The following is a 138,969-nucleotide window of genomic DNA, read 5'->3' as shown; positions in this document are numbered from 1 at the left end:
TTCCCTGCAGGATTAGGACTTGGGGAAGAATTGCCTGCATTGCACCTGGTAAAGCACCTGGAGTTTCGGGGTCTCATTAACCAAGACAGACACATACCTGCTGTGAGGCATCTGCTCCTGTTTTGACCTATGCCATCCTAGACATAGCAATGTTGATGCTGTAATTGCTAAATGTCAGCCCATCCCAATGCCGTTATTCAGAAGTGACATGCTGCAGAGACACAGTCCTTTCTCATTCCCGGAGATCAGAAGCCTGGGACGTGCCATAGGCTACCTCACGGCGCTGGACACAGGCCCACCCAGCTTTACATGGTCACAGGCACTTGCAAAGCATATTAAGTAGAGGAAACGCAGACTGCCTGCCTCAGAGGCTGCGTTCGGTACTGGGGAAATTATAGATGCAGGTCGCTGATAAAAGTCACTATTGATTGCTAAATGAGGGAGTCAGCAAACTCAGTGCTTTGTTACTTTCTCTCACCCTGGCTTTGACTGGCCTTTCGGTCAGGCTGTGTCCCGGGCAGCAGCAAATCCCATCTCAGAGTGACATTAAGGGAGAGGGCGGGGAACAGGAGAGAGCAGCAGAGATGCCTCCATCTCACCTGAGCCCCCACTCTTGAATACAACCCCGCATTCAGAAGTGAAGTATTAATGCTACAGTAACCATTCCATACACTGCACTGAAAAGAAAATACTACTAATAACCAGGGTTTCATAAGAGGGAAAAGTCTCCCTGGAATTGTGTTGCACAAAGGGTAAAAACAATTCTGGGCCCAACAGCATCACCCTAATTTATAAATGCACAGTGAAAGGCTACAGAGTTCCTGAGTAAGGTTGATCCAGTGCCCCTGCCATTGTCCTGCACCAGCGATGCAAAGATCTGACAGCAGTGACCTGCAGTGAGGAAAAGCAGGTTTTCATCCTTTGCTTCTTTACTTAACTTTGTCTCACAGGGACCAAGAAAGAAAAGAGGTCTCCAGCCTCAAACACCAAAGATGCAGATATTGTCTCCTCTGGAAACTTCTAGGACAAGCAAGGGACAGAGCAGTCACAGCAAATTATTTAAAGCCGGCAGCTCCAGAGGAGTGAAAAAGCAAAAAGTTTAAAAAAAAAAGGCAAAAGCTTTTGTAGTCACCGAGAGTTAAACATGGGCAGGAGCCAGCAATACTGGAGCAGGAAAGAGCAACGGGGTGAGTTCCGTAACTGCCGGTGTCTGGACAAAGTAATTTATAATAGCTGTGGTTATGTTAACATTGCCTTTATGTGTGTACTCATCTAAATAAATCAGGGGCCTGTCTGTGGGAAAGAGCAGGAGAGCGACACAGCAGGTCTAAGCAGCTTGCCATTCACAAACAGAAGGTCACGGCATAAGGGCCAGCTTGCAGGTTTGTCAATGTTACTTCTTCTGTCAGACACAAAACTTACTTCAACTGCCCAGGAACTTCGAGATCAGAAGAACAGTGTCACAAAACCCAGGCAAGAGAAAAGGGTCAACCCCAGGGTGAGTAGGGAGAGTCGGGTCCTGCAGAAGGGCCTTCTCCAAATCCCAGGGGACAGAAATCCTTAGGGAAGCACTAACAGGCTGGGGTTTGCTGTAAGATCTTGGTGAAACTTAACAGCCCAAAAGCATGCAGACATTTATACGGAGATAATCGGTTTGTATTTAATCTGGGAGCTCATCATTTAATAAGAGCAGAGGAAGGAAACCCAAACATACGAGCCCTTTATAGGACAATCGTGTGACACAAGCGCAAGAAGAAAAACGCAGTGGCGGTCTGCATTACAAGTGAAGGCAGACATAAACCCTCGTACCAGACCCACACGAGATCCCATCTGTACCGTTCTGGCCAAAGAGATTCCTCAGCCCTGAAGAGACGCAGAAAAGGACTTGAGGGATGATCACAGGTATAGTTAACCCATAGCATGACAGGAAACATAAAGGACTTCACTTTTTTAAATGAGACAAAGGTGAAAATTTGACTGCTGTCTGGCTTCAAGCATTCTTTCCCCTCTTAATGTATTAGTCGATGCTTGCAATAAAACAAATGGGCCTAAATTGGCCATGAATAAATGAGAAGGTATGTAATGCCACAGCAAGGGAATTGTGGAATTGCCTCGCAACAAGAGCGGCAGAGGCAAAAAGCCATTACTTGGCCAGCTCTATTACATGCGCAGCGACCTGAGGTGCCCATACCTTCCAGGGGTACAGATTAGGCTCATCCTCTTTTCCTGAAATATTTTTGTTCCAGAATAATAATTAAAACATTTTAGAGGGATGTTTCATTCTTGATGGCTCGTAGGGGAAATGCAGCTTATACATCCTGGAGAGAAAGCACCGGAGCTTTACTCAGGAAACCTTCCTGCAGAGAAACAGGTGGTACTGCTACGGGAATTTCTTTTCTAATATGTTGTCCCTATTTTTCCTACACATGAAGCCAATACAAAATTTGCTCATCAATTTCAAAAAACCTTTGAAGAATGGAAGTAACACTCCATCATCACAGGCCACCCTCCAGCTAGAAGATACTCCCTTTCAGTTTAAGGATGCACACAGTGGCTAACTGCAGCCAATGAGGAGGCTTCCATTTATTTTTTTTAATTTTTTTTTAAGGGAAAGATTATGCCTTTATATTCTGGGCAGCCTTACAATAGTACTTCATGCAGAAAAGAGCAAACTAATGCTTGGGCTGGGGCCAGGAAATCAAGATTTGGATCAGAGCTGCTGCAAAGTTGGAAAGACTCAGATTTTGCCTTCCAGTATGGATTCCTTTCCTCTTACAGCTTCTGATAGGCTCAGTAGCCATTTCCAACCCTGAGAACCGTCAGCAACTATAGGAGGTATTAGCAGGTACCTGGAACAATGTGGAGAAATAAAAAGAAAGTCTAGCTCAAGCTTAGTTTATGATATATCACTCTTGCAAAGATAAAGTGTCATATGTACCTATCAAAATGATGCTCCAGCTTCCCAGACGTACAGTTGTGCACAGAGGCTATTTTAAGTAGAACAAAAGCAAACACCACCAATCCGTCTCTTCAGAGTGAAACATTAACAGATTATGTTTCTTTTGCACGTGATTAAATTTTTAGTGTCTCGTGGGAAGTCAGAGCTGTCCTGCAGAGCTCAAAGAAAAGAGTTATTCAGCACATGGGCATTAAAGTGAAGGGCCTTTGTAGATCTTGTACCATCTGTGTAGATATATAATCCCATCAAACATCACCCCTTGGTGAGAATCACGTGGTCCCAGTGCCCTGTTCCAGACAAAGCCCCCCATCAGTCCCAGCCCTTCAAACCCACCCAGATCCCCACTGGATGGCCCATGAATCATATTAATCACACTATTAGCTGTGGATACAGCACCACTTCAGGAGACTGACAGGAAGACAGAAAATAACATGCCGGTTTCCTGAAGCAAAGGGATTTGATAGCAAGCAGCCAGCCCAACAGCTTTGTGGACAGCAAGCACTCACAGCCTGGCTTTTGGGGGGTGGCTTGCTCAGGGACTGACACCACGGTCAATGACCATTTCTCTCAGCATCTAAAGGAGATAATTTTTTTTTTTTTTTAAAATCCTACCAGATCTCCTCTGGAAGACAACTCATGCACCCTGGTGCTTAAAAAAAAAAAGTTTTCTGCTAAACAGGCATTTTTAGGGACTTTAGAATACATCAACATGGTCAGCTACATTTGAAAAAAAGCTTCCTCCAGATTATAGCCTGTAGGCTTCCTGCAATACACCAATTTTTTCCCCCATCAAGCCTAAATACCACAAAGTGACCACATGGCTTACATAAGCAGTAAATGCTGAGTACTGGAATAGTTAAATAGTCTGCTTCCAACCAGCATCTTTTTCAAGAGCCATAAATAAACGTAGCTTTGCTTGCTTTCTTTCCCTAGATGATGAACCCATGGGACACGCTCCCTTCCCTTCCTCCCTGGGGAAAGGCCATGCTGCATGCCCAGCGTGACTGCCGCCCTACCAGCCACACGGCTCGGGCAGCCCCAGCCGGCCGAATCCCTGCCCCATTCCCAAGGCTGCAGGAGGGCATAGCGACTGTGGGAGCACTCCTCCTCACAGAGGGTGGCTGAACCTCAACGCACAGTGACAGACAAGAACAAACCCTTCCCCAATGAAGGTTTTTCAACAGCGTCCAGAGCTGGTAAGCTTGCAGCTTGGCATGCACGCCACCTGCACATCTACTTACCCCTCTCCTAGAGCATTTTGCTTTATCCACGTCTTACCTGCTTGTGATCAACATTATTCTACCCAATCCCAAACATGACAGTAGCAACAGTAGAGAGTTACCTAGGACGTGGTCTGACCAGCTTTCACCCAGCTTAGTGAGCTCTGCAAGGACGCTTTCTGCACAGAAGACATCCAAGTCAAATCAAGGACTACCTGTGACACACATATACGTGCCATGTGAGTAGCACAGGCTACCTAAAGGTCAGCTTAGCAATTATAAAAGACTTTCTTGCCCCTTTGCACCCTGTGGTGCCAGGACACTCAGAGATCTGGCAAATAGATCAGAGGCCAGTTTTAGAGCAGTTATTCTGGGGGCCAGCACAGAGTTTCAAGCCGTGCAATTGCTTACTCAGTCCTGCTTTTGAGCACAGAAAAAGCGTTGCCTTTGTAATGAGGGCACCAAAGCAGGGTTCAGTACACCAGGGCTCAGTTTCCAGCCCTGGCAATGTCCCTACCTGACCTGAGCATGTAACTTGATTTCTCTCAGCCACAGTTCCTCACCTATGACACTGGTGCTGGCATCCAGAACACCACAAGAATACAGACACTCATGCAGTAGCTTAGACACAATGGCCAGACGAAAAAATCCTGCAAAAGAGAAGGATTTGTTGGAGTTTCCTTGGCAGAATAACCGGGGGGGGGCGGGCAGGAATGTAAGACCTCTATGTATTAACACAGGCAAACAACTGGAGCACCATCAACACTTCTGAGATCTGGCAAAACATCCCAGCAAGAAGTAGGACACTAAATGAGATCCAGGGCTGATGGTTGCCCACTCCAGAGCACACTCGTCAGCTGTTTCAACACCAGTCAGTACATATGAACTCTCCCTCCAAGTTTCTAAAACAGGGTTGGGGCAGGACTACTTTCTACAAGGTGTTTCTCAACTGCAAAAGTTTGGATATTGATTGCATTCCACTAATTTCTACCCACTTTGCTCCCTCTGGTCACAAAAGGGAAAGAACTCACAAGGTTAGCTTTTAAACAATAAATACGTATCCAGAAAACAGGATTGGCTAAACCATGTTTTATTTAATGTGAAGTCCGTGCACATGTACACAGAGACCATAATTGCTCTTGTGTACACAATCAATGTTACCTTTACCCCTACCATTATTATGACCATTGAATGCAATGCCTTAAAAAGCTAAGGACAATTAGGGCTTCACTGAGGAATGGAAACTGGAGGGGCCACAACACTGATGTTCTTCGTGCCCTTCACCTAGACTTTCTGCCATACCCATCAACTCTAATCTGCAGCAGCCTCCACTCCAGGTTTCTCTCCCTTTCCTGGTCCTGCTCACAGCCAGTCACTGCAACGTCAGGGCTCATGCCGTGCACATACACAGCTCAGGAACAAGACATACTTCTTGCCTCCTTCCTATCCCTATTCTCAAGTAGTTATTATTTAAATACAGAGGCACAAAGATCTACTGCTACCATCTACCACATCAGAAGACCATGACAGCTCTACTGCAACCCCGCAATATTGAGGAGAGCCATCAGCCAGATGAACACCAAAAATATTGCTCTCCACAAAATACAGCAGGCTAAGAGGGTCATCTCCTCCCTCACCCATCTCCATCTACCCTCCCATGAGCCATGCTGCCACACAGCTTTTGTAGATGAGGCCTCTTTCATGCTGCTGAAGTCCAGGCTGCAGGAATAAGCATGGGGAAAAAAAAGCTCCCAGACGGACCCATGGCTTAGCCCTCCACATGCTCCAAAGCGTGTTCACATGAAGCACCGGCACAGAGCAGATACCGGGAGTACAAAGTTTTGTTCAAGATCAGCCATCCCCTCAGCTTCTCTGTCAAAAAGAGAAAACAGAATACAGGAAATCCGTTGCAGTCCTAAAAGGCAACTCTGCTTACAGCTTCGCCCTCGGGAGGCAAGCAAGGAAAGCTTGCCTAGGAGGTGTTACAGCAAGGGTCATTCAGATTAGTAGTAAAGCTTGTAAGGAGGGTTCTTCTCAGCCCTCTTCAGCCCACTCCAACGAGTACCCCATTTAAAGTATTTCTTCAGATAGCAGAAGCCCATTAACTTCCACAGACTCCAACACAAACTATGATCATATATCACAAAGTAATTACCACTTCAGACACTGGATGGGCATACAGATACAGAACAAGCATTTTTACCCTAATAATTTCACCTCACCTTTTAGATTTTCTAAATACTATGTAGGTCTGGTGTCTGATACAGCGTACTTTTAATTAGCTCTACAAGTTTTCTGAATGAGGCATTCTTCTTAACCTCCCATCCACCGTAAAGGCTTGTTAATCTCTGGACACCTCAGACAAGAGGGGAAAGTGCTGTGATAAGGAGGGTGGAACGTTGCGCAGTTCTGCTCGCAGGGATATTTGGATAAGGCTTGCACATATCAGTAGAAGAATGACTTAATTTGTAAGCTGGAACAATAGATGACAGCTCATCTTCTTGCTCCTGTGCTCATCCCTAATGAGTCTCTGATTAAAATGCTGATGAATTTTTTTTTTTCCTTAACAAATGAAGGAACACTCTACACCCACTATCAGGAAGCCTGCAACACCATAGTTCCTCAATACTGAAGTTTTTAGTGGTAAATCTTGTAACATAAATGCATCCAAAGCACCTCCTCACATCTCCAAAAGGATTTACGACAGACTGCAGTGGTTAAGTCTCCAGTTACTAAGATGGCATTTTTATTAAACACACTAAAAGGTGGCTAATATACTGCATTATGTTTCATCATTAAAACTAAATTTTACTTGCTGAAAAAACAAGAGCTTATCCGGCAAAGTACTGGCTTCCCATCCTTACTGCCTTGCCTCTGCCTGTACTAGCTACAATAGCAACACAGTCATTTCTTTCAGTTCTTCTACTGACTTTACATTAATCATATTCTCTTGTGATTAAGCCAGTATAAAGAGATTACACTTTTTCCTAACCCCACAAGTCCTATGAGCCACCAGAAAAATCAAAAGTAAGCAACTGGCTGAGAAGATTGCTTATTGCTTGAGTGAAATAGCCAAAACACTTAACTGTTAACATGACAGCATCTTAGATAAGTCTGGAGATAGCAAGTGCAGGAGAAGAAAACAATCCTTTTTAAAATGAGTTGCTTATAAATCATTTCCATCAAGGGTAAATGGATGCATGAAGATTTTGGGAATGTGTACATCACCCATCCTATCACAGCATCATTCCCCTGTCTATTTTCTGAAAATGTAGGTCTAAACCGCAATCCTGCTTACAGGGCAGCTGGAGAGCATGGAGAGCAAGAATATCTATAAACTCTGTCAATTCAGCGTATACACATACCTGAAGGGAGGGTGCAAGGAGGATGGAGCCAGCCTCTTCCAATCAGTGCCCAGTGACAGGACCAGAGGCAATGAGCACAGACTGAAAACACAGGAGGTTCCCTCTGAACATAAGAAAAAAAAGCTTTTTCACTCTGAGGGTTACCGAGCACTGGCACAGTTTGCCAGAGAGGTTGTGGAATCTCTCACCTTGGAGATACTCAAAAGTCATCTGGGGTTGCTGTCAGAGGGGTTGTTGAACCAGACAACCCCCAGAGGTCCCCTCCAGCTGCAACCACTCTGCAATCAGTGGTCTAGGCTGCATTCAGTTAGCACCTTCCCACCATGTGCTAAAGAATTGGGCACACTGCAAGGTACCATCCCCGTATCAGGGAGGTGACAAGTCCTTAATTACCTATCTGCAAGCTGCTTAAGGGTTGCCTTACTCTCCAAGACCATTTTAAATCTCTAAGATTTCCTGAATTGCTAGAGCTGACAGTTTTATCACCTGGGGTCAAGTGACAGAGTTTGAGACCATTTACTTGCAAAACCCACAGATCTACATACAGATCTGAAAAGCCTACCTAGGTGTTTCCTCAGGGACTGCCTTGTGACAGGCAGTCAGCTTCCTACTTATTCCAAGGATCCCAGCTCCAATTCTCGTCCTTGCCCTGAATCCTGGCAGTAGCCATAGGATGCTACAGTGCTAACAGCAACTTTCTTCTACAAGCCCCTAAAAGCACACACACTTCAGGAGAGAAACCACGACTTACATATGATTTGACAAGAGGCAAGCACCCTCCTGGTTTTTACATAGCATTTACTCTCCTTCAATTTATTAATTTATTTATGCTCTACAGGTATTTTAAAACATTAAATCTAGTCCCAACAAAATTTGGTAACGTAACATTTTTAGTCAGAGGTGTCTCACTGCGGCCATTCTTTTTAAAGTTGCATCTTTTTTTTAAAAAAAAAAAAAAAAAAGAAGAAATTCAGTGTTTTATATGAAAAATTTGTCCCTTCCACAATCACAGCACACAATGTGCAAGTCACTGGATTTTTGAGAAGCTTTTGATAAAACCTGCAAAGCATAAAAATATGGCCTGTAGAGAGAGAAAAAAGAAATATGGCCTGTAGAAAAAAGAAAATATGAAAAGAAAAAAGAAAATATAGCCTGTAGAGAGACTGGCCTGCAAGTTTTTGCTCAGATAACAAAACAAAATTGATTTTCAAAGGTCTCCTCATATCCCCTGCCTGAGCACTTTGTAAAGATCACTTCTAAAATGTCATTTCCATCTACTCTTTGCAACTCAAAATTATGTCAGAGGCAAATAAAACCCTTCCAGACAAATTAAGATGACAATATCTCTTCGCAGCAAGAACTCAATCTGCTCTCCGTTACAATGACCACCACTACTGGCGTTTGAGAGAAAACTTAGGTAGCTATGGCTTAACACAGGCTTTCATTTCATGGCACGCTGCAGGAAAAAGGTAAGCTGCCTTCATGAAAAGCTGTGTCAGGAGCGAAGTCTGAGAGCAATACTGAAGGGCTGAGCACAGGTAAGCAGCAGGATCACAGGTCAGTCACAAGGAAAGCTGAGCAGTGACATGGTGCCTGAGAACAGCAAGAAGACAGAAAAAAATAACCCAAACCAAAACAACACAGAGTGAGGATTTCACCGGCAGTTTTCCCCCATAACACAAGAACAAAAAGCAGGCTAGGGTTTTCTCCAAAGCAGAGACACTCACATCTTTGCCTGCCTATTTAATGTTGACTTTTAATCCAAATGGCACGCAAGCACGTATATATGGCAAAGGCTGCTTTATCACAGTCTCCAAAAAGAACAGAGGGACTTAAGTGTTTACATTTTGGGTTGGGGCTGACAAGATTATTTTCACTCCATCCTCTCAATTTTCTTTAATCCAAACATGTCCTCCAGCCTTTTAACAGTGCCCTGGAGCAATCTTGAGTCAATCACCTCCTTACTGCCCTCTCTGCCTTGTAAGCATCAGAGATTTCCCTGATGGGGTGGAGGAAGAGAGCTTCAGGGCAATGCCAACTCCTAACCACGCTGTGGGAGACAGAAGTTGTCAAATGCCCCTCTCAAGCAGAGCTGTCAAATCCTTTCTGTATTTCTGCCTCTAAGCCCATTCGTACCCATGTCCAAACCAACCTGCTAGACTGCCTCCCAACATGCAGTTTCACACTTCAGGTTTCCAGGAAGAGCTCAGACATGAAGAAAAGCAGCAAACGCACTTAAACAAAAATAAAATGTACTGTCTGCGCTGCTTGCATCCCATTTAAGACTGTCATTTTTCCTCGTCGGAGCCGTCACAAAACCCCATGCAGTAAATGACAAGCCAACTCCAAAGCACTGCACCTAGTAAAAATTTAATATAATAAAACAAATCGAAAACGGCAACATTATTTTAACCATTCACAATTAAAGTGGAAAAATCATAAGGCAGCCATTCATGGAATGATTTTGTGTACAAATGGTTTGGAAAAAGAGACATTAAAATTACAGTTCCATACATGGAGTCAGGTAAACAGCAATGACCACGCAGTGTTTTTCCCTGGAAAGCCAAGGCTGCTAAGAGATGTAATAAAAGGACAGTAAGAAAACAAAAAATAAATTTATTTTTAAAAGAAGTTTGAGGTGAGCAGGAATCTGAAATTCATCATGAAGAATCTGAAATTCATCATAAGCTTTCCCACCATACTGCAACCACTCCTCCTCCTTCCACCCCCAAAAGAATAAAAATACACTTCCCTCCTCTTCTTTGCAAGTCCCAGCACAGAACAGGAAGGCAGCAGCAGCAACATTTACTCCACAGCATCTCTCCCTTATTCCACACAGACCTGATACCACGCGGACACATCTGCTACTGTCAAAAGCTCCTTGAGGGCTCTGAACTAGTTCCTGAATAGAGAGAGTAGTTTTCCTAGGCCTTTTACAGAATCCGCCTGGAAATGGTTCTTTAAAGGCAACAGTGGGTTTCTGTGTTTAACACCCAGCCACCTGACATCCCACAACTATCAAAAATTTCTATCCTGGTGTGACAGCTCTGCCATCCTCACTTAAGTTAGTGTCGGTACAGCTTCTGCATCTGTCACCAGGAGCTGAAAAAGTATTTCCCTTCTTTATATAAGGAACAATAAAAGAATCAGAACAGCAGGGAAAGTACCTGAACACACCCGGGTCAACAGAAATAGCTTTAGTCCAATTTCCTATTTCCAATTAAGAAATCATTAACCAAAAAAACAGCTGACGAGAAGATTATACAATTCCTAGAGGGATTTACAGAAGGAAAGGGGGACGTGCCTGGCACTTGGTTAAAGCGTTACCTGCTAGACCTGCTGCCACCTCCCTCACAGTAGAAACCACAGGCAGAGATGGCTATTACAGAGAGAGTAAGAGGAATTTGTTTGCACCAAGGTCCCCTGAGGAGTAGAAAATGATACCAGATGGCCCTGACTACATACAGTGCTTGGATTTACTGTGACAGATGGGGAGATAGGTTAAAAAAGGGGATATGATAAAACGGACCATTTTATTTAACTCATTAAAATACTCTGCCTCAGGAAAATAATTCTCCATGTGGAACTAACAATTTGGAAGTGTTTGATCATTTAAAATTTTATATTCTCCTTATCACATAACCAAAAGCTTCCTTGGTCACTGCAGTTTCAGCTACAGAATTGAAAATAATAGCTCAAAACAGAGATAACAGAGGCAGCCAAAAGAAAATGCTGTTGCTACTTCTAAATGGGTGTGGGGGGAAATAATTAAAAAAAAAAATCACAAGTCTTCTATCACTTAACTGAGTGCCAAAATGAAAAGTACATGTTATCAGAATTTTTGTGCCAATTTTAAGTTCCAATGTTTTCACTCAAAATCCCTCACCTGCTGCTATAAGTTGGCCTCTGTAGTTCACGAATCATTAAACTGGTGGCTGCCCCAGAAATTGGAAACACGATGCGAGGGACAGGAGAAAAGACACACGACAAGTCCTCTCGGCAGTGGCACCTCTAATGATGAATACGCCAGAGGTTATGCCAGCGGTGAAAAGGCTGGTTGCCACATCCTCCTCAATACACACTCACCCATATCAGGTACTAGCCACATGCTCCAACACAGCAACAAAATGCATGAAATGGGACCTTACTTACAAACCTCCCCAGAACATTGCTATCATTATACACAAAATGAGGCCGAAGTGGGAACAGTGAGGATGCCAGCCTAACCAGTGGGGTGGGGTGCAAGTGACAGGTGATAGTTTAAAGAAAAAAAACCACACAGCTACCGTTTTGTAAAACATAAGCATCTGATGCTGCACTAAGCTATCTCCTGCTTCTGCTGCAGATCTTCCAAACTCTCCAGCTTTTGGAAAGTTAATTGTAAAGATTAAGCAAAGTAAACCAGTGAGATTATCAAGGAAGAAGGTAATTAGGGGGCAATCAGGAAGAACACTGAGAGCTCTGGTGTAAACATGCCTATGTATCATTCACATGTGTCAGTAACCTGTATCACTGAACTTTTTAAACAGGCAACTTAACTAGTTGCATATGTATGTTGTAAAAAAAAAAAAAGTTTAAGAATGTGCAGGAAAGGACCTCATCCATGTCACTAACTTTGAAGTGGCTTTTCAGAACAGAATGAAGTTTTGGAGGTCTGATGTCAAAAATGCTTGTTTAGGCCTAATACACTAATTCTACCTGAAAATACTGTCTTGTGGGAAAAAACAACTTCTAATGATTTTGCATTGATTTTACACAGTAAAACGCACAAATTAACAAGCATTCCTGGGGACCAATACCAGGTTCAATCCTGGGATACACCTGTATTGTTACAAAACCAACAGACAAAGCAATGACTAGTCCAAGAGCCAGGCCATACCTGCTATTGGACTAGTAGACAAACAGGACAATGACAAAAATGTAAAGACATTAAGAGGCACAACGGCCTGTGTAGCATCAGTAATAAATGTTATGAAAAACAGACACACTCATTCAAATGAAAACAAGAAGCACTTCAGTTAAGAAGACATTTCAAGCCTTGAAAATACATTTAAAGAAAGTCAAAAGAAAAACCTATTTGGCAATGTTATCTTTAAAAAGTGCAGACAGAGTATAGTTTAAAAAGGGTAGACCATTGAAAAGTTTTCCTCTAAAGAAAGAATTTTATGTTGAATCTGTGCACGTCAAGCATTCCTGACTTTCCAATGCACTACAGTTATTAAGAGTATAAATATATTTTGCATAAGAGAAATGGTGCCTGGCAAGAGAAGGCTGTGCCTTCAAAAGGGAGGGATCTTTTGTTACTCCTCTGCCACCTCGTTCTTCTCACAGTCACCTCTCAGGTATCAGCAGCTGGCAACAAGTCCTCCAGTAGATTCACCAAAACTAATGCTTATCAGTAAGAGGCAAACATGCAATTCCTAAAGGAAAAGTAAAATGCCTAACAGGTCTGCTGGGAACCCACCAGTTTGGTTTTTTGTTTGTTGGGGATTTTTTCTTTAGAGTACAAAGTCTTTCTAAAGCAGTTCTATCTGCAACATAAATATTTAACTAAACATCTTGCTTTGCTAGCCTTAATACCTTTTATTTAATGAATCCCCTCCCCACCGATTTCAGCAGTTCAGACTTTTGAAGATGAGCTAGTAAAGTTCTCTGGTCCCTCAACAGCTGTCTCCACCGGATTTCTACTCCTCAGAGCCCAGAACAGCTCGATTTCAAAGGACGCTATGGATATCTCTCTCAACAGTAGCAGTAATGTAATCACAGTATCCAATACCAAATTCCTCCTAACATTTCTGGTGCCTATGCTTTACTGACTTGGCAGAAGACCATCTCCCAAGAAATACTGCCTTTTAAAATTTATTAACAATTGCACAAACAATCAATATTCTCCTTGCTTCTGTTTTGTCTTAAATAACGGAATACACTGCAAAATTCTTTTGCACTTTCTCAACCAGCTGATTTCCTATTCTAATCCTACATTTTGCCTACGTCATTTCCTTCTTATAGTGACAATTCTGTGACAACAGCAGTGCTGTCCAGAATTCCAAGTGTAGCCCATTTTCGCAATATAATTAGTGACAAACATTACAAGACCATTCGCACTATCAGGACGACACAGAACCGATGGGGGAGAGCCTCTCACAAGGCAGCCATCCTTTGTCTTTGCTCTCAGCTGTGAAAGCTGAATTGCAGGATACTTTGGTGATTGCAATTTCGTGATGAGTCGCTATTATGTTCTTCCCCACTCACCTTTCTTAAACTCCAAATTCCATCTTCCCTGAGAATAGGGCCAGAAGTAACAATTAAAATAGCAAATGTCTTCAGAAAAGAAAGTTACAGAGAATTTAAGTCCGGCTGCCAAAGTACATTTTGCTACGCTAAAACCTTTCCCAGTATTCCTCATTTTGCAATCAAGGTTCCCTCTGAACTCCATAAAGTGGATGGGATGGATGATGGGTAAGAGACAATGATAAAGGGAGCAGCCAACATTTACTGCTCATGTCAGATCAAGAAGAACGGTGAAATCTGAACGTTTAGTGATGGTGTCCAATGGACAAAACTAGAGGAATAAGGCATCCTAATACTAGGGCTGCCACCTCCAGACGACTGAGTCCTTTTCCTCCGGCTGATTCAGGTTTGTGGCTATGAGCAATTCCTCCTACTTCTGGGAGGACATGAACTGTGGCAACGTAAAGAAAAGTCCCAGCAGAAAACAACATAGCAACTCCGGTGGCATTGACTTCTGAAAGGGCTTCTTTGCTGCTCTGAAATGGAAAAAAAAAATGGAAAGAGAAAAAAAAAATGAGGATAAGCAGAAGCTCTTCAACCAATAATAAAACAATTCTATAAACGTCCAGACACAGTAGGATTTCTGTCAACCCTCATTCTCTCACAATGACAACGGTTTAATGTGTTGTTTAATGTCTTGCACATTACACGTAGCAACTGACATTCTAAAGTTGATGTGGGGGGCAAAAAGACACCTCTCATCCTAGTTAGGTCACTTCAGACTCCTAGAAACCCTTACAGAAGAAAAAAAGCCACAATCAATGCTGAAGCATCTCATTTGACCATCTCACAGCAACACAAAAAATGTTAAAATGTGCTTTGAAAAATATAAAATTCAGATTGCAAGCCCACAAAATTCAGGAAGGACACTCAGGACTGACTTTTTTTTCTTCTTTTTTTCCTTCTTCTAAACAGTTCAAATAAGAAGCTAGCCTTTACATATCTGGTCCTCTGCTGGTCAGAGCAAGATTTGCTAGATTTAAGTCCCAAACCATCACTCTTTCAATATTTCATTTGGATGTACGAGTAAACATCCCAAACTCTTCCAGAATTTCCATGCAAATTTCATAAATAAATGCATCTTCTGGATCAAAAAACTGAGCACCTCCTCACATTCATGCTAGGATTAAGATCATGCTATACATAATTAAATGTGATGAAATGCAAACCTGCTCATATCAGTTTCAAAATGCTTCTTGACCAATTTCTAACTCATGTGTGATGTTAGTTCTCTGGTATAGACTCAGTTTACTTTTACAAAGAGCAGAAATACATCATCTGCTCTGGAACTATATAACCACTTTGACAGCCTTTGCACCTTATCAATTCTCTGTTCTTTCTGAAGTGCAAAATGCAAACACAACTCTTAGTGAGCCTACATCAAAAGAATGCTCAAACACCATTCTCATTTCTGTTTACAAACAACCCCAGCCCTTTCTGCTGTCTCCTGTGCTACAGTTATCAACTCCAACTTCTTTCCAGCAAGTAAAGGGATTAGTCTAGAAGATTTACTTAATCTTTCCTCTCATGCCTTGAGTTTCATGAGGTCACATGTTATATGCTTTATGGTAACATCATAGTGTCACCAGCACAGCCCACAACAGTTAGAAATACAGGAATGTCATAATATGATAAACTCATGTGCAGTGCCCCATTTCACAGATTTCTATTGTTACACAGAGCTGAGACAAGACTCTGTTTTTAGGAGGGTGAGACACAACCAGTTCTGGGATGGCGGGGAAAACTAGCAAAGATGATTATCTACCTGCATATTAAAATGAGAATGCATGCAGAAACACCAAAAATAACTCAACTATGTAGCCATCTCATAAAATGTGGTATGCGAGTAAATACGTTAAATTCTGATAGGGAAGAGGTAGGAAAAAAAAGACAAATCAACCTTCTAAAAATAATCCAAACCTATACATAACTACAGAGGAGCTACATCGCTGGTTCTGATAGAAAGAAAGGGTTATTGTTTCACATATTCATATTACTACCTTTTTATCTACTTTTTTTTTTAAACATCTCCTTTCTGCTATATTTTTCAGTTTGGATATTTTTTATTTTTTTATTTTTAAATTAACCCCATATGGTGTGCCCCCCCATCCTCTCCCCAAATTCCATCACTAAGTTACATTTTGGGCAGAACAAAAATCACAGACTTACCTTGCTTAGCCCTAAATATGTCACCATGGACATAACAGGTGCTGCCAACGCAAAGACCAGCAAGTGTTTTCTAATTCGATTCCGTTCCAGCCCAGCATGCATCAGGAAGGAAACCAGGCCAAAAGCAGCTGGTGCCTGCAAAAAACAATATTCATTGGTAATACAATTGCTTCTGAAATCCCCTGAAATCTGAGTTAAAGCTGAAACACAACTTACCACTATGAAATGCACTGAACTGGAAGAAATTCAGGGAAAGGACTAGCATGTTGCAGTTAACCCAAATCAACAGAATTCTGCAGAATGCCCTCCATTAAGAACAGTACCTAATGGAAACCTGTGCTCTATCTATCAGAGTATACATAATTGTAGTAATCAAATATTCAAATGTTCATTCTGACATGAATGGTTGCTATAATCCCTACATTGCCATTAACTTCTGTAATTTCTTTTTTTTGTCTGGACACTATGCATCCCTAGATGGACAGTTTCTATAGCTACGGCAGAAAAATTCTACAATTAATATGGAGAGGAAAAAATTCCCAAAGAAATACAGCTGTCAGTCTCTACGTAAATAAAGACTTAAGAGCTCTTTGATTAGTTCAAGATTCAGTTCCCTTTCTGTTCCCACTGGGAGGCAAACAAATACTTCCTTCCTCTCCCTCTGCTAGCATCCATTTTCCCATCCACAAGGCATAGCTGTCCATCTACTCACAGAATTGACTACATTTTTGCTTGCACAAAGGCAATAGCAGTCCACTCTGACAATTTTATGTGAGATAAGACATAAACTAAAATATATTGAGCAGTTTTCAGTTTTTATACACAGAATCTTTTTTGTTTTAAACCTAGAACGAGGAAACCGTGATTGGTGTGGGGGGGAAAGATGAAAAAGGCAAAAGCATCAAACAGGATCAGAAGATAAGAATTAAAAAAAAAGACACCAGAGAAGAAATACATTTCCCTTTCAATACCAAATATTTATTGACAATCTTTCATAGGAGATCTGATATTGTACAATTTCAGAAGACAGTTAATTGGAACATTAAGAATAATAAAAACAAGTTTCACTTGGCAATAGCCATAAACTAAGATTCACAGCAAGACGTGACATTGACTTTGCCACCTGTGAAGAAGGTTATGTAAAGCACAGTTTATTGTACAAACAGCGAAGAAGAGACATAGTAGATCTGTATTTCCTAACATTTTGGACATGGAATTATGTACTGAATATGTATTGTAAATATTGTATTATGTATTGCTTCCATGCAATTACAGAAGCGAGATTTTGGATGAACACATGACTAACTATTGTAATATATACAAGTGCTGCCATAAGTCAAATATGCATCTGCACATATACGCTTAGAACCAATATAGCTAATATATACCTTGATACAAACACTAATGAAAAAAGATCTTCCCATTTCAAGAGTCATTGTTTGCTTGTTATCATCAGAACAACGTTTAAAAGTTTTTCCTGCAGAAACGGCATATAACTGATGTTGAAGCTACTACAGTAACAGAGGTAACCAGAAGTTATACTGTTGGCTTGGGTTTAAAAAACAAAACCACAAAACAAATAAAAAACACCCACAACACAAAACACACCACCTTGCTATCTTCAGAAAACAAACAAACAAAATCATTGTGAAACTGCCGCATCTCTTAATGAGCTATTATTCTCTCCCTACTTTTGGGAGACTCTTCCCAACCACTGCAACCAAGGCAGGCAGTAGGCATCCAGAATTCTCTCTCATTTGTACCTCATTCAGACTTAGCACCCATCATTTGTTATCCTGTCATACATCATACCAGCGCTTTTTGGTCCTGGAAGCTGTACTACTCGCCTGTTCATTTCAGTGGTGTTACACATTTCCAGATTATATTACTAAGGAAACTTAAGATCTTTAGTAATTCTATATGCTTTAACAGTCTTTTAAAGAACAAATAAAATTTTTTGGATGACGACTTACCTTGTGCAACATAATCGCAACAAATACTATCAACTGGACACTAGTCTGAGAAGTGGAAGCTGCTGCACCCAATGCAACACCATCAGCTGAAAGAGGAGTGCAAATTCAGGGATTATTCCTCCATCCGGATCAGTTTCGCTTTCCCACACCCTCAATGGCTGACAGTACAAAACATGTTGATTTCAGAAGTCCTCTTACTCAAAATGCCATTAACTACATCAACCCAACCCATGACTGACTTCCCTTTGTTAAGCCACAATTTCAGGATTTCAGACAACCCTCAGCAGGAGCCGTCTCTTTTTTCACCAAGACCATAAAAACCATACTGAGAATCAATTCAGCATTGACACATTCTGACATGTTAGAACCAGCTAACAAGTTATTTTAGTCTTCTATAGTATAAGTGGGTTCCTGTCTAAAATAAAAAAATCAGCTTTAGATTCTAAGCATTAAAAGAATTTTAATTATTACTCTTGAAATGATTTTTAAAACTATAGATACTATTGTAAATACTATTTTCTTACCATTTAAAATATTGTCTAAATAAAGTAGGAAATGGACACTATCTTAAATCCTTAATATACAGATACTTCATTTAATGAAAAAAATATATTTTTAATCAAAATCTTATGACTTAGCTAGAAAATAACTTTCAGCAGGAAAAGAAAAAGCATCATATTTGTACTGCATATATATAGTGAAGAATTGCAATATGAACATAGGTTGGCTGCCATATATGTAACTTTTTCAGTCCTCAAAAGTCACCCCAAATCTGTTTCAAATCTTTGCACTCTGCCCTATAATCTCCTTTTTCCACAAGATATTATTTTTTTAAACTTAATTTTATTATTTTTTTAAAAACACAGGTCAACTGACAAGCAAACCTGAAGGTGTTTCATACTACTTATCACATGTGTTAGCACGTATTGAAATTTAGCAGTTAAAGCAACCAGCGAAGTAACTGGAGAGGCAGAGTGAGCATCACACAACTTTTCACATGGGAAAAAAAAAAGAATTGAAAACACTGTACCCAAATAAAACTCCATGGAACATTCTGAGCACTGGAGTATGTTTTCCCAGTAAGTTTTGAGGAAGATCCTTAGTTCTTTCTTCCTCCTCCCCACTTTTTTTTTTTATCAAAAAAAGCCACCCTCAAAACCAAAACGCAACTGTTTCCATCACATCTAAAGATGAGCCACACAGCAATGGAAGTCCTTGTCAACTGATAACAATAGGTGCCACATTACCTGCAGCATGGACTACTAGTCCAAGCGTCGTGGTGATTTTGGAGTTGCCTGATCTTGCAGCTTCTGGATCTGAAACGGTTATGAGAAAAAAAGTTAGGATAAAGAGAACAAACAAATTGTGCTGGAAGAAAAATTGTAAGTATCATCACACGTCTCTACCAGCAGCTTAGGCAGTTATACGCAAAACTATCAGCTTTTGTATTTCTGCATTAGATTTACTATAAAATAGTTTGATACTTAACACCTTCAAATCACCTGAAGTTCTGCCAACAAACAAGTGACAGAATCATAGACAGTTTTTTGCAATTTACAGGATTACTGTTGTAAGCAGAAGCAGTTGTTTTTCTTAACCTCCTGAAAACAAATATTAAACTTCTGTGCTACCAAAGGGAATTCAAGCTAGTTTTGCACCCCGTGAATCCAGAGCTGCTCCAAGAGTCAGGATGATTTTTTCCCCACATACCCCAGTGTTGGCATTTTCCATCAGGTGACAGTCCGGTGCAGTCTCTGTTGCACTGATTCTCTGGCAATTCCCAGTAAGACAAAAATTCTACTTGTCATGGCAGCAGTGGCAAAGATTTCCCTCCAACATTATATACCACACAGAAGAAGTGCAGCCAGTCCTGCTTGAGATCCAGTGTTTTGACTGCAATTGTTTGACAACTACTCTGAGGACATTGGCAGGTTAGCTCACACAGCACAACAGGGCAATATCCACCACTACACAACAGGCATTGAAAATGTTATGAAGAATCACTGCAGCGAACAGGGCAGATAAATCCTACACAGGTATAGAAAACTTATTATTCGACTGTTTAACTACAAACAGCTGAACAGCCGTTATTTAATTATACTAGAGGCCAGTAAGCTGACTACAAGCACATTTACACAGCTACTTTAATAAGTTTGCACTGCTGCCAAAAGGGAAAGTCCTGCTCCTTTCCTCCTGCCTGTCTCCCTGCCCTCCAGTCTCTCTCTCCTGGTGCCCAGGCACCCATGTAGTTCCGCAGTGAGTCAGAGCAGGGAAGTGAGTGGGCTGAAAATTGATGTACTCTCTTTGGTCAGATTGATCTATTGAATCAAGGAGAGCCTATTTGAGCAATTAATTGCATAAGATCCTGCTGGATGACTGTGATAGTCTATTCATGACAAACAGGAGGAGATCATTCACAAAGAACATTTTCTTTAAATTTGTCTTGGATTGACCAGAACTAAACACGCTCAAAGACAATGTCACATTTAATTTCATACCTCCATTCTAACCTACAGAATTTTTCTAGTTTGGAGAAAGTAAAATCTAGCCACTTGGAGATAAAACTAGCAGACATTGGTTCAAATGAGAAAAATATTTTTCTCTTGTAGCTTTAAAAAAACATTACAAAAGCACTACTACATTTCCTGTGACAGGCATACAGACTAGAGAAAATTTTACTTGATATCCTAATTTATAGTGTTTAACACAGATCACACTCAATCTTCTCCTTATATGTGCTCTGATCAGAGACACAGGAAAGGTTCATAATCTATACAAGCCAAGGATAATCCTGTCAGTTGCTTACCTACATACCCTTGTCATCCTCACTGCCACTGTTTCCTTTGAAAAGCTCTGAAAATCAGCTAGCCACGGCTGTGGCTCCATTTACGCTTCTCCCGGAGCACAAGTGCAACACGGCTCCTGCACTGGCTTCCCATCCATCCCACCACACTAACCCTATATAAGCATTTACGCAGCTGCACTATGAACTGCCAAGGATCCAACCAAAACACAACCCACCTCCCTTGTGTGTGCGTTTTACCTCTTGAAAATCAATTCCTTAATTTTTGAAGGCCAAATTCCACCACCAGAGGAAATTATTTGTGAGAAAATGAGCAGCAAAAGGCAATAAAATACCTTTTCAGATGACAACAACACACCTTTGGTGCATTTCAAACAACAGTCTGAGCATGAAGCCACAGGCAGCAAAAAGAGGCAACTGCAGGCATTTTGAGGGTCTTGCAATGAAGTTGAGAAATCTTTGGACTAAGCAGGAAATATTTTGAAGTTAGCAAGGCTCTAGATTGGTGTGTAAGTCCAGCTGTGCAGTTACAGTTAGGGACCAGAGCTTACATCTAGTCATTTCTGCAGTCTTATGTAAGATAACTTTTTGTTCTTTGCAAATTTTACCTACATGTATGACAATTAAGTAGAAAAAAACAAGTGAAGATAAGACTAACCTGAAGTTTCTCGGAAAACCAAACAAATACCCTATGGGTGATACTGTAAACCAGTCAATAACTCCCACACCATATGTGCTCATACAGTTCCTTCATGTTAGCAAAGCAAGATCTCAAATTATGCTGAATTCCAGGATAGATTTCCAGCAAAAACATTTCACAAAGACCTTGCTTTATGTCTGTAAAGCACCTACTGAAACTCTGGACATGACTGGTCAAATTAAATCCCATTAGCAGTGAAGAAATTTGCCATTTGCTAATTAAGACTAATTGGCGAGTCTAATTGAAGTCAATCTTTACTTACCATCTGTAGAGTGCACGTGAGAGCTGCCTATCTGGTCCACCAGCAGCATGAAGACAAAGCCGAGGACAAGGGATACACCAATGTAGGCATGCAACCTGGAATGGTCATGGCCATACTCATGTACAACCGGGATTTCCGCAACCTTCTCAGACTCCATCACATGCTGTATCTCGCTCGCTGGGTGATGTTTGCCTGTGGCAGGCAAGCAAACAGATTAGGAGACAGGGGACTAAACATGGCATGGTCACTTTTCTCCTCTTTTGCTGAAAGCTTTGCTCACGCTTTTTTGGACAATACACAAAAGTCCTCATTTAAGGTCAGTCTTAGACCCTTTACTTAGGGAAGCACACCTTTATCTAGTTGGCCTCTTCCCCATGGAAAGGGGGGAAGCAAAGCATGGAAGCAAAGCTTTTCAGCATGGAAAAGCAAAGAAGGCATTAATACCTGATAAGCCAAGGCTACTTTGTTTAAAGCTGCATTTGAAACACAAATTGATTAACAAAAATTGCTAAATAATTCCTTTTTTAATTGAATTTGCCCGTTTTGACAGTATTCAGAGATACTGTCAAGCAGTAAAGTCACAACCTTCATTTAAGTGAGAAAATACAGTATGAGGAGATAAAATAGGTTCCATCCACTAAGAAATCCAATGCAGTCTTTAAGAAGATGAACTTTATATCTCAAAGAATCAGTCTCCAGTTAAACAAGTTAGCACTGATACACTCTACTGATACGGACTAAAACAACAGGTAAGTCAGCACAGCGTCCTACAAATGTCAGTAGAAACTAAAAAACCCCAAAGCCCTGGAGTTGAATGTTGTGTGGTTGTTCCCTTTCCCTACTCACGCTTTAATTCCACGCCCACTCCAAGACATTTACTTTGCCTCACTGAGCTACCCTGAAATTAGGTGAGCTTGGAACGACTCTAAAAATCTAACAAGGGGAAAGGAAGATGGCTGGACAGGTTTTTAGTTAAGTTTCCATGGTATAAAATGCTTTATTTGGCGCACAGTTCATAATTTGAAATATTTTCAAATATTTCATAGGTTCGTAAGTGACAAACGTCTTTACCTACAGTGACTTTTAGAAAACAGAGACATAATAGAACTTTACCAACTTTTACAGGTTGCCTTTAGCCCAGCACGTGTAATCTTTACCACAACCAAATACTCACCACGCACATAATTCAACAGAATTTTCAACAGAAATTACATCAGTCTCACTCTGAACTTACACAGACCTAAAGAGAAAGGAGAAGGTTCTTCTGGCACATGCATTTAATATTTCCAGTAGTCTTTGGCATAGGGGCTTCCAAGAGAGGTCCATGAGATCCTCCAACCTCGCTCGAGACCACAGGAGACTACTGCTTCTGCAATCCCATCTGACACAGAGGGCAAACAATGTCCAGAAGTACACAGCTTCTTCAGTACTGGCCACCAAAGATTGGCAAGAGTTACCTTAGTACGTTTATGTGAAAGATTTAATAAAGCTATTTTTTAGCAAAATTCTAGGTATTGCTTCCAGCTGACATAAGCAAAGAATCATGTCTAAACCTTCTTCTGCCAACAGCGTACAGAAATACACTGTTGGAAAGGTACATGCAAAGATCAGGAATAGGGAATTTTGAATTAATTTCCCCACTACCATATAATGCACAATAAACATCTGACCTCTTGGTTTCAGACTCTGTGCTCCCCTGAATCATATGTTTTGGGTTTTTTTTAATATTTCTCCTCATGGTCCCAGGCTAGAAAGCCCTTTGGGTGATGCAGGAGACGCATTTAACACTCCTTGGTATACTTGTTATTATAAATAGTTGTACTTCCACAGCAGGTAAGGTGCTTCACACCCAGTAACTAGTATGCAAATGTTCCCAATGGGAGAACAGACACAGTAAATCTACTTCCACATCTGATACCTCAAGGTAAGTCACATGTTTGAGTTGCACGCCCTGAACTACCAATGATTCAGTACAAGTTGCCTCCGTTCCAGAACAGGGCCAATGCTTACAATCACATTTGGCAGGTTCAATTAATATTTGTAGATTTCTTTAATGTTCTACTGAGAAAACGTTTCTTCTTCTACGTTTCTCCCCTAGACCCAGTGATAGTATCACAATCTCTAATTGTAATTATTTTTGTAAAGTCTCCTGTCCTTCCCTTACATTAGAGAACACAGTTACTGACACAAGCAACCTTCCTGCATTTACATGGGAACTCAAGAGAAATTTTTTTTTTTTTTAAATAAGAAATAGAAAACAGAGAACCCATTTGCAAAGCTCCAGTGCCCTAAGAAACATATGCATCGGAGTCCAATATAAGGAAGCAGGTGACACATTAATTTCTACTCCCCCTCAAAGCAACAGTTAACACTATAATATAAACCCAGAACATGAAGAAGACTCTGTCACATTCAAATGCTTGATCAGGAGCTATATTTTACTCTTAAGATCTGACTTGATCTTAAGAAGGGAATAACCCCAGGTATCAGTACATGCTGGGGGCCAACAATCAGAAAAGCAGGCTTGCAGAAAAGGACCTCGGGGTCCTCGTGGACACAAAGTCTGCCATGAGCCAGCAGTGTGCTCTGTGGCAAAAAAAAAAAAAAGGCTAATCAAGTCCTGGGCTGCACTAGGGAGAGCATTGCCCACAGGTCGAGGCATATGTGCTCTACTCAGCACTGGCGAGGCCACACCTGGAGTGCTGGGTCCAGTTCTGCACTCCCCAGTACAAGAGACACATGGACACACTGGAGCATCTTCCTATAAGAAAAGGCTGAGAGCTGGGACCATTCAGCCTGGACAAGAGAAGGCTCAGAGGGATCTTATCAATGTATATAAATACCTGATGCGAGGGTGTAAAGACGACAGAGTCTTATGTATTAATCACTTGTTCCTATCTATCCCTTTTAATTCTTCCTGAAGTTTGGAATGACCTACTTGACCTTGTCCATCAGCTGAACTCTCTTTTTTCTGAAAAATACTTCTTCCAAAGTGACTTGAAACAATGACACGCAAAAACCCTTCATTGGTTTCACTTTGTATTTCGTGCTATTTCACAGGACAGAACTGCTTTGATGACAATACTATACAGAACAACATTGATTAAGAGCAAGAAGTTTCTACCAGAAATTCTAAAAAAAATCTTTATTGGAAACAATGTTACTGATTTTAGGGTCAGTTGTTGGGGTTTGGTTTTTTTTATCACATTTAATGGTAACAGGTCTAACAGGACTAACCTACACCACTTACAAGAAACTAGGATATTAACTAGATTGTTTCATTGGTCTAACGGCATGCAATGTTTTCTCAGCATGAGAATAGACAAGCCTTTTGGAGGAGTCATCATTCAGCGTTAGAAAGCTTTTTGACTTCAGAAAAGATGATTTGTTCTGCTTGAATCAAGGTAAGGATATTCACGTCTGAATTGATTATAATAGTTAAATTCCACACAGACTCTCTCTGCTGTTTCAACCTTGCATTTTCACAGTTCACACTAGATAATTTTTTTTATTTTTTAAGTGAGTGACAGTGCAACTTTCATGCACCTAACTATGAAAAAGAAAAAGAATGGCAACAAACAAAATGGAGCACAGCATACATTAGGGCTTTCACAACTGTGGCTTATGTGACAAAAGTAAAACTTTGGTCATTTTGGGGAGGTCTTTTGGTTGGCAACTACTCTTCAGAAGTTTTAGATATTGACAGCAAAAACTTGACTTACTCTAGCAAGTCATCTTCTTGATGGAGCATTCATACATCTTCTTGGATGAGACACAATTGTACATCCATCCCACTGTACAAAAAGTTGGCACAATGCCATAACTACAGACAAAGCACATCAGAATAGGTCTGGTAGCCCTCGAAAGATTTCACAAATATATCTTTGCTGAACAAGATTGATCAATAAAATCATTTTAAACCACACAATATGGTCACCATCTATATTAAAAAGTTAACTTTGCTTCAGACTATTTCAAGCCCTAGAATAAAGCGGGTAACTCAGGGGATCTTTCTGACAGCGGTTACGCAGTTTCATATGTTAAAAGAAAAGGATTGAAGTTGCCAAAGGAATTTTACTTGCTTGTAAATACTCAAATGAAGCTTCACTACACACATATATAGGTTTATGATCAAATAATAATCTGAATCATGATACGCTATTTGGTCTCAGCCTACAAGGTCAAAAATTAGAAGTTATTCTCAGACCTGTGGGAAAATGCAGAAGTAATAGTAAATGACTTTTGTATCAATGACAAGCACCGGTTTTGACAACAAGCAACTAGTCTGAGTTAAATTACACTTGGAACTGGACAAACACAAATACCTCTCTCCCCCTCTCTTTTTTCCCTTCCTATTATACGAATACACCTCAATGTTCCCTTAGGCACCTTTCCAGGGTGCCATTTAATTACACAAAGTTGCAAGAAAAATGTACCGAAAGCTGTTAAGTTCTCAGAATCTTAAGCTTAACTTTGAATATCCTAAATATTAGAAATATTTTTTGTAGTTAAATCTTAACACCCATGAATTTTGCCTCTCTGCAATGCAAAAAAAATGTTCTTACAGACAGACTGGCTTTAGACATGATACTGTGTGCCAAGAGTTTAGTCCGAATTTATTCATAGAACAAATTCTTTTTACCTAGGTAAATACTTCTGATATTACTACTGCAGTAATGGGAAGTGCCTCTTTTCTCCACATACTAAACTATAAGTTATATAGCATATAGCTCTAAACAGCAGACTGCAGTTTTCATACATGAACAGTATGCCCCATTTAGTGGAAAAAAAAAGCAAACATTCTCAGCAATTGTATTTACTGCTAGCCATATCATTACAAGAAAAATTTAGTCTACTTAGAATTGAAATTGAATGGAGAGCAAACCCACAACTACAGATCATTAGAGACATCTGACATCAGACTGCATAAATTACAGTACAGCGTAAAAGCATAATCAGAGGTTCTTTCACTTCTCAATAAAGGATGATTTTATATATTATCTTCTGTTTACTTAAAATTTAAGCAGAATAACTTAAATTTAGTGGAAACTAAAAAAAGATAAATTAAAGCATATTGCTAAAAAGACATCTCAGATCAGCAACAACATTATATCAGACACTTGCAAAGTTCTCTACAGCCTCAACTTCATAGTCCTTTCTCCTGTGACCATTAAGTTGCTGCTGTTTACCTTCAGACAAATTTCTGATTCTGAGCATGCTGTAAAAATCTCATACATGCAATGGTAATGTAATAGCACAAGACTCCAAGCTAAAGCAAGATTTAGAGTGCACTCCAAACAGAGGTAATGAGCTCTGACTATTTAAATTAATGTCATAACCTCAAATCAAGGTTTACTTAGACTTCTGGGTATAACATGTGCTCCACACTCATGTCTCTACACGACACATTATTGCTGTTAGCTTTGAGCTATTCATCAGAGCCTGTGAGGTTTTGAAGACCAGCAACAGCAAACTAGAACTGGATGCTTGAACTTAGAACCACGTGCAGATTCTATGTGTAATACCACCCAAGAAAGAAATGCCTCCTACTCTGTGAATTAGTCCTATATAACCATAATTTTCAGACAAGTATATTAAGGCAACTTAATTCCAAGATGCTCTTCAGCTTCAAAGGAGGACATTCATACAAGGGCAAGTACATATAGATCTATAAAACACATCCTGTGATTGCTTTAATGAGAAGCAATCTAAACTAAAAAAAGCAACAGCAAATAGTCGACAATTTCATTCTCTGCCAAAGGCATCCTTATACCTCCTTTGAAGCCCCAGTGAAAGTTAAACTTGAACTCCCCCCAGCATAAGGAACACTACACATGGCCTGGCATAAAAGGCTTTGGTTCCACGAACAGTACAGTACCTGGAGCTGCCAATGACTGAATCACTCAGCAAGAGTTATCCAGTCTACAGCCTGATGACTTCCCTCTGTCAGATCACCATTAATATGCAGTATCATGCCTATGGCAGTTTTATGATTCCATGCCAGATCTGCCATGCTGCTCTGAAACCCTCCCACCAATCTCATGTTAAAAGCCCTAGAAACAAGCCCCAGTATATCATAACACCATGACCTAAGTTATCTTGAACAAAGCCATCTGTGTTCTTACCCTCCAAAATGTCTTCATAAAGTGCATGTACTCCTTCTGGCACAATGACTGCCAAGGCAGTTCCACACAGCAGCCCAGCACCCAGAACAGTCACCAACTTTAATCTCTCCTGCAAGCAAGTACAAAACAAGTATCATCTTTAGGAACGAAAATGTTTTCTTTACTCACCCTCTTTAACAAAGGTTGGGGCAGGGGAAAAGGGGCAGGAGGGGAGAGAATGATCCACAAAACCTCTTGTTGGTTTTTATTCCAGAGCCCCAGTTGCATAGTCCTACATTTCTAACGATTAACTTTTCAGAAAGTTAGCATATCCAGTGCCTGATGTAATCAACTGAAGTAGGAAATGAAAGTTAAAGGTGTTAACATCAGACAATAAATGAAACGGCACATACTTCAAAATAACATGAACTGCTATATTTGGCACTAATGACTATTGGGGTCTAGTTCAACCTCTAGGGACTCAAACTGTAGGGCCTGCATAGACAAAGCAAGATTGAAAGTGTTTGAATTTTGAAGTGCATTTGCAACTCTACATTTTGTCTCCATTCTAGGTTTCTTTTCAAGTATATCCTTCCTACTACAAATCATACTTAAACATGAAGTTTCCTAAAATCTCTGCTAGGTATGGCACACAGCAAGATAAATTGCCTATTTGCCAAAAAGGCCAACCTAAATAATAAAACAAAATACAAGAAAGAAAATGAAATTACCAAAGCAAAACCAGAAAGAGAACCACTAACATGAAAGCAACTACAGATACAAATACATTGGTCAAGCACGAAAACTGCTAAGTCAGCTATATTTATATAACACAGAAAAGGGCTAACAAAAGTTTTAGGACTACAGAAAAAGAAAAGGAAGACTTTAGAGGAAAAAAAGCATCAGGAGCTCTACTTTCACCATTAGGTTTAGAGAGACAGAAGAAATGACCTTAAGCTGTTGTAAGGCTGTTACACAATAAACAGACTATATTTGAGTCTCTAAACCAAACAGCTGCCCTTGTGCAGAAGCTTGTCCTTAAAACTGCCATACTTTAATGTCCTTCTATTTAATAGGGTATCGCTGAAGAACCGATTCTCTCTAAAAACAAAAATTACTTTTTTATCCACAGTTTTAAGAGCAAGACACTTTTTTTTCTACTTGAAACATCTGATGATGTGTTCCATGTATTTTTAAAAAAATAAATAAGGTGCCAGGTGAAGTTTTAGAACTCCAGTATCACAGCACCTGCAGAATATCAGGTAGCTAAAACTATGGCAGAAAGGCCTGAATCCCCAAAACAGGTCCAAAACCAGAATTATAAAAAAATAATTTTAAAAGGTTTACTCAAATGAGAGTTTAAATGAGGGAACTGCATCAGTCAGCCCAATAATGATGCTAATATACATTTCATCTCAGTCTTTTTTTCCTTTTTAATCTGTTTAGGAGATGCATAAATGCAGAACAGTGCATATTGTTTTTACAACCATTTCTAAGCCTTCCAGTAGCATTTTAAAAGGAGTTAAAGACTGTGAAGGCATTTAGGGCAATAGAAATTATATTCCACTCTCCAGGTAATTACACACAATAGCAATTCCCTCCCCCCTCTGCAAAGATAGGTTTTAAAATAGATTTGTTACATAAGTATTGCAAATTTGCAATTAAACTTCAACAAAAAATACACAAACAATGTTTTTATAGAAAGAAAAATAATTTAGTTCATATTCCAGGAAGAATTTCTACAAAGAGATTAAAAAACACACCCTTAGCTTAGAGAGATGTCACCCCTCCCAAACTGACTAAATTCTGTTTTACCAATATAAGAGTACTTTACTATTACTTTTCGCTTCACTAACAAAATACTAACATTAGCTACTGAGGACCTGGAGACAGAGGTCAGTGTTTAACTAATGGGAAACCACTTGTTGTTCATCTTTATTATGCCATCCGTTCTCCTTCATGCACTATAGTGACACACGATGTCTAGACTCACCGAAATAGGCAACACTTGTATAGAAGAAATAGGAAGCTCTAGAGGAATGCACGATTAGCTTTCTTGAAAGCAAGCCAAATGTGACCATATGGAAACAATTAGAGCATTGCTGGGGAAATTTCAAGTAGCAGTATGCAAGAGATGAAAACACCTGTAAAGTTTCCACAAACATGCACTGTACACTGGCACATGTAACTATTACACTTGGTAAATTGTTATACAGTGGCAATCTACATGAAAAGATAATCTTCAACACGCACTGTTCATAAAGTCATTTTGAAAAAATTAAGTATCTTACAAAGAAAAACAAGATTATTTTTATAGTGCAGCACTATAATCTCTTTTACATAAACACAGGAAAAAAGTGTCAGAAGTAATAAAACAGTTTTATTACAACTGCAAATACAGAGTACTACCTGATTTCATTTGGGCATCTGTGGATTTTAAAGATCCGTGGAAATAATACACACTAGCAAGTTACTGTTTCAAGAGAAGTCCTCATCTCCTTTTCAGTACAAAATACTTAGTGAATGCAGCAATCTAATAGTTGCAGCCTACCCAGACAGGCACAAGTCATCTAGCTTCATCCAAGAAATCAAACCATTTCAGTTACAAAACACTTGTGTGTCTCTTGTTAAAAACAGGAGCAACACAGTAAACAGTGTTAAAAAAAATGCATGGGAAAAGTCTTAAATCCTCAAATTAGGAAGCTGTTCCCCAGCTCAGTATTTGTTTTAAATCTACATGGTACTGAAACTCTTACTTGAACCTAGCAATAACACCTACTTTAAAGAGCAAGCAGACCTACTCCATCCAACACTGCCTGCCTGTGTTAGGCCAGCAGAAGATTCAAAGTGCTAGAACTCAATTTTTTTTATTATTGTTATTTTTTTTTGGGTGCAGTTAGGCTACAACATAGGAAATAGCCTCAAGAACTGGTATAGTGTTGTTTCCAGACCAATGTTAGCCTAACAGTACTGTAAATCAGGATTAAGCTGAAAGGGTACATCCGCATACAGAAATAAAGTGAAGTTCTGTGCAGTCTCTACCTTTTTACCACTAATGTTTAGTCATACCTGGCTTTGCTGGAGTTTTATACTTTCAAGAATATCCAAATATAATTAAAAGACTAGAAGTCATTATGAAATCGGAACACAACCAACAGATTCCACAGCAAAAAAACTCATCTGAAGAAATGTATTATTAACAGTAATGAATGATTTCATTGTTCTCCAGCATCTGGGGTATATTATGCAAAGCATTCATTTTTGTTTTCTAACCATTATAAATGGCCAGAGGGAGGAGGCATTTTTTTCTCACCAAGGCCATCTACAAAACTTTTTGCAAACGATAGAATGCACAGTCCAGTCATTTCAGTTTGAAATCATCCATGTTGCACAGGCCTAAGCAACCATTTTTAAACAAAACAATTCTATCATCTAATTACATACTTCCAGGATTAGCTAGTATTTGCACATAATTTGCAGAGACATTCAGCTCCTCTTTTAAACCAGCATAGCATGTGGATCCTTAAAATACCTAACTTAGTGTAAAACTGAATAGAGAATTTCTGAGAGTTTGAGACATCACAATAAACTTGATTACATGTGTGTGTGTACTGCACACACAAAAGGCTAATAAATGTGTGATTACTGCTTACGCAGAGTGCTATGTTTTTGGATCCACAACAGATCTGTATTTCTGCACCTGCTAGGAGCCCCAAAAGGTTTAGGTGCCTCCTGATTCATCTATATAAACATAAAAAAGCCACAGAAACACAGATCAGAACTCCACCTTCAAACAACACCAAATACAAAGTCAGAGACAAACAGTGACTACCACGCACATACACGAGGAAATGCAAAATTAAATAAAAAAAAAGAGACAACGCTAGCATGCTTGGCAGTGCTCTCAGCAGATTTGCAGAAAATTCCTTTGTAGGCTTCAGGGCAAAAGTGAGTTTTGAAGAGCTGGACAGTGGAAGCAACAGCACTGAAGACATATAAGGGAAGGTCCACCAAAGCATCAGATGAAGCACTGGCAAAACAGAACTATGCTAATGTTTATGTAAAGCCTTCAGAATATATAGTCATATTTTAAACCATTTAGCTGAATGGTACTGTTACCAAAACAAACAGCCTTTCCTTCCATGCTGTTCAGTTTACTGCTCCCAAAGCCTCCTAGCAATAATGGGACCAAAGGACAGGTGCAATCAGCTCTGCGACTTGATGGAAGAACAAGTCAGATCTCTCTTCCAGCACTTTGCTTTCCAAAAGTGGCACTGCTCCCAGTAGAAACAGTAAACCTCTCATAATAGAGCTCTTACTACCTCTGAACAACTAACCTCTCACTACACCACACCTGTATACAACAATCATCACTTAGATAAAAACCCCTGGGGCATGAGAGGATATTAGGAGACTGCCAGAGACTGTAACAATCATCATCACCTCAGCAATCACCTCTTAGAAGCACACGAATACATTCACTTCTGAACTCCTGTTCGTGCTTGAAAGCTCATTCAATCCATGAAAGTCTCCCTCTCCTTTAACAACACCGTCAGCATCCAAGATACTTTTACAGAAGAATGCCTTGAGTTACACAGGATAGAAGCACAACTTGAAGTTGTGTCGTAATCAAAGCGCTAACTTTTAACTTTCCAGTAGCACAAATTGCAAACCAAACCAAAGTTTTCTGAAAACATTCTCTGAATTGCTTTTAAAAGCCCTAATTTGAGTAGCCCATAGACACAAAATAAAACTTAACCTGACTTCAGAAGTTTCTAACACAAGCTTCTAAGAATAACGGTGTCCAGCTCCTATCATGCCCTTCCATTACATGCTCAGACTTTGCTTCATCTGTAGCCAAGATGTTTGGATCACATCTTGTATGCTTAAATGGCTTTTATGTGCATTGTAGAATAAGCATAATTTTAGACCGCAATTTTGAATAAAAATATCACGTTCACAACTTCCTTAAAAGTTGTTTAAAGTTACAATGTCACACCTAACAGCACTACCATACTTGAAAGGGGACAGCACTAACTCCTGATAGATCTCTCCATCTAATTTCTGCTATTCTTCCTTAGCACCCATCGAGCATTTTCGTGAAGCTGTCTTACCTCTGAAAAATTAACTGCCAAGGGGATAATTCCTGCCACATAGCAGGCGACCAGCATGGCCAGAGACAGCAGGCAGATGGAGCTGAAGTCATCCATTTCGCCGCTTTCCCTCCAGTCCCTTTAAGTGAAATTCAACAGCAACTTTTCCACCTCGCCCGGCACGCCTTAACCCGTACAGACACCGAGCTCCCAGGAGAGGCTTTCAGCCATGTCTCTCTTGCCCAGTGGCTCCGGCCGGCTCGGCCCCCAGCTGCGGCCCCTCCAGGCCCGGCATGCGGTAGCCGCTATCCCCCTGAGGCCACCCAGGGGTGGAACGGGTAGTGCTGGAAGGAGGGAGCGGCCCTGGGCCGTGGCAGGCCCGGCCCTCACCTGAGGCAGCGGGGCCTTGCCCAGCACCCCACTACTCCCAGGGGGAAGGAACGCAGCGGGTGCCGAGGCGGCTCCTCACAGAGTAGCGGCCTGAGACGGGCCGCGTCCGCTGGGCGCGGGGAACCTGCGAGATCAGTGGGCGCCTCCACCCACCCCCACTGCCGCCACCGCCTCGGAGGCCAAAGTGGCACCTCCGCGACCCAGCGCTTCCCCTTCCGGGGCTCACGTTGACCCCACACGCTACCCGACTTCAAAATGGCAGGACGAGACCGCGGCGGGAAGGAGCGGCTCCCTCATCAAAGATGGCCGCCGCCCCGCCCACCATCAGCTCTGGCGCGGCCGGCCGCTCCCGGCATCCTCAGCGCCCCAGCCGTGTGGCCGGCCGTTAGCGCGGCGCTTCCGGTCGGGCGCGGGGGGTTGTGGGGGGAATCGTCGCGCGCCTCTTCTCCGCGGCGGTGCTGAGGGAGCGGGAGCCGTGATGGTGAGCGGGGCGGGTGGGCCAGGCCCGGCGGCTCCTGCTCGCCCCTCCGTGCCTGCTTAGGGGGGAGTCGGCGCGGCTAAGGGGAGTGGGGCGGGCTGCTTTCCCTTGCCACTGGGGTAGGCCGGCAGTGCGGGCGGGAAGGCGCGGCGGGTGGTGAGGAAGGCCGCGATCGTCGCTCCGGGCCCGGGCGGGCGGCTGCCGCCCGCCCGGGCCCGGAGCGATGGTCGCGGCCTCATGAAGTGCCCCCAGACCGGCTGCTATCTGGGAGGGGAAGTTTAACCTTTTGAATGGCACGCTAAAGCACAAAGGCCTACCGGTCACATTAGTTTGTGTTATTCATCTAATACATTTGAATATACCGAAGCGAGTTGTCGCCCTGCGGTGGGAGAACAGCTTCTGGGTTTGCAGCAAAGTTCTGCGTCTGTCTGGCGCTTGCTCGAAAGCAGTTGGCTTTTGCTGGGATGAGCAGCCGCAAGCCCTGTCCCTCTTGTCTGAAGTGAAAGACGACACTTAAACCACTTTTTCTGCCTAGCAGGAGTAACTGAAACACGCGTAGGTGTGTGCGGTATACTACTTGTATTTGCATCACCGCACATCTTATTCTTACAAGACTTGCTTATCTTCCTTTTTTATTTTTTTACTTTATTGTTGAATAGACTCTACAGTTGGTTGAAGCCTCTTCAGGCAGATGCTGCTGAGCTCCTGAGTTCTGCTGGTTTGGCTGTCAGTGCTGCCTTAACCATTTTTACAGGGCTGTGTTTTCAGTAATTGAAGGGCTTTCTAAAATGCTGTCTAGAAGTGCAAAATTGGTGTAATATAAACCACGTGGTGTCTCATTTAGTGTCCTGCTTAACAGCAGCCAGTACAACTGGGCTTTTAAAGAAAGTGCAAGAAAACCCTACGTATGCATCAGAATAATAAGAAACCATATTACGCTCTTCCAGATAACCTGGTTCTAATGCATGAAGGTTTATGGATTTTTCCCTTGTTTTGGTTTTCTTTTTCCTAATAATAAGATTTATACCTGTAGGAAAACAGAATAGTTCTTAGACTGATTTTTGTCCGGCCACCTATAGCGCATACTCAGTAGGGCAGGTAATAGTTGGAGAAAACTTTTCTCAGGCTTCTGAGCTTGTCACTTTTTTGCACCTCTGTGGTAGGAGAGGAGGAGCAATTTTATCAAATTATGCAATTTATTCTTTTTCCCTTAAGGTAAAATAATAGGAAGTTCCCAAGGAAACATTTGTGATGTAATACATTAATCCTACAATACAGATAGTCCTAATAGCATTAATTTTAATAAATTCCAGGCCAGTATCTGATACGGTATTTTAGAGTGTTTAAGGTGATAAGTGGTTCTAAAAGAACTGGTTTACGTATCTGGCTCACTGATATTTTTTTCTGTAATCTGATTATTGTGATAATTTCAGAATATATACACATTCATTTAATACTCGAAGAATGGGAGGGATAGCCTGGGTATTTACAGGCCAGAAAGCCTAAAATGATTCCCCAGCAATATTCTGGGAGACTGAATACAGATTCACTCAATTGTGATACAGTTTTGTAACTCCTGGTCAGTACAGTTTTACCTATGTTCTCTTAGGCCAAATAGACCCAACTTTTTTAATACTGAGTTTAGTTGAAAGAGGCAAATATGTGTATGTAACCAGACACCACAGATGTAGTTTGCAAGACATTCTGATACTAAAGTAACACAGCTTTTCACTGTTCACTGACTGAACTGTCTGATGCACCTCATTCATTGTTGTTAATAAGGGATCCTTAGTCAAATCCTCCCAAAAAATCAGAGTTGCAAGTCCTGGAACCAAGCCTTGTCATCAGTGAGCAGCAAATAAAAATCATACTGCTGGAAAAGTACTTTATAATAAAGTTTGGCAGAGACATTTGGACTGCCTGGTAAGACGTGCCTGTTCAAGCACAATGTGCTTAGGAACAGCCAGATACCAGCCCTCCCTTGGGGAATTTCTTTCAAATCTAGGGTCCTCTGGATACGTGGAAGTGGACCTAAATGGTCTAGTCTCCTTTGTATGATTTTTGTTACAGTGTGTAGCTCTGAATTCCCCTCTCTTTCCACTTCTGATTTTGAAAAGTCTTGCTGCTGCTGTTTCTCTGTGCAAGTTTTTTCTGGGATTCTCTGAATCTCCTTCTACCATGTTATTTGAGACAGAATTTAAAGAACTGAAAAATACATTCCAGGCATGGGAATGCTATCAGTCATGGTGTAAAAATTTGTACTGTTTTGTTTGTAAATCTTGATATTTGCCATTTTTCTTTTCTGTTCCTGCATTCAAATACTGAACTCGTATCTTCACTGATATGTCCAAAATGTGGGTCAGGATTTTTCTACCACCAGCTGATCAATTTAAGCCCAATAATACACTTTGGTATTAGTTTCCAGTCTCTCTTACTCTGCAGTTGCCGCCATGAATATTACCTATTTGTGCTCACCTCATATATTAGCATTGAAAATATTGGATCCAATTAGCAGCACTGGAAACGGTGTTTGGTAGCTTGCTTGCAAACTTTCTGTGCTGTGTAACCTGTTAATTAGATCACAGATTGTTTACACTTCAAAAATCTTGCCTGTTGTTTGCTCAAATTACTTGCTGTAGCCAAGTGAAAAATATTATAGGAAATAATGCAAGCCACCAACTGTACAATCATCTAAGTCTTTCCTGCAGAAGAACAAGCTTACAGGCTCTGACATTTGGAACAGTTATCTGTGCCATAATTACTGTTGCAGTAGACTCACTGAAGTATGAAAAATCAGTGCATCTGTTTTGCAGGAAATAATCTTGAATATTAAGTGTGGATTTGTTGTATAATTTGTGTTCCCTTGAAGCTGAATGAATAACACAAAAGTAGCTATTTGTGTTAAAATCTTTAAGGTGATACTGACAGTGAATTAAGTTGGACTCCCCCCTTGCTCTTTAATTGGGGTATTTGAAATCATACTAACAGCTTGCATTTGGAATAAAATAAGTAAATGCACTAATGGCATAGCTTTTATACATTGACTCTTTATCGCTTTGCTTTTCTGTTTATATAGAAACTATTATTTCTGGTATTTTTTTTTCAGCACAATAGCTTCTTTACTGGTGATTTTACACATTTAAACTTATATAAGGATTGATAGGACTGATTGGAAACAAAAATTAATAACACAGCTTATATGAACAGTAAGTACTATTTGGAAAATGTCTGTGTGTCCTTGAGTGCTGGGTCAGTATTTTAATATTACACTTCTTTTTAGTGCTTCATTCAGATAAATAACTTAATTCAAACAAAAAACCCATGCAAATTTTGCAAATAACCTGTTTTCTTGGTGTTTGTTTTGTGCTGTTTTTCAGTCTCACACAATTCTACTTGTCCAGCCTACCAAGAGGCCAGAAGGCAGAACATATGCTGATTATGAATCGGTGAATGAGTGCATGGAAGGTGGGTGCAGAAATGGTAGACAAAAAATGTTGTTAAACCCCCTTTTTTGACATATTCCCAAACTTACTCTGTAAGAAAATAAGTTGCTGTTCATGTTTTTCAAGGTAATTCACAAAAGAATGCAAAAATGTCTCTTGCTTTTAGTTTACTAATGTTTTAGCAAACTAAAAATAGCTATTTTTTGTTTCCAAAACTTCCTTTTTATATTAGATGTCTCGTTTTGATTTAACTAGATTGAACCACATTCAACTCAAAAGAGCAGACAATATTCTTGGTGGGGCTGTGCAGTAGACTTGCTGATCAGAGCCTAGCTCTCTCTCTAATTTCTGTGCTAGCCACGTAGAGGAAATATTGCTACTGGAATTAATATGTAAAATAAAAGTACGTGTGCAGTTGAGACATAATTTGCAGCCTCATGGCATGTCTGACAGAGAAGAAAATCCTGTATGACTTTAAGAGACATATAGTGAGCTTGGAAAGATTGAAATACTACAGCTGTATGATTTAAATGTGGAAGTTCACTTAACATTAATAATTCTAATTCCAGGAAGTTTTGTGAGGCAAACAAAAGCATAATAAAGACCATGTAAAGCCTCTGTGTTCACTTTAATATTATATTCTTCTCAAGTGTATCTGAATTATTTATGGACTAGCTTAAATAAAACTGATTTAAATTCACGTAGAGGCTTGTGCTGTCACTTCTACCTCAGTAGCCCTGATTGACTCTTCTCATCAAGAATGATCTCTCTTCTGGGATTTGAGTAGCTTTATTTGACATTAGTTCTTCTCTTTCTCAGGTGCTCATACAGTACGAATTATGTTGCAATTGCTGTCTTAAAATTATTAGGAGGAATTTCACGTTTCCATTAGAGCTTACTGCATGGAAAGTTACATCTTTGACCAAACGACATTTTTTTACTCTAGATGCTTCTGTCCATGCATCTTACCTGATTTTATAGTATTAGTATTATGTTTCAATGCAAATAGCTAGAACAAAAGCACTGCAAAATCTGAGTAAGAAGTTTATGTCTCTGTTTTCATGGTAGTCATCTCTAAACTTTCCTGATAGTCATGGTTCAAAAGCTGAAGAAGTGTCAGCAAATACAGTTGTTGGGTTTTTAATATTGCACTGTTAATCTTTTGTTCTCTGTAGGAGTCTGTAAAATGTATGAAGAGCATCTGAAAAGAATGAATCCAAACAGTCCATCCATTACGTATGATATCAGCCAGTTGTTTGACTTCATCGATGACTTGGCAGACCTCAGCTGTCTTGTGTAAGTTCAGTTCTACAAGTCCATTTCAGTGACTTCGAGAAGTCAGAAGTCTTCCATGTTAACTTTTGCATGTTTTATGTGAAACCTGGTGAGATTCTGGAGGTTTTTGCAATAACCGTTAGTAAGGCAGCAGTATTGCAGCTGGCATGTCATGTTGCCCACTCCACTTAACTGTATTGGAATAAAGTATTTTGAAAGTTTAGAAACTGACAGTTCCACTTGGAGTTTAGTCACGTTGAAGCTCCCAGCATTTCAGATACTGAAGTCCTACAGTTCAATACAGCTATGTATTTTATTAATGTCAGAATCTGTTTAAATTGGGGCTGTATCTACCTTTGTGCAGTTGGTTCAATTCTTAAGGAGGCAGAACGATTACGGAATTTTATTCAGCTGAGGGCTTTACTAGTGGTGCAGTAGAAGTCCATAGAAGTGCATTGCAGCCAATTGTTTACTTTCATCGAGATACAGCAAGGTGGAAGTTTCTGTAAATCCTAATGAAGTGATTGAGGAACAGATCAATCCTCCAGAGAGCCCTAGCTAATTATTTCAGCGTTCCTGTGAATACATTATGTCCAGTTCTCATCTCTGTATTGTAGTTGTGGGCGAGCAAAGGTGGTTTTATGTACTTCCCATTCTGACGCACTGTGAAATCAAATACTGAATTTCACTACGCAGAATATAACTTAGCATTGTAATGAAATCACTTAGCCCAGATCATGAGTACTTCCCATACCATAAATTTCAAGGTAATGGTTTGATATGACAGTGGTATCAACCTTGCAGAAATTCTGTTGAAATAAGGATACAAATCTTATATTCAAATTACAAGAGACATAGTATTTGTCTCTCCAAGCTCAAAATTCGAGAGAAACTCTTATTTAAGGCAGTAGGTATCGGGTGCAGACATTCCTGCAGCTGTACTGCTCTGTCTCAAATCCCAGTGCAAGTACTTGTGCAGCTGCACAGTGAACAGCCTTTGCCAGTTAATTCCAGTTTAAAACAAAAACTATTTTTAAACAACGGAGCATCAGATTGCTTTTCTTTGCATACTGATGTACACACAGAATCTATGTTACTGATAGTGACTTATTACAAATGCCATTTAACAAAGTTTTCAGCAGAATAAGTAAACCAGGATTACAGTTTCTGCAGTTACCTTGTTCCTAGACATTCTGCCTCGTTTGATCTTCACGTGTCATAGTGCTGGCCTGATGCAGTTTGAAAGACACACTTTGTTTTAATTTATCTAACAGACTGAAGCTAGTACTTGCTTTAGGAAGTAGCAACTGTTTTCCATTACAGTCTTGTGCCTTTCATCATTAGGCTTGTAAACTCAGAGTTGTGCCATATTCTACTTCAGTTTATAGTTTTCCACCAGATGGCACACGTAGCACGTAGTGTACCAGACGTGTGTTCAAGGAGATTCCTATAGTACTTGCTATCTGGTCTCACAGTATAACATTATGAATGGATTGGGACGGCGGTGGAGATCAGTAACTTTTCCTGAAACTAACGTTTCTTACACTGCACTGGAATACTACTAACTGCTACTATATGTATACACGCGCGCGCACACACACGGAGAAACACTTTCTGTGGCCATGAACCAGTCACACTGGGGTTTAAACAAGTTTTTGTTAGAAACTCTATGCTTAGGGTTTTTCTTCCTTAGGTAAGAACTGTAAATTACTCTGGATGGAGTTAACTCTGGATTTTTACTTAGCTTTTTGCCAATGACCATCTCATCCTTCTTACCCAATTAGAAATACACATACCGAGATTTAAAGAATGACCAGGACTTCAGTAGTTCTTGAAGCATTCACTGAAATTCATCATTCATCTTCACAAAAAAATGTTCAAATTTAATGACTAAGGGGGAAAGGAGGGCGTGAATCTGCACAGATAACTTCACACAATTTACTTTCATTTTTTGGTCTAATTCTGCTTCAATTCAACACTGTCTTGAGTAACTGAGTTCTCTGGCCCTGGCAAGAAATCTTGCTAGTGGACTACTATTACCAACTATCCCTGAGTAGCAAAGAAAATGCATCTGTGGGTTCTTGTTTTCAGTTTGCATTTTATGAAGCGTCCTTGTTTGTTAGAGGTAGGCTTGCCATCACTGCCAACTGGCAAGAATTCTTTGTCATCCATCTGTGAGTCTACCTTTGCTCCTAGAAGCGGTGCTTTTATTCATTTTCTAAAAGTTCCAAACAGAAGTGGAATACTTAAACTCACATGAACACTTGCTTGAAGTACTGTTGAAGAAGTGTTTGGCTCATTAAGATAAATTAAATTGTTTCCTGGTGGAACTATTCTTCTTCATTCTGAGCTCCAGGATATTAAGGTGCTCCATTTGCTGTCTCCCATAAGTAATTATATTCACGAATTAAAATGTGAACGCTGTGATCCAGTCACGCAGTAGTCCTTGGAGGATTTTGTTTTATTTCAGGTTCTTACTGATTTGCTGGGTGACTGTTTTTTAGGGAACAGGATAAATCTCTTTGATGAGTGGCAATTCCCATCTACTTCTGATATTACTTGTGTTCTGTACACAACTTCCTGCCTCAAACACCTGAGGACGCTTAATTGTTTGCCAAGTTCTTCTGGTAGATGTACTACAGGACAGACTGATATTACATTAGTTCTTTTTTTCTCTCTAGTTACCGTGCTGATACTCAGACGTACCAACCGTACAATAAAGACTGGATAAAGGAGAAGATCTACGTCCTCCTCCGCAGGCAGGCCCAGCAAGCAAGCAAATAATGTGGGCACCATCATTACATGGGTTTGGGGGAGGGCTCAGACAACAGGTGTGTACAGAGTGTAGTAGTGAACGTTTTGTATTATAGTCATCCTGTTGCCATCTTTGTAACTCTTTAGCCAGGACTGAATGTATTGTTAGAGATGCAAGGATTTTGTTGAATTTGACTTTTTTTTCAGTGTAAATGGAGAAGAAAGTGCAACATCTTCAGCAGAGTTTTAATTTGTTTTTTCCTCTGGTTAACTAATGGTCCTACCTTGTTTGAACCCCTGGGGCTGTTCACATTGTACTTCGCCACATTCACTGTATGTGCCCTTCTGTGGGGTTTCCAACATTTAGTTATGTCCTTGAGACAGTCTTAATGGGGAATAAAAAATTACCCTTTAGTTAAACTTGAGTGCTGAATTTTGTGGGTTTTGCCAAACAACAAGTTAAATCTTTCTTGCCTGTTTACCAAAGAACAGGGCTTGAAAGGTTACGTGGACTGAACCAACAGTTGTTTGCTGTATTACAGAATGGCTCAAATTCTGGCCTGCCAAGTTAACGCTCTGTCCTAGTCTTGGTTACTGTCTTTCCTGGGGATCTTTAGGAAACACAGCAACCTTCTTGCACTCTAAACTTGATCTTTCTACCAGGCATTTATTCAGGTAAGTGTGTCTTCTCTGGGGTAGGTGATGGGTAAGAGCAGACTGAACATACCACGTCACAGACCCCACAAATTAGTCTACTTCCACCTTTCCCCTGATAAGTGAATAGGCAAAGCAAATTGTTTTGATGAGAATTTGCCCCAAACTGCATTTTCTCTTTACAAATGTTAAAGACTTAACTGCTTGCACACACTGTAAAATATTACCTGCCCCTGGACATGCTGAATGCTGATGTCTTTGTAATTTTGCTGTGCTAAAAAAGTTTGGATTGGAGGGCACATTAGACCAAAAAATACAGCAGGTAGAAAAGCAAAGCTGGCTTGGTGCTTTATACCTTTGCATTAATCTAGATTTTTTTCTACTGTAGGTACAGATTTGAGTCTTAGACCGTACAGGTATGCTTAACCAAGAGCAGTTCCAGCATTAACAGGGGAATGTAATTCTCTCCAGTGCACTTAACTTCCTAATACACATCAATAGTTTCTGATGGACCTCACGGCAAATGGATTGGCTTAAAAGAATCTGAGGTCAAATTGACTGTCTAGAGTAAAGCTTTCATGAAATACCTTCACTTAAGTGATAAGTAATAGCTGCTGAAGACTTGGAATCAAATTACTGGAGAGATAGAAATTCTTAGAAAGATACTGGGAGCAGGTGTTAAACTTTTTTCCCCAACATGAATACAAATTACAGATTAGACCTACTAGCTCTAGTGCCCAGCAATTGATTCCATCTGTTAATGGCAAAATATGCTTCCTATATAAGAAATAGTGATTTTCGAAACATAGTAGGTCAGAACTATATTAGTCCACTTAAGGTTACTTAAGTCTGCAAATACTTCTGTATGCAAGTTTTATCTTCAAATGCAGCTTGACACAGTAACTAAAACTTACAAAATTCACTATTGCCCGATATAATAACATTCAAATTTAATATAAGCAATATTATTTAAACAGCTTGTATAGCTTCTCCTCCTGTATAGCAAGTAGTAAAATAACATGTTCTTTTCTAACATGTTTGAGGTTTACTTCTGGTAAATGTTTACAATTTTTTTGGTAAAAATCCCAATATTCTCATGGTGGATCATTCAAGGTGCTAAGTAGAATGCAATTTTGCAGTCTTTAAATAAAGGCAAATAAACATTCCCTCTCACGATAAAAATACTGATTTAATATTTTCCTCATTCTATGAGCTTGTTTGCAATTTAAGGAAAACCAGTCGTGGGGGCTCTTCCCTTATTGTGAAAAGTGCAACGAGCATGCTGAATCTGTCCTAATCAGGAACTTGGAACATAACGCAGCTCTTTCTTTAACCCAACATTTGGTCTAATAAAATTCTTCATCTTTTGTGGTTTTCATTCTAGTATAATAATTGCAAACTAAGACCAGTAAACAAGTACAAAACGTGAATTTCTCATGTTAGAAGAAAATGCTTTAAAGTAGGCAGTAATAAATGTTCCTCCTTTATGAAAGGGATTTTGTGAAGGTATGGTTTTTTGGAAAGTAGAAGGTAAATAAGCTTTAAGTTCAAGGTTAATTCATGTGAATTATTATTTTTAATTTTTTTTTGTCATTGTTACACACTGACACTTCTGTGGTCATCTCAGTAATGAAGTTTTCATAGAATTGAAATATGCAAGTAAATATTCCTTTTATACCTCTAGAGCCAGACTCAAACTTCTGCTGATATAAACATATTGTCTGTAGACCATTTTAAGATAAGGGACCTGGGCATCATTTCTCATTTCCCCTTTGTCACCCAGCTATAAGCTTGCCCCCCCTCCTAAAATAAGCTACTAGTCAAAACGCTTTAGTGCGTAGTTCTTGAACTGCTATTCTCCATATTCCTTTAGAGTTGCCTTTCACTTTATTAACTACTCATGAAGCAACAGTTTTGTTGCTTAACAGAGCAGCTGACTGAACACAATGGAAGGAAAAAAAACGCTGCAGAATCTACCAGGTGTGCAGCTGGTCGGCAAGAGGAATCTGGAAAGCTGTCTCCAGCTAATCACTGCCTTCAGGAATACGGTAAAGAGGGTTATGAGCATTTGGAAACATGTAACGTGCTAGTAGACATTCTACTGGCACTCCAGTCTGCTCTAGCAGGCCAGGTGAAAAATTACTTCCCAGTTTGCTTTTTGGCATCTTTTCCAGTAAAGGATGACGGTGGTGTGTTTAGGACTTTCTGTGGGTGCACCTGTCCTTAGAGGCACAAGACAGCACTTCTACTGAGAGTGAGCAAACATTTGCCTGAGTTCAGCTACTTTAAAAGTGGGGTTTGTCAGCAGCGTTTTGCAAGTAAAGACATAAGCAAACTGCATGATTTACCAGAAGTATGTCAGAAAAGAACCTGTCATCCCATGCTGGCTTTGCCTGTGGCAGGTTGGTGCTTCCTGCATGAAGGGTAGGTACAAGTAACAGTCTTGGTCGTACCTGCTACCGTGTGGGAGTAAATGATAAAATAAGTTATATTGATTTATTTTCTGCTGCAGAAGGCAGCTCTTTTTTTTTTTTTAAAGCAAGCGCATTGAGCGATTCTAGCCTGAGTTCAATGAGATGTATGAGCCCTCATCCATCGCCAGGAGTACAGAGGAGCTGAGGGCTTGCCTGACTTCAAGCTTGTCTCGGGGAGCCGGGAAACACACTGCATCTTTTCTCATCATGGAATTGACAAGTCCTCACGGTGGGCTCTGGCCTGCCTGCTCACGATTTCGGGTTGAGGCATGACCAGAATGATACAACTCATTTCTCGGCGTGGCTATTAGCTAAGGAAATAGTAAGGTGATGTCTGGTGAGGTGGCCGAGCCGATCTAACAGTTCCCTGCTGTTGGAAGGCACAATGTGTCCCACGCTGCGTACAAGAGAGACCGTGGGTGTTGTGGGGGAGAGCAGGGCTGCTGGTCACTTAAAAAAACCAACCAAACAAACCTCACCCGAGGCTTTCAGAACAAGGTCGAGTATGATAGATGCTGTTGCAGAAAACAGTAGATAAATTGTCATATATCTGTATGTGTAAAGGACCAGTTTATCTACAATTGCATGCTCCTGACAGTCAGTAATGTACTGGGCCAGGGGGAAAGTGCCTGACACTATTCTATCACTTACTTTAATTAACAATTAATTTACAAGCCAAAAATCTTGCAGCCAGTTCAAGGACCTAGGTCTGATGTAACCCCCCACTAGGATTAGAATTTGAGTTGTGACTCCACAATACCAACAGGAACACTCTCTTACAGAAACGTCACTCTGCAGCCTCTGTCAGCGTGCTGAAGGGGATTGAGAAAAGGAAAATTGAGTTTGTATCCCTGCTTTGAGGGTGAAATAAGCCAGGCGGTTAAAATGCTTGTCTACAGTTCCTTCCAGCTTCACAATCTTTTAAAATAGACTGAAATCATGACATCCATCACAGTACATCATAAGCACAGCAGGAAAGGAGCATCCCCATCGTTTCATCAGTCTGCGCTTGTGTTTAACACCTTCACATACAGCCGGTAAAAAGAGTAAGTAGGTAGCCAAGACCACCTTGTTATCTTTGTTAGCACCTAATGCGTGTGCTTCGGAAGAAACACCGTTTACAGCAAGAGAAAGACTTCACCATTCGCAGGATTTTTTAGGTTGGAAGAACCATCAGATTTTTGAGCCGCATTAGAAAGAGGTAAGAAAGTTGCTGGTTGTGATCTCGTTACCACGTGCCAAGCAACGAGCTAGTTCATGAAAGCAAGGACGCTCCTTAAGATGACTTGCCCTCCAAGGGAGGAGGGGAACACCCCAGGTACTTTGCTTTAGAGTACATAAACAGTTACGTACATTTGCAATTCCCACCGAGTAACAGCCTGATTGTGCTGGAACTCAGCTGCGTTGGAAACTCAAACAATCCGTCAAGAAAACTAATAAACAGTGGAAAAATCAAGGGTAGCTGGATTACGAGTACAAAGTCATTTCAAGCTCCTGTTTTTCAGCTGCTAGGAAACTGTTAAGTGTCAGCTAGACCCTGGAGTGCATTAAAACAAATACATTATAAATTTTCTGGTTTACCATTATCATAGATTTGCTGGGCTGGGAGTATTTTGGGGGAGCATAATTCAGCAGTTCTCCAGCAGGAGACAGGTTGTGGCCAAGGCCAGCAACCGAGTCGGAGATTCTCAGCTATACATAAACTGCAAGAGTAAATCTGTTGAAATAGAATATTACTTTAAAGCTCTGCCATATTAGTCAATTCTCTCAGGTTTTCTACACCGAGTGCCTTGTCTGCTATAATATTACTTAGTGTTGGCTGAATATAATGTTCCATCCACCGAAATAGCAGGGGAAGGAATTTGCCACTGAAATAGACCGAACGGAGATGTTTGGTTTTGCGCGGTACAAGGCAGCTCTCTATCCTGACCCATTAATAAATGCTTCGTCCTCACTCTGCCTGAAAAGGATTCAAGTTAAAGTAACACCCATCGGTTACAGGGAACCATCATATTCTAGCAATTAGTAATCTGAACGGTGCCTGTACCAAGAGTTTATCTGGATGAGGTTTGGGCACAGCTCCAATTTGTAAGGTTTTATTCGTGCTGAGTTCGCACATGACACATGAGTAAAACTTGAGTGCTGCGTACCCCGGCTCAGTGCCCTCCCTGGTGGAATGTTAGCAAGGGCTTTGTTATTAATTTTTTTTTTTTTTTTTTTTTTTAAAAACCCTTGTGGATGTGCTGCTGCAGAGTCTCCATAGTCCCTCCAAATAAAAGCGTTAGCATGCACTGTCGTCTTGGCGTCAGCCATCAGTGACACGCACACAGCTTCTGGAGCTCTGGGTAGCTGCTGCGGGCCTTGCATTTGTAGCACGTAAGTCAACAAGGCCTGGAGAAGAGAAAAATTGGGCTGTGTACTTAGGGGCTGTGTTTCTGGACTCTACCACTTGTGTGGCACAGAATCGCTAATGCACCGGTGCTTCCGTCTAGCGTATCTAATTGCCTGTTCAAGACAGCTTCTGCATCGCTCCACTGACTGTGCAGGAAACGGGCTCCTAAGTTTAAACCTCTCAGCTATCCAGGGGATGGGCTTTCACACACCCCCAACACAAACCTGTTGCCCTGAGAGGTTGGGGAGTATCCATCCTTGGAGTTGTTCAAGACCTGACTGGACACAGCACCGAACAGACAGCTCTGCTCTGAGCAGGATTTGACTAGGTGACTTCTGGAGCTTTCTTCCAAGCTAAATTATCCATCGTTCTATTGGATTCACTACTGGAACATCCTATATAATGAGAAACGGGAAACCTAATCTTTGAATCCCTACTCCGACCAATTTCATGCGGACATTTGAACCCCGCGTTCTCCAGGCCACCTAGGACGGTGCTGCAAACGGCAGGCTAGTGAGCAGTCCTGAGTGGGTTTGCGTGACACAACAGGAGCGTTCACTGGGCTACAGAAAGGGCAACTAATCCCTGGTGACAAAGAGAGGGCGCAGAACAGTCGGATTTCATCTTGTTGTGATGTTTTCTTTGAATGAAAGAAGGCTCACATGGGACACTGAGAATAATGCCTTCTTGTAGGGGTTTAGTCCTGCAAGGTCATCAGACCTGCCACCCAGATGCCCCGCCTTCCTCTCCATACACTCGCACACCCTGCAAGCCTTTCACAAATTTAAAAAAAAATAAAAATCTGTATAAGAGATTAAAGGCCTCAGAAATCTGTGATGTACTGATAGGGAAAGCTCAAGGACATTGCAAAATGCCAGGGGAAGGTAAGAAACAGGCCATGCGTGACAACAGAGAGAAAAACAATCACACCTGTGTCCCTGCCCCCACCCCAACAGCCCCCGCTAGTCTCATTGGGAGGCAAAGGCATCCCGGTGCAGCAGCCAGTAATGCACTTGCAGGGGAAAGAGGAAAGTCAATGCTACTAGGATGAGAAATAAACCTTGCTCCACAGTTCATTTTTAGCTGTGCCTACTCTCAGGTTCTGAGCAGGAAAGAAATCCGGGGCGGGGGGAGAAATCTCTCTCTCTCAATACATTGACTTGATCTCTGAGGGAATTCTTAGCTTGTACATCTATTCCACTGCAACACGGGAATGTGGCAGAAGCACCGAGGCATTACCGGAGTGCAGCAAGCAGAGTCAGCGTTCCAGTCTTCTCTTTGAAGAAGTGCATTTATCAAATCCAGAATTGTTTCTTCTCCATCCCCGTCACCTCCAGAAGTTTAGCCAGTGCCAAACCAATGCAGGTCTCCTTGCCTGGCTTGTAACGCTGTTCCTGAACACACTTCCCTGCTCGTGAATATCTTTCTAGATTCTGGGCCAAGTGAGTTCGACTTCTATCCACTTAATGCTACTAACATCTTTTTGTCTTCTTTAAGTACTTCACCCCTCATGTCCCAGGAAGAGCAATCATTCCTCATCTCAGTTTTGATAAATTAGTAACTTGTGATTTGTAGTTTCTTCTCGTACAAAAAAAGGTTGCTTTTGTCTCCTGCTCATCCTAGCAGTTTTCTGCATCTTTTCCTGTTTAAGTCTGTCTCCAATTGAAGATAATGATAATTCCAGGTACCTGCAGCTCTGAATGAAGTTTACCAATCTTTCATACTCTGGTGACGATATCTCCTTAGTCTTAACCAAGAATGAAACATTTAATGCCTCCTAAAATTACATGTGTTGGTTTTGTGTTTACAACACACTAAATTGTTCAGTGATCACTCAGTGCACCCTGTATCCCTTTCCTCTACCATCTCCAAGTAAAAGCACTCATTATTCATACAAAAGTGAAACACCTTCAGCTAGAAAGCTTGAGACAGAGACACATGAGAATAACCAAGCAGTGGATCTTAATGAGGATGCTCACCTGGGATATTCCGGAGGACTCAAAGCCTGTCTGAAATGAGCAGAGCAGGAGCTACATTAACCACAAAACTGCGTTGCTCTATTTCTTAGTAGAAAGGCACCCAAATCAGGTCAGCCATAGCCCCAGGAAGCATCTCCCTTCTGAAAATCCTAAGGAAAAATAGGTACCTCCCTCCTTCTTGTAATTAATGGACTAATCATCTTGTTAGTATATTGCATAACCCAGCCAGCTCTCTGCTCAGCACGCTGGCTTCTGTCTACCTTACCCCTCAGCCCCAATCTTGCCTAACTATGGGAAGCCTCGGCATCTCATTTGGAGCCCCAGGTTCCTCCCGGGGGAGAACAGCAGCCAGTAGAATTTTTATCAACCTCTTCCTGCCCCCCAAGACACCTCAAATACCACGGTGTAGCTCCATAAACCCGAGTTCTCCATTTAAACTGTTTCTGTAGAAAATTCATGACTACCTCCAGGCATGCTGTCATTAGAAGTTAGACATTACTAAAAGCTAGTTGCGGGGAGAACGGAGGTCCAGCCTCAAAGGTGTTTAACACATAATTCAGATTGAAAAAACTACCTGTGTGACTTGCCCAGGCTCCCTTCTAGCTCGTGGCGTAATCTGACAGTGAAACCCAGATCCCAGCCCAATGCCAGCTGAGCCAGCTTCACGCTGAGCACCTTGCTCCAATCCCCCCTTCCCCTCCCTCACACATGCATTGACCCAACTGGTATCTCTTGCCTTACTTCCCATCAAATGCTGCCACTCACCCTAACTAGCAATTAGTAGAGCTAATTAGTTAATGCAGAAGATCCTCTAAGAATTGTAACACACACCTCTTCCTAATTACTTAGACAAGCCCCATAAAGAGAAATCTATCCATGGCTGCTAAACGCAAGGATGCCGTCCCTGGCTTGGGATGTCAATACATCAGAAGTTACTGAGAACCCTGAGAGTGTTTTGGGAGAGCAGCACCATGCAATCGCCCTGTTCTTACTTTTTTTTCCCCAGACGCTTGGTTTGGGTCACTGACAGAAAGAGGCTAATGGACTCGGTGGCACTTTTATCTGGTCAGATGCACAGAAGCTCTCTATGTTGAGGGCTTACTTGTATTTGTTTGGGTTTTTTCCTACTTGACTGATGTTTTCCATAGATGTTTTGCAGGGAAAGTTCAAAGTGTCTTTGCAGACCTAAGGTAGATAAGGAGGTGCAATAACAGCAGCATCTTTCTCCATTGTGTACTTTCCTCATTGTTTCCACTAGTTTGGTGTTTTGGGCATGGTGTCATCAGAATGAGAGAGCTGGAGATGATGTAACACTAGCTGATGTAGTTACTGTTTAGGAGCTTGGGCTCATGGGCTTCATGAGGACCCAGAAAATACTTGCCCCAGAACGCAAGTGGTACTACAAATCAGTTGAAATATCTGCTTCATGGCACTGAGTGGTTTTTAAAGTGACTCTTAACATGGTAGATGATAACTTTTTTTGTAAACTTAAATGCAATGAATAATACTGATTTAGCCACATCCATGTTTCTTTGAAGTCTAATGCTTCAGCACTCTTGCAATTACTTCTCCAGATGAGTTCTGAGGGCCTTAGCAATTGCTTGCTGCTGCTATTTTGATCCTGTGCCCTAGGAGTATAAACTCAGTTATAGAAACTCCATCTGAGTCCATTTAATGAACTAGATGAATCAGAGCCCTGCAATAAAGCCCAATTAGAAATGAGAGCACAGAGGATATTGATCCCCTTAAAACCTTTTACAGCTTTCGGGATCTGCTTGGTCACTCGTTGCTACAGCAGGTACCAAGCCTTTCCTGCCAGTTCATTTTCATCAGCTTGCTGGGACTGTGGTCTGAGTAAGACGTGATTGATCAGATCAGCTGGTGGGGGCCGTGGGGTATGACGAGGAGCCCCCAAATAGCCCTTCTTGCACATGCCCACAGTCCTCTGGGTCAGGTTTTACTACTCTCTAATTCAGAGGAAATTTCTACAGCAGCACTTGCTGCTTCTCTGAGCAACATCAAAAAAACCCTTTGAGATTTTGTAAGATGTTTTACTAATGGACATGGTGCCTGGAGGCTCTGAGTTCACAGAGGTCATAGGTGGTAGCATTATCATGCACAGCACACCCATGAAAGGGTCCCGTGAACTCCACTAACTCCAGACCTTCAACCTTCTTTGCAGTATATTACAGGATAAAGAACCTCTGTGCTAATGAAGCACACGTTATTCAAATGAGACATTTGAATAAGAACTTTGAGAAGCGTGCGTTAAGATGGATGTATGGCATCCTAGCCAAAATATAGGGCTCAAATTCAGATGATTCTAGACGCTTTTCCAGGCTGTACCCCAGATGATGTACAGTGTCCAGAAGCCAAGATGCAAAGGGTGTAGTTGGGATTTGAGTTGTTAGATCTCACACCGGAATCCAAAAAGCCTCTATGCAGCTGTTAGCCAAAGCTGGACTCACCTCAAACATGTACGTCTGGGTCTTCACAATTCAGGATCTGCTCCAACACCTGCCCAGAAGTGCTTTAGTCTCAGCTGCGTTCAGACTGTCTCCGTCAGCAAGTGCTAAGGGAACTCATAAACAAGGTGTTCCTCCATTTCCCTTGATTTGGTAAGCCTTCCCAGGGCACAGCCATTGTGAATAAACACAAAAATAAAAGAACAGTCACCGCTTTCTCTGTTTCACCAAGCTGTATAGGTTTGTCTGGGGCTGGGAGGAGGGATTAGAGGGCAAAACACTGAACATCTTCTGGTGAGGCTCTTTTGAAATCCTTGGTATGGAATATCTGAGGATGACCTGCACCAGAGGGAAAGTAATTACAGTTTTCTAGCAGCAGCTGGGGCATTAGCGTGGCAGAAAGGTCCTGCATTCCAGGCACTGCTCCAAAGGCTCCAAACCATTGAAATTCAATGGTTAAAGGATCAAAATGCAAAGTAATTCCTGAAGCGATCTCAGGCTCCAGGCCTTGCACCAGAGATGGAAAGCTCTTGAACCACTAGGCTAGAATCATACATCCTTTGTCCAAAGTAAGCTTCATTATCATGCGAGGCGTAAAGTAGAGCAGCTTCAGCAGGCAGAGCTAAGAGAGCCTCCACCTTGAGCAACCCCAGTTTCCCAGAGGGTCTGTTCCTTCATTAATATATTGCATTGGTACAAGCGTAGGAGTGATTCCTGACAGCAAGCAGACCCCTCCCATGGATTTCCCCTCACAGGAGAGTCTGCTTGCTGCGGGGAAGCTGCTATAGCAGCCCTGTGGGGTTCATAGCTCAGCCTGTGCTAAAGACGCTCCTGGGCAAAGGGGCTACGTCCACGCTGGCAGCTGCTGGTCCTGCCAAGGGCTCTTGGATGCTGCAAGCAGCCACCAGTGACCCAGATGCGTCCTCTTCTGACCTGGGAAAGAGGAGCTGCAAAGACAGGTTAAATCCAGCTTTCCTACCACCCTGCCCCTCACAAACTCAGCACTAAGCTCACCTCCGATTTGGGGACCCGGCTTAGGCTGACGCCAGGTTGGCATCGTGCACTCACACTATTTATTTTTAATAAGATCAAAATGAAGCTGGGAGCTGGGGGGGAAAGGGAAGAGTTTTGCAAAAATCCAGATGCCTTCTCTCTCAGGACAAAGGATTTGTGCTCAAGAGGCTTCCCCAGCTCTTCAGCAGAGCTCAGCACTTGCAGACACCTGACAAACTCCTGCCAAAAAAGTTTACACAGAGGTGATATGTGACACGTTAAATATTGCTAATGAGCATCAGGTGTTTGCAGGGGAAAATGGCTCCTCGTCTTAGATATGGTAATTCTTTTAAAGATCTATTTAGCATTTAGATTGCTTAGGGGGGGGAAGAGCTTGGAGCAGCTGATTGCCTTGAAAAATGCTCCAGTAGTAAGTGGATCTCTTTGAACGTTGCTTTCATCTACTCAGACAGAAAGCAGAGGTGACACTTCAGCTTGGGATAATTAGGACTTTGACATCATTTCGTTGTCCTTGTCAACAGCATTACAACGCCCCCGTAGCCTCTAGTTACAAAAACCACACACAACAATTCTCACACAATAGAGTTTAAGAGAATTAAAATACAAAAGATTAAATGCGCTGCACTGAAACCTTGAGAGGAGCCGAGAACCAGCCTGAGCATCCGCACTCTGTAACTTAACCCCAAGCATAAGACCCTTTGGTATGCTTTTAAACTCAGCTGCATCTGTCGCCTTTATAATGCCCGTTTTCATCAGCAGATAGTTACGGCTGCAGCATCATCAGCTTTCAGAGGCCGAGCGATTTAGGCCGAACAAAACTCTTGGAGGCGAAGGCTCCCATGAAAATCCCAGCTATGGCAGGAGGTAGGAGCAATTGCTGAGCCAGGGACCGAACTCTCCCGTGGCAGCGGAGTGTCTCAGCCCACGGCCAGGCTGCACCGTGCCGGCAAGCCCGGCCTAGGGGACAGTTTAAAACTATCCAGGGCTGGCCAAAAGGACAAAGCAGCCCGCAAGCCTCATTCATACACCAGGCTGAGCAAATCCAGCAATTTGCAATCGAGCCCCTGCTACAATTCACTACTTCTCCTCAAAAAGCTGAGAAATGACCTAGAAAAACAGCTTGTGCCTCAAAGAGGTCCCTCTGTGCCCGAGTTGCTGAAACACCATTTACGTCCTTCCTGCCCTGCAGCGTGTTCAGCAGCAGAAGCAGGGCAGGTGATATTGTAAAGCCCACATAGTCAAGCCTTCATCTAAGCAGCAGCTGTCATTAAGCTGATTTTAATGTGGGTAAGTGCCAGCATTGCAGATGAACAGCCTGAGATAGGTAGGGTGTTTCAAAGGGGAAGAGAGGTGATGCTGGACGCTGAGGGAGGATCCGTGCAGAGCATCCCCCGAGCAGTGCCAGTACAGAAGGCAGACCCACTGCAAGCATTACCTGTATTTCTCTCCTTCCTTGTAGTCTTTTCAAGATTTAAATGTCATATTACTGGTTTGCTTTGCTGAAGAAAGAACAAGCAGGATAACCACCGAGCTTCCCCTTGGCCCTCAGCTTTTCTACCACCCTGCCCCTCACAAACTCAGTGCTAAGCTCATCTCTGATTTGGGGAGCCACCTCAGGCTGATGCCAGGTTGGTGTGACACTGACGCTATCTATTTTTCAATAAGATCTAAATGAAGCTGGGAGTGAGGGAAAAAAGGGAAGAGCTGCCTTGGTCCAGCTCTCTACTGCTGCTTCTGCCACAAAGCCAGCGACTGCTGACCGGCAGCGTTCTCCCAGCCACTCACATGTCTTAAGCCAACAGTACTAAAACGCACAATCAGAAAAGTAACCCAAGCAGGAACAGTGATTTAGACCGAGTCTGTTTCCCAAATCTGACAAGTGTACGCACTAATGAATAACACCCCCCACAACCCTGCAAAAAGAGAAGGAAAAATGCAGCAGTGAGGAGAATGCCCACCATCAATTTCTGCTAAGAAAAATGTTTCTCTGTTCCATCTCGTCACCCATACAGAATCACAGAATGGTTCGGGTTGGAAGGGACCTTAAAGATCATCTAGTTCCAACCCCCCTGCCCTGGGCAGAGACACCTCCCACTAGACCAGGCTGCTCAAAGCCCCATCCAGCCTGGCCTTGAACACCTCCAGGGATGGAAGTCTGTTTTAAGACCAGAAAGGAGAAAAGCAGATGTAAGTGAAGACAGTGGCAAAACACACAGAGCCTAAATAGAGCAAGATTTTCACCTTTGTCTTCCTGCCTGGAAGGACGTGTAGGTGCCCACACCAGCTGCCAGGCAGTCACGGCTGTAGCCACGGCACAGCGAGGGGTAGCCGGCCCCAGCGCCAGGGCGGTGGCAGCCCACCCTGCCCTCCAGGCAGCACCAGCAGCGCTGGGAGCACTCACTGAGCCCGGTGCCCGGGGCAGGGATCACTCTTCTCACCCTGCGATGCCAGCTCTGCAAACTTGGCGATTGACCACGCAAAGGAAAAACTCAACAAAGGAGAAGACTGATTAGGGAATGCCAGTAACAAAAAATGGTTCCTCTTTGCCATGGAGAAAGTGCTTTTCTAAGGTGGCTGAATCAAAGCTCACTTCTTGTGGCAGCCAGATGGAACCAGTCCCCTGTTTGGAGAAGGGAAAGGAGTACTGGGGACTGATATGACTGGTCTGCAGTCACCGACGATCATAGCTGACAGCAGAACACATCCTTTTTGCTCTGTCCCTTGGGAAGACGAGGCAAAACTCAGAATTAACCGTCCTCATTTTGTGTTCTCCACTGAATTTCCAGCTGTAGCACTGGTAGCTCCTGTGTTTATTTTAAAAGGGAAGGAATCACTGGGATGAAGGGTGGAAAAGATCTTCTAGTTGAGGCCTGGCCAACCTTGGGCTGTCTGATCCTGAAACGAGACTCAGGAGACGTGTTTCAGAGAGAGCCAAGGAGAGAAGCAGATGAGGATACAACTGGATCCAACATCTGGTCTGGGACATCAGCCTCAGCTCATGGCGGTGCCCCACTTTCTGCTGCAGACTGAGATACCGACACCCTCACACCAGCACAGCCCCACGGCTGGCTGCGTAACGTCCTGCCGGTGGGAGCCAGGCTTGAAAGTCACAGCCTGAGCACCACTTCCAAGCCCCGCCTGAAACAGAAGGGCTTGGGGCAGCAGGGATTAGAAACAAGAGACCTCAGAGCCCAGGCCACAGTCATCTTGTCCTAGAAAGACCCCCAACCATCACAGGAAGACTCCTGCTCCTTTCACGCCCTTTTCTTCTTTACCCTGTTGCTCTACTGCTGATAGGGCTCAAAGGCACTCATCAGTCATCTTCCCATTTTTTCTGCTCTGGAAACCATGGCCACACTGGAGTGCCCTCATACCTATTTCAGCACTTCCCCTTCTCCACCCTTTCTGTTTGCCAGAGCACTGGGAACACCACCACTTCTTTTTAGCAAGGGGAAAATTCAAGCCGTTGCCTTCAAAATACACCAGCATTGACATGATTTCTGGTTTGCCCTCATTATATATTGGGAGGACTAGAGAACAAGGTGTTTTGGTGGGTAAAGAAATTCACACAAACTCTGGTCAAACACAAAAAGGTGTCACCTCTTCAAATAAACTGTTTTCTCTACTTTGTACGCAGCTGCCCCACTTCTTTGGAACCTTTGTGGTCACTTCCAAAATACAGCTATTCTGCAGGGCCTGTTCTGGTCACCCAGCTGCTGAAGGGAAGCCAATAGCAGACAGCATCGTGTCTACAGGTTGAAACCAAATAACCATCAGGATACCTCACGGCAGCCCCACAGGGATGTGACATGACGTGCCAGGGCCCAGGGTGAAGAGGGACTCCAGAGCTGGGGTGAAACCTGTGAGAGCTCATGACCCCCCCAGGAGCCAGCAGTCACCAGACTTACAGGGAGCTCAGGAAGCTACAGAGAAGGCCACACTGAGATCCACACATCAGTTGAGACCCAGATGGGGAGGAGGCAAAGCAGGTCTTGGCTTTGACCACAAAATTCAGGGAGAAGAGCCCTTGGGAAAAGAAAGCTGAGACATACGAGGAGGTGCGGAGGGACCCATGGGTGGTCTTTTGGGTCAGTGATCCCATTTTGATGAAGCCATCACTCAGCACACCACACCGGTACTGTTGTTACCTCCAAGCTCAGCTCCGCTGCAGGCAGTGGTAAGCAGCGTTGCTGTACTAGTTTCCATGGAAATCAACACCACAGAAGCTGGTTTCCACCAAAATCACATTAAAACACAATTTTGTCCCAAGTGGATTATTTTGTTATCTTTTCTCTCATTCTTCTTTTTGCACCGTGCAGTACAGATGAAGCAGGATTTATTTTAATGAGTCAGATTTGTAAAGCACAAGTTTCATCGATATGTCAAGCAGACGCCGCTATTTCCATTTGGACAGGATGTCCCCGACTCAAAGACAGACAGGTCTGAACACTTACCCAGTGTCATTTTCGGCACAGAAATACTACCTTGTTCTGGCCTGTTTTTAATCACCAGTCAGTCACAGGTGAGATTTAAGCAGCGTTTCTCAAACAGATGCAGATCAGTTAAAAAAGCAGAAGGTTGTTCAGCTCCCTCAGTTCCCTCCCGTACCCAGCCTCCCATTGCCCAGCGACACCTTTGCAACACGCTGAGGCACAGAAACACTTCTGCAAACCACCTTACAGAAACGAAGCCCTAGAAACGTGGATGACAGCCCCGCTACCTTGCACCCAAGCTGGGAGAGTGGCGGAGCGGCAATGCCTCCTGTCGGCACAGAGTTCTCCGCTGGAGAAGCAGGGCCAGAAGCCCAGCATGCTGCAAACACCCCATTTATTTTCACAGGGCAGTGCAGTGCAGTGCAGTGCTGATTTTTTCGCTACCATAGCAGCAGAACAAACACACTGAAAACAAGCTTTTGTTTCAGGTAGATCTAAACATCTACTTTCAACATTTGCAGTTCTCTGGGGCTTCTTTGCTTCTGTTTACAACGCTCACAAGTTGCCAGGAAGGTATGAATCTCAGGTGCCCTAAGAGGGAAGGATACAGGAGCTCTTCAGCTGCTTTGCCCAAGCAGTACAAGATGAAAGAGAAAGGATGCAAGAAGTGTATTAGGATGGTTTTCTGAAGGAAGAGCAGCCGTCAGGTTTCCAGGTGCTCCTGCAATTAGTATTTACTTGTAAAGTGCTGAATAGGTCCGATTAGAGGGACAGAGATATCCACCTCAGCACCTCCTGCAGCCCAACAGCAGAGGGTTTTAAGAACGAAGAGACACTCACGTAACGCCGTTGTATCAAGCACGTCCCTTTAAACAGGCTGCAGAAAACAGAGATCTCCTAGCATCTAACTTTCTTACTGAAAGTAGTCTGGAGAACATCTCTGTTTCTAAGAAAATAACCTGCTTTGTGAGTGTTAAAATGAACTATTTGAGCATTAAAAAAAAAAACCAAAATCACAACACATCCAAACAACACTTGATTTGCCTCTTGAGACAAAGCATTGACCAAATTTGACCGAACTGTGTCACCGCTGTGGATGTGGTGCTGCTATGTTTTTAACCTCCTGCAAAGAAATTGCTCCCCTATAATTTTCCCCACGCTTGGTTCTAGTCCCCTTTGACGCAACTGTTTCTACTCCAAACTCATCTCTACCTCATTTATGCGCCAAATCTCTGCATGTCCAACCCTACCCTCCTCAGAGAGGAACCCATCCCTTACTCATTTCTCCTCCCCCCTCCCATTTGGCTCTGCAAGAGATCAATATTTCATTTTCCTCGACAGGACTAATTAAAGTCTTCCCAGCCATCATTACAGCTTGAGAATCTCCTGGTTTCTAGGGCACTATGGCAGTCATCATTCAGAGCATGCACGGCAGGACCCCATGGACACAGCCCAACTGATGTCCTGCTACAGAAGCAGCACCAGGAGAGAAAGCCCCAACTCTTGTCCTTTTTATCGAGTTCCCACAGTACTCAAACACCAAATATGTTACCAGGCAGTACAGGGAAGAGCTGGTCCCCCCCCCACAAGCTAATTTCCAGCACACCTTCACCCCCCTTCCCTAGAGGGAGGCTCCGGCACAGCTGCTTTCTGTAGAGGCAGGCCCAGCTGATCCCAGTTTGAAAAAGCCTCTGTGGGTGAAGTAGCAGGCACTTAAGCCCCGATTTTAAACTCAAAGCCTCCAAATTGACATTGCTGGCTGGGCTTTTTTTTTTTTTTTATAAAGTGAGATTAGGAAGGCTTACCAGCTTCCTTAGAGAGTCACAGTACTTGAGGCTCAGCAATACACGTGCTAGGAGGCATCTGTGGGTGGCGATGCTTCCCTGCCCTCAAGCCAGAGGCAGAAGAAAGACCTTTGGGAGGCTCAGCAAGGAACAGGCAGGCTGATAGCCTGAGGAAAAGATCAAGGAGGGAGTTACAGGAAGAATTAACTCCCCCCACACCCAGCTATTTCTTTCAGCATGTAAAAGCCAGTCCATTATCTGCTTTTAACTTTCTCCAGAAAGCATACTTTGCTGCCTAGCCAGCTGAGGAGGGCTGCTTCAGTCGTGTTCAACTGACATGCCATTGTGTCCTAGAAATGTCTCTGCCAGCTCCTGCAGCGTCCCTCTAGAAGAAACCCAGGAACCCATGCGCAGAACTGGGGTATGTACATCTGGGGAGACAAACCCAGTTAGAGACAGAGGCAGGGACCAGGCACGAAAGGATGGAGGCTCTTTTCCGATGGGAAGTGAGGGGGAATAAGAACAGGCTGAAACACTTGTTTCAAAGTGGATTTTATTCCAGGCATTAAACAGATTCTGGCACATGCTTTCTTCAAGAAAAGGGAAAACAAATCTGGGCTCCACATAAATTACATCTGGCAAAGTGCAACTTAGAAGTGAGTGGGGAAAATAAACGTTTTGAAATTGATTTCTGTACAACAGTAGTTTCAGCTCCTCTTAAATAAACCCCCATTGGTTCATGGCACACGAAATTACACTGGATGATCTGATACAATAACAGCTTTCCTAAAAGGTATTACCAATGCAAATGCTCTGTATTGACAGTCTAGGGGGCTCTTTAAAGTAAGCAGGAAAACAAGGGCGAGCAGCTGCTTGTTCTGACTGTTAAAGAAACAAATCACCGGGCCAAATTTGAGGGCTCAGTCAGTTTGCTTTCAAAAACCCCACTGGAGTCCTGTTCCAAAACATGGCACTGTGTGGACCTTCTGGGGAAAAAGCACAGATAACATAATTCCTCCTTCCTTTCAGTGCAAGGGAAATGGAAAGTATACTAATGAGTTTGGACAAGAGTTTGTTTATTCCGAGGGGAAGTCTAGTTTGCCCACACTTGAAAGCAGCCTTTTGTAATGCACCTCCTTTTCAGCAACTGCTAAAATCCATTGGAAACCAATGGCTTCCAGAAGATGATGTGAGGGGAGGTCTGCATTGGTCCCACAGGAAGGTGCTTTAGCTGACAGTCGAGTGTGACAGTGGGGAGGTGACTTCAGGAGAACATATCCCAGATCAGGTAGAGTTAGATCTCTGGTAGCCCCTAACTCCATTTAAGTTATTGACATCTAGCATATGCCCATCTTTTCCCTTTTCTCCCCCAGGCTGGGGCACCTGGAGAAGAAGAGTGTCCAATCTTCAGCTGCCCCAGCTCACAGCCCCAAATGGATACCAGTTCATACTCTGCCAGGTGGTGAGCCGTAGGAGAGGCACAAATCAACACAGCTAGTCCAGGTACCGCTGCTCTGGGAGTGGTCAGTAACCTCCAACATTGGAGCCAAGCACAAAGTCAAGGGCAGTAGCCAGCGAGCTGACAAGAGCCCTTCGAACCAGGGCTGGCCCGAAGCTTGGAGACTGTATACAAGCAGGGCTCCTGTGGTCTGCAGCAGTCAGGAGAATTGTTTGTAGAGGAGCTGGGTCCTAGTCCCAGTACGGTTATGAAGAAGGAACTGCAAGAAAGCTGCACACACACAGTGGGAGCAAGAAGGAAGGAAGCAGTACCTGGTGGAGGAGTGAACATGCTGTTAGCTGTGAGCCTTAAGCTGCTGGAGAGTGAAATGGGGGAAGCTCAGATGGTCCCCTTAGGATGCATTTTGATGAAAATACATCATCCTTTAGCATTTCATTGTATACAGGGCTTACGCACAGTACCTGCTCAATGGCCTTTCGTCTGTCTTTGCATCAACTTTTTTCAAGCCAGGTGTGTGAGAACTTGACTGCTCCTGTCTCCTACTGCCTAAAGATGATGTTCTAGAAGTAGCATCTCCTGCATATTCTTGTTTAAAAAAGCAATTGCTAGTAGGATGGCAACTCTCCCCCCTGACGGGTCTGCCTGCCCTGCTCTCTTTCTGTTCCTAGGCTATTTTCCTTCCTTCTCTGCTCTTCCCTGGCCTCAGTGCTTCGGGCCCAAAGCATCTCTATATAGGGAAAGAGAAATCTCTGCAGAGTCAGTGCCCCCATTCCCACACAGAAGTGTGGCTGCACCATGCTGTAAGCTTGGCACTAAAGGGAACTGCCTCTTGACTTTTCACAGTGCAGGCAGGTCATTCACCTAGTTAATGGGCACCAAGATGGTGAGCTGAAGTCAAAGTGAAGGGGAAAACAGGAAAAGAGCTCCTGCCACCTGGCTGATTTGGTTTTTTAAATAAAAGAACCAAGAACAGAAAACAAATCATCCAGTTCTCACACAAGCACTTTTGAACACATGCAACGTATGAAGAACAGTTATCTGTTCTTTTGTCAACCGTTTGGGCTAATACCAAGGTAGGAGAAAGAATTAAAAAGGGATACAAGCATGATCAAAAGCAGCCAGCTGTTCAGAGTCCAGATGAACATCATGTTTCTTTTACACGAGATCAGAAAGGATCCAGGCAAGCAATTGCCTACTGAAGGTGGCCCCACCATTTGGTTCCCCTGCCAGGCTCTTGGAGAGGAGGGCTGGTTTACAAAACCTAGCTCCAAGAGAAAAATGTAACAGATCTAGCAGGAAAAGGTAACGTCGTGGGGATTATTTTTTTTTATTTGAATAGGTACGCTTCCCCTGGCAGGCCTGAAAACCCACACTCAGCTACCGCTGACTGGTAACTGGGAGCAGGACTGGGATGCTAGCTAGAGACACCAGTTGTCTTCAGTATTTCCAGAACACAAAAGGAAAGATCCCTCCGGGCAGGCCTGTACTGTGGCAGCATTTGTGCAGGGGGCATTTTCAGCTTCACCAACTAACCTGCCAAAGTGCCCACTGGGAGGAGAGATGGGCGTCGCAAGTGGAGCAGCCCCAGGACTTTTCTCCTCCTCTTTCTGAGAGAGCTGGGGGGAAAACAACTAAACAGAGGGATTGGGTGGCTTGTCGTGCCGGGCTGTGCTCACAAGGGCCGTGCAGAGCTGGAGAGCTAGCAAGAGGGCTGCGCTCCTGCTCAGCCAGCAGCTGGAAACCTGCAATGACCTAGCGGTTGTCCCCTTCTGCTTCTCACAGAGGGGAACTGGGTGGTCTCCTGCCACAGGCCTGAGCCAAGTGCAGTGGCACTGTCAGTGTGCGCTGCCTACACAGCTCTGGGCATCACCTTTGGCGTGGAGTGCAGCAGGCAGTGTCTGGTAGCACCAGGAAGAGCAGCTAGAGAACAGTGCCAGCTTCCCTGACATCCCAAAGTCTCTCTGACCAGCTCTGCAGGAGAGTGGTACCCTGAACCCAGGTCCAGCTGGGCTGCCTGTGGGCTTGGATCACTCATGGAGGCAGGGCTGGCCTGCCACCCGTAAAAAACTGGAAGTAAGAATCCAAGAGGGAATAGTCCACAAAACAATCCTTGGTTATGCTGCTAAAACAGACTGTCCCTTTTCCAGCTCTTGTCAGCATTGTTCCCCATTTCACAGCCTCAGCCCATTTGGCTGTAGGGCAGCTACAGCGGGCAGAGGAAGCAACGGGCCCACCATAAAGGGGTTACAAACCTGCCCCCAGGGTCTGCTAGTTCCTTCCCATCCCCTCTGCTCATCATGATGACTCTTCTGGCCAGTTCTCACTGAGAGACACACATGCATAAATGATGCATGATGTTAGACTGAAAAGCCAGGGAAGCCAAAGAGCTACCAATGTTTGTATAAGCACCGTTTAAGCTGTTGGTCTGAAGGTCATGGACTCTAGATGCAGAGAAAGGAATGGATGGGGAGAGCTGCGAGGCAGCTCCGTGTATTGGGATGGGTCCTCCCCCCTTTCTGGGTGCAGCTGTGCACAGACATCAGCTACAAAGGAGAACTTAGAACAGCCAGGAAAATTTTAACAATTCTCCTCATCCCTCTTTCACCCCCAGCTCCTTTTCTGAAAAGCTCAAAAACACCAAGTGCTCAGCTGAAATGGTGGCTTGCAGATGGGCACAATGAAAACATTTAGGGTCAGACATACAAAACCATTCCTCCCTTCCCGATCCCCTTCTGTTCCCGAAGTCTCATGCACAAAGAAACAAGGAGATCTCTGTGCTACCATCATGTTGCTTGTAGCAGCTCCCACTGTTGGCCAGGTACATCTGCTTGGCAAGGGTTGGTCACCACTCTCCCAGTCTTGTTTTCCAGGCAGAGACCGCTGACAAAGTGTTGAATGAAACTGCCTTTCATCTTCCACTTCTATGAGAAGACAGAGAAGAAACATGCTGTTACTTCCATTTCACCACGGAACTGTGCCTCCAAGCTGGAGGAGAAAGGTTGAGCATAAACCTCAAATAAACCCCAACAAATAGGGAGACTGAAAATCTGGGTATGGGCAACATCGCCAAAGCACTGGTTTCCTGTATTAACGATACCTGGAGTTTGAATTTAGCTGAATTACAGGACTAGATATTCAGAAGCATCTAGAGGGCAAACAACACAAAAATCAGCAACTAGTGGCATTTTCAAAAGCATATTATATTCACAATTTCCCTGCCATTCTTTGTCCTGCATCTCTAGACATCCAGATACCTGTCAAGATCTGAAACCGTTCTATGGCTTCTTTCCAATCCACAGAAAGCAAAGCATTGAAAGCCCTCTCAACATGCAAAGCAATCCATCCACAGAAAGCAAAAATCACACTTCTTGCTGCTTGACTAGATCGTATCCATCTCTCTTCCATGTCCCCTCATCTCTCCTCTCATTGAATTCAAGATTTTTATCAGCACTACATTGAAAGCTCTTCATAGCTCTACACCCTTCTCAGCTGTCTCTTCTTTGTAATCTTATCTGTCCTGCCAACATTTTGGTTTATAAGTGTCCACTTGACAGCTTCTTGGTACATATTGCTCTGCTTTCTGCAGTGCTGTCCTCTGGGTCTGCTGTCCTCACAGCATATCCACAAGGTCCTACATGCAACCCTTTCCTGAAGGTCCACTTTGGTTGTGCTGCTTTCCGGGAAACAAAATGTATGTCCTAACCTTGAACTGCAAATGCTGCTGGGAAAGGCTGTACCTTCCATCCCTGCTGGGAAGAACTAGGACCATCGTGGCTGATAGCGAAGCGAAAAAAAGTAGAAACGAGCCTGTGGACTTGGGATCTCTCAGTTGAGGCTGTGCCATTTCCCCTCAGTGGGGCACAGCTGAGATCAGCAGGCTATTCGATTGAGTGCTCCAGGGATTTTCAGTCAACACAGATGACCCAGCTGGAATTAGGGTCTGGGTGCTCAGTCGGTAAACAGCTTAGGAATACTATGAGGATTTTTTTGGCTAACCCATGAGAGGAATGAAGAAAAAGAAACAGCTTGACATCAGTGATGGACCTCAAGGCTGTTGCAGAAATGATAGGCAAAAACTCCTGCAATATCCATACAATGTCAAAACCTACCAACATTTTAATTCTTGGGTAACACAGCAAACAGACTGCCACATGCTGTGTGGTTTAACATATCCAGTTATGCTCACGTATTGCTGGCAGCTCTCCTCCAAATCTGTGTGCTGGTTATGTTTCTTGGAGGGCAGGGCAGTTGCAAAGCCCTGAGTAATCCGTTGCTTCTGTATCACATATTCCTTCAAGACTAAATACCAGAGGCAGGATCACTTTGCTAGCACTGCTAGCCCTGACTGCCAGGATCCCACTAAAGGAGAGCAGTTTGTGCAGCAGGAAGAAGCTGGTTTTAAAAGGCAAGGGGGCAGAGGAATGTAGTGATGATGCAGAGGAAGATACAATGCAATCTGTGCACTGCAATGCCCTCATCAGCTGCTGCAACCCAATGCCTACACAGGTCCCAGAGCCATCTGGCTCTCATCTGGCAGAAGTCTCCCTGCAAACAGCTGAGGAAGAGTTAATACCATAAAGCAGCAGCCATAATGATGGAGTGGAAAGCAGGAGGTCTTCCCTGGAAAGAAGCACATTGTGCCTAGCTGGTTCCATCTCGGTCTCCTACCACTGTTTCCCAGGACAAGGGCAATTACTAAAAGACACTGGTTTTCTTCTCCCCTCTAGCCATTCAGGAGAACACTAGCACTGCTGGGAGGCTCGCTCATGTTATTCCTCCAGATCAGATACCTGCTGCTGTGTCATTTCTCCATGCTGAGCAGGTACCCACTGTGATGTCTGTAGGGAGAGTCTACAGCAACAGATACAGAGGACACCAGCAAACACTCACCAGAGCACATTTTCTGCTGCTAACAAACTATACCAATCAGCTTCTAAGTGAATCACACCACTGGAAAGCCCACTGTTTTGAGTCACACTGGATCCCTACGTTCAACAGAAAGCGGGGCAAGGATGGGGAAGGGGGAGGAGAAACACTGAAAAGGTGACAGAGTTGAATATAAGGCTCATCTGGGCTGCAGAGAGGTGCCATGCATGGAGGTATTATTAAGCGTATTGACAGTAAAAGCCAAAGTAGGGCTCCTCATCTCACATGGATGTGAAATTTTCAAAATTATGGATTCTACCCTTTCTGGTCAGAAACTGCTTTGCTGACCACCGTGAGACACCAGAACAAGTCCCCTGACTTCACCTGAACCTTCCACAAGACACCTCTGCCTGACTGCCAGACCACAGGATTACCGAGGATAGCCCAACACCTAACCCTGTAGGGACACATCATATCTCAGACCCTTGAGGAGGGTGGGCAGTAGGGACTGGTGGAAATAGGAGACAGGATGCTCGTCTCCCACTGCCACCCACCTCAGAGCTGGGTAACTTAGTCTCAACTAGTCACCTGGTGACATACTTATGGAGGGGTCCAAGGTACAAGCACCTTCTGAGAGGGCCCAGCTTTCTCCACAGACCACAAGGGGAGCCTGGACAGCTAACTTTTAAATGACAGTGATGATGCCTATTTTTAGGAAAAACAAACAAACAGAGCAGATATCTCCCTGCATACACAGCCAAACATTACAGAGAGTCTCCTGTCTGTCCTACACCCAGACATTATGACTGGCCTGTACTTGGAAGGAAAGCTTTTGGAAGGTATAAGCATTGCAGAATCTGAAAAATTTTGGCTTGAAAATCTTCCTCGGTCTCCCTTTCTTGTGCAGACAGAGATAATAGAGCTTACTGGTCACAGCAGGTTTGGAGTGGAGAAGGAAAAGTAAGAATCCGTATTTTCTTTGAAATATTGTGTCTTGATCCTCTTCCCCAATGTCAACCAAAAATTTCCCCACTCTTTTGTAAAGCCCCTCTCCATCTTTATTATCTGTCATTGTCATATTATCTGTCATCTTATCACCTACTTTGAGGTGACTGGATAGAAGCACTCCATGTGCAATTACTAAGAGAAAAGCCCAAAATAGCCAGTTCTCTTTTACCCAATATATACAAGAGCTGAAAGTGTTTACACTAGTGTAATTTTTCAGGGTAATCAAGTCAGGTTCTTCCAGAACAGGCAGGTTTTCACTCCTTGTCTTATCCAATAGTCTATATAAAGTCGTATTTGTCTGCACTTCAGGTAATATGATACACTGGGAAGCAAGGTGGGAAAAATTTCAAATCACATCCAAAGGCACAAAGGACTTCAAATACTGTTTGTCTCACAAGAAAACTTAGTGTCCTCATTTTCAGGCCGGGGTCACATTCCTTCAGCACATTTTAATGAAATATGGCTGTTTAATAGGATTTCTCAGCATGCTGCTTGTTCTGTTGGGAAATACCGTGCCCGTGTTTCTCATTTTCATTCTGTTGTTTTAGTGTCTGACTCTCTCTTTGCCTTCTATTTGTCCTCACTATAATACAAATTAAAACGCCACTCCCACCGTCAGTCAGAGCCAAAACCAAAGCAAAAGGCAATAATTTATTGTGCATTCAACTAAAAAATGCTATTCTCCAAATAACATTATGGATAACATCCATCTGGTTTGAAATCTACTTCTGATTATGCAGAATAGCTCTTGGCTGGTCTTCAGCTAGCAGTGCCAGCTGTTGCTGTTGAACGATCAACAGGATCATGGTGCCAAATAGATTTTGTTCTTGGTTCCTTTCAACCCAAGGGAGAATAGTCTGACAGAACCGAAAACCATCTAAATTTTGACCATTGTCTCATATCCTCCTACTTGCAAAGTTCTAGAGTTATTTTGAAGTAATACTTTAGAAACAGCTCATAATTCTGTAAAGCCTCCGCTAGAGTATTACATATATGTTAGATGGACTGTTGTTAGCACTCAAAAATAACAATAAAATTATCTGCCCTGTGGACACGCTTAATGCGCAACAGCTGTGTAACATGGACACAGATTCAGTATGTTTGAAAGCAGAAAGCAACTTTAGCAGCTTCATGGTGCTGTCATAAGGATCTAACCAATCTGCTTTGGTGACACTAAAAAAATAAGCTATGAAATGACCCATATTTTGTCAGAAATCTTGCTTTTGCATCACTCAGACAGACGCGAAGTCTAAAAAGTCCAAATGTCTTCCACCATAGACTTCTGATGAGTGTGACACCAGAGATGTTCAAAGCTGGGCTTTCATCATGTCTCCATCTCCTCTTAAGATATTGTACATGTGATGCACGTTGCCCAGGTTCATGCCCTTCCACTCAGACCACCTACTTGGGGCTCTTGGTTTCTCAACTTCCCTTTTTCCACTCCCACTCAGCTTCTCTGACATTCTGAGAAGCGGCTACACCCACGTGTATTTTGAAAACACTACTCTCCCCCCATTACTCATACTTTGGGCTGTGAGTACCCATGGGGAGATAGGCAAGTTGTAGGGCAACTGAGGGAGTTTGTTCCCTCCAGCTTTGCTCTTTCATTTTGCACTTCAGAGTTTCTGCAGTAGTGGCCATCTCCTTGAAACTTAACCTCCCAAATATCAGGAGCTAGGCTTGGGTGACCTCCTAGGCAGGGGGTTCTGCAAGCTGCAAACCTAGGAAGAACCAGACTCCTCCTCCTTCTTGGCTCATTGTTGCCAGAAACATGCCTTGTCAGCCCAGACACACGCTCTCAGATGACCCCCATAAAAGCTGCTAGGTTCACTTTCTGCTTTCTAGCTAGGACCCGGCAGAGAAAGAGTCAGTTCCCAAAGTAAGCAGAAAACATTGCATTAGATGCAGGTGGTCCCTCTAGAACAGAGACGGAGGAGAGAGAATGGGATAGTTTGCAAAGATTACTAACTTCGAGCTAATTAAAATCCGATGTCAGTATTAACAACAATTATCACTGTTGTGTTTATGGAAGGAAGGGATGATAACAACATTCCACAAGAACACAATAAACTTGAGCATTGCAAGCAGAACTGGATTTCTAAGTAGAAATCTGAAATGGGAATTTGGGACTTCCAAAAAACCCCAACATTTCAGAGCATTTCAACCCAAATTAGATTAAAAATTCAAATGCACTTCTCCCGCTTCATCCCCACCTCATCCCTTCAGCCACAAGCTGGTTTGGAATGGCAGCTGTGATTCAAATCAGTCTCTAATTATTTGAAATGCTTAAACAAAATGCTTGCTTACAGTCAGTTGGCTCAGTCATCTGCTAGGTCAAGTCCTTGATTTAAGTGCGGTTTGTTCACATAAGGTAATGGAAAACAACGTCTCACATCCTTAAGTGTGTGTGCATGTCTTTATAACGAGCCTGTATGTAACCAACACATCAAGGCTCAATAAATCCTACTCCAGCAGCAGAATGAGCCTGCTTGTGTTAGGGTGGATTAATCTCTCTTCTGGCTAATAGGACTTGCACTCCACCCCCCTTCAGGGGACCCTTGTCCTTCCATGACAGGGGAGGTGGGGAAAGACAGCTGATCTTGGCAGCTGCTTGAGTCCTCTCTGCTGCCAGGGAGGAAAGTGCTGCAAGGCACCTAAGGGGAAGCTAAGTGACCTAATTACACAGCAAGGGGGTAAGTGATTACCAGCAAGAAAAAGGAGCAGGCAAGCGGAGCCCACCTGGGATATGCTTGCAAGGCTAATCCAAACTCAGATTTTCCCAGCATATTCACGATGACAACTCTTCAAGACATTTCCGCATTAACCAACTCTCCAGAGGAAAGTCTACACAGGCTTTCCATAAATGGGCAAGACTGGATTTCAGTGCTTTCTTTCAGGAAGAACTAAATTCAGAAATTCATACAGCATTAAAAAGTACTGACAAAAGAGGATGCTGACGAGGCCTGGTAGCAAGCAGAGTCGTCTCCTACCTTTGGGCTAACAAAACAATAGCTGTGTCAGAAAACAGAGCCAGCACAGCCTTAGATGACCGAAAATGTGTTGTGTCCTGGTGTAGAGGGAAGCACAGGAACTAGGGATGAGACAAGCCCAGTCCACTGTCTGCCAGTGCTGCGTTGTCACCTGTTGTGTTTTGCCCAGTTCTGATGAAAAGGCACATCACATCCCTGTGAGGGCACCCTGGCCGTTGCAGAGGCCACCTCTTACCTTGTACTGTAAGACAAAATGACTTATGTGTCCTGACAGATCAGGGATGCACATCTTGGAAACAGCGTAAGAGTCACAGAGCTGCATTTTGTTGGGAAGGCTGCTGCTGTGTATTTTTCCTCAGGGAGCAGTTTGGGTGGAACATATGGTGCTTTATGTTAGTCGGTACTTCTCAAATGAGTTGCACACACTCAGTTTTACTGTTCACGTGTCCAAAAACAGCACAAAGAACAGTTCTCTCACTTCCAAATAAATTAACAAACAATAGCACACATTGCCCTTCTCTTGGGTATCTCAAAGCATTTGCTGCTTATCTACCCCTCTCTGATGCTGTGCTCCATCCATGCACCGATACGGCTGAACATTAGTGTATCTAAGGAGCGAGGTCGGGGTGCTACTGGGCTGGAGCTAACCACGCTGCTGAGGGCCCAGGCAGGGCAGACACCCACACACTAGTGTAGCCTGTGCTCCCCGCTTTGGTTGCAGGCAACCTCATACATCCCAGCTTATGAAACACACCCGAGAGGGAGACGCAGAAGATGGAAGGGACTTCTATACACTTTGATAGTACTAAACTTGCCCCTGCAGGCTGCACTGATACAGGAACACCGATACATGGCAATGGTGGGATTAAAAACAGGTGCACAGTTACCTACCTGTCTGCCGTCTTTTTGATTGCAGGCTTCCAGTGTGATTTGAGAGCCAGTAGAGAAGGAGGGAATGGAAAGACACTTGTCCTGCTGTCTAATTAAAGGGTCACTGAATACCCACTCCTTTGTCATAAGAAAAAGAAAGGTTGCATTAGGATCGTAATGGTGATCAGATGAGGGAGAGTTTTTTCTATCAGGTATTTCAAAAACTTGTATCCTTTGTTCAACTCTTACCGCAGGCTCCCTGGGAAGACTATGGCAGCAGTCTTCACCTGATCAGAAGTTTATGCTCAGGCTTGGTGCATCATGCCTATTTCAAAGCCTGCAGCTGTCTCCCCTGACCATGTGAGCCATCTGATTAACCTTGGATCCCACGCAACTCCCTGCTCTGCAGCTTTAGAGATTTAGGCCTACAAAGCAGGGAGGACCCCCGACTTACATGACGTGCAACTGCTTCTGCATATTTTACATAGCAGACATGTTCTGTAACAGGTAGCTGGGACCTATAGGTTGCCAAGTGAAGCAAAACACATGTAAGCATATCCGTGAGCTAACATATATCACCAGCACACGTAAAGCACAAGCCTCCTCTTGCTAGATGGATACACAACCCAATCAGCTATTATTATTATTATACTTTCCCCAAGGAAGAAATACAAAATGCAGTAAGTTTCAGAGATTTCAAACAGTAATGATATGGAACAATGAGTCAGATTAAATGGCATTTTGAACGCTGGCTGCAAACTGGTTTCCAACAGTTAACAGATGTGAATATGTGTTTTCTGGCATAAAATATCTTACTGTGACCCTTAACTTTCTCAGGCTGCTTCCATGCTGCTTTTGGTCACCAAAAGAAGAGGCTGAGTGCAGATCCTCAGCTGGTATAAACCAGTACAGCTCCACTGCAGTTAGGAGAGCTACACCGAAAATTACTGCAGCTGGGGTCTTGGCTATTTAAATTCTATTTGGGCTTTACACTGAAATGCATGTGTAAAACAGCACAATTCAAGCCATCTGCAGCTACAGCTGAACTGGCAGACCAAGGAACGTTCCTGATCCTGGGAAAATCTCTTACCCACGTGCCAGGGTACTAGCCAAGCATACCCCAGGACCAGTTCTCATGGGTTAAACAGTGAAGCAGAGCACACCCAAGCAACGGTCTGAGTGGGAACAGCTACATGACTCAAACCCTGATCACACGCCTACAAACTAGTCACACCCCTGAGTATTCAAGCACTACCTGTTGCGTTTGAGTGATGAAAACCTTCCCACTCTATGCCTGACTGCTGGGTCTGTTGAGCCAACAGAGCTCTAAGAGGTGGGCACAGCTTCTTTTTCTGATTACTATTAAAATCATTAACAGGGCCAAATTCTTCCTTCATTCACTTCTATACAAACCCACCAAGGCCAGAGATGCCTTTTCATTCACTGGTAATGAAAAGGGCAGAAGCAGGAGCAAAGCACCAAACTGAAGCCTGCCTTACCTGAGTGACAGGTGGATTGTTGACTGTTCCTTTACAGATTCCCATGCCAGCCAATGTATTCCCTGTGGTATCCTGTGCCTGAGATTCCAGGCAGTTTCCTCCTTGTTTAATTATTCCTGGAATCAGCTCCTTTTCGGGAACCCTTGAAATAAAATGACAGTTGCATGGCACTTCGTACACAGAAATGTACAACGCACACACGCATTTAGAAGGGTGTAACTGGCCCCTTACTGAAACATAGTCCCCTTTATTTGACAGAAAATTAACAATATTGTGTTAGCTATCCACTGGAAATGTCTGGAGGAGGCAAAAGTCAATGGAAAATTTGGTCAGAGGGCTGGTACTCTTTTGTTTCAGAAGGCATAAGGTACTTTAGGTGTACCCGAAGCACTTCAGTGTGATGTCTCTTCTGAAAGAGGCCATTGGCAGTAAAAAGCCATATCCACACTGATTTATCCTGCTTCTGCCTCCCCGTTTTCCAGAGTCTTCCAGACAGGAAAGATTTGTCAAGGCCAGACTACAGCTGGATGTATTAGCCTTGACCCATGTTAGCTACAGCCTTTGCTTGACTGATATAAAAGATGCGTTGTCAGGGTGTGTTAGCCAGCAAGCGCTAACAACACAGCTCTACCCAGGCTACCCCCCAGCAGAGCAATGCCACAGCATTACTGCATCCTGGGCAGGGGAAGCCACAGGCACAGCTGGTTCTGGCATTCACCTGGGCTTTCTCAGAACCACCCACACCTCTGCACTGAGGCTGTCTAGCTCTACTTGGCTCAACTACCTGCAAGCAGAGCATCCAACAGGCAGAGACCTTAACGAGGAGGGATGTAGTGCTCTGGCACTTGTCTACACCCCACATCTCCGAAAACACCACTGTTGCACTCGTCTGAGGGACGGCTGTATGGGGCAGAGCAGAGGGCTCCCAGAGGCAGGAGCAACAAACCTTTTGCAGAGATGTTGTGATGATACAAGCCAGGAAATCACAGGAGGTTTCTCACCAGAAAGAAGAACAGAGGAAAAGCTTTTCCAAGCATAAGTCTCTCTTTTGACCACTGCTGTCAAGGCTCAGCTTCTTGTTGTGACCCACCTCCCAGATCCTTCAGAGATTTCTACAAGCAGAGAACTGACTCACTTGAGCTCAGGGTAGACGTTCTCCAGATACCACTGGAAGGATTTACAGTTCAGTTTGCGTCGCTGCTCCACTCGGTCTGCAACACTGGAAACACAGGCAGGTTGTTGAGGATAAGGTAGTGAACAGGAGGGAGGGGAACACTGAAGATCAGCCAGGTTTGAGGGTAACTATACGACTTTTCCCCCTTACTCATTCTCCCACCTAGTTGTTGCTGGGTTCAGTGCACTAGCAGTGACCTGAGGTGAAAAGGAGGAGAGGCAGGTGGCAAAAAGTAGAAAAGGAAGACATAAACACCTTCAGAGAGCAATTCTTGCACTTCCTTTGCCTCAGAAAAATGGCAGGGCCCAGGTCCTTCGGTGTTAAATAATACATTACACTTTAGGCCTAGTTGACAGTGATGGTGTCAGAGGCATTTGCATTCTAAAATCTAGATTTAATGCAGGTTCGCAGTACTCTTACTACAGGTCAAGAAATTGCCTGAAATCAAATCCTACAGTGTTGCTCCAGCTCTTATTCAGCCAGTGCTGACAGTAAAGCCACTAGGAAGTCTGTGTGAACAAGAACTGCAGGCTTTGGCCCTAAACCACATTAGTAATATATCCACGTCCAATATACAACAGTCCAGTTTCCTTCAAAAGCAGCAGGCTTACTTGCTATTTGGCCCCAGCCCAGCTGCTGCAGTCAGCTCAAAGACAGATAAATTAGGTAGGCAAAGCTATCTGTGCAAAAATATGTGATGCATCACGATAATAAAGCACGATGTACAACAAAAAAGTGTGTGTGGGCCAGACCAAACCTGCTTGTCATCAAATAAGCAGGAGATGCATCATTGTTCAGTGCATGTAGCTACGCATTTGAGATACAACCGCACTTGCCGAGTCCTTAAGCTGATACAATAGTCACTTGTTCACAGGCAGATATAACCCACAGATATAGCCCAAACATATACACCACTCCTGGGATTTTTTATATTTATTTGGGAGTTATAAGGTTTGTTAGCACAGAGAGCAAGCTCTCCCCTCATCCCAACTTTTGGTGTCCATCACTGATTTCTCAGTCACAAAGAAATGCGTACGCCCATAACACCAAATCCTATGTGGCCTGGAGACAGTTTTAGCAAAGGTGCTGTAAGGAGCACAATTCTGCACAGAAGTGGGCTCAACAGGGGCTGGAGACAAGTTACAACCAGATTGCGTTTCTAAACGAGATGTCTCACTAAACGAGATGTCTCACCATTGGCTCTCCTGCCCTACAAACCAGGCAAACCACCCATTCACTCATCAGGAAAGAGGGGAGTGCACCAAGTCCAACCTGCCCTACGTGCCAGCTAGCTGTGCTTGCCCCAGGATCCTGCATCTGTGCAGGAACTTTGGATCAAGCTCTAGTAACTGCATAGCTCATATTTCCAGACCAGCTGCATGCTGTGTTAGAAAATATTCTCATCTATCCACTTAAATGTCTGGCCTTTTAATTTCATTACATATGCCTTCGGCCGTCTGCTAACAAATGATTTATGCAGGGTTACTGGGGGGAAAAATAAAGTGAATTAGAAGCACACCTTGTTAGCCAGACACTCAAGCTGCAACCTCCCTGGCAAGCCAGTCATTCAGAGCATTTCTGTTCCCCACACTTAGCCCCAGAGAAGATCCAAAACCTATTTCTTGCTAGCAAGGGGCTTACCAGAACCCTCCTACCAAGGTCTGGGGGCAGCTTACCTTCCAAATGACTTCCCAATGGCAGATGGCCGGGCTTCATAGTAGTACTGTTTGTATTCATCCATCCACACCTCTGCTGTGCGCTTGGTGTTCCTGCATGGGGATGAGGAGATGCTTTGCTGAGTGCTGCTGGAGAACCTGCCCTCCCAGTGAGCAGGCACTGGGTGGGCAGACCCAAGGCCTGTCTGCCAAGAGGGAGTGGTGGACAGTCCCAAACATGAAACACAGTGGACAGTATGGATGGATATAGATTGAATGTGTTAAGTCTACAAAGCCTTGCAAGGACGCTTCAGTTCAGAAGTTAAAATTTTAACAGCCATAGTTTATCATGTTTTTTTCAAATATACTCCCTCTGCAGAGACACCTGGACTGACTGTCACCATCACCCTCCTTTACAGTATCGCTTTCCTCAGATTAGAATAATGCCATGGAATAATTCAGCTTGGAAAGCACCTCTAGGTATCACCTGGTCCAACCTCCTGCCCAAAGCAGACTAGCTTCAGGTTAGGTCATGTTGTTCAGGGTCTTGTCTGGTTGAGTTTGGAAATCTCCAAGGATGGAGATTTCCCCACCTCTCTGGGGCCCTGCACCACTGCTTAACCACTGTCATTGTGAAGTGCTTTGTCTCATCTTTTTTCTCTTCCCATCTGTCCTGCAGCGGAAGTTTTCCTTAGGGCTTGTCTCAGAGCACATAGAGCTCAGTAGGATCTCTGGACTCAAAAGCAGCTCAGAGACAACAAGGATGACTAAGGACTGCTGATAGACAGGCACATGTCATAGGGCAGTATCCACGAATGGCCAGGGTCTCTCTGGGGTACTGCTCCTGCCCTCCACTGCAGACTGAGGAAGAAAAAGATGCACTAATACAAACAACAGAGAAGGAAACAGGTTTTGTTCACAGAAAACAGCAACTCATCCTTCCCTTGAGAACAGATGCTCAGCCACAAGCTGTTCTCCTCTGTCATCAGGCAGAAAGACAACAAAGAATTCAGGCTTATTTAGACATGCCCAACATCAAGGTGACCTGGCTGCTACCACGAACTACCCAACACCTACTTGATGTAAGTCAGTGCGTTGCCTTCAGGGAAGTCATAGGGATGGCGCTTCCTGAACACGTGTCCCACTCGACTGCAGGGAACAATCTCCAAGCTGCCACCGCACATCCATACTCGGAAAGAGAGCTCTGGAAGAGACCCCAAGAGTCATACAGCTGCAGGCAGATTCGGCAGCATTTCCAAGAAGGGCAACTTCATCAGGGTGTTTCAAAACCTTACCCCTCTACTCTAGATGTATTGCCTGTAACAGCAAAACCAGGAAAAGCAATGCCATGGTGAGAATGGAAAAACTGTCCTCCTTTTACTAAAATGGAGGTAACCTTTGTGGCTCAGAGACGCCCCAGCCTTCTACAGCACCACTCCTCTCTTTGCTCCCCTGAGCATTTCAGTGAGACACCTTTCCCTTTGACCAGGTCCTTGTGGTCGCCGTCAGGCCTTCAGGATGACATTTGACAACAGACTGAGATCACCCCCACACCCACCTTGTTTTGGAATTCTGTAACTCTCCAACCCTGCATATGGATGAAAGAAAATAAGAAGAATTTGCTGTGTAAAGCAAATGATGTGAGGAAGAAAGGAAGTTTAGGAGACAAGGAGAAAGAGGAGAAAGAGATGAGGGTATAGGAAGTGAGTCAACATCTACAGCAGAGTCCTCTCCCTCATACCTCCATGCTATTCATCCTACAATATCTTATTCCTGTACTGCTTGGCTCTGTTACTTAAAAAACAAAACAAAAAAAAAAAACCTACAAAAAGTGGATGACTGGGTTGCAGTTTGTCGCCAGTTACTTCTGCTAGAGGAGATACTGGGAGCAGAAGTCAGTCTAATAGTGTGACTATAAAAATACAGAAAACCCTGCTCCTTGAAGAAATTCAGCTGGTCCTGAAGCTAAATTCAACATTTTGTTAAAGGATAAGAAGAACAAGGAGCTTTGATGTACAGGCACTTATTTGCATCACAGAAGAGATGTGACCTCGCTCAAGCTTACGGGTCTGTCTTCACAAGTTTAATCACTACCACACCGGAGGGGTTTTTCACTTGTGTTTCATGTGGTGGTGACAAGAGAAGAAGGAAGGAGGAAAACAAAAATTAGCTGCGTAGTTTGGTAGCCCTTACCAAAAGGACTTCAGATTGTGTAGACTGATTATTTCAAAAACTTTACTCAGTTGGGATCTCCCTCCAGTAATGCCTGAAATATGGGGCTCTGATGTTTAGAAATTACAAAGAAATTATGTATCCAGATCTAATGGCTCTTTCAAAGCATGTACACACACTAACATCTTCCCAGCCTTCATCTTTCTCCATTGCTTTCCTCTCTAGCTCCTGGGAAAGCTTGTTTAAACAGTGTGTTTGGGGGGGAAGATGGTGTATTTAATTTAGCTTCTAAGTAAAAACCCATTTTATTAGACTGTATTTTGTGGCATTTCTTACTAGCGCTTGTATCTCCCTGACACTTTTCTAGAGCTTATTATTTTCAGTCACTTTTCGACAGGGAGTTTCAGCTTTGAAGAGAGTGAGGGCTTTAAAAACAAACAAAAGGCCGAGACATAACTTTCTGTCTGGTGGTGTGTCCAGCTGGCATTTGCTCTCCTGGATATGAGGTTCTGACTCACTCCAGCCTATAACAAAAAAAACCCTCTCAATGTAGCATGTGTAACTTAAAGCAATATCCATTTCCCAAGAGAGGATTCCTCATGCCATATTGATATCTTAGGCACACAGACAGACTGCATGTCCAGGTTTGTAAATGACAGAATTCTTTAAAGAAGGGGTGAAAGAATGCAGATTTTGGGCACACACAGAGGAGAAAATGGAGATCAAACATAGCTGATTAAGGACTTTCATCCATCCTCTGGAGGAAAGCATATGAGAAATTTTTGTTGTATATTTTCCAGGACGTGACCTAGTCCATATGTGTTTTAAATGACTTAATCACTGTGGCTTTTCCCTGTCATAGCATAAAAAAAGGGGTTTACCAGCTCACTTCCAGCTGGAAGGGTATGTAGGCAGCTTGTAATTGGTGCCTGATCATTTCTGTGTACCTGCTGTGTGCATAGAGCTTGTCCGGTTCTGTAACCTTCCCATATATTCTCTTATCCTGTTTCCTCACAGGAAAAAAATTTTCAAAGTAAAGTAGTTTATTAAAAATGGCCTTCCCGGGCAGGGAACGGCCCACCCAAATTAGTCAGAACCACTCTCCCACCTTACCTGCAAATGATGACCTTATCCAAACAGTTCCTTTCCACTCAAAATTGTAACTTGTAGTAAAAATAGTGTTTCAGAACATTACCGACATTTTTTGTTGATCACAAAATTTCATTTTCAATTAAGTATGGAAAATTTTTTTTAGGAGGGTAAATTAACCATTCTGAATACTTCAAGGAAAATTAATACTTTTTATTGTCAAATACAGATTGGTTTCTACCCCTCTGCTATGCAACAGCAAGAGGCTCAATGTAGAAGCCTCACATTGTTGCCTCACATTATGTTGAAGAGCCAAACAAGAGTTAGCTTTAAAGAGTTAGCTTTAAAAAAGAATAGCCTGCTTTGTTTTTAAAATGCCTTCCCACTGCCATCATCACAGCAACGGTGTGGCAACGCAGCTCAGGGACAGGCTCCACTAAACAGAGCATTGTGCTCTTAGCTTTCCCCTCCTAAGTGAAGAGTGGAGGTGCAGGATAAGAGACAAGTGATGGGAGACAACGAATTTACAGGGAAACCACACAACAAGGCAAAACTGGCAAGTCCTGTACACCTGGCCCAGTCCCACACAGCCTGGCCCAGCCACGGACAGGCTTTACAGGAGCGATTTGAAGGAGAATGAAGGAATTCTGTGGAGGTTTTGATCAGCTCTACATTCAAGAAGGGCTGTGGGTGTGCAGGTAATTCACTGACACTTATGGCAGAGAGCTCTGCTTAGCATCAAGCTGCTGACGTACGCACCAAACAACACTGGGCTCCCAGGTGGGCAGGTGCAGACAACCGAAAGCCTAAAGAAATATTCTTTCTCTGTCTTTGGTGTTTACAGTTTTTACACAGTGACAGCTCAGAGGCTGGCAGGATGGCCAAGTGGCTGGCTCTGCAGCTGGAGCAGGGCTAGTGAACACCAAGGAGCTGGGTTTGGCTATGCAGAGGAGTCTGAGGGACACAGGAGATGGGGTCGTTATGCCTGGGTAAAGGCTGCCTGTTACTTCTGCCTACAGTACTTAGCTGATGCTAGCAGCACTGCTGAGATCCCAATGCAAGCCCCGTTTAATATCTCTTTATAATATAATGAATACCATAAAACTGAAGCAAGACCTCAGAAAACAGAGAACACAAGCACTCATTATTATACACTTTGTTTTAAAAAAGTGGTACCTTGATATTCTGTTATCAGACAAAAATATTATTTCCTAATTTCAGAGAGCATTTCAGAAAGAGGCAGCTCTCCCAGCTGTGTTCAGAGAAACAAGTTTCCTCTTCCTGACTATTTCTTTCTTTCTAATTGGTCCTCCAGGTGCTAGAAAACACCATATAAATTCTTCTTTAAAGGGATTTATTTACAAATCTGTTACATTTATGGAAACTGTAGAAACAGAATAATTTTTTGGCAGCGTTTGCTACAGAAAAGTCTATTTAAGTTGACTGCAAAACAGAGTAAGGCTTTTATCTCTTCAGCTCCACCTGCATCATTTCTAAATGAATGCCCCAAATTCGCGAGGTGTCTGTGAACCTCTTTTCAATACTCTTCTTCCTTTTGCCACTAACACCTGGTGACATTGCAGCATCCCTTCACAGGGGCCAAAGAGAGATGCCTGGAATACCCGTGCCACCATGAAGTGCAAGGAGATGGGTTTCAGCACCATGCCCTATAAGGCAGCAGCACTTGAGTGGACAGACTACCCTGGGCCTCTGATCTCCTCAGATGTTTGTGATGCCCTAGTCTGCTTCTAAATGTTTGCATTCTCAACCTATTTGTAGCCAAATTCCACTTACAAAGAGACTTGTTTTATTAGGAAAAACATCCTTCGACCTATCAAGCTGGGAGAGCAACTCAGACTTATCTGGGAAAGAGGAGCAGGTAGAAGAAGAGAGCATAGGAGTGACTGTCCACTTCAGAGCTGGGGCAACACAGTCGGTCATGTGAAGGAGGGAGGAACGGAGGAATATTCTCTAAAAACAAGCAGCAATTTAAATATCAGGAGGTTCCTCTTTCTCACTTGAGGAAGCACCTGTATAATAGTGCACGTGCCTGTAAGAGAGTGATAGCCCTGATCGCAAAAAGCCGCTACTTACTTTGCACACAGCTGACAGCGATATGATTCTGACCAACATGGGGATTACCTGACCATGTCTCTAGCCTTACATGTCAATCATCTCCCTCAAAAGGAGAGTTCGGGTAGGCGACGAAGACTGGGAAGCGGTTCTGTGTTAGTGCGTCATTCCCCTGAAACACCCTAAACTTACCAAAATTTTCTCCTCCCCAGATGTCCATTTGAGTATCATATTTTCCCAGGTGGTTAAACCAGGACTTGTTGATCACAAAGATGCCTCCTGCTATGACAGGGGTTCTGGAAAAGAAACCACAAAATGATCACACGTATACGTAGCACCACCAACTACCATCTTTATTTTAGAGGGGGGACAATTTGTCCAGGCCTGACAAATCGTATCTCATTTAAATGAGGAATATAGTAGAGTAGGGACATGAACCTGCAGCGGGCTTCTGAGATCCCCCTCACTAGATCATCCTCCTGCCTTTGTTAGATGGCCCTGCAAGCACTACTTGAGTAAGTCCGTGTCTTTTGCATTTATACAGTGTAAAGGAATGACAGGGGCACTGTCTGATGACTGTGTTCACCAAACACACACAGCGTGAGAGACTTTGCTGAATGTACTGCTCTGCTGTTAGGAAGATGGTTGCTTCTGGAGTACAAAACAGAGGCTCACGTATTACACAGAGAAACTGAATGATACTTTTATGTTACAAACAGGGAGCTGTCTGCCTGTACAGCCAAGCACTGTGAATTTTTCTATCGGGATTTGTCACATTCTACATTCCTCAGAGCCATGCACACAGCAGCAAGGCTGGCAATAACTGTTCCACCACGAACATGCGCGTTTAGGAGGGGAGGATAATTCTGTGCCCAAATTACTAGTCAAGATTCAGTTCCCAGGTCTGCTTCACACTTCCTGGGTGACTGTTTAGCTGCTTCATTCCTTAATTCTTCACCTGGAAAATGGAGGTAGTTAAAAAAACCCAAACAGATTTCTAAGGCATTCAGGGTGTTGAGTGAGACCACAAAAACAAACGTATAGAAGAGGTGGCTTGTAGAGGTGGCTCACCTACAAGCCTGTAATTGCTATTCTTACAATATCCAGGGAGTAATACTCTCAGAATCAGGATATAGACCCCAATGCATTCAGAAAATAACATGAAGAGTTTGTGGCATTTTGTCCTCAGCAAGGCAGTCCCTGTGCACTCCTTGTCATACGGGTGAAGGCTCAGTAAAGGCATTTGGAGGACTGTACGCAGTCCATCAGAGACAGCTACCTTATAGACTGAGTTGGGTCTGTTCTGGACATCTTCTGCTCTATAGGAATCTGTTCCCACTTAAAGTGAAGGCTCCAGTCAAACCCTGAGAAAAGAAACATACCAAATAGGTTTTGTTACTGTTTTTCTACTAGCTTCAGTGATAGTCTCCACCTTTACATCACAGGCTATCCCTGCTTTCCTTCCCTGACCTCCCTCGTGGCCTACCCAAAATGGCAAGAGTCTATCCTAATGTAGCTAAGAAGTCACCAGCTTCTGTTTTGGCATCCTCATCCCTTAGCATTACAGATCTCTGCTCAATTCCACTCCATATCTTCAGGACAGTGTTGTCAGCATGAGATGTAATTGCATTTTGGCCAGTCTTACACTTCCCTGTTTGCCAAAGCTATGAGGCTTTAATCAAAGGACTCTGTGGGATGTGATGTATTCTGGGAACAAAGGCCTGCAGATAGAATCATAGTATCACAGAACAGTTTGAGTTGGAAGGGATCATAACCATCACCTCTTTCAAGACTACCATGTATTTATAATTGGCCTGTGGCGGACAGTTGAGCGCAGCACAGCCACTAACATTATACCATTGTTAAGGGCAGCCACAGGTTAAGCGCAGCCACAGAAGGAGTAGCCTTTGGCAGGCAAGCAGCACGGCAGTGAACCCCAGCCATAGAAGAGGGAGAAGATCACCAGGCACTGTGGATGACCACAGGAATAGCTGCCAGGAAAAAGGTGAAAATGCTTTTCAGAAGATGCCATGAGATAGCCTGGCAGACAGGCGCAGCAACTGGAAGTGCCTGTCAGACTCCGGTGTACATGTAGTGTAGGGAGGGCATGGCAATATGCTTAATCAGTTAACTAAGCCCTGAAATTGCAAAATGTTGTGACAGTGATGCAAGCTCAAGAGGGAAACACTAGTTGGGTTTTAACTCTGCAAAAGATCTGACTTTCAAGTTACAGGAAAAAGAGGAGGACAGAGAACCCATCAGGAAAGATGATCACCCTGTTTTCTTAGAAAGCCGAAGAGAACATCAATTATTTTTCATGCACCATCCCTCAGGCCTAACTTACACAAGCCATTATACCCACCTCCCCTCAGATCTGCTGATGCTGCCAGATAGGCAAAATTATCCAGGCTGATAACATCAATGATTGGACTCACCACTCGGGTATAATCCTGAGGGAGAGAGAGAACGGGGGAGGGGGAAAGAAAAAAAAAAAGTCAGGCTTTTCTTGAATGTCTGGCAAAGCTACCAGAGATCAGAAAACACAAAGCTGCACATGTAAATCTTTGTCTGACATCTCCAGTGCAGTTCTCGTAGCCAGGCAAGGGATCCATGGCCGCTACATCCAAACATGGAGACAGAGGGTATTAGCCAGCTGCACGCCGTGGATGCGGGGAATAGAGCCAGAGACACCAACACCCAGGAGTGCTGCAAAGAAACAGCTCTTTATTTCCTGCCCAAGTCATAGGGCATGAATCACTGTCCCAAAGGTTTTATGCTTGTATTTGATACCTACTGACAGCATACCTCCTGCTCAGCCATTCTTGAATTAACTCATTATCATCAGCCTAGATATGATCAACCTACTGATAAAGCATCTTCCTAACAAGTACTATGAATCAAGACCCCACACTTAAGAATCATAGTGTAAACTGAAAAAACCTTAATATTATAATATTAAGATACTGAGGATACTTTACTGGCATTAAGGGGTGTAGATATTTACAGTTTTCCTTTGCAATTCTTTTATTAAGTAGAAGTTGAGATTATAACAATTTTTCAGCATCATGAGACAGGGCATTAAAGAAAGTCTTGTGATAGCTGAAATATATGATGAAACAGAGAGCTGTCAATGCCAGAAAGAGTGTCTTGTTATCGGACAGCTGCCAGCCTCCATGCCTTTCCTATCAAAACTTTCATTTTGTGCCTTGCAATAGTTCCTCCCGCTGTAGCGCACTTGGCCAGGATGGCGCATCCTAAGTGAGAGCAATTATTCATGTTTATTCCCCTCCGTGCTGTGACTGCTGCACAGCGAGAGTACGTCTGCCCAGCCTGAGCCCCTCCAGCATCCACCCGGCAGCCTGGTGCTCCAGCCACTGCTCCAACCAGCCAGAGCTAGGACTGGGCACGGCAAGACTGAAATCTGAACTAGGATGCACATCAGAAAAGTAGGAAGTAGATCAGAAATAGGCTGACTTGAAATCTGCTCACTAAATAATACTGGAGTCAGCACCCAAGCTTTTGCAACTTAGATCCTTCCCTGACGAAACTAGTGAGGTCCCCTCTGCTTAGGAACCCCTATGCTGTTGCTGCTGCAGCTTGACTTAAAGAGCAGCAGTAAAGAAAACATTTACGGGCTTCTGAGATGGACGATTTATTGAGCTGAAATAAAAAGCAGGAGCTTTTAAGTCATCAATCCTCAAGTTTCACTTTCTTCTGCTCCTTCATATTAAGCCAAGCAGACATGAATACAAGGCAGCATTAGAGCCTCCACCCCTTCTCCTGGGGCCCATTACTACGTGGAATCCTCCTTTTAGAGGAGAGGATCAATCTCTGCCACTTGCAAGCATGGCTGCGAATTCTCCCATCACTTCTCCCCAGTTTGCTCTTACAGCAGAGCCATCGATCTCCCCCTCCAGCCCTACAGCGCAGCCAAGGTGACAGCTGCTGATATTCCTGCCTCATCTTCACTCTTCCAGCTTCATGTTAATCCTTTCCCAAGTGAACCAGCAAAGGGACACTTCTGCGCTCACAGGCAGCTTCTCTGTGCTAGGAAGCCACCTGCATGCAGGTGATGTGTTTTGGCAGCTCGGCAGGAGCATAACGGAAGGAAAGTTTTGGCAGTGACCAGGCAGACGGGAGGGTCCAGCAGCAAGAAGGGAGGTGGCCACCATGGAAAAGTTGCAGTGTGTGCTGCCAAAATGGCTATCCTATGTACAGGTGGACAGGACTAGGAAGCACAGCACCTGCAGGAGACCTGAGGTAAAAGTTAGTGATTCAAGCATTCAAGGTTGCATCCCCATCACTGAGCACCTCCTGCCCTGGCACATTAGCAGGACAATGTAGAAGCCCATCAGGGATCTCTTGCCCATCTAGCTCAGGCTGTGTCTTCCTCTGTGACAGCCTGCCCAAGGAGTAACTGGGAATGATGTCCTCACTGGCACTGCTGATGGCATGTGAGGGCAGAGGATCCACCAGCACAAGAAAGGTCAGCTCCATCCTTTCCAGAGGGGAAGACGATGCTCACCTCTTTCACTCTCTGAAGCATTGGCTGCAGCCACTCGCTGTTAACTTCACAGTGACTGTCCAAGAAGGTGAGGATGTCAGCAGTAGCCACTTCAGCCCCTCGCACCCGAGAGCGAATCAGCCCTACAATGAGGAAAGGACAGCAGAGGAACAGAGAGGTTAAGAAGGGAAACAGTTGAGCCTCCTTCAGAAAATAAAATACTTTGTGTGGCCATTAGTGGAGAAGAGCAGGTGGTTCTCCTATATCACACCTCCGTCAGGAGCAGAGAGCAGCTTTAGCAGGGCATCCCCTGGAGGACATGCTGTCAGCTGAGCCCTCCCAGCTGACAAAGAACCTGTGACTCCCATCCACACCACTGAACTTTCATCTGGTTCCTGCCTTGATGATGTCCCCCTTCACTTACAGCTCTCCCCACAGGTAGCTTGCTGCTGCCTGCTCAGTGTCTGTCCCATCAGGGCACCACGCTGCCTCTCTCACCACTTCCATGGGACCAAGCTCTACTCCCTGCTTGTTGCTGTTCTTACTGCTTATCTGCTTTATTCCCACTTGTCCTTTATTCTGCCCTGCAGAGATGTCAAGCTGTCTCTCAGATGTCTCCATGCTTTCTTACAGACCACCACAAAGGGCATACCTGGGATGCCCTTTGTGAACTGAGCAGTGACTCTCATCTTCCCTTCCAGATCCTTGCTCCAGGCCTGCTGTGCCCTGACAGGTTTAGAAATAAGCCAGCACGTGTGAGTCAAACTGAAGAGCAGCTGGGAAAGTCAGCATTACCATTTATACACGTAGGAGATATACGAGAAATAACTTTCCTTAATTGTATCTATTTATGATAGATATATGATTGCTTTTCCCTTTCCCACATCTCCTAGATGGCTTGTTATCTTGCACTCGGAGTTTAAAAGGATAAGACTTCCATATGCATCTATATTCATAAAGATCTTAAACTGCGGTCCTTGTTCTAGCCAGGGCCTCTGGACACCACTTCTTATTATTTCAAATACAAAATGAGAGCCCTGAAGCCTGAGGGCTGATAAGCCAGATTCTCCCTCCACAGAGCCTCCAAACTAGGACACCAAATTCTTATACTGAAAAAACAAACAGTAATCATAAGAAACAACATGCAAGCAGCTGGCAAGCGAACGGGGACACGTGGGAAAATCTGCAAAATCTTTGTACCTACCAAGCTTTCCACACTCACCTTCTCGCCGGGTATTTCGTAGACACTTGACTTTTGGGATCTTGGTAAGGAGCTGGCAGTCCTCAGCTTAGGGAAGGAAAAAAACCAACATTTGGCACACATGCATGAACTATTTGGCTTCAACAGAGAGCTCCAATTATCTGTTCTCCTGTTTCTCCACAGGAGGGGAAATTCTGCTTTCACTTAACATCACATTAATCAGCCTGATGGCCTTAATCCTGTTGTCTAAAGAGTGCACAGAAGAGCACTGCTTGCTTGCTGTCCTCCTCGGACAGCTAAGCCTGTGCTTCCTGATACTCTGAGCAGCCAGGCCTTCGGCCTCCCGTGCTCAGCGTTTCACAAGAACAACAGGGCATGCGCTGGCAACGCGGCACCGAGCACTGATGAAACAGAGGGACCACAGGGAGCCGTGGCTGCAAATCACCAAAGTGCCAAGTAAAAGAGAGTCTTGTCATATAAAGCGATCTCATCCGCTCTCTTTGCCTTCAGCGGCTCGTCTGGGCATTTCCCACCATTAGTTCTTGGGGCAGTTTCTGCTTGATTTTATTAAATAAAGGCCGCAGGGATGTGACCCACTTCCTTGGAGACACCATTAAATTAACACATGGATGCCTAACCGAGGGCTTCGCTGGCAGCTTGCCAGAAGCTCCTGCAGTCCCTCGTTTACATTGCTCAAGCAAGATGACAGAAAGGAACAGCTACCGGCTCCAGCCCAGCTGTACCAAGGAGCACTGGGTCTTTAGTTCTCTGTTATCCCCTCTCTATTCCTGCCCTAGCAGAGGTCACAGGAATAACAATTTCTAACTTGGCTCTTTTTCCTTGCTCCACCAAGTTCACCCCAGTTTCCATGTTTATTGCTCGTTCCTTTTCATGTATCACACCTCCTCTTTCCTGCTGTCATCTTCCCACAGACTGGGGAGAACGCAAAGGCTATTAGCCGAAGTGCATGTTCCTGCAGGAGCATTTCCATTCTCCAGGATAACGTGCTATCTGAAATACTGCTCTTGTGTGGGCACTTTGGCAGCTGCTGCGTCATCCAAGTGAAGTGGCAGGTGCTCTTAATTACAGAGTACTGAGATTTTGCTGGACATCTGCTACAAGGGAAGGCCAAGTCACAACTCCAGGTAAGGAGAATCCTTATAAAGTCATTCACTCTTCAGGATTGGAGCACATCACTCTGACTGTAACTACATGCCAGAGCTTAGAAACTCTCTGTATCTTTGGAGAAACTGAGGCAGACATTAAAGCAAAGTGTCCGACCTCAAACATGCGCTAAAGTGCCTCCATGCAGGTGCCTCAGAGGAGTAGCTGTACCCACAAATATCCAGCTGCCAGTGAGAAAAATGAGAGCTGTGATAGGATGGGGCTCTTTAAAAATCTTTCCATTTACCTAGGAGCTTAAATGGGAATTTCTGGCTGAGCCCTGTGCAGTAGGTCCCAGAGGTCCACTGGTGTTGATCTGGTACGCTTTGGCCATTGAGAGTTTAATTTCTAATGCCGAATATGGGACATTTAGGACTGTTTGTTGGAGGTGCTCAGAAACACCCAACTCAAACAGCTGGGCAGTCACAGCTCAGTCCTTATCCAAATCACACTCTAGGCCCTCTGAAAGTTAAATCCATAATCTCAGCATCCACCATTAAAATTTTTTTTTGTCCAAAACTACACAAGTATTTAGCCACAAAATCAAAAGAGCAACACTTCCGTACCTCAGTAGGTCAAGGTGGGCATTTTCAGCTATCTGTAAAGTGTTCTGAGGGAGTAATTATCAATTATTACTAGTGGTACACAACTAGATTGTCCTTGAATTTAGTGCACATCATGGGAGAAGCAAGAAGTCTTCTGTCCCCACCACCTCACAGCTACTACACAACACCCAGGAGGAAGAGCAACTGTATAGATGGAAAGAGTCCATAGCCTCCAGTCTGCAGGGCTGGTGGGACTCATGCAGAAGACACTCCATCCCTGTGCCAAGCTGCAGAAGAAGGTATGTCGCTGCCTAAAGCAATCACCCTTCCATGTCCCGAACCGTGACACACAGGGACACCTGTGTTCCCAGACATATGGAGGCAGGCAGACAGTCTTGCCCCAGTCTGCCTGCAGGACCCCAGGGAGCAATTTTCTGTAGGCTCCATTGCATCCTCTTGCTCTCTCTTGTAATTACCCACTCTGCTCATGTACACCATTGTTACATATAATCTGGGCTAATCAGCTCAGAAAATGGTGCATAATGAAACTGGCAACCTGGCCAAAACTGCCATGCTGACAGAAAGGGAAGACCCAACAGTAAGAAGGAAGAAACTCTGGCCTCTACCATGCATGGACATAAACTAAACACAGAAAAACTTCCTCTCTTTTCTTTTTCTCTTGCATACAGACAAGAGGGCATCTCTGTGAGGACTAAACAGAGCAAACAAAAAGAGGGAAAACAGGAGGGAAGAGACAAGTGCAAGGGAAATAGGTCCATACTTACGATCTGAGCTGAAGTCATCTACCAAAATGATTTCCTGGATGAGGCTGGGAGGGGTGCGGTTCAGCACACTTCAGAGACCCAGGGAGGAAAAAGACAATCTTTGTGAGCTGCCATAATAATGACAATGGTAGGACTGATACAAACCTGCTATGCTATGCATTACAGCAGGAAGGACTGTGTAGTTCCACACACAGTAATGTGGAAGAAGTAACCCTGCCCTTGTACCAGGGTTCTTTGGCAGGAGCCAAACTGCAAGCAGAGAGGTACTACATCTCATCCGGACTTTACAAGGACCCACAGCCAGGAAGCTGACTGAGGGACTCAGCTAGGGGCAAGTCAGCAAAGGATGCTGTGGCATGCTTTCTGCCTCTAAACAGAGAGGCAAAGAGGAGAGCACCACCCGCCCCGAGGCAGCCAGGAGGCCATTCCCATCTGCCAGGCTCTGGGAAAAGCTCATCGCTGCCTGTGAGTGGAAAGAGCTGCCACTTTCCCCAGCAAGGAGCTCTGTCTCAATGCCACAGATGAGGCCTGCTGGGGCTTTCTCACCAAATCCATTCTTTGGGAGGAAGGCAATTTTCTTTGGCAATACTCTGGATGTGGGTTTTATTTTCCTCTTTCGCTTGTTACTTATCTTTCTTTCAGAACAGCCCCAACACTTGCTGAAAGCACCCCCATTTCCTCAAACTGGTGACACCACACCCCACAGTACCCTCGGGACTCCATCTGCAGGACACAGGGGCTTTCACACACAAGGAGGGGGGGATAAAAGCTTCTGCCCTCCTCAGAGGTTGATGAACTCTGGTACCCTGGAGTCAGAGCAGTCTGATTCTGAACGCTTTGTCCCTCTCATTTGTTTAAGACACTTGACATAATTTTCCATTATGTTCTTCAAGTCCCTCCCCTGGTTTTACTACAGCCACACAGCATATTCCCCCTTCAAGCCTCCTCCTCCAATGCCTCTATGTACAGGCGGGTCCTCATTGCCTTCAACAAGATTGCTCAGTCGCATTTGGTCACCCCAGTGATGAGGACAGCCATGCAAACTTTAATATTAAAAAAACCAGAGGTAAACACTGTCCTCTTGGTTCTAGCAACCCGTCTCATTTCAGTAGCACCCACTCTTCTGATTTTGAGCTATTCTGCAGAAAGATTGTTGGCTTTTTTTCCTTTTTTTTGGTTTTATACAGGAAACAGACAACAAAAGTAATAGCAGGAATGGAGCTGTAGAGAAATAAATTACCATCTTACTAAGTAGCATCACTGATGGCTTTGCATACAGAGCCAAAGTTTCCTCAGTTTGGGGGAGTTTTCTGCTGTCTCACACAGCAAAATCCTGACTGCTCTGCTGCTCAGTATCACATCCCACTCTATTTCAGATTTATGCTGCTTCCTGTGTCTCTGAGAGTATTTGTATTTTGAGCTTATATGTCCCTAGATGACTGAGCTTGCATTTTTCAAAGCTGAATCTCATTTGCTTCTCTTGGCTCATACCTCTCTGGATCCTCTAGCATGGTGGGGTGGGAGGTGGGAGATGTTCCTCTTTGCATTTATAAGTGCAGCTTCTCCCAGCATAGCCATCATATGCATATTTTACAGACAAGGTTGCCCTGCACTAAAATTCTTGTCTATGCAAACTCAATGCAAAACTTAACCAACCCAGACAGGCTGCATCCTGCACTATAATGGCTGTAAAACAGTATTCCACACCTTCTCCCACTAGCCTGACTATTAGCAGTGCTCATGTTTTCTCTGCAAGTTTCAGGTCTTCCAACTCAACATAACTAGGAAAGAAAAAGCACACACTTTGTTCCCTCTTCCTCACCTGTCCACTGATTCCCCAGTAGAGAAAAAACACTCCTCAAGGAGTTTGCAGCTCATTGTTCAATGCCCAGTTCTGCTCTCAGCTCTGCAATAATTTGCTATGGAACCTTGGGAAAGGTACTTAATCTTCTTTGCACTTTGTCTTGTCTGTCTTTTTAACAAGGAACATGGTAATCCTAGTATTTCCCTCCAATGAGGTGCAGAGACTGGCATGACAATCTATTACTTTTAGGAACAAAATGTATTATTAGGATTCCAAAATCCAAATGACAATTGCCTTTTACAGCAGAAACACAGACTGTTCTCCCCTTAACTCATGGATTCCCTACCTCCTTTGTCTTTTCTCACAGCTTCCTTCTCTCAGTATCAGTGTCCTTACTCTGTTGCATGACACCACATCAGCATTGACAATGAGTTTCTTTCCTCTGCTGATCTGTCCATCCCTCATCAGCTCATAGATAATCTTGTTTATTACAGATGTTAGCAGAGAAGCATCTCTTTTTTTTCCTTTGCTCTAAAATAATCTCCTCTTTTGCCATTATTTAAATTGTCGTTGTAATGAGTTGCTATACCAAGTGCTCTAGCATTACAACAGCATCCTTTTTAATCAGAATTTATACAGGCTCTCCGCATAGGCACTGAACTACTGACATCTGTTCAAGTCCATTGACTCAAAGCCGGACTATTCACCTTTACATTTGCACTAAAGACAAACAGTTCCCACAATACTGACTGAAATCACAAATAAAGAGGAAGAAAGGGACCAGAAAATAAGGCAGTATTTTCCCTTCTGCAAGAATGGTCACTGCAGCAGAAGTGATGGTATCGCTTAATGACTAATCAGGCGTTGACATCAATCATGCAAAATGCCTTTGGAGTGACAGTTATTTCTGAGGGAGAACAGGATGCCAAGCAAGTAACTGGTTTGAGAGTGACAGCTATGTCCTGACAAGGAAGAGACATCACACAAGCAAGCAGCTCTTGACTGACACACATCTCCTGCAGGACTGAGGATGCCAGCAACAAGCCATTTGAACTGGCATGTTCACAGGTTCTGGTAGATAGCCCATTTCCCATTTTTTTCCCTGCTCCCCTTCTTAGTCTCTCGCTGCATATTTTTAACCAATTGTCTCCCTCTACACTGAAAACAAAGCAACAAAATTTGTCTGAAGGACTCCCTGCATGGGACCAGTAGGATGTAGGGCAGCATGGCCTATCGGTGCGCTGGCCTGGTCCCTCTGGCAGCTTGCAGGCTGGGCAGCAGGTCCAGCTGCCTGTTGCCTTTACCTTGGCCAGAGGAGTAAAATGGCTGGAACCCACAGCAGCAGGCAGGCATGCAGCCCATGCGGCCTCTGCAGATCAGGAGGGACAAGAAACAGGGTGCTGGATGAAAGAAGTTACTCCTCCCCACAGTCACTCCTCTATTGCCCCCTCTCCCTCATACACAAACACTTCTCCCATCCTCAAGTGGCAACAACAGCACATCACTCCCACTGCTTCCACCCAGCAGCAGAGATCCTGGGGCAGCAGGGAGAGCCTGGCAACTGCCGAGCTGCCAGGGATACTTGTGCAAGTCCGTGTGTGTACATGTACAGGTGCGGTTAGCAAGAAGGGTCTGCAGATCAGGATATGGCCCGTACAGCTGCCACATGTAGATCACTGAAATAAATCACAATGCAGGAGTCTCATCCCTGGGTCTTCCCAAGACCTTTTGGTACCAGCGTTGCGACTCAGCTGAGTTACTTTGCACAGCTGTCCGAATAACACAGTAAGACGGCACCTGGCTCAGGGGAGCGCATTTAGGGTCTCTCTAGTTTTATTTTAAGATTAGTTCAATCCCAGTACCCTTTTCATATATTTCTTCCTAGAATTTCCCAAAGTTTTACAGCTGATTTTCGAGTGTCCAAATTCAGGCACTCACCAGCCAGGCTTGCAAAGATCTCAGGTATGAAAACTTCAACTGGTAGTACACATTTTACTCACCTCTAAAGACTGAGACTCTAAAAAAGCTTTCAGCCACAGAAAATTTTGCTTTTAGTCCCGCTCATTTCCTTCAGTTGTCCTCTTCCACCTCCACTTCTCTTCTAGCATCCCCATAGTGTAATTACGATAACTAAACTTGGGAAAAGGCCCATAATAACGGTCGAATCATATTTAACTTTCACCAGGTGCATCTCAAATGGTTAATTCTAACTACCTAAATAATCATGCTCTACCCGGCTTAAGAAAGCTCTTATGGATATAGAAATAATGACAGGCTGCAAGCCTGACTAGTCAGGAGGTAAGCAGGCAGTGCAATTTTATGCCTCCTGTTGCTTAGTATCACTGTGGTCCTCTGCAGACTCACAGCCAGGTCATAAACCAAACAGAACAGAACAGAACAGTCCTGTCCGTTTGGTACTTCACTTACCCCAAAGTGCTGCAAAGTAATAATTACACAGCATTTGGTGCACTGACTGTGTATGCGAATTGAGCGACAATTATAGTCACAGCAGTAACTCAGCCTGGCACATTCAGATGTGTTCTGCTGAAAGACAGGACTCTCGGGTTACAGAAGCGGCCTTGAAAAGCATCATGAAATCTGAATCTTCAGCTCCCTCTATATAACATCAGTGTCATCCTGCAAGTGGGACTCAGCCCCATACCTCTTCTAACAGTGCAGCCATGACCTGAGCCTTCACCTCTGTGTGGAGTTGTCAAACTTCCCGTGCCTCAAAGACAAGGCTACTAGCCAATGCTTGGTTGTGTGACACTGCAAATACCATAGAGCTCAAGAAGAATTCAGCCTTTGTGATCCCTCATCAGACAGGGATAAATCATGGATACTTCTGATATTTGATGTAAGCAAGGAGTAAATCAATCATGTTCACTGGCTGTAAACCATCTGGCACTGAAGACTCCAGCTGTAGCCAGAGGTCTGGGAGGAAATGTCATCCGCCCCACCATTCACAGCAGAGTGCAACCAGTCCCTCACAACAGCACCTCTCCAGTGACAGCAGGATTGCAGGGACCAATCTGAACAGATGGGTCATCCATTTTTCAAGGTCTTTGCTGCGGGGTCTGGGCTGCAGGAGACCACATCTGAGAGACTGGTAATACTACATCTTGAGTGCTGTGTCTAGTTCTGGGCTTCCCAGGACAACAAAAAAGAGGGACAGGCTGAAGCAGGCCCAGTGAAGCGCCAGTAAGATAATTAAGGGACTGGAGCATCAGATGTACGAGATGAGGCTGAAAGAGCTGTGGTTGTTTAGCCTTGAGAAGAGAATGCTCAGAGAGATTGCACAGCCTTCATCCTTGGAGATATCAAAAACTGACCAGGCACAGCCCTGAGTAACCTACTCTAGTTGACCTTGCTTTGAGCAAGACTGGCCTGTTAATGCATTGGCAACTCGTATCTGCTAATTAGTACACATCACTTCCATAGGATCTGGATATCAATTCCTCTCTCTATGCATTACTACTGCTCTTAATGTCTTCTTCTCTTCATTTTAACTATGTCCTGGTTTAAGGTAAAACAGAACCACGACAAACTATCATGGCATCTGGCTACTTGATTGGCTGCCTTGAGATTTTCTTAAGGACCCTACTACCATGGTTTCTGAGCATCTAGCCATTTACTGTCTGACCTATGATGTAACTGGCAGAAAATCTGCTGCCGTTGCCCTAGCAGCACTGTGGTTCCAAACAAATCTGCTCATTTTCTTAACAGTGGTTCTGTAGAACTCATTTTATGGTTCAAATGAAAAGGAAACGATAGAGATAAAAAGGCAAAATATGTTAACGCAATATATACAATTCTCTGGAAGCACAGCAGCACCAAACCCAGCAGCAGAAATCCAGCCTCCTAGCCATGAGGCCAGCTTGAAAAAGCCTGCTATTTATTCACAAAGCACATTTCTCTAAGCCCACAGGATCTGACAGGGGAAGAAGCGGTGATGATGAATAATGCATCCATGTTAGTGATACCATCAGCTCAACCTTCTACCCAGACAATTCATTCTTCCTTCAGCCTCCACAGGCTGCTCCTGGACCTGTGTGCAGGTTTCAGAGACCCTTTGAGAAATGCCTTGATAAGTCAGAGAGGGCAGAGGGCATTTTTTGTGTAAAAACTGAAAGGAAAAGAGCCTCCCTGGGTTCTAGGGGGGCAATGGGGAAGGGAGGGAGCAGCTGGAACATTGTTTTTTAGTACAGATAATCACATGCTCCTGTCTACCTAGGGATGCTGACAGGCCCTATGCCACCTATTTACTCAGTTAGATTTGGCCACCGATGATGATACTTAGATATGAGGAGACACTAATACAAGATAGTAAGTGTCCCGCAGGTTCACCAGGGTCTGTGCACAAAGCCCCAGGGAGGATCTGGTGGACCATCAGGTTCAGCAACCGTTTACCAGCAAGTGACTCTGACCACCTGCTCGGACCGCAAGGGCTCAGTCTCCATGAGACTTCAAGTTCATCATCTTCTGCTTGAATAACTTGCAAGCTGTGCCCCCTGCCCTCACTGAGACAGACCCAGCTCCTGCAAGATGAGCCCTAGCATGGAGCTGGCTGCTTATTCCCGTTTATGGAACACAGTCCCTCCCAACCCCCTTTCCTCAGCTGCATCTAGCGACACGCAGTGCCCCCTTTGGTCCCGCACTCTTCCAAACCAAGCTCGTACAGACAGTTCCCACCCACAGATACAGGCCCAGCAGCCCCTTTCCTGTTGCCAACGATTCCCCCCGCTGGGGCTATATAGCGGCTAACTGCAGATACGCTCTGTCTTTGAAGATACACCCACGCTGCCAATCCAAGCCCCTGACCTGTCCTAGTGGGCCAGCTCAAGGGCAGATCACAAGTATTTGGGGACTGCAGCCACCCTGCTTGCCTAACTGCTGGAAAATGCCTAACCCTCCCGCAGTGCCCTACCGGGCACCATCGTTTGGGCCCAGCACCCCTTGCTGAACTCACCTCTTCACCGTGCGGAGCAGGGTGGAGCGCGCCTCGTTGTGGAAGGTGATGATGAGGCTGGTGCCTGGCAAGTCTGTGTCATAGCGTACAGAGGTGCATCTGCAACAGGGGAGAGCAGAAACGTAAGCCAAACATCACCCAGTAGCAGCCACCGCAGCAGCGCACCTATAATTTCTGAAGGAGAAAAGCAGAATATGCTAAAACCAGAAACAGCGCGGTTGAGCTGCAGCAAGGGAGGCTTCAGCAGCCCCTGCACCAAGGTTGGAAGAGCTTAAAAAGAACTGTGCCTGTTGAAAGGCAAAGTCTTGAAGATGTGATACCTAAACTCACGATGCTGCACGCTGAGGAAAGGACGTGGGTTTCATGGGGAACAAAAGGTTCAACTCTGTGGACTCTAGTCCCTGGATTCACCTGTGATTCATGTAAAATCTTGGTTATCCATGCATAGGACACGCATATGCTAAGGATGCACAGAGCTGGTACACCCAGGCATTGCTGTATAAAGCACTTCAGATTCTTTGGATACTGGGCTTTACAGAAAGGAAAACGCTAGCTAGTGCTGTGATCTTCATCAGGGAGTTGCTGAGGTTCAACACTAATACCTCAGCTGGTAATGGAAAGCAATTCCTCCCATCTTCTCATCTGACTTTGTAATGTCAGGTACATACATTCATTCTTATACTCAGAATCAAGGATTAACTCAGGATCAGCTTGCACCAGGGCTGCGCATACCCTGTGGAGAACAAGGATTCTTGGGGGAGAACAACTCACAGACGTGAACCCTGGATCCAATTCTGGCAGACATTAGGCATGGCAGATTTGGGCCGTTCTGCTCTTCCAGACTGTCCACAGCCTTAACTTCCGGCCAGTGTCAAACAGAAGTCAGTCTGCACTAATTCCCTGCCTGAAGAAGAGCCCACACCTGAAATTGTGGCCAAGCGTTTTTAACAACTCAAGGCCATGTGAAGACTGAATCCATACTGGGAGGGAATACAATTCAGTTCTTACAGCTACTACTTGTTCTTTTACATTTACTTACTGTTTTTTTATGGCTGTCACTAAACTATTGCTGTTTTTGTCATCACATTCAATCCTACTGGTTTATGACTTTTTCATTGCAATATTTTATTAAGGGGACAGCAGCTTCTTACAGCAATTTTCAAACATATAAAGAAACCTTGATAAAGACTAAAGTGGAAAACCCAAGACCAGACAGGAGACATACCACACTTATTATTGTTTCAAAATAACTCCATGATGTAATGCATATAAAATGTTTTAAGGCATCAGGAAGTGGAAAAGCAGCAGAGATTGGCAGATGTGTTATTTGGAGAAGTCTTCCCGAGATCTCAGCATTATTACAGCATCACAGAGGACAAGGACAAAGTTTGTGCTTGAAAGTTGGCCCTCTCTTTGCTTTGAATCAAAAAACCAGCACGTGCTAGGTCAGAAGAAGCTTGTAGGATGTGGAGTCAAGTATGTCCACGCTCTGCTTGGATGCATGAAGAAAAAGTGACACGTTGGTGACCTATTGACCCCTCACTCCTTAAACAAGGAGCCAGATCCATTTGTGACACAAGAATGAGCTTTCCTCAAACCACAATCTAACCTGTATCAGCTGAATTAAGCCCTCATCCTGAATTGCCATCCCAGCAATATAGTTAAAAGACAAGATACTCAAACACAGCTCCCTCATTCCCAAACTGCCACCTCTGCAAAGAAAGGGACATGCGAATAGGTTTATCTGCTCTGATTATACTCTGCTTTGGACTCCTCATTGCTGAAGGGAATCCTTGCAAAACTGGGGCTGAAGTGGCCATACATTTCCGGGGAATCACATATATGTTATTCTTCAGACTGAAGTGCATAGACAAGGCTTTTCACAAAAAGCGTGCTCTGCATGCTACCGCAGACCAAAATAAACAATTATTCACCTTTGAAGTGAGCTGTTTTTAGGCCAGAACATGACAGCAGATTAACAGAAAACAGCAATTCTGCATGGCAGGGAGACTTGTCAGTAACACAGCGCTGCCTCTGAGTCACTAGGAAGCCAATCCCAAGTACTATGCTGGGGAACGGGAGCACAAGACTTTCGTCTCACAACCAAGGTCCCAACTGCTTGCATTCACAAAGCACCCTGATGACTGTCAGTGCTGGCAGGCTCACAGAGCTCCATGTCTCCCGACATCCCTTTCACAGTTTCAATCAAGTTAGAGGCCTGGTTTCCCATTCCCAGCAGCTGTGGAGTGTTGCTTTGCAAGCCTAGGTAAGGTCCAGCCCGGATAGACATGCATTTCAGACATGGTTAGTTTTTTTCTATTTTTTCCTCCATTGAAGTAGGCTGGTTTACACTATCCTATCACTGTCAAACCTACAGTTTTCAAGGTACAACATTATCTTTTTGTACTCCAGAAACTACAACATAGTTACCTGAGCACTGTTAGCGATTTAAAGATGAGTTTAGTCAGCAGCATAAATTCCCCCCCAGTGAAACAAGGACAGAACAATGAGCACTTTGCAAGCCATGAAATATTCACTGTAGTCACATGTTAGTTTCATCCCCACCCCAGCAGCCTTCATCCAAACCGTTAATCCTCAGGCTGGAAAGAAGGCACCAAACCAGCTTCAGAGGTGAGGAATACCCAAATAGCAACCTTCAGAGCAGATGAAGAATACCAGAGTAAAGCAAGGCTGCAACAATGGTGTGTACCTTGGAGCCAGGACAGAGGGTCGCTGAGAAAAGACATGAGTGTGAGGGAAGCTGTGCAAAAACCAACTGTCAGATGAGCAATTTGAGCTGCAACGGAGGGTCTGTGCTGCAAGAAACAGATGTTGATTGGACCTGGGAGAGGAGATGCTAGAAAAGCAACAAGCTGGGTCCGAATTAGTCAAGGGTCTCTGCGCATTTGAGACCTTTCCAGATTAACCATGAAATACAGTGAAGTAACAGACCAACGCTGGCGAAGAAAAACCCAAACCACCCTTTGTCAACATCGCAGAACAGCACAGGAGGTCAAGGGACTCCCCACACCGAGCAGCAGCCATGGCTTGGAGCAAGGGCTGCACGGTACCTGTAGTGCCTGGTGTCCCGAATGGGCCGATCGCTGCTGAGTTTGTCGCTCTCTAGCTGATTAAAAGCATGCTGGCGGTACGGGTCTTCTCCGGCCTTCAGCAGCTTTGAGGACAAGTAAGCCTTTTCATCAAAACCCCTCCGGCTGTTCTTCTCTCCTTGGGGAGCCCTTGTCATCTAGAGCAGAGACAAGCATCAGAGCATCAGGGAGAGCAGCCAACTCATGTTGAGACACAGGTAATAAGTTCAGACATGCACACGCTAAGGTAGGTTGTTTGCCACAATCTGGAAGTGGCTCGGGTATGGGTGAAGGCGGGACAGGCAAGAGTTTGGAAAGGAGAGCAGGAATGCCTCACAGAAATGGTGTTACAACTCCTTCTCCGAGGAAAATTGCAGGCCTCACTATCCTTACCAACTGAGCTTGGGATGGAAGCTGCTGTTCCTGATAGCCCAAGCAGAGCCAAATTCCCTTTAACACTTGTTACGCAGAATGTGAGAGACTGCAGGCATCTGGAAACCCTTCGAGGCAACATGGGTTTGAGAGCAGTCTCCAGCCAATGTGGCTGAAACACAGTATTTTGACGAAAACCAGTTTCAGCCTTTTGGCATACAAACACAGAGGCAGCTGATTTAACAGGTTCCTTGTTGCGCCTTGCCCAGTCTCACAGAAGTCGGTGATAAAGTTGAAAAATGCATGTAAATGTCCCCAGCCCCACGCAAGAGCAAAACCACTTGGGCCATCCCTCTCCTCTCCTAATTTTCCTCTAGCTTCCCTAGGCCACAGAGTCAGCGCAATGCCAGCAACTGAAGACCATTCACTAGGGCCACTGGGACGGAGGACAGGCCCAGTTCTAGCCCATACTGAACTCTCAGATATGACATTTTGGTTGGAAACAACCTAGAAACTGTAAAATATTGGCTTATAAAGCAATCAGGATTGTGTATACAATAAAAGTAGATCATCAAATTGTCTATGGTAGCCATTTGATTGACCAAATCACAAAGAAACCATAAAATGCTCCCAGCCTTGTACGAAGAAGTGCTGGAGTTCCCTAAAACTGCTGGAAAAGGCAGAGTCTGGCACATTCACATCTCATCCAAAGCACTGGACAATCCCCAGATCTTGAGATCCTTCTGCATAAAATAGTTTGGACGCCCTCTAATACCAGGCTTGATCACGTTTCTCCCTCCGCTATAAGGCTTCTTTTAGGAGTTTTAGACTGGTCCCCAATATCACACAGCGTGTTGGTTGAACCATCTTAGCGGGTTGGGAAACAACCCTAGAGACCAAGCACCGCACCCAATGCCTTAAGCAGGAGAGCGCTTAGAAGAACAAACATCTCCGCATCTTTCTCTGAGAAGGGCTACCCTGCAGTGCAGACAGCCCTAGGAGAACCAGACAGCTGGCAAATGAAATTCAGCTGTAGACAAGTGCAAGATAATGAACATTAGAAGAAACAAATTGAACTACTCATGCACATTGATGGATTCCAAATGAACCGTGATCACTCAGGTTACAGATCTGAGCGTCCCCGTGGACTGCTCAGAGAAACCCTGCACTCAGTCCGCCAAGACGGGAAATACAGCAAATGGAGTGCACTGCAAATGGGACAGAGAAAACTGAAACCATCGTGAACACTGTTATGAGAAACCAGCGACAGCTCAGCAGCCGTGGCCACAGCACAAGTTTTGTCAAACCAGTCTCTAGCGGAAAGCTACTGGAGGATGAAGAGAAATTAAAGTTTAGGACTATTCCATTTGGAGATAAGATGAATGAAGTGAGAAATAAAACGAAGGTGGCCCATAAAATTATGCCTAATACAGCCAAGGTCAGCCTGATCCTCAGATTTCCCTTTCTTACCGTAAAAGAATGAGGGAAACATCTTTTCATAGGAAAAAAAAAGTGCCACTATGTTCAAACACAAAGAAACTTATTCAACCACTGCACCACCAAGCTGCCACATTATGGATTTTCCCTAGTGCAGGACTCACACAGGCACACTTCGTCAGATACATTTGCTTCCATCCTGCTCTGCGCTGCCGCCCCTCTGCAAGGGATGCCGTTTGCCCCCCACTGTCCCCTGCCACCGCATGGGCTTGGTTTTGGTTTTTATTGCCGTGAACGTTGTGCAAAAAGCTGGAAGCAGCAACAAGTCCTCAGGAGCCGTTTTGTCAGGGCACTGCAAGGGCTGGGGGCTCCCCATGGCAGGGCTCAGGGGAGGGCCTGGGGACGGTCCTACCACCCAGCCAGCGTGCACTGGGCACCTCTCTGGGGATAGGCCAGGCTGTGGGCCCACCTTGGCAGGGCCCATGGCCAAGCAGGGCAGGGTTATGGGGAGGTGGAGGCTGGCCCTGCTGCGGCATCGCTGGGGCAGGGGCTGACAGCTCCTGGGGTCCTGGGTCATGGGCAGGGTGGAGGGAGCCCCACGGGGCTGACATGGGGTCCCACGCTGAGGGCAGGGTGGAGGGAGCTCCATGGGGCTTACATGGGTCCCGGGCTGTGGGCAGGGCGGAGGGAGCCCCGGGGACAGGGCAGGGACAGGAAGGCGCATTAGTGCCCTCAGAGCCATGACACATTTAAACTTGAACCATTAGGGGCAACTCCTCTAGATACTACAGTTCTTGCATTACTTACACATCAAATTTTAAAAAGTGGTAAGAGAGCACTGGGAGTTAATTGTCAGTTAAGAACGTTTCTCATTTTTATCTCAGCCAGTTTCTCTTCAAACAGGAAAAGGGAGAATATGGGGGATGATACGCCAGAGAGCCTAGCTTCAGCTTCCAGGCAGACGGCTAATCAACAGGTAATCAACAAGTAATCAAACAACTGATTTGTGAGCACCAAGAAGATAACAAGCTAATAAATAGCAGCCAACTGAGTTTTGTCAAGACCACACCATGTCAAACCACCCTAATTTTCTCCTGTGACGGAGTAATCAGTCTCAAGGATGTTGAGCAGCAGTAGATACCATCTTGACTTTGGTAAGGTTTTTGATAGGGGCTGGTAAGACATTATTAGCAAGCTAGAGAAATAACAGTCTAGATGAAACTAATGCAGAATAGGTGAAACTGGTTGGAAACCCACTGTCAGAGCAGAATTACCAGGTGTTCACTGTCAGAGCAGAGGGGCTATGGTGACAGCAGGTCTTAGGGGTTTGTTCTGGATCCAGCGCTATTCAGTATTTTCATAAGCACCTTGGATATTGAGACAGAGTACATTTATCAAATCCATAGGAAATCCATCAAAAGCGTCAGACATATTGGGGAACAGGATTAGAATTCAAAATTATCTCAACAAATGGGAAAAAAAAGTCTGAAAACAATAAATACGATTCAATAAGGCCCCGTAGACCTCTGCAGTTCATCAGGGCTGCGCTAATGCAAAACATGGAAGAAAGAGCAAGCTCCTCAGAAAAGCTCTAGATATTACAGCTCATCACAAAGCACACAACAGCAAAGCCCAATAAAGAGAAGAGAGCAAACACCATCCTGAGTGGAGCCCAGACAGCTACGAACAAGCCTGGCAAAGCAAATATAAAGCTTATCTTTAAGGACTGACTTGCTTTATCAGATTATTTTCCTAGAATATAGACATTTGACTACAAGACGTTTTTCCACTGTTAGTTGAAAACATACTTGACAGGAGCAGCACGTGCTCTCTGTGAAATAGTAGTCAGTCCCCTGCCAAACCCTCTGAGAAGGGCAGACTGATGTCCACCCCCTCTTTCCTCTCCCTTCAGGAAGAAGTCAATATAAGCACATGTGAGCTCTGGGTATATTAAAGGCACAGTATATACGGCTGAGTGCAGAGTTAAGCACATCAACAGAATAGTTCATACCTGTGAGTTCTTTATGCAGCTACACACCCTGTATCCCCATGCTTGAGGCAGGAACAACAAGAGTTATGGGAGCAGAAGAGCCCAGTTCCTTCTGACTGATGGTCTGTGATAGGCCAAAAAACTTTGCTAGATGAAAGCAGAAATGAAGATGAATAGGCACTGGAAATGTGAGTGTCTAGACTGGGGATTAGCAAAGTAGTTTGCACAAATTAAGGTTTGTCCCAAACATTGCTGAGACCTCCAACGCAGTTCAAATACCAAAATTTCAGGAAATACTGTAAACCTTCTGATGTCTTTTCACCATTTCTCATTTCCACACATGCTTTTCCCTTTCAGTGACAGAATGGACTGAGTTGCTCTTCTGCTGTTGAAAGCATGTTCTTATTTGTGTTTTGACATGGTCCAAGAGACCAGAAACTGCTTAAGTAGTGAAATTAACTTTGTAAGCAAAGGGTTAAGGGAAAGGAATTAATGCCAGGCACTTCTATGAAAACTTGAGGCTCATTTCTCAACTAGCACAGTGATGTTCCTCTAGGCCTGATCACTTGTAAAATACCAAGACTCTACTACAGACAGTGCCACTCACCTCTGTGCACGGTCACTGTCTGCCACCAGGCACAGACACGCTAGCTCCTGCATCGTACAAACAGACACTAAAACCAGAGCAGCTGGGGACCTCAGGGTCCCAAGACATTTTTTTGTATCAGCAGGCTTGGCCAAATTCAAAAAGAATAAGCATACCCCAGGGGTCACGAGGAATCATTACTTAACTAGAGTAAGGTACGCAAAACTCTCACAGGTAAGTGCAATTCTTTTTACAGTCACCGTGAAGTTAGCCCAACAGCAGTTTTATATGATAAGACGTATACTTTGCAGCTCTTGCATATCTTTCTTACATGTGTTTAGCACTAGTTCAACAAACAGAGCAGGGGGCTGCCACCCATCTCTTTTGTTTTAAGCTAATTTTCACGATTGTGGCAGCTCTGTCAAATCCCAGGACAGAAAAGCATCAATCACAAGTATCCCCCGTAAGCGTCCTTCCCTGGAAGAACTAAATGACCAGGAAGGTCTAACTAATGAATATGGACACAAAGAGGAGTAACAACCTCTCCAAACCTTCCTCCCTCTTTATTTTGATTTATCCCACTGCCCCAGCCTCACATACTGCCACTGCCACGACCCCCAACCCTGCCAGCACCTCCCTCCCACCGGCCTTACAGGTCCATCCACCCTGAGCAGAGGTTTCCACTCCGAACTGGTTCAATGCCAGCTTCATCCCATTGGGCTGAGCTACAACCTTGCTGGCTGAGCAAATCCTCTTCCCTGAGAGCAAAGACCAGGGCCAAGTCACCTCTGTACACCACAGTGGAGCTGCTGGGGCCCACACAGTGCGAAAATTTTCTCTGTGGGGTCACTCCACTTGCTCCATAAGCTGTCCTAGTGACCTGAAGACAAGTCCCAGAGACGGCAGGACAGCACAGCACCGCCACCAGCAGCAGCAATCAGATGCTGGGGAGCACAGCAGTGCTTGGGATGCTACAGAGGCAGGTGCTGCTCAGCTCTGTAACCCATATGCTAGCACAAGGATGGGCTCTGAACAGCACAAAACACAAACAGGGAAGGACTGAGAGCTGCAGCAACTGCCAAGAATTTCCCAGAAGATCCTGTTTGCCCAGGGAGCGAGCTAATCTTGATGGGCTGAACTTGCAAGACACCATCTCTTGAATGCCTGTTGCAAAAAGCACTTGTTTTAGAGGGTGTGTTGCATTTTCAGTTGGGTTTAGGAATCCTAGTGTGCACATGGCTCTTGTTGTGTCTCGTGAAATAGTCCGTATACTCCTCTGAAAAATCGCTCAAAATACTTTAAGAGAAAACACTGTGCCTCACAGCAGAGGGCCTATTTTATTCATGCTTTGTTTAACTGTGTAAAGCATTTTAAATGTGGTTTAGGAACCATGCTCTTATGGAACTTCTGTTATGAAATGTTAATAAAAATTACCACAGTTAAATAGAACCATCCCGTTCTTCGAGAAGTGCAAGTGCTGACAGAGTAGCTCAGAGACCGATTTGAATGTTTTGTTTGTGGCCTGCACAAACTGGAGTAACACAATGGAAGCAGTAAAGCAACTTGAATGGATTAGCTCCCACACCAGCTAACTGGTCTCAAGAGATTTTCTACTGCCATCAGCACTGGACAATCTTGAGGCCTGCTGCCAGTTCCAAATTGGGCTGGAGAGACCAGTGGTGGGCCCCCAGCAGAGGCTATTTTCAATGCCCTCCAAGAAGAGGCCATGGCTGCCAGCTCATAGGGTTTCTCTGTGACAGACCTGTAGTCACCAAGGGATGGTGGGAGTGAGAAGCAGGGAAATTCTGCTGGGCCTTGCTTTCCAGCACTGCTGCTTGCTCAAGGTGCCTCTCCACCTCCCTATTCTTTTCCCGTCTCCTGGCATCTATTGCCTTCTGTGCACGCAGAGGCAATCCTCTGCCGGCTCTGCAAGACTGCATCTCTGCTCTCTTCTCTTTTAGCCCTGAGAAACCCTTTGTCTCCATCCCTGCCTCATGGCTAGGAAGTCAAATGTTTTCTATTTTGTTCTTCTCTTCTTCCCTCATAGTTTTGCCAGGCATTGAGCCGTTGACAAGGAGAGCATCCTCACGCATCTGGCCTGAAAAGGTGGAAATCCTGTATAAGGCAAGACAGGAGAAGCAATTATTTTTGTGTGTTTGGTTTCCACAGCAATTTTCTCCCCACACCCATAAAGCTTTGGATATTACTTTCAGAGCCTCCTCCAAGAGACATGGAAGATGGCACAGTGTTTTCCATGTTGTTGTCTACAGTCTGGATGAGGTGAACATCACACTCTCCTATGATGTCTGTCACAAGCAGACATGGGTTGTTAGTGTGAAGAGTCTTTCAAGCAGACTTGCCGTGTTTTGACAAGCTGGTCTTTTGGGGGAGAAAGTAGGGGAAGAAAGTAGGGGGAAGAAAGTAGGCAACATAAGAGAGAAAAACAATGTGGGGGAAGTTTACAGGGAGAGCAGCAAAGAAAACCCAAGAGCAATTAAGTTATTATTTCTGCCTATCACAAGCAGTGGTTCTCTGACAGCTTCACACACCACTACCTTCATCCAACTTCTCAGATATGGAAAGGTGATGTCTGTCCTACCACGGTCCAACTCCTTGCTTTCATGTCTAAGAATGCACAATCTTGTTTCTGAGGCAGCCATGCGGCCTCTGCTTAATGATCCTATTTAGTCATCTCTTTAGCAACTCTTTAGAGAAGCATCCTTCTTGTGGGATTTCCCTGCATGTCCCTGTCTACAGAAGGGAGGGATGCTCCCAGGAAGCACATCTGGATCACTTTGCCCAGGTCCCAAAGGTATGCAAAGCAGCATGGGTTGACAACTGGAAGACAACCAAAAGTAACCCACCATGCACCGGCGCCAGCATTACAGCACACATCAGCCTCATTCATTTTGCAGACAGCAGCCCTAAGGAGTGCGGGGTACTCGCTGTCATGCTGGTCATATGAGCTCAGCATCGCACTGCGTGCAAACAAGTCGCTTCCACATGCAGTGACTGGCTTCAGCGTGAACGAACCACTCTCCGCCCCCATGTAGATTAGCAGTCCATGTGTAAATCATGCCAACTTGGATTCCCCTCCGAATACAGTCCTGTTCTATATTCATTGTAAAGCGATAACTTGAGAAACTGGAATTTACTATACAACCTCACGTGTCACAGGTGCACGATACTATCCAGCTCTTCGGCTGGCCAAGACAGATATATAGATATAACATATAGCAGGAGATGAGTATGTCCATCTTTGGCCTGGCTACGTAATACCGAAAAGACCTTGAGCAGTTAGCAAGGGCTGGATCGTGCAGTGTTTTCTGGCTCAGCTGCCCAGAAGCGGGAAGACATTGCCCTTAACTCAAGGGAGGCAACATGATGCCCTGGGGCATCCTTCTAGTCTTTTGTTTTTAGGAGCGTGGAATAAAGCAAAGCAGTGGAAGCCAAAAGGGCTTCAAAGATAGGTGCCCAAGGGCACTCTTCCAAACAGCTCTAGGGAAATGAGCCTGCCTAGAAGCCTGGAAAACCAGACCCCAGATGAGGTGAAGCAGATGCCAAGGCCTATTTCTTCCCTCAGTTTGAAGTCTAATGCACACAGATGTCCATTATGCAAATTTGAAAAATTATATTACATTTTTTTTAAAATATATTTATGACATTCACATACATTGATTTTGTATAAACACCCACATGTCCAGACACACATACATCTGGCTTCTATGTTCGTTTCATCTTCATCTCGTTCCCTGGAGCAAAGCCATTTTTTCCATATTTGGCAAGTACAGCCAAATGAACACAGCCATTTTTGCTGACAGAAACCTTTATGCTTTTATATTTCTCTCCGGGAGAAAAACAATGTGGAGAAACCCCTGAAAAATAGTGAGGGTATGGTCTTCAAAATTACTGAGTGCAAGCACGAGAGAGGAGTGCGAGGCCCGTGGGGTAGTTTTTCCCTGAAACAGCACTTGTTTTCCAAGCATACCTCTCTCTACCCATAAATATCCATGACAACATCCGGTGTCAGGGAGAAGACAGACATGACTGCACACTCTTTGAATACCTAAGGGACTGGGCAGTTCATGCTGGCACTCCCACCAAAACAGCAGCATTGTCAGAAAGAGATTCCAACGGGTAGCTGAGGTAGAGTTCCTCTGTGAATTAAGGTTTTGTACACAGAACCGAGAGTCACATGGACACGAAGCTGTCTGCATTCAGACATCTGTTCAGTATCACATAGCAAACCTCCTTAGCAAAAGCCATCTAGCTTACTTACTGTGTATAGGAGTACTCCTCTGCTAAAGGTTATACGTACACAGTTTGAAGAAGCGTGCTTTGAGATCCTTCAGAGCAAAAAAGAAAGGCACTATACGAAGTTGCACTTTTTCTTCTGGGAAAATATCACAGTCTCCATAGATATTTAAATATGTAAAGAATGTTCCTGGTTTCTAAGTGATTTTGAATTATTAAAACACAGAAGTAAAAGGCACAATGGTTTGTTTTCTGTCTTCTAAGTGTTAGATGCTCAGCAGCCTTTTAAACGTTAGCTGAACCCCGATTTATAGCATCAGACAGATTGACATAGCATTCTGCATCAAGACAGATGATGCCCTCATGATTACCTGGCAGCACTTATGAAACCAATAAGACAGTTCAAATGAGGATGGTCTCAGTCTCCATTAAACACATCAGTCACATAAATTGTGTCTCTGTAAGCCCAGTCCCCCATCTACTCAGACATAATGTGTGTATGTGCCTCCTGTGCTGATGTACTAATCTGTTCCCTTTGAACTCAAGTGACCTACATTCAGCCTTTTCCTCCCAGTGAATCACAACTGTCTAGAGTGACAGATGCCGCCACAGATATTTTTGCAGAAGAAAAAGCAACTTTAGACCTCATAAGCTGCTAACATAGTCAGCAGTGAAGTAGTTACCTAAGAGATGAGCAGGGGTCAGCTAGCACTGAGGAGCGGGCACCGCTCACCCAAAGCATTAAAATATTTAATTATATTTAAGCTTGGGGCTCATTTTCTTTGCTTTCAAGATCACGCTGTAAGGGCTTTTTGCTAAGGCTAGAGAAGGGAAGTTAAAGTACCTTTTTAATCATTCATGCTGAAGAGTTAGAGCTTTAAACGGAGATTAGAAGATTACGAATAAAATAGTATGGTTTTGCAACTAGCGAACATTCACGCTCCACAGAAATACTGTGCACATGCACAGCTGAGACGGGAAGACAAGGGGACATTTCACACCTCCACCAGGGACAAACCCAGCCCCACAGCAGGAGATGGGAATTTCTCCCCGTCTTCCAGCAAGGAAAGATTTTTTTCCTTAACATGTTTTTGTTAGTGGGTCTTGCTCAAACAGTCATGATTTTGAATATTATCCAATTCAGCAGTAACTCCCTCCTCTCTCACCATGTTAATCATCAGATAGATCCCGTTACAGCCCCTCACAGACAGCTGCACCATGCAGGTGGGAAGCACCACACATCCCGCAGACTGAGCCAGGTGGCAAACTGGCCTCAGGGAGCCACACTCCTTCCAGCCTTCGTGCTGGATGGGGTACCATGCTGCTCCTGGAGGCTGGCCCCTCAGCCCCAAGACAGAGCTCGTCGTCCCAGGAAATAACACCTGGGTAAGATGCAACCTCGATGAGTCAGGTAATTTACCATGAGCTTCCCACAGCTCTTCCCCACACTAGCTCTTGAACATCACACAGAAAGGCTCTTGGCAGGACCCGTTGGTTGGGAGTTAGCCAGGCCCAACACGAAAATGCAACCTGTCTGTAAACCAACAACCAAACTGGTGTTTAACAAAGTGACTTAATATAATTCCTCGTGCCGCTGTTGAATCATGACCTAGTTTCTTAGAGAAGTTCAAGAATGACCTTCAGCACACAATGCAGACTTGTATTTCGGAGGTTTGAAGCCGTGAGATCTGTCCCCAGAGACTGTACTGGTACTCTTTCTATAGTGACAAGAGTGATGGTGAACATGCATCCACGATTTATTACAAAAATGAGTCCTGCACAAGATCTTGTTCACTCAGATATGTTCTCTGCCATGCATTCAGCCCTGCGGCATGCAACATTGTCTTCTAATAGTGGAAAAACTCATCCTCTATTTGTCAGTGAAGATTTGAGTATATCAGGCCATTGGCATTTTGTTTAGGAGCCAAATGCTATTCCATTTTAATTGATTAATTTTTCAGTTACTGCATTGCTCCAATTCCAGGACTCAGCAATCAATTTGAACTGACAAGACCCTCAGAGCCGCGCTCCGCTTCTGCTTGGGTCTCCATTTGCAAAGGCATTAAATTCACCTCCCCAATAGCAAATTTAATCAAGGATGGTGCATACCCATGAAGAATCATGAAATGGGCTCATATATGCCTGTCAAATATGAAAAACTCCTGTGTTAACGCTATGCAGGCCTCTCTCATTCTAGACTTCAATCACGTTATTAATAGAGGCCTCCTCAAGAGCCTGACGTTTAATCACTGTCAACCAAGAAAGAGCTGGGCATATAAGGAAGAGCACAGCCATTGAAGCGGGCATCACAAAAATGCACACATCTGACAGTCTTGAAATACACTCAGGACAGGTATGGCCAAAACCACAGCTCACGGAAACACAGTTCTCCCCAGGCACGGTCCCTCACATGGACGCTCGTCTCATTCTGCAGGTGCAAACTGCAGCAAAAGAAAGTCACTGATTGTAATGACCAGCAAGGATCTTTAAAATCCATTACTCTGCCAGTCCCCATCCAATATAAGGGGCAGCCATCGTCTGCCTCCCCACATACAGTGCTCGTAGTTCTGTTGCGAGTGTCATATTGCAAGATCATCTTGTAAAGATGCAGCTCCTGGGTAATGTTGTCAGAGCTTCTCTTTTGAAAGGGTAATTTTTTTTTGTCTTCATAGAAGGCAGAAGAGAAAGAGGTGGATACCTAGAAATTCAAAACCCAGAAGGTGAACATGAACACAAAACGTGATTTTCAAATCAAGTAATGTTTGAATGCTTGTCGTCAGCAACAACACTGCCAGCAAAACCCTTGGGCTATAGCTGGGTTTTGGCCTGGCTAAACCGTAAGTCTGAGCACGCAGATTCAGGGATGTTATCGTTTGAAGAACCCACAACAATTTATTGTCATTTAGACAATTATTCGATCACCCGATGACTTCTCCCCACCCGGGAAGGGGAAATCGGGAAAAACAAGGAAACACAAGGGTTGAAATATAAATAGATTTAATAGAATAAGACTAAATAATTAACAATAATACTAAAGAACCAATACTGATGCCGATACCAATATAAAATGTACAAGGATTATACTCAGCCAATTCTCTCAGTGGGAAGATGCGCACTCCCAACAGTGTACAGCAAGTGTCGGACACTGCGAGTGCTGCGGCTTCAGGAGGCAGGGAAGGGCTCAGGGCTCCAGCACCGGGGCAAGAAGTTCTCTGGACCACCACCATCGTGGAAGAGAGAGAACTTGTCAGCAACCTTTCTAATCTATATTGAATGCGACATTCATAGTATGAAATAATTTGTTGGCCAGCCTAGGCCTCAATCCCCCTCATCCCTGCACCTGGCTAGCTCAAAAACACTGAGAACTTGAAACCCACGTACCATAGCTGGCTATAAGGTGAATATTTTCACAAATTCAGACACTAGAGTCTTCTAAAAGTACAGTTTTCCCAAGCACTAGAAGAGACCTTACTGAAAAGTAAAATTACAGAAAGAGAAATTAATCTTGTGTCGCTCAAACCAGGACAGAGGAACCCCTGGTTTTGAGTTCATTTATTAAAATACGTCTGACATTTTTTCCCCACATATTCAACTACTGAGTTTTTGCCCAAATCCTATTTTTGGAAAGCTCCCAGAGGCCTGCAGTTCGGTCCCACTTTCCTCCCACTGTGCAAAGCCTGCACTCCTGACAGACCCTCCCCACCCCGTCAGCCCCTGGGCGGCTGTCTCACAACCCAGCCACCAGCTCAGCAGTTTCCATTCTGCAAGCAAGTTTTCCAACTAAAAGGTCACACAAGCGTCATAAGAAAAATGTGGGTGTCTGTTTCTGACAGCTGGGGCTGTGCCCCTGACCGTTTGCTTCCCAGAGGAGTGTTGTGTGAGTATAACTGACACTGCCAAGGAAGAGAGTTTTCCCTTCTCAAGATCTATTGGATACACATTTTTAAATTCTCTTCTTCCAAAGTATGACAGTAGGACTGAGTGCACTCCATACGTGTCTTTGGGCAGGGGAACAGCCCAGCTACTTCCCATTGCCCAGAAGCACTGGGGAGGTGCACTTTTCACCACAGATTTATTTCACCAAAGAGACCACAGCTCCAGAAAGCCACGGGTGCTGTGATGGTCAAAGAATCTTGCCTGGGCCTTCAGAAGCCTTCCTAAATATGAATGAAAAATAAAACCTAGATACATTCAGTCCTGTCACAGCTCCATGGAAGCCACAGGGTTGCTCACGAGGATGAGCTCTGCTTGCTCCTCTCCACAGCGAGCAGCGTGAAGTGCAGAGGCGTTGTTTGTCTTCAGAAGAACACAATGTAAGAGTCTTAAGTGTGCTGTAAATTACTAGTGAAATCCAGTGGCAAAATTCCCAGTGACATCAGCAGGACAGGATTTCAGCCACAACAAAAAATATAAACAGAGAGAAACAAACACACACAGAGCACTCATCAAGGCCCCCGTTTTCCCACTACCTTTCAGTCGTTCACACTCATCATTTTATTTTGATCTATTGGAAAAATTAAGCTGTTTAACACACTGAACTTCCTCTTCTTCCAAATCTTTATTTGCCCTGGAAAATGGCAATATGTTGTTAAACAGCCTTTATTACCCAGAAGACAAATAACGTATAAATTTCTAGCTGGAGGTTGTGGTGGCGAGGTAAAGGTTAAATGCAATACAGCTTGTTAGAGACATGGAGTCTGTAACGCAATTCATTTTCTCCCAAATAGAAAAAGATGTTGAGACATTCTTCACATTTCTAGCTGGCTCCTGTTGGGTTTTAGCATTTCTGGCTCCAGAAGGGAACACGGAGATGAACAAACATGAACAAAGGAAATGTGCTGACAGGTTTGTTCAAAGTAGGTTTAAAAAAAGTCATAAAACCAAAAGCACAGCTGTGGCTGCAAGCGTGGGGACAGACAGCACCAAAGATATCACAAAATAAACTTTTAAAAAAACCAAACCAGAAAACCAACCATCAAAAAACTCGAAAGAACTGTTAGAGAGGGAACAAGATGAGGAAAGCCTACCCTGAAATGACAGAAGGTGAATGTGAAAGAGGAATTACCTTGTAAGTCTGCATTACGCAGTGTGGAATAAGCATTTCTTACTGCAGCTGGTCGGATGTAAAAGGTATTCTAAATAATGACTCCGAACGCGGCAGGACTACAGAGCGACAGCACCCAGGCAGTGTGTCCCCCAACACGTCCTGTATAGCAGCAGTCTATCCCTGCCACTGCTGAAGGTGGTCTGACCACCAACACACCCAACGCCAATGAAGAACACAACTCCAGCAGAGCAGCACCTCCTACTGAATAAAATGCATTTAATGGTTCCAATCTTAATTTTGATTAGCACAAAGGCAGCTCCCACGGAGACCTCTGCAGCCCCAGGGTGCGAGCCAGAGTGTGCACAGCAGCTCTCATGCCCACTGAGTAGCGTCCACTGCTCAGGATCCAGCCAATTGCCAGGACAGCATTTTTCAATATTTCTCTGTAATTAACAGATGTTTAAGCAGATGTACCAAACTTTTACAGGAGCACATCCTTCAGGGCCTTATTTACCTTACTTGAAGGGCACTTCACTGTCTGTCGATATATATACATATTACCTCATCCAGCTCTCTCCTTTGCCACCTCCACCTCAAAGCAATAATAAAAGGCATAGTTAAGGTTGAAGAATCAAGCACTTAACACAGAGGACAATCCTGAATTATAAGTGTCAGCGCAAAGCTAGTTTTACCATGCGTGTCCAGTACCAGCACTAAAATTGGCATGACTGCACATAACTTGATGTGAACATGTGCCCTGACGCAGGAGACTGAGCTCCCTGGAGTCCTTCCCTTGCTTCTCTGCAATCACATGCAAGTTACAACAGAAACAAGCGGCATGCCAAAAGTGGCCAGATCAAGTCACCAGTGATATCTCACACTCAGTAGCTTCAACTAATTTGAAGCCAGAAATGGTTATCAGCAAAAAATCAGCCTGTGACTTGGTCCTGAGGGGAGCCACAACAGCAGCAAGCCAGAGAAATCCTGGCAGTACAAGAGGCAGCTTCCTTTTCACATGCCAGGATCCTTTCAGGATCATCCCTCAAGGAGGGCTGCAGGGAAACAAGACCTCTTTTAGGAGGCAGCATTTTGAGGTCTGTTCTCCTCTTCGAAGCCAGGCCTTCTCAGGACAGGCCTTCTCTCCTAACATCAGCCTCAAAAATCATAGCAGGGTCCCCTGCACCTCCATAATTGCCCTTCCCTTTTTCTCCTGCCCTATTGCCCAGTCCTGCCATATTTTTTCAGGAGATGCTTATGGAGGGGAAGATGGCTATCTGAGTTACCAAGACACCCCATGCTTTAGGGCTGCTTTGGAGGAACCTGCTCCATCTCAGCCAGAAACTCAAAGCTCTTTGCTGCTAGCACCTCCTCTCCTTCTTCATGGATTTTGACGCTGCCCATAACAGAGTGAAACTGGGAAAAAAGAATGACAAAAAAGCAAGACCCACAAGCATCACACACACAACTAAACACCACGCCAGTGAAGAAGCTGAGCTCCCTTTGCTTTCTCCCAGGCCTGCCATTGAATGTTCTGCTGGAAGCTGCAAATAATACACAATATGCAAAATGAATTTGTCTTCTCCAACTAGTCAAAGCCCTCCCAAAACCAGACGAGAGGCCAAGGTGTTCTTAAACTCAAATTGCAGGACATTTCAACACCAATCCCCCAATCAGGTACTTCTGCTCAGCCATAACAGTGCTGTGAAGTGCATTTGGCCCCTCATCTCTCATTGCCTGGGTGGGTAGTGAACAGGCAATGACAGATGCCTACCAACAGCCTGCAACCGCTCCTAGCCTGCTTCAGAGGGAGCAGTAGGTCTCATATTTGGAAAGAGCCCAAGGTATCATAAACCTGCTGCTGTTTTCCCTTTACAGCATCATTTCTGTCTCTAATGGCATACGCAACCACCAGGGCACAGGCTATAAAGCCTAAGCCTGCTGTTGATAGAGAGATCTGTCTGCATTTCTAGATGTTTGTTACCATAGCAATACCATAGTAATTTTTAGTGTGTTTTGTTGCTTTTGGTTTGTTTTTTTTTTTTTTTTTAAAGCTAGGTTCTTATCCAGTGCAAATGGAGACAGTTCCCAGTTACGTGAGAAGGAAATTAAATACTCGCAATGTGTTGTGGATGTGGCAGGGCCTGCTAGCTGGGAGCAAGGTGCGGAGAGGAGATGCTCAGCTCCTGCCTCACACCCCACTGCAATTGCAGGGCTCTGCCCACTTCATTCACCAAAGACGTTTCTGCTGCCCGCACCCAGCACAGTGCTGCTACCTACCCAGGCTGATGAGTACCATGCTACTCTGCCTCCTTACCTCCTCGGGGAGGGAGCTCCTGCGATTAACTTTTCTCAGAACGATCATCAAATTGTTATGAGCATCCACTTTCAGTTTCTTTCCTAAACAGCTCAGCCAAAAGGAGCTTACAGGACCAGCACAAATAATGTAAAGCCGACTTTTCCTTTAATGCCAGAGTCTACTTCCAGGTCTGTTAGTGATCTACAAGAAGCCTTAATACAACTATCATAAAGGCATTTTCCAGAACTGCTGTATCAACATACATTGGTCAACAACTTGGTTTTCAGCATGTCATTCACAAGCTACTCCAAGGAATCTGGAAAAGATGAAACAAGTTGATTTCCAGGCATTTACCCCTCCAAATATAGTTAACTACGGTCATGTTCAGAGTCAAGAATATCCAAGGGGGAATTATTCCAGAAGCAGAAAGGTATCCTTCTGCCAGACGCTTTTTTTTTCCTGTTGGTCCCCAACCCCCACCCAACGAGCCAGGCACTTGGTACATTCAGGTAATTCAGGAAAGCTGACCCTTTAGCAACCAATGGAGCAGAAGAGCTGAGCAGCACACTTTTCGTTAGAAAACAGCAGTTAAGTGAAACAATTGAAAACTGTCTCACAGCATGAAATCTTGGTAAGGCACATCCATCATAAAATGGAGCAATTTTTGCAAAGCTACCCTCCTGATTTGCTGGAACTGCACACTACCCATTTCTGTATGCAAGTTCACAGAGGATAACTGCCTGGTACTGTTCCTGCAAACGAATAATCAGGCCTTAATGCAGGCAGTACGCAGGTTTGTACTGGGATGCTAAAGGCCTGTCGTTGATATATATATATGCCAGTCATGCAGAACAACAGAATGAGTAATTTTGTTAAAGAAAAGTAGAAGAGTATCTTTCAAAAAGTCCAGTGACCTTTAATCATAGGTTAGGGAAGAAATCCGGTTTCTTTTTGCAGAAAGTAAGTGATCTTCCTCACCAAAGGCGTAATTGCAGCATGTGATGAACTGCTTCAAAAATGGCTGCCTTGGAGAGAGACAATTGACACAGACCATGCACCATGGTGAAGGTAATGCAACAGCACTTTGTATCTCTGCATTAACCAGTGTCACACAGTTCAAATCCAACAGTGCCAGCTGTGAGACGTGATGATAGGTGTCAAGAGAAAAAGAAATATGTATCTCAAGGAGGCTCATTAACCTGGGAACACTGAAACATCAAACAAAATCTCATGGATTGAGGTACTACAGCTTCACTTAGCCATCACAAGTAAATGCTCATTTATTGCCGTTTTAATCAATGGAGTTGAAAGTGATTCACCAGTTTTAGCTGGCAGAGTTTCTGCTGCAAGGCTCAGACATCATCTCCAACTACAGAGGGCTCTACCTGCTGCAAGTCACTGCTGCCTTGGTGACTTCATCAGAGGACGCGCACACTCTTGGGCAAACCCACCCTCACACAGGACAGGACTGTAACCTGGCTTGTCCCCAGCTCTTGGATGCCCCAAGTCCTGCTTCGGAATGGCTCAGACAAGAGAAAACCAAGAGGAAGGAATGCAGCTGGGTCCTGGAGCCGCCTGCCACCAGCCCCTTCTGCAGGAAGGCTCTGGGCCTTTTAAACTAAAGCTAGGTGTTCAAAATAGACCTCTGCTTGGTGGGGACAGAAGTGCACCAGCCAAACTGATCAGGTTTGGTCTCTCATCAGGTAGATACGCCAGTTCCCTTGGTAGATACAGGGAGGCCTCCCTCTGACGTCCAGGGGCTTTGCTCAGGAAGTCAAATGGCTTGTCACCATTTAATTTGTACCACTCAGAGCAGTAAGAGAAACACTAAATCTGAATTACTACTTTAAATAAAACAGGAAACTAAGTACAGAGATGACTGAAGTCCTCTGTACTGAAAAAGAGTCTACAGAATTTATCACAATTAAAATATTACAGTATGCGCTCATAGCTGGGCTGCCACGTGAAACTCAAGGATGTCAATATACACCCACACAAATAACACATACACATCTCCCAGACAACTCTGTTCAGAAACTGTGCACGTAGACAAACCTCAGGTTTCCTAAACAATTATTGTCCCTTTCTTTCCTCATCTGAAAGTGAGGAAAGTCTACGGGGATGTCTGAATCAATGCTGTTCTCTGAAGTCTAGAGTGCAGAGAAAAAAGCACAAGGAAAAAAGTCGGTCCTACCTTGCCACATTGCAATGTGCTTCCCCTCCAAATTAACTTTCTTTATCCATCCTGCCTGGCCCTCTGCAAGTTCTCCCCGTTCCACATCACCTAGATGCACTGAGTCAGAGGCTGTGAGACTTCTCTATCTCCAGGTTATTATTCACTCTCCGGATTACGGAGCCAGCATTTAGGCCAGTGGCTCAAACTCCAAGGATATTTACAGCAAAGCTGCTCCTGCAGCCCTCGGAGCTGAACTGAAGATTGCAAGTTCAAATGGCATCTTTCTTCCCAGTTCCTCCACTCAGTGCTGAACTGGAGCTGGGGGTGCAGCAACCACCCCAGCAAACAACCATCTTTAACCTGATAACATCTTAACAGATAACAGCTCACACACACAAGCACTCCCGCACCCATCAGATATGCCTTGAACAGACTCCTATTATAATATCAAGACCAATATGCCAGAACCAATTCCCAAACTACTGATAAACTTTGGAGGGAAGCAGCAAGTGGGAAAAGCATGTATAGAGAACCCATCCCTGTCCTTTGTTTTCTAACACGCATTTACCCCTTCAGGCTCTTCCCAGAGCACCATGTTAGCCTGTGTGAAGCAACAAGTTTTAAACCAAGAGAAAAAGGAACTCCCTCAACAACTCCCTCCCTATCAATTTTAGTTGATAATGACAACGTCACCCTTCACTGCACACTTCCATGATACCAGGCAAGTAGCAGAGTCATCACTCCTCTCATAGCCCCTGGTTAATACTAGGCTAACAAGAAGAATTCCTTTTGCAGCCAACCCATCTGAAGCAAAACATTCCCAGAACAGTGTCTTCACCTCTGCTCAAGTGCTTCAACCTTGAGTACAAACATCAGTGGCAACAGAGCAAAATAATGCTTTTCCTCAGGGACCATAGCCAGCATCTGGTGGAGACCAGCTTGGCTTTCATTCCTCCTGTTTCTCCCCACTCTCCCTCCAAATACACCTCGTGTCCCTCAGTGTCGTCTCTGGCTGGTTATTGGAAGATGACCCCTCTGCCCTCAGGCCTCTCATGACCTAGCAGAGCCCCCATCTCCTGCTAGTATGGGGCTGTACTCGGCCTCTTTCACAGCCCAAAAGGGAGGCAGTACCCAGGCACAAGGAAATACAAGCATTGTTTGCAGACAGATGGAAGGATGTCTTGGTGAAACTAGTTCCTCCTGTGTTTCATGACCTCCCAAGCACTGTGTCTACCAGCAGCTAGCAAAAAATCGGGATGAATGGCACAGTTGTTGTTCATGGTAACCTGCAGAGCAAAATATAAGATTAGTGCCTTAACAGAGCAAGAGGAACAGCACCCGCAGGCTCGTAAATCAAATATTCTTGCTTCTTTCAGCAAGCTACCACAGCTGTCCATCCCTTCTTTCAGCTGCACGGCCCCAGCAAGATCTTTTGGAGGAGACAATCAATGATGTTCACAAGACCGCAGCAATGTCTTGTGGAGCTCTTGAGAAGTGATTAACATCTCATTTCCATCTCAGCTCAAAGGGAGAACTGCAAAGCAGGAAATAGCTTCATAACACGCTTACTTCCAGGTCTACCCAAGTGCTTCATCTGAAAGACCTTGCAAATCTCAGACCCAAAGTGTTTATTTTAATTAATTGCTTCCATTCACTATAAGGATACAAAAGACTTGGATTCACCTTTTTTTTTTTTTTTAAAAAAATATTGTCCTATAATTAAAAACAGATAACAGTATTCTCTGCCTAGCAACAGCCACTTCAAGCTCCTATTTTTATGCTTTTTTGAGCCAGTAAGGCAATTTTACCTTACTCATCTATTAAAGAATAAAATTTTCTAGACAAGAGTTTAATCAATTAATCCTCAGTACTGTACAGGAGATTTTACATGGAGGAATCCAATAAGTTATGGATTGACGGTAAATTCTTACCTACTTCAATTAAATTCTTATAACTTCTAAGGGTCTGTAACTCTCGTCCTCCGACATGCAACAGATCTTAGAATCATTCACATCTGGGCCCCCAAACTGCAAGCCAGACATTTAAAAAACTGCACAGAAACTGTTCTGGATTTTTTTTTTTTTCTGAACAGAGAAGGCAGCACAGCCCACAGGTCATGACTCTTCAAGCATCTTAACAACTCCACAACAGCCTGTTTGCCTTCCGAGAGTGATAGGCACTGCACGCTTGAGAACAAGGACGGGCAGAAAGGCTTGTTCAACCCTCCTTAATTTTGAAATATTTCTTTAAATTCCAACTTAATGTCCACTTAAACTTGAAAAACCTCATACTGAAATAAATCTTCAAGGCAAGGCCTTCCATCAGATCATATTTGGCAGAGGAAGCACTTTCATCCCTAACTCATGACACGAGAGTACAGAAGACAAGGGGATGAAGATTTCTTAACACTTTAATCCCAAAGGAAAAGCGCAAGAAGTGTGCAGAGCGCATCCGCAATAAAGCACTCACCGAAGAGCAGGTCTTAATTAAACACATGGACAAACACTCGTCTCCTCTCTAGTAATACCACGGACCTCCTCGCTTTTGTGCTTAGAGGACAGAAGCAGCTGAAAAATCACAACTTTTACCTACTGTGAGAGCCAGAGTGGGATCTGGCCCAGTACACTACAGGTGTGTACCCAGCTGCTACAACACTGCTCTCCTCAAAACACACTTTATCCGTTCTTCCTATAACCCATCTATGTCAGCGTCCCTTTCTGCCTTTGCCTACCACACTGTCCTTGCTCCTCAAGGCTCCTGGGGTGACAGCAAACTCTTTGCCAAGTTAAAAGAGGACCCAAAATTTGTCTCTGTGAGACAGCTTCCATACGTTTGCTTCCTTTTTAGGCAGGGGAAGGAAGCAATTCTCCTCAGCAATCTGTTTATAGCATGATACCCATCCGGGGAGGAAGAAAGGAGACAAACCAGCTAAAGGAAAATTTCCCTGAGGAGATAGATGGGGGTTATTGGTCAAAAAAACCCACCAAAACCAACTCTCCAGTGGTCTAATTGTTCCCACTACCTTCAGAGGAGAGTCCTGCTGCACCCCACCGGCAATCATTTTAAATGATGCTTACATGCTTTGGAGCCGTCAAGCCATTCTTGCATTATTCTCTGTGAGAGACATGGACCCTTAAAAACCCTGAATGTAAGCAATTAATCGTTGGTGCTGGAAGCTAGCTTTCACATAGAAGAACTCCATAAGCAATTTTAATCTCCAGTTCTTGAACCCTGCACAGCCAGACGCTTCTTTTTCAGACATTTTTCAAAACGGCATCCCTTGGCCAGCTGAACTGGAAGGGATGGGAGGACAGAGGGCAGAGAAGCAGGATGCAAGATCTGCTTGTGCCTCAAACTAAGCTCTTAATTTTGAAATTATCACAGTAAATTACCTCCTTGCCCTCTATCCCTTCCTTTGCTGGTGGCAGTATGGGAACGGAGAACATGGATACTTTAGTAGAAGGCTGCTATTAAAAATCTAAAATGCCGTAATTTTCCCCCTTTATCACTGCAGATCTTGAAGTTTTAAGTTTTAAGCATCTCCTGATGAGCAGATAGCAAGCCTCGTGGAGTGACCTCAACTCCAAAGTCAGTAATTCATTAAAGAATTTAAAGCATAATAGTGGCAGCACAGCAATTATCATATGGAACCTCATCTCTGTCTGCAGACACCAAGGACTGACACATTTCATAGAAACAGTAAACAACAACAGACTTATTTCTGCTGATGTAATTAATCTCTATCCCCTGCCACATTAACAAGAGAAAGATGCCTGTGTTTATGACGAATTCTTCTAATTAAGAACCCTGTGCAAATGGCATGCGTCTCACCCGCGGGATTTTATTTTAACCAGGAACTCAGTTCAAGGATAAAATTCAGTTGCACAGCTAGGTGACAGAGTGGCACTTTTCTTTCTGCTAGGCAGGAGCCAATGAACAAGCCCTGGACGACTCCTTACTGTTTGCCTCATTCGAGCCGCTCGTTACAAGGGCCTTCACCTTGCAGCACTGCAAGATGTCACACTTGCAGACACCTGAGCACTCCTGATGCTTCATCCCAAAGACACCTCAAAAGGAGAAGCATCATCCTTGGGAGGCAAAGCCTGCTGACACTGTGTGTGCATCAGCGGGGTGTATTCAGCTTGCTTTTCCTTGATCCACCTCCCCTCCCTGCAAAATAGCCGTGCCTATTTGCACATGCACGGAAGCCCTAGGGAAAGGGATGTCAGTCAAATGCCCAGTGGGAAAAAGACGTTCAAAGAGAAAGTCAACGGAGCCTGAGCAATCAGTGTAAATCAAGACTTTAACCTTACTGAGCCTCCCTCAGACTCTTGATCCATAACAGAAGATGCTTAAGCACTTACCGCATTTCTGAAGAGTCAAGTGAACCAGACGTGTCAACACAAAAAATGTTTATTACCAAAAGTACCAATTGAAGTGTCTCAGTCTTACTGTTTCTGGACTGTTTCCCCTGTAAAAATCATTGGGCAGAACAGATACTGCTGCAAATCTGTTTAACGTAGAAATATGGATTCACTTTCAGCCTGTACATCTTTAGTAGATTGATCCTTGGCTTGGTGCAATATCCAAGTCCCAACTAATCTGACATTAGAAACTAAGTCATAACTGTAGCAGCCAGTACCCCAGTTTCTGGTGCATAAAACAGCAGTTTGTTTATTGACCAGCAGAGAGAAGTCTGGCTGCCTAGCAGCTGAATCAGATGGGAGCAGCCCCTTTCCCAGGCAGCAAAGAAAAGGTTCAAAGAAAATCATCTTCTATCCGCTGCTCTCTATGGTAACACCATTAGGCTATGACATACAGCCAGGCCACTTAATACACTAGGAAAAATTCCACTGATAGCATTTCCCTTGTCTGAATGGGAGGCAGGCTCTTAAATCAGCTCTGGAGGAGCAGACAAGCCTCTCTAACAGCAGTCCTCTCCTCCCAAATCATCTTCAAAGGAGGGGATGTTGTCGAGCTCTCCTTCTATAGCAAGGAGCAGCCAGCTCCAGCCCAGTGACATTGAATCCTACTCTATAATCCCAGCATCCTTAGATAATCTTTCTTTCTAGTTTTGGACCTTAGGCATCCAATCTGGCTCAGTACAGACTAAAACCACAGTGCCATGCATCCTGCATATTATATTGTCAACCTATTTAAGAGGATGGAGGGAAGGAAGAGCTATCGGATGGTTTCTGTACCTCCCTTAACAAGCAAGGGGCTCCAAGAGATGGTGTGGGCCGTTACTACAGGAGGCAGTCAGCATCTGCAGGGAGGCTACCTGGATGATACAGTTATTTCAACATCTCCGCTTTCCGTGACTGATGCAAACACCACTATACGTGTAAAGAGGAAATACAAAAAAAACACATCTTTTTTCCTAATAAACTCAAATAGTTGAAGCAACAAGGTAAGAAAGACAAGATTAAGATACCACATTTCAGCAAACATTCAAGTGTTTTAAATATATTTGAATACTTCCACACCCACCCTACACTAGGAACATACACTAAAGACAAAAGTTCTTGCGCCCCAGGCCTCTTCATGTCTCTCTCATCCACAGGGAGTACAAAGGAAGCTCCTCCAAGTTCACATAAGCTACTTCAGCAAACCAAGGAGCACACTGCTGTTCACACTCTCAGAAATGCTCCAAATCAATCTAATGAAAAACTAAGAGAGATTTTTTTTTTTTTAAATTAACAAATTTTTGAGAAATGCACAGCAACAAGTTCTTTTAGGTCAAGACTTACTAAAGCACGGTATAAATATTTGTCTCCTTGCCAGATTCAGTGTGTGTCTGGAGGACAGAGAGCTGAGCTGCCCTCTAAATGACACTGAAGACATTCCCACAGAGCTGCTTTTCACACGTGCTTTGGTAATGCTGGAGGTACTGAACTGGCAGGAGAACTGCAAATAGTTCTTCTGGAAGCGCAGCCTACAGGGAGCCAGAGCAGCGCTACCAAACAGGTGGGGATTTCCCCCCTCCCTTCTCAGGAAAAAAAGGTATTTCCTTTAGATCATCAGGGTTTTCAGTCTATTTTGGCCTTTTCCCCCCCCCCCTCAAGTAACTCCAAAAAACCCATTTCTGCCTACAGTGCAAAGTGCCACTCTGAAGAGACAATTCTGTCCCAATCCCATAGTGCCATATGGAGACACTCAAGAAGCAATAGCAAGTCTATGTCAAATGGGACAGACTTCCCTAGGGGCTTGGAGTCGCTTGTGGCTCTTAGGAGCCTTCTTGAGGTGGCATATTGTTGCTGCCCCAGAAACATTGCTCCTCACCTCTCTGATCAGGAGAGAAGGTCTCCAGCGTGCCTCACAGAGCGGGTTATCCAGCTCCGCTGCAGGCTGTACCCTAGAGCCCTCACACCTTATACTGCTAAGTTTCCCCCACCTGCATTACAGAATTACTAGCAACAAATATTACCCAATAACACTGGCCAAAACAACAGGGGTAAAGGCCTGGTCATCCATTTGCAACTTTTCATCATCCAACTGATGTCATCCAGACTGCTAGAGCCCGAATTAGCCACCTACCCCTTCTCAACATCCGCAGCAGTGGATGTCCTACATTCAGACTCCAGTTTTGGGGGGAAATGAGTACAACTAGCTGAATTCATCCTTGTAAAATTCTGCTCCTACAAAAGCAGATGCTGCTGCTTGTGTTTGCATGTGACTATTAATAACTCATGGCAAAAAGGCCATATGCCCAGTCAGATGGTGTTGCCCATTACAACTTCTGCCACAGGACAGGAATATAAGTGTTTCAGCATGCAGGCACTCACGTTGCTGTTATCTATCTGCTTTAAGAACTTGGTAGCAAGACGAAAAATGAATACGTACTACAAATGCCAGGAGCGTGTTTCCCAGATGCAAACACTCTTTTTTCTGCAGAGAGAATGATTAAAGTGCCTACAGTGTTTTTTTTCCCCCCAAGAAGAGCAAATCACACAGGCTACTGCTCTGAGCACAGAACGAGAATCCAGACGCTGGTTACGGATGTCACTCAGCATCAAAAACAACAAGACATGGGGAACCTCACTTTACCCTGATGAGTTTGAGAATTTAACTCTCCAAAGACAGAGTTAAGACTGTGGAAGCAGCAGCAGCCCCAAGGAACCCCACTGCCATGTGGGTTGCCACCACAGCCCACTAAGGAGTGTTTAAACACTGTTCAGTATTAGGGCTGAGGTGGGACAGGCTGAAATCCAGCTCCCAGAGCTCAGGAAACACCCTGAGATTTATTCCTGGTCAGCCTGGAGGGGCAGCTTATCATGACAAGAAGTCACGCTGTTAAGCGGTAACAGGTTTAATGATTAACATTTGCGCATACAAGAATCATTCAGAAGCTTTTTCTAACCTGTCTCCCCGCTCCGGCTCCCAATGGCTTATCCTCAAATGCTGCTTCTTCCCCCAAAGGAACATGCAGAAAAAAACCCACGCACCAAAACCTGTGTAATTGAGAGGGTGGAAAGCTCTCAACCTCCCCAGACATGGGCAAAATTTATTCCCCCCAAGCTATCTCAGCCCCCTTCGTTTATGGGAAGTACCAAAACGGTTTTTAAGTGGCCAACCCATTGTTGACCACATGGAAATTAAAGGGTGAGGAGGTGATCCAAACCACCACGGCAAGTGAAACCCTAACAAGAATGAGGTACACAGTCAGTTACAACAGCAGCTACCACAGGAGTTTCAATTGTCTCTGGGGTAGTAGCTTGAATCCCGCGCAAAGTTCTCTGAATTCATGTTGGTACGCAGTTAATATACAAGCTGTCTTGGCTTCACTGGTCTTTTAATCAGAGTTAATAACCAGAGGTTAGCAGATCTGAATAACGAACATACTTTTTTTTTTCTTTTTTTCTTTTCTTCCTTTCAGCAGAGATTGAGGCTTAAACTCAGGCCTACATCAGGGAAATGGGGGGACGAACGTTTTCTCTCCCCAGGTCTTTATCTTACTTATTATAAACTCCACGGGACAAAGGTCATCTTTTCAGTTCACATTTCATCTTGCACAGAAGAGCCCCAGGTCTGGACGCCCAAACACCCCCATGAGGAAGGATGTGCAGACTATCAGGAGGGACCCAGCAGCACAGGCTGTATGTGAGGTCTGGACTAGGAGCAAGATGTATGGGAGATCTCAGGCTGCGTAGTTCTGATGTGCAAATTGCTCAGAAAAGGATGGCAAGGCAACTGGTAACTCCACGGAGGCTTGCAGCTGCTCCTAACAGCCCCTATTATTCAACAAGGTGCCCTGCCTCACTCTCCCATCCCAGATGAGCACCAAAACAAGTCCCTCGTGCACAGGAAGAGCCTGCTATGGAGATACACATCCGGCTGTGAGCCAGGCGATGCGCTCCCCTGGCATACGGAGTTACAGCCAGGGCAGGGGAAAGGCTGGCAGCTGCTGGAGCCAGCTGAGTTTTCATGGAGACCAGCTTCTCTCCTTTTGCACCTGAACCCAAAGCACACTGCCAGCACTCACCCAGCTCTTGCCAAGCAGACCCAGGTAATGGCTGGAGTCACCCCCATCGCGACCCGGTGCGGATCTGAACCCTACGTTGCAAAAGTGCTGAGCCCATCCCAGCCTAAGCAGCATCCGACTCTCAAAGGGCCACCAACTGACAGGCAATGACCAAAATGCACCTAAATTTACGCACATCAGATATGGGACAATGACAACGATACGGGAATTTATCTTGGGGAGAAAAATACTAAACTGATATCTTAAAGCAAATTCTGATCTAAATAGCAATATTTTCTCTTCAAATTCAATTCACCTACTCAAGACTGGAAAGATATGAATTGTCTTTAATGATTCAAAATAACGTTCTGGCCACATGCTTCATGGCTGTCCTTGCCGCAGAGAACTGTGTGGACCACAATTAAAGCTTCACACAGGGCCAGCAAGTTAAATCTAGCAGTGGGAGATGTATTTCTAGTGGAATTATAAAAGCATTAACAGAAAGTTAGACAAGAAAATTGATGATGCAACGTGGATCCTCAAAATTTACTTAGCCTTAATGAATCTGTCACAAGACTTGGTTTAGTAAATTCCTGGACATTTAATAAATGCTGTGTGCTGCATTATTTCCTAATTTCTTAGATTCATTGCTGTACAAATGAGGGAGCTCAAATGGTCACCATGCATTTCTGCTTTCTGATGCTCTGAAGGATTTTTCCATGGTGAATAGCACCACTCACCCACCACCCCCAAGAAAAGTCCAGATATTTCATTTAAACTTTAGATGTTACAGTTTTTGATTCTGCTGAAGACCAGCTGAAGGAACTGAGCACATATGCATGCTGGGGTTTCTGAACGTGCAACCCATGGGCAGCAACACGTTCCTTTTGCGCACTCGTGAGCTGGGGAACTAGAATACTGCTTTACCAGGCTCCTAAGGTACAGGAGGCACAGAAGAATAAGGAGATCCCTTCATACGCTCAGTTCCCACACTCTCCCCTCCCTCCTGCACCTGCTGCTCCTGCCCAAGTGACTGCCAGGAGCCCCTGCTCCTGCACACCAGGCGATCTGGGACACGGAGTAACGCCAGGGTGTCGGGGAACTGCCACAGTTCAGGAGGCCACAGAGCATCCCGAAGTCAGGCGTGACACGTTAGGGAGAATTTTCTCACCCCTTCAGCACTTATAGTGCTGCTAATACCTGTTCATCCATTCCTGGCCCTTCTTGATGATGTCTCTTAGGAGATATTGGGGAAAGCCAGAAGAAAGATACAGAGCATTCCGATCCCCTGTAAGCTCAATGCGATAGTTATAATCCTCTAACTAAAAAGAAAGAAGAGGAAAAATGAGATGGGCTGTGACAGGTTGGGAGGACTAAATCTCCGTTAACTAGGGCACCAAGATTTAAAGGACTCAGCTTTGCACATATCATACGCCTCTAACAACGTCCCCGCAGTACACTGTCCCTGCCAACTCCTCGTCGAGGAAGCACAAGCAAGAGTTGGTGAGACCCACTGCCCCGAGGGTGCTGGCAGTGGGCAAGAGGACTCATTGCCATGCTGAGACTAAAGCGTCCAAAGCCATGGGGGTGGCAGGAGCACTCAGGTACCCCCTTGATTCACAGGTGCAAGGGGCAGCAAAGGTCAGAGTGGTACTAACCACACAGGGCAGAGCTGCACCATTAAACAGCTGAACGGCAGCAGGAAGAAGAATGTAGCAAATAAATAACCTATTTTTCATATTAGCCCTGCCAAGCACAACCATTTACATCATCCCACCATGTCTTGCTTCAACTCCAGCACATCTTTCTTGAAGGTGAGGCTTTGAGCCCAAGAAAATCAATGAGTAAATAATTTACAATCAATAATTATTTGTAATAATGCTGTAATCCAAGCCATGCAGGCATATCAGCAGATTTTCCCTACTACCCAATGTGACTCAATCTGTATCCTGCGCTGTAAGGACAGCGTTGTTTACTTTCACCGTAAACCACCTCCTCCTGGCTCGCCTAACACCCAGCATGAGATTTGTGTCTGTTCAAGAACCTGACCCAAGCCAGCAGTCCATCCGCTGACTTAAAACCTTTTCAGGCTCAGCCAAAGGGAGCTTTTGATAGGTGGTTGGGCAGCCTCTCCAAGGCTAGACCTCACTTGACTGCATCTCGTCACTGCCTGACGCGACGGTCCCTCTGTGCTGCCCACAGCTAGTCCTCAAGGAACACCGATTTCTCAGCCCTTCCCAAAATTTCTTTGGGAGTGCCCAACCAGTGTGGTCCAGTCTTCCCAGCACGGACTGGAAATGCCCCCCAGGGCTGCTCAGCTAGCGGGCACGGCGCAGCAATGGGGCATCCCAGGGCACAGCACAGCCAGACTTAGACCACCCAAATGCAGAGAGGATGCACACAGACGCAAGTTTGCTCAGATTTGCTCCAACAGATTTTTTTGAAAGGGTTACCTCATCGCAGAGCATCCATCCTTCTGCTGCCAACCCAAGCTCAGTATAAACACCACATTGCACTCCAAGTGAGGGGAGAAACATGACTGTGCTCACCCCAGCCTGCATCTGGTACTGCCAGGGGAGCCGGCTCTGCTGTTCCCGAACACAAAACCAAGAGCCTTAGCATCACAGAAGCAAGTGTAGGACCAGCAGGGACGTGGCAACTCAGCATCCCGATGCCAGGGACAGGGTTATGCCCTACTTGTTTGTCACTGCCCCTGTCAGCCCACCCAGAGATCACTTTGGGAGGCTGTGCCCTACCTTTAGGCATAAAAATTTACTTCTAGTCAAATTGTGACACGCCGGAAGGTTGGGAAACATAAAACCTACTCCATGAGCAGCCTGATGTAGATGGTAATTCCTACCATGCAACTAGATCCAAAATGTCTCCTAGAAAGGTACAAAGGGAAAAAAAAAAAAAACACAACACAAAACAACAACACATACGTAGTATAGCACTTGGGAATTACAGCATCACATCACTGTGGAGTGATGCAGTCTGCAGCGAGCACTTGCAACGTTCACATTTCCTCACTCAGACACTTTACTATTAATTTTTACAATTTAAAATTACTTTGGAAAACTACACAGGGAGTGCAGAATTGTTTTAACTTCGTTGTGTGGCTGTGATGGCTCCCATCTGCACTGCTACCGTATCCCTGTTGCCGCCCTCGGAGACTAACTCACCAGTTACCCAAGGAGCTGCACCGCTTTTTGCGGCTCTGACGAGCTTTTCCTCATTTATTAGGCTTTTTACTGCATGCTTCCTACCAAAAGGCACAAAGGTACAGCATGGCATTACTAAGCATGACACCCTCTGGCACCAAATACTTTGTTTGGGGCACTCAGCATGTGAGCAGATGGAAAACATCAGTGTTCTCCAATTTTGTCCTGCAGGAAGACTTTTTCAGAGAACCTCTGAAGATATCTTCATTGGGTAAGAGCACTTTTCCAGCCAAGACCCGGCTGTTTCAGGATTCAGCCTGTCCAAAATAAAGAAGTCAAGAAAAATATTTCTTTTTTTTTTCCCTGGTCCCACAAAATGGCTGATGCACGTTTCGGCGCAGTTGCTTTTTTTCCCCTCTTTGCTACTTCAAAACAAAGCCTCCTCACAAGGACCACGTTTCAGCTTCAAAGATGAAACATTTGGAAAGTTGGAGAAAGAAAACAAGAGGTTAAAGTAGATAATTTTCTACAGCTTTAGCCAAGTGTCATCAGTGTCCATGCTACAACAGAGTCAGAAGTCAGAGCATTAACCCAGCCTGACCGTGGCAGCCTTGGAGCCTGGACTGCAAAGATCAACCCTGCAGCTCCATCACGGCAGGGCGACCAACCACGCACCATCAGCCTGGCTAAAACAGCTTCCCTGCCCAGGGGCAGCCCCACACGGCCGCCTCATTCCTGTCCTGGGACAGCACAGAGGTGACATGCCAAGGGTGCTGCTGGGCCTCCGCTGCCACCACAGGAGGAGCTGGAGCAGGTCTCTGCGGAGATGATGCCCCTGAAGCGGCTCCAGAAAGAGCACGCAGCTGCCTGTCGAGAAATTACCCATATGCTCAAAGCACATCACAACATGGGTAATTTCTCTGCAATGATGGGGCCCAAGAGACCACTTTTCTTTTTCTTTTTTTTTTTAAATGTACTCCTATATATCTCAGTGTCTCCACAGCCACAAGCACAATGTGGACCTGGAAATCTGATGAGGACAGTCCAGCTCCTGTCCTTTATCACTTTTATTAGTTGCAGGAATACGTGCATATAAAAATCCAGTGAGAGACAGAGGCAGGTAGGACGCAGCCTTTCCTTATAAATCCTGTTGCTCAGGAACAGAGCTCACCGTGCTGCACCTTTGACATCTTCCTCTTGCAGCAGATCATCCCTGACCTGCTGCATTTCTGCTAATCCCGTTCTTGGTTCAAACACGTACAAAGGGTAAACTCAACCAAATGTTTTGCTAAGGTTATCTCATCTCCAGCCCTTCACAAAACTCGCAAGCCTCCCAAAAGCCCTGTGAAGCAGATAAAAATCTCCATTTTAGACTTTGGGGAAACTGAGACACGGAAGCCTGGAAGGAGGCGGAGTTTGCAGCTCGGTCAGTAAGTCAGCTTGACTCCCACTCCACGGGTCTCGCTTTAGTTATGTCTTGACCTTTAATGCAATAGTACGGACGTGCTGTAGATCACAGCCTCAGCACCAGGCGCTGCACAGGCAGAACAGCAGCCACAACCGACACGACGAGCCCCAAAGAGCTTACAGCCCTGGTACAGGAGCTGGCAGATCGGGCTGGGGGAGACAAGAGAGCAGTCTTCACCACTAACACACCCATCTGCTTCAGCCCCAGCACGTTCGCCTCTGTTCATGTCATTGCCTTTCTGCTACGCTGCATGTTTTTCTAACAGCGATAAGTCATTTTTCAGTGCTCCAACACAGGCAGTCCCAGTTCGGTGCCGCTGAAACAAAACCTGATCATCTCCCCTTGCCTTTCAGGTGACTCACGACCTGCCCGCCTCAGCATCAAGCGCCCAGGCCGAGTTTCACCATGGCAAAGAATGACCCGAGATGTCTCGCAAAGGCTTCTCTTTCCAGCAAACACTGCTACATCTTTAGCTTTTAAATCTTTGTATATGCGAAGACAAATCTAACTGTGGAAACAGCTGCGTAGTGAAAGAATGCTTCCAGCTGCTTCACCCACTTATTTAATGGAAAGGCTCCGGGGGGGGAAAAAAAAAAAAAAAAATCATCTCCAGAGGGTCTGTGTTTCACCCCCGCCACCTCCACACACCGTCCCAGGCTGCCCCGACCACCACGCTTCCCAAGCCCCAGCGACCTCGCTGCAGCTACCTCGTCACTTTGATTAACAATTAAGGCCAGCACTGCCAACTGGATTTTATTAATATTATTATTGCAAACCATTGCTTTTTTTTTTTCCCCCCTCCTTATTTTTTAATGCACCACATGGGCCACTGGGACAAATTAAATATAAAATCGTTTTCTGCCATTTAGGCAAACAGCATTCATTCCTGCATTTTTAAAACATAAACACCGTAAATAAAATATTAAGCTGTCGAACTCTCACTGAATCTTCCTCCTGCAGTAATACCCCTGGAGAAATAGTTACCAAGTTGTCCTTTCCCAGGGAGCTGGCACAGGCCTCTCATCTGGCATTTATAAGAATCCCACAGAGATTAAAAAAAAAAAAAAAAACAAAAACAAAAAAACCAACAACAAACAAACAACAAAACACCCCACCACCAACTCAGTGTTGTGGGGGTCTGGCTGCAGCAGGAATGGCTCCCACAAAACCCCAAGTGTTAAGGGCCATCTCCCCCACCCTAAAATTAAGTGGGAAGAGCAGAGGCCATACAGGTGCAGGGAAGAGCTGGGTGGGTGCTGGGATTTAGCAGGGGAAGAAGCCGGGCTGAACGGCACAGACAAACCCAGCACTTGGAGGGCGCACCTTCCCCCCTGCGAAAGCATCGACGCCACGACCTGCAGCTTCTTTTCCATCCTTTTTCCGGCACCCCAGATATTTGCAGAGCTGCAGGGAACGGAGCTGCTCTGCAGGCTGGTGCGATGGAAAGCCCAAGTCCCCCTCACTTCTCCTTTAGTTTGAAGGGACGAAGATGTTTTTAAGAAGACACTTCATAAGCTGTTGAACATGGAGATGTCACCGGCTCGCTCACCGTGCCTCCCCGGGCTTGGGTTCCCACTGCCTGCATCTGATGTGGTCTGGCTTAAAGGCAGCGCAGCAGCTGCGGGGGGACCATGCAGCCTCCCGGGCTGTGCTCACACCTGTGCAAACGGACACACGGCCGCCCAGCGTAAAGGACAGAGAGAAGCCTATATAGCCACATTCTTCATCTTTGCCCCCAAAGGCAGGAGACTCGAGAGTGAGCAACCTGGTAAGAGTCAAACCGTAAGGAGGCTTGCTGAAACGAGCTGTGGCACCTCATTAAATATTAGTCCCTCCCTCTCCGCGGCACAGCAGGACATGAAATCAAACCTGTACTTCATAAGCCTGACAATATGCCAACGCAAGGAATTTGTGCTCTTCCCCCTATTGTTGGTGGGGTTTTTTGTGTTTGGTGGGGTTTTTTTTTTTTGTTTGCTTTCTAATGTAGGACCCACCTCTGATCCCAGAGTTACATCCCTGAGACTGCAAGACCTGCCTCCAGGCAGGCACACATGCAGGAGCCCCATGGGTATCACTTATTGATCCACAAAAGCTGCAGCTTATCCCGGCTGCGAGGGAAACAGCACCCCCCCAAAGCTGCGCAGAGAGGGAATGTGATGAAGGGATGGGAATAAATTCATTCACGAACGGACAGTGAACATCAGCCGGCACCTGCTCTGCGGGACTCGGATACCCCCAGCCAAAGGCAGAGAACAAACACAGCAGAGCGCACTGCTTGGCCGAGCTAAGTCTGCCAGGGTCTGAAGAGCATACGTTACAGTGGGGTTACACGGTAGCAAATACAAATGAGGCTAAACTTGCCAGTCCGGCTACTCGGAGAAGCAGGTTAACCCCAAAACTTGCCTATTTTCTGGCTAAACAAGAGGGGAGAATCAAACAACTGACATCTTTCCTTGCTCAATGCTTACAGACACCTGCTGCTCTCAGGGAGTCTCCCACTCTCTGTCTCACCACGGGCAGGTGACGCTCAGCTCAGTAATGTTTGCAGAGCATTTAGAAACCCTTTGCTACAAGGGAAAAGGACACCTTGATCCTATCTCCCCGCTGCTCATTTGACATGGCGGAGCGCAGAGGTAGGGAGCAGCCAGGAACGCTGAGCCCAGGCAACGTGAGCCAGGATTGCAATATTGGGTCTCTCAGCGGCCAAACTGCCTGCAGTGGGGGCACAGAGGAACTACACAGGTCACAAAAGTTGGCGGGACAGAGGTAAGAGACAATATATCCGCTCCAAAGAGCGATCGGGCACCAGCCTAACACAACTCAGAGCGTTTAACTAATGATACTCTTCTGTGTCCATCTTCCAGGTGTGTTTCCTACCACCCGCTTCCTCCATCTGCTTTCCTACCACCCCAGAGAAGTCAGCAAGGTGGAGGAGCCTGCGGGCAGCCTCACACTCAGCTTTTGACCGGGAAAGGGGAGCAAATACTCCCATCCTCAGCTCACAGTCAGCCAGGAGCAGAATTCCCGTTTCAGAGCTACCTACCAGCCACCCCTCTGACTATCGAGCTTTGCCCACGTGACAGCGATGGCCTTGCTCTCTTCAGTGGGACACGGGCAGGCTGGGCGAGCTTCCCACCCTGCAATCTTTAGAGGCGGGAGGACAGAGTCCTGGGCTCTGCCCATCAGCGTCGTGCTAAAGCAGATGAGCGGCACATGGTGAATGATTAACCGCCCGTACACAGTGTGGAAATGATGCCAAAGCCCCTCCAAAAGACACACTGCACAGCTCCTGCCTCCAAGAAATTTCCAAGGAGGAAGAGGCAACCTCCCACCCGGAAGGGACAGAAGAGAGCTCAGGGAAGAAGTCCATCCTCCAGAAACACCCAGCACACAAACCAACTGCCAGAGGTCCCGGGGCTCCTCCTAATAGATATGAAACTATGCCGTGGTCCAGAGAAAAGATGGATTCCGAGGACTGTGGTACTCAGTCGTGTTTCCACCCTCTGTGGCGTGTGGAAGGGGGAACGTGCTGGGGCTCGGCACGCCACCAAGTCAGCCCTGCCCTCTACCAATTTCTGCATTTTTATTTCAAGCATCTATAGGACCTGTGTGGAGAGAGGCTATTGCAGAGAGCCCAAAGGTCAAGATTTCTGGCTATAAAGCAGGGATCTGGAGGATCACCATTAATGCAGGAGCTGTTTCTGGGACACTGATCTCTGACAGCTCCCTCTCAATTTCAATTTTCCCTTGCTGACTCTGGGAGTCAGACATCCACGTTTTACGTTTAAAGTTGTGCTCATAAACATGAGATCAACAAATAACAAACCAGCTTGAAGCCGAGACTTGCAATCAACTATATCTTTTACCTGAGATGATTTTTACTCTTCACATTGGGAGAGAATAAAGAAGAAAACCACAAACCCAGAAAACTCTTCATTTTTTTAAAAAACATGCAATTCGCCTTAATTTGCCCAGGATTTGAAATGTCACAGCATAGACGCAAGAGCAGAACTCTTGGACTCACTCACCCAAAAGCCAAGATTTATTTTTTTTTTTGTCCCAGACAGAAAAGCAGCCAGTTTTAGAAAACCGAAAAAATATTTTCCAGAGACCCGTAAGTCACATGAGTCACCCTTATTCGCAGATGAGCCCAAACCTGAACTCCAACACCATCGCTCATGCAGAACGGAGGAAACCAAAAGCTGGATCAAAACGGGCAGCTTGTCTCGGTGCCTCTGCAGCAGGCCAAGGGACACGGGAAGCACGCGGAGCGCAGGCACGCCTCCTCTTACACAAGACTGCCATTATATATTAAGTCAAGTAATCTGACTTTGCGGGGGATGAACTCAGGGTTGAGGGCTCTGCACTACTAAAGCACAACCGTTTCTCTAAATTCATCATTTCTCCAGCGAGGTGGTTGAAGTGGCACATTTTCCATGCCGGCTGGGCGAGGGCGGCGGGCAGTGCCGCCGCTCGCACACTGTGCGCCCCAGAGCCAGGGTAAGGATGCGTGCCCAGCACCGCTTCGCACAGCTGTAGCCCCTGGGCAACCAGCCCCGAAGGTTCACACAAAGCCATAGCCCCTGCGCAACCAGCCCTGCAGGCTCACACAGACAACTACATCCCAGGAGACCAACTGCTCAGACCCCAGACAGATGCCACCTCCTGCGCGGGGGGGTGCTGTCCCCAGGCCCCCACCGACTTTCCTGCCCTGCACCCGCCTGCAGTTGCTTCTCTGCTTCCACCCCAGCAGCGCCAGCAGAGACTGCGTCCGGGATGGCTCGTTATCCACCTCCCATTGAAGCGAAGCCCATTCGGCTCTCCGATAGCCATGCTGCTGCGTAGTTACAGCAGCACATATATTGCATTTTACCAGCTTGCCTCTCACGGCAGCCCCCCAAACCCTTGGGAAACAGCTCTGCACACATGCGGGGAAGCCCAGACACCACAAAATCCTCCTGTTTCCCTTCTCTATGCAAACAGATCATGGCAGGATGGGGTATTTCCACCACACCTCACTGTCAGGTGCGTCAGGAGAGGGTCCTTCATCCCAGCCACTACTGCTAGGGGGAACCAGGACTTACTCGTGGGGGCTGGCCCATCGTGGGAGCTCAGTTACAGAAGGAGAGAAGAGGCAAAGGATGAGTATTTTCCCCTGCTAAGGGATTTCAGGCATGGGATGCTTTACCTCTTTCTGCGAGCAGGACCAGATTTGGAGTGGCTGTTACACGGCACTATAGTTTGTAACAAGAGGCTTTGTGGTTAGCCATGAGCCCACACCGCCTCCCCCAAATAGCAATGTAACAACGTGCAGCACTGCCACAGCATCCTCCTCCCGAGGAGGATTTTAAGGTGCTTGGCAGAGGATATGGATTCATGTAACCTCACAAGCCCTCTGAGAGGGAGTAAAGTAAATGCAATAAAAAAATGGAAGGGATAAGCGGGGGAAATGGAGACATAAAACTGCCAGAGCAGCATGTTCAAGCACGCGCAACAAATCAGGGGCAGCTTCCCCCGCTGCTGAGGTGGAATCCGACAGGCAGCAACGCTCCAAATCCTCCGTTTGTTCAAGTCGACCCTGGCCAGCCTGAGAGCGCTTCCCAGCACACTCCCATGGGCTACAGCACTCGCACAGAGCTCCTTGCCCAGGGGGCACCACATTCATTTCCACTCCTGCTCCGTAGAAGGTCTCAACAGCAGAGCAGCCAGAACTGCCGGCAGCCCCCGGCTCCAGTGAGCGGCAAATAATGTCCTCGCTCTGCCCGAGACCCTCAGTTTTGACTTTTGAGTTGCGTCTGCTGCAAGCGATGGCTGAGGGTCTCAGCAGAAGGATTTCCACCCTGCTGCCTGAGGGCTGGGGCTGCTCTGACAGCATTTTCCAAACATTCACGAGGCTTCCCAAACACCCACCCACACACCTGCCACCCCCAGTTTACAGGTGGAGAAAAGAGACACAGGCCAAAAATCCCAGCATCAGTTGAGGAGGGAAGCAGAGAGCCCCGGCGCCTGGCCCCTGCTCCGACTCTGGCCAGGCTGCTGCTGCTTTTGTTTGCTTCCATGTGTGCGTAACCGGCTGATAAATGGATTTGCAGCCAAAGAGTGACACACAGTGCAGTTCCTGAACTGCTTCAGCTGGATCACTCTGGGGAATGGTATTGCTGGGCCACTTTTGCTCCAGAGGCTGGTTTATTTTTTATGAAGCTACTGCCTAGAGTTGGGAGAGCTATATTGATGCAATTATACAGGCTGAAGGAGGACAAACCTCCTCCATGGACAGAGCACAAAGGTCCTCACCATCCTCAAGTCAGGAGCTCAATTTTATCACCCTACCGAGCCCACAGACACCCAGGAAGGCAGAGTGTGGGGTTTATGAAAGCACTTTTGAAGTAGCACATCAGGGCACTGCTACCACCCCTTGGGTTAGCAAGGAGCCCCGAGGGCTCCCCCCTCTCCCACCCTGCCCGAGCCCGACTCGCAGACTGCCGTCTCTGGCTTAAAACAGACAAAACTTGAAAACTGAGCCCAGGTCCCCGGCTCGGCAGCAAAGCAGAAGGAGGCGAGGCAGAGGCTGGTACCAGCTGCACAGTCCCTCACTGCAAGCGCCGCTCGCATCCTCCGGCCCGATGCCCAGCAGCCGTCTGGCCAGAGGACAGGCTTGTGAGAGGCCATGGCTCTTACCTCGTCCTGATGGGAAAAAACTACAATCATACACGCACATGTGTGTGTATATGTAAGTATATATGCGCCTCTCGAACGCGAACCAAAAACCTTCCAGCTGTTTCACCCACCCTTTTCCTCAGCCAAGGGCAGCCGGAGAGCGGAGCCCGGGCGAGCCGGCGGCGGCAACTCGCAAATACTTTACCCGCGGCATTACTCTATTCCCCTGAGGTTTGCCCACCCCGCTCCCCCGATTGTAACGGCTGCCATGGCGACAAGAGACGAATGCTCAAATAAATACAAAGCAACCCGAAGGCAAAGCGAAGCCCTCCTCCCCCCTGGCCCTCCCCGGAGCATCCCTCCCCGCCGCGGCAGGGCGGGATGCTCGGCGGCCGCCGCCGCGCACTCACGATGAGGGGGATGGTCCTCTCCTCCCGGCGGAGCTCCGGCCGCCCGCCCGCCCTCTGCCCGCCCCGGGCGCTGCCGCTACCGCCGCCGCTGCCGGCGGACCTGCCGGCGGCCGCCGAGCGGGGCTTGTTGTCCTGCCATAAGTAGTAGAAAGTGCCCAGGATCCAAGCGACGGTCAGGATGGCGATGGCATTGGCCCTGATCCTCCTCATGCCGGGCGCCCCGGGGGAGCCTGGGAGCGCTGCCTCGACGGGCAGGGGCGGCTGCGGGAGGAAGGAGGGGAGGAAGAAGGCAGAGGCGGCGGCGCGGCGGCTGTCCCCGCACCGCTCCGGACACGGACCCGGCCCCGCACCGCCCAGCCGCCGCCGCCGGGTCCTAACGCCTCGCCCCCGCGCTCCGCCGCAGGGGGCGGAGGGCTCCGCGCTGCCGCCTCCTCCTCCTCCTCCTCTTCCACGGCGGGGGGAGCAGCCGGCCGGCGGCGGCCGCCTCGCCTGCCTGGGTGCAGCTGGGGATGCGCCCGCTGGAGCGGGCAGGGGGGTGGCAGCCCCGGGGAAACGGGTGTTCCGATGGGGCGGCATCCCATGAGGCGGGGGGGGGAGAGTGGGTGCCACGGGCTCAGCCCCACGGGTGCCACAGCAGCCTGCCCTCCTGCACCACTAGCCCAGCTCCCTGCCCTTGGTGGCCCCAGCGCCACGCGGCACTCTTCGCCGTAAGACAGGTGGCCAGTGAGTACACCGTGGCACCCCATGGCACACAGGATCCAGGTGCCTACTCACAGAATGATTTAGGTTGGAAGGGACTTCAGGGAAGATCATCTAGTTCCAACCCCCTGCCATGGGCAGGGACACCTCCCACTAGACCAGGCTGCTCAAAGCCCCATCCAGCCTGGCCTTGAATACTTCCAGGGATGGGGAATTCACAGCTTCTCTGGGCAACCTGTTCCAGTGTCTCACCACCCTCATAGTGAAGGATTTCTTCCTGATATCCAATCTAAATCTACCCTCTTCCACTTTGAAGCCATTACCCTTCCACTCCATGGAGATGGGCACATCCCTGGAGGCATCTCGCACTGAAGCTGTGGGGGTTCACAGAAGCAGGTCTCTGGGGTGCCAGTGGAGCTGCCCAAGCACCCGCTCCCATCGTTGCTACACACAGCTGCCTGCCCAACAGCCACACATGGTCACACAAGGGCCAGGTGCCTGGAGACCACCACAGCCACAAGGTTTTCCAAGCCCTGGGAGACGGGAAGTGCAGCAGCAGAGGGGACACAATGATACAATTCTGCATCACAGGGCATTGCCAAAGCTGTAGCTGTAAAAGGATCACCGAATACAGCCCTGTGGGCAGCTTAGGCAACAGACCATCCAGCTCGTGAAACCAAGCTACATTCAGGCACAGTACAGCTGCTGTGCAACTGGGGCTTAAGGGTTTGAGAGAGCAAGAGGAGGTACTGAGAAAACTCTGACAGTGAAGAAGCGTGCTTAGAGAATGTGGGTGCCTCCAAAGCACCTGATGAGGGGATTAGAGGATTTGAATTACAGAACAGAAAATGGGACTTTTTGCCTTCCTTACTCGTGGCCAAATCCCTCTAAATGTAATTACAACCCGCCCTGCTAAATTGCCATTTCAGGTTTACCTGTGTGCCACTCATTATCTGAAGCACAGCACAGTATGAAATTCATCCGTCAGATTCGTACTGTGCTAGCACTCATGGCAGAAGGCTATTGCTAGGACCACCACCAGCTCCCAGGCCTGCAGCACGGCTCCACACCAACCTCCTGGCAAAGCACACTGCGCTCCTCATGCAGAAAGGGGTTACAACGCATCGTACATCCTAGCCAGGAGCCCACCAGCCACCCACAGCTTCCCAGGCCAGCTGATCAGAGCCAGCGGCAAGGGGAAGTTTGAGACACTCAAGGCAAAAAAACAAAGTCCTCCAAGGGATCGACAAAAACGTAATTAGTCCAAGCCGCCCAGTCCACATCTGTCCCAGTGGTATGAGTATTCCGTGGAAGCTGGGCTCCCACTGTTTTCGGTCTCTTTCACAGTCCTACAAACAAAAGGGCGGCTGCTCTCCTTTGTGGGTTTGGATCCAGCAGCTGCCGGGGTTGCAGAGGGACATGAAGAGAGGCAGAGAAGCTGTATCCAGGATTGAGAAAAGGGAAAGACACAGAAGAACGACACATTCATGTCCCTGTGACAGCAGAGCCAGCCCCATACGCTGTCTCCTTTTTCACCGCTGTGCAGATCATACCAGGCTTTGCTTGTTTCCTTATTAGTCTTTTCTCACTATTGGGTGAGATTCACTACAGAAAGCAAGTCACACAAACACTGATGGAGAAATGTGTGTGAACCAGGAGAAAACCCTCTGCCCCAACACTTAAACTAAACAGGCCGCGTTCTCCTGCCTTTACAAGCACGTTGCTCCCCCCTTCTACCACAGCCATTCATTTTCTTCCTCCATTGCCCTCCCTGCTAGTGCAGACTATAAGCTGCTAGCTGTCTCCATTGCCTCCCCACACCACATTTCACCACTTCCAATCATCCTGAAGGTGACCCCCACTGCACAAGCGCCTCAGCTTCCACCATGCCACTAACAGTTGAGAAGTCCCCTATAAGGTCAGCCCAGCATTTTCTCTTTTCTGCTGAGAAGAAACCCAGCTCCTTGACTCTTTGGATTCCCCAGGGACAACATCATTTTAAGCACCCTTCCCTTTCCAGAGCAGACATCACCTTTTGGGCAAAGGCACCTCAAAGGCTTTACAAGGGCCAGAGCAGCTCCCGGCACCCAGCTGGCCCTCATCTCTGGAAGCACCTTACACACAAGCCTTGAAAACTGACCACATGCCAGTGTGTGCTCCCAGACATTGATGAGGTCGTGCTCCTGGAGAGGAGGCTCTCGAGCTCTCAGCAGCACTTTCTCATGCCTGCAGAACACATTGCCGAGCCCTCTTTGCTATTCTGCCCCCATCACATCCTGTTACTCCCAAAGCATTGTCAGCAGTGCAGAAAACAGCACAAAAAACCCAAAGCCTCGGAGTTTACTTGTACTACCTGGGTTATGTGACCTGCTGACAACTTACACGAGTGACAGAAACCATCCTGTGCAGAATGACTACTTTCAGTCATTAAATCAATTCATTAATTACAAGAAACCCACAACCCAGATAAATTAACCCTTTCATTTGAGGACCCCAAAATCCCTTTCACTGGATGGCCTGTAGGCAGGTGCCAGAAGAAGCAGAGAGCTCTGTAGGCAAGAGCCC

The 138,969-nt window shown here is 45.0% G+C and overlaps 3 protein-coding genes across 4 annotated transcripts; 1 reads left to right on the top strand and 2 right to left on the bottom strand.

Annotated features, from left to right (window-relative positions):
- Nucleotides 1-9,898: 9,898 nt before the first annotated feature.
- Nucleotides 9,899-33,559, bottom strand: SLC39A9 (solute carrier family 39 member 9). Its single transcript, XM_063332470.1, has 7 exons — nt 32,961-33,559; nt 27,868-27,976; nt 21,743-21,934; nt 19,225-19,293; nt 17,978-18,063; nt 16,005-16,139; nt 9,899-14,311 (listed from the first exon to the last, which is right to left on the bottom strand). Exons 1-7 carry the CDS (start codon nt 33,054-33,056, stop codon nt 14,081-14,083), a joined length of 918 nt encoding a protein of 305 aa, XP_063188540.1. The 5' UTR covers nt 33,057-33,559; the 3' UTR covers nt 9,899-14,080.
- A 135-nt stretch (nt 33,560-33,694) lies between these two features.
- ERH (ERH mRNA splicing and mitosis factor) lies at nt 33,695-41,699 on the top strand. The gene is made up of 4 exons (XM_063333605.1): nt 33,695-33,810; nt 37,185-37,272; nt 38,426-38,546; nt 41,207-41,699. Exons 1-4 carry the CDS (start codon nt 33,808-33,810, stop codon nt 41,307-41,309), a joined length of 315 nt encoding a protein of 104 aa, XP_063189675.1. The 5' UTR covers nt 33,695-33,807; the 3' UTR covers nt 41,310-41,699.
- Nucleotides 41,700-59,018: 17,319 nt separating this feature from the next.
- On the bottom strand, nt 59,019-136,105 carry GALNT16 (polypeptide N-acetylgalactosaminyltransferase 16). 2 transcript variants are annotated; one of them, XM_063332883.1, is made up of 16 exons: nt 135,706-136,105; nt 97,373-97,548; nt 94,302-94,400; nt 87,529-87,596; nt 85,056-85,121; nt 83,855-83,976; nt 81,692-81,779; nt 80,609-80,693; nt 79,522-79,625; nt 75,073-75,199; nt 74,017-74,109; nt 72,302-72,385; nt 71,167-71,308; nt 69,689-69,805; nt 62,715-62,854; nt 59,019-60,244 (listed from the first exon to the last, which is right to left on the bottom strand). In XM_063332883.1, the coding sequence occupies exons 1-15, from the start codon at nt 135,913-135,915 to the stop codon at nt 62,717-62,719; spliced, it is 1,719 nt and encodes a 572-aa protein (XP_063188953.1). In that variant the 5' UTR covers nt 135,916-136,105; the 3' UTR covers nt 59,019-60,244; nt 62,715-62,716. The 2 variants fall into 2 exon arrangements, with proteins under 2 accessions (XP_063188953.1, XP_063188952.1); XM_063332882.1 differs by having other exon boundaries at nt 59,019-62,854.
- Between the last annotated feature and the right edge of the window lie 2,864 nt (nt 136,106-138,969).

This window comes from Chroicocephalus ridibundus, chromosome 4, assembly GCF_963924245.1.
Source record: "Chroicocephalus ridibundus chromosome 4, bChrRid1.1, whole genome shotgun sequence".
Classification (NCBI taxonomy): domain Eukaryota; kingdom Metazoa; phylum Chordata; class Aves; order Charadriiformes; family Laridae; genus Chroicocephalus; species Chroicocephalus ridibundus.
This window is presented reverse-complemented; position numbering and strand designations above follow the sequence as displayed.

What these genes read in the sequence shown, in the direction of transcription:
- SLC39A9 (XM_063332470.1), bottom strand. Translation starts at nt 33,056, where the DNA reads ATGGATGACTTCAGCTCCATCTGCCTGCTGTCTCTGGCCATGCTGGTC. An exon ending in TGGCAGTTAATTTTTCAGAG is followed by an intron (nt 27,977 to 32,960) that starts GTAAGACAGCTT and finishes ACTTGCTTGCAG; the next exon opens with GAGAGATTAAAGTTGGTGAC. An exon ending in CATATTTAGGGCTAAGCAAG is followed by an intron (nt 14,312 to 16,004) that starts GTAAGTCTGTGA and finishes TTTCCATTTCAG; the next exon opens with AGCAGCAAAGAAGCCCTTTC.
- ERH (XM_063333605.1), top strand. An exon ending in GGTGAATGAGTGCATGGAAG is followed by an intron (nt 37,273 to 38,425) that starts GTGGGTGCAGAA and finishes TGTTCTCTGTAG; the next exon opens with GAGTCTGTAAAATGTATGAA. An exon ending in GCAGACCTCAGCTGTCTTGT is followed by an intron (nt 38,547 to 41,206) that starts GTAAGTTCAGTT and finishes TTTTCTCTCTAG; the next exon opens with TTACCGTGCTGATACTCAGA.
- GALNT16 (XM_063332882.1), bottom strand. Translation starts at nt 135,915, where the DNA reads ATGAGGAGGATCAGGGCCAATGCCATCGCCATCCTGACCGTCGCTTGG. An exon ending in CGGGACACCAGGCACTACAG is followed by an intron (nt 94,401 to 97,372) that starts GTACCGTGCAGC and finishes CCCCTGTTGCAG; the next exon opens with ATGCACCTCTGTACGCTATG. An exon ending in AACGTCTACCCTGAGCTCAA is followed by an intron (nt 71,309 to 72,301) that starts GTGAGTCAGTTC and finishes TTTTATTTCAAG; the next exon opens with GGTTCCCGAAAAGGAGCTGA.